We start from the raw sequence: 144,179 nt of genomic DNA, 5'->3' as shown, positions 1-144,179 counted from the left end.
GTGTTTTTTTTTTCTTTTTTTTTTTCAGAACTTCCCAGGAGGTTACCCATTCTAGACGTATTGTCCCCAATTTAGCTATCGCACTCGGTATGTGATTTTTTTTTTTTTTTTTGTGGTCGTGTATGCTTACCTATCCTAGAAATATTGTCCCCAATTTAGACACCGCATTCGGTATATGATTTTTTTTTTTTTTCATTTAGAGCTTCCTAGGAGGTTACCCATCCTAGAATTGTTCTGGCCTTAGCACATTTAAGTTTGTAGTTCTTTCGAATCCTAAAGCTAACTGCTCTAAAAAGCCTCGATATTATGAGAGTGATTATCAATATATTTTATTCATCCCCTGATCTAAACTCGAACGATGTAGAATTAGACATTAAGTAGTCTATTAGTGCCCTATACTTGCCACACTGGTCGTCACAATAAATATAATATGTATATCATTTAAAGGAATGGCATTATTGTAAATGTTTACAAAAGAAGGGTAATTATTTTACATTGGTTATGTTACCATTGTCGAAAAAGTGATGATGAAATGTGGAAACCTCCCAAAAGCAGCAAGTGCTAAAGTGAGTGAAAAATCGATTGCATGTAGCACTCCTCTACCGCTATTTACAAGTTAGTCTCTAAATATTTTTTTTTTTGGGTATTTTAGTTTCTTTACTTGTCAAAACATTGCAGGTCTCTAAATATTTTTTTTTGGGGTATTTTAGTTTCTTTACTTGTCAAAATGTTGCACTGTTAGTCCCTGGACATCATTCTATCCAAAATCGACGGTTAAATGTACATGATACACAAGTGGTTTAAAAAGAAAGGTAAATCTTTCTCTTTTCACTTATCCTTTTAGAAACCAATTTGTAACACACAACATAGTTTGGTAATCAATTTGTTACGCCAATATAATTTGAAGATTAAATGTGTAATTAATCTATTATTGGTAATATATATTAAAAATAATATTTTCTTTAAAAAAATATAAAAAATTATATAGTTTGTTAAAAAATGTCAAAAATATTACTCTATTCTAAAAACTTTCACCAAACTATACGTTGTTCACAAAAATATTACAAATAATATTTTGTTAGAAAAATAAAACACTATTTTCTTTCTAAAATAATTTAAAAAATATATATTTTCTTCAAAAATATGAAAATTAAACACATATTAATAGTAATATGTTCTTAAAAAAATGTATTATTATTAACTTTAATAATTAACAATATTTTCTCCAAAAATTGTATTATTATTAATGGAAAAATCTAACTAAAGTAATTAATATAATCATAATGTATATTAAACATAATATTTTCTTCACAAAAAACTATTAAAAATAGTTTGTTAAAAAAATTATCAAAAAAAATACGTTAGTTGAAAAATGTTAAAAATTATATTTTGTTCATAAAAATATTAAAAATAATGTTTTTATCAAAAATATTAGGAAAAGTATTTTTTATGAATTCAAAAATAATTTTTTAAAAAAAATAAAAAATATTTTCTTCAAATTTTTGAGAATATTATTAATTAATAAAATTAAGAATATTAATTTTTTAAGAAAACTTTATTTTTGAAGAAACTATTATTTTCACTTTTTGAAGAAAATATTAATTTTACTATTTTTTTTTGAAAAATATCTCTTTTTTTAAAAATATAAATTTTAAAAATGTTTTTTAATATTTTTTAAGGAAAATATAATTTGTTTTATTTTTTAAAAAATATAATTTTAATTATTTTTTCATAAAATAATATTTTTGACATTTTTAATAAAATATATATTATCAGTGTATTAATTACTTTAGTTAAAGTTTTTTGTCAATAACAGTACAATTTTATAAGAAAATATTATTTTCATTTATTTAAGATAATGTTTACTTTTATATTTTTCGAAGAAAATATTATTCTTAATTATTTTAGGAAATAGTATTTTGGAAAGAAAATAGTATTTCTAATTGTCTAACAAAATATTATTTGTAATATTTTTGTGAACAAACTATAATTTGAAGAAATTTTTTCAATAAAATAATATTTTTTACATTTTTAGCAAACTATATAGTTTTATATTTTTCTAAAGAATATATTATTTTTAATATATGTTATCAATAATGGATTAATTACATATTTAATCTTTAAATTATGTCGGATGTTACAAATTTGCCAACGAGTTCCTTAAAAAGACATGCAAAAAGATATGATTTGCTCATCATATAAAGCACATGTGTGTCACATGCATTTTATAGTAGATTTTGAATAGACCGATCTTTAAAAACTAATAGTGCAACATTTTGACAAGTTTGAAGATCAAAATATCAAGAATAATTTTTTAGAGATCGACTTATAAATGATGGTATAATTTATGGACCAATTATGTAATTTACCAAAAATTTTTAAAAAAAAAAAAAATATATATATATATATACTCCATGTATGTAGACTATTTCTCTATGTACTCCACTTATATACACATGTCTTGCCTTTTTGCTTATCCATCTAAGAATGTAAATATATATATATATATATATATACATACATATATTGATGTGATCATGCACGCCCATCAAAACTTTGAAATGAATCCTTGAACCAATTTTCGACGGCCATGGCATGCATATAACCCTTTCCTCCATTCAACCATATATATATATATAGATATATATATCTTTAGATGCTTAATATCTCTTGTATGTTGACTTGGAAAACACCCATTCTTTAATCTCAGTCATACATGCGCACAAGCGAAATTTTTTCTCATTTCCAAAGGCTTGAATGTATATAATATGTATATCACAGTGAGCATGAATATTTCCAACCTTGATAGTTTTCCAGCTATATATATGTCTTATACACTAATTGGTATACTTTCATTATAACTTTTCCAAGATATATGTTTTGCACTAGTAATTAAAATAGTTTAAAATCATATGTACCTTCTATGGTCGAATAATAATCCCATGGTTGCATGTTGTCATCCCATCATTGTGTACCATAGCTAGTTATGCCAACTAATAGTTTGCCTAGAACCATGTTAAATGCTTCCTTCCAATTTGAACCCATTGATTTGTTAGACAATAGTGACAATGAAAGAGAATTTAGTTTTGATTACACACCAATTGTATTGACTGAGGAACAACTTGTTTCTTTAAGGGAAAAGTACAACATTCTTTCAAATATTGGTTTGCACCTACCAGAAGATGGTCAATTATCATGTCAACCTTCGGTTGGAATGGTAACTCTACATACTGGTTTCTTTAAGAGCGGTCTTAATTTCCCACTCCCATTCACCCCTTTTTGACGAGAAGTCATCAACCGACTAGATGTTGCTCTAGGGAAACTAGATGACAATGTCTAGTGCGCCATTGTTGGCCATTTTTCTTTTCGGGAAACAGTGGAATTTCACATTGACTGCAAATGTGTTTCTTCATATTTACTAACTAAAGTCCCTACTTTCATCTAATTGTTGGTTTTATGCTTCTCCCTAGCATGGGTGAGGTGACAAGGTAATTGACCCCAATCCTTCGTCTAACAAATCATACAAGAAAAAATGGTTTTTGCTCCTAGTGGTTGGGGATCTTCTTCTTTGGAAAAGATGATTGCTTTTTACATCCTGACTGCGTATAGAATTCCTGGTAAGGATTTTATTTTTGATCCAATGATTTTAACCAAAGATAAAACATATATATATATGCCTAATGGATCTTTTTTTTTTTTTTTTGTAGCTACCCATCGATCATTGAAGTTGCATCCATTTTTGCTTAGTCGAATGAGTACAGTATGGGCTATAAGTATGGAGGAGAGGAACCAAAAAAAATGAAAAGGAGTTGACGTTAATTTACCTAATGATCCATCTAAAAAATTAAAAATTGCTAATGAGGTTTCATCTTCTTCTTTAGTTAGACCAATAGATGCTTCACCAGCTATTCCACCAACTGGCCAAGGAAATGCACCTAGAATTACTCATCTGGATGAATACCTACCCTTTATGGATCATTCAATGGGGCATTAGTTGGGGAGAGCTCATCAGCTAGCGAAAAATCAAGACATTTTGTGTCCTTTTAATGACAAGTGACTTTGCCATATCGCCATCGATTTAGGATATCATCAATGGTGCTCTGACAAAGCCTTCATCAATGCTACCCTAATTATGGCTATTAGGGTAATATATTTGTATATGTATATATATATATATATATATTATTTCTTAAACTTTTTTTTTTGTTTTTTTGTTTTTTTGTTTTTTTTTTTTTACATTCACTTATTCATTCTTTTATAAACTACTTTCACTATGCTAAAGAATCAATAACCTTTCAAGAAGTTGAGATAAAAGACTTGGCATGAAATGTGCATGCCAAATTTTTTAAAAAGACTTGTCAAATTGCCAGCAAGAACTAGAGTCTGAAAATAAGAAAAATATTGATCTCTTAGACAAGATCTCTTCCTTGCAACATCAATGTGATTAGGGGTGGGCAAAATCCAATCAAATCCATTTTTAATAGTTTGGATTGGATTTTTACATAAATTGGAGTGGATTAAGTTCAAAATATCATAAATTGTTTGGATTGGCCCAACTATCAAAAAACCTAATTGTGACTTTACAAGTATGCACCAAACAAACAGTATAATTTTATATTACTTGCACCAAACAAATAGTATAAAGTATACTTTTTGTACTGTCTTCCAAAATAGGGACACACTGCTATACTGTGTTTTGTATCCTAAAATGCATAGATAATATGCACAGCTGGTATTCAAAGCCTCCTTTTTCAAAAAACAAAAACCAACCTAACCTAACATTCCAATAATTATCACCACCTGAGTAAAACATAGCTGCTGCTTCACTAACCTATACCTTGTTCATCCCTCTATCTACAAAATTCAGTCTAAGCATTAGTGGCATGCTTGGTTTAACATATTGTAATCCTTCTTACAAATAAATTCCAAAAACTATTATACCTGTGCAAGAAGAAAAAAGTACTAAGGTTACACCTTTTGCAACTGAAGATATTGCTGCTGGGGTTGAAGTTGTTGTTATTGTTACAGTTAAACCATTGCCAATCTCTTGACCATTTTTAGTCTGAGTATTAAAATATAAGTCATGATATTAAAGATTGTACACTCAATTAAAAATACTAAATAAATTGAACAAAAACTCAATTAAATTTTTTACTAAAGCTGCTGTATTTGTAGTTCCAGCATTCCTTTACCCTTGACTGTATCCATCCTAAGTAATAAAGTATGATGTTAAAGTTCATAAGCAAATTTGTTTGGCTTTAAATAATTAGAATAAGCATATGAATTGATAACATTACCTTAATGCTTTTTGCCTTTTTTCTATTGTTTTGAACATGAGAGCATGACCTTTTGTTCTTGCCAAAACCCCTGCAAATCCCACATCTAAGTGCAAATGATCTTTGCTCCCTCAATGGTTCACAAGGTTCCTTTCTTCTAGTTAATTTTGGCTTGCCAGTTAACCTTTTTCTTTATGGTGGTAACAAGTCATCCACTTGGTTTCATCAAGTAGAAGGTGAATCATGCTGTCATAGGTAGCTAAATAAGCTTCTTTGGTTAAGCTCTTATCTAAATATGCAATGGAGTCACCTCTTATTGGCAATGCATGCCAATACATGCTTATATGGAATGCCACTGATTTTCCAAGCTCCACAAGCATGGGAAAACTTATCCAAATGAACAATAGTTACCTTGATATCCTCAATCACCTCAAACTCTTCAATGCTAGCCCATATAACTTTGCAATTTCTAGCTTCCCTTCCCAACAAATTAAGACTATCTTTGCACTTTTTAGGGGATACTAGTTGTCTTAGCAAGGGCTTTGGTATATCTCTTATGGAACCTCTTATCATTATTCTCCTGATATACTCAAGCAAAGACAATGTTGATTTATCCTTATAACCATTCAATTTACAGTTAAATGACTTGATCATATTATTAGTGACTTGGTCAACCTTGACACTAACATCAAAGGCATGTCTTGCCCTATAAAGAAAAGGAATTGCCATTGACTAGTTATAAGCAATTACTAAAATTGTCTTAGTTGCTTCCATGTTATAGTTGAACTCATGTACATTTGTTGCCTTACATGCAACCCAAAACATGTCCCTCACTTGTAATCTTGGAAACTTAAAATTAGCAAATATATGCCTAATACAATATTTATTTTTATCTCTTGGAAATAACTGAGTTAAAGCACTTAATACCCGTTTCTGCTTATCTGTCATAAATGTTATGGTTTCCCTTCTACTACACTAATATGATTATACAATTGCTCTACAAACCAAGATTAACTACTTAGGTTCTCAGCCTCATAAATGGCAACTGCAATTGGAAACAAATTTCTATTTGCATTCAAATAAATAGCAGTTAGTAAAACACCTCAAAAAAATCCTCTAAGATGGCACCCATCAAGACCAATAAATGGCTCAGAGCCGTTTAAATAGGCTGACCCTTAAGCTAGAAAACTAAGAAAAAACCTCTTAGATAAAGGGTTTTCAGACAAAAGAGGCCTAATTAACTTGATCAATTCCACTGCTCCAAGATTCACAACTTTAAGAACATTCGCATACTTATGTAAGTGAGCATAACACTTTGCACGGTTACCACCAAGTTCAGCAAGTGCAATTCTCTTAGTCCTGTACAGTTTATGTTTGTGACATTCAAGTCCAAACCTTTTCATCACTTCTTCTTTAATATTTTTTATACTTTGCATCTAGATTTGATCTAAACCAATCCTTTAATTGATTGGCAATCTAGGTACCTATGGTAATTAAATTCTCTTACTCTCTCACATGTGGGTTTCTTGTTATAAGTTTTTATCTTAAACGTTATCCTATCATATAGTGGAGATGCATGAATCTTCCAAGGACATCTCACAATGTTCCCACAACATGTAATAACCCTTATGTTCTAATTCTTAATTTTTATCAACCTAAAATCCTCTTGTACAACATATGCATTCAAGACTTTTCTAAACTCCTTAACATTCTTAAGAATTTGAAATAATGCCAATTTAATCTCCCCATTAGCTAAAGGTTTATGTACATTTCTAGTTATTCATTTAGACAATCTTGCAGCAAGACTCTCATCCTTAGAGTTAGACCCAATTGGCAGACCCTCACCATCTACCTTATAATCATATAAATCTACCTCATTGCCACTTTCACTGTTATAATCACCATTGTCTACTGGCACATTTTCATCTTGCCTCACATCATCATCATCTTCATCATCATCAGTCCATCTAAACCTTTCATGTGGATCAAGTTCCTCAACATTCTCTACATCAACTGTAGCAACTTCATTGGGAATGCATTCATGTGTGGGATATGTTCTTGGTTAGAGTTTGATTTAAGATTATTAGAGATAGGGTTAGATAGGGGTATCATATGTTGTTCATAGTTGAGGATAGGTTCAAATGGTGGAATCAAAGTTGCTTCATGATTGGAAATGGATTCAGATGATGGCATAGGAGCTTGTTCATGGTTAAATGGGTTTAGATGGTGGAATAGGAAATGCTTTATGATTGGAAATGGGTTCAAATGATGACATAAGAGCTGATTCATGGTTGGGGATGGGTTGAGACTCTACTTCAAGCGGTAGTGTAGACAATGACATAGGGATCTTATCAAAACTCTATGCTGGAGGTATAGAATCCATATCCAAAATGATCCTTTCCATATCTCTATTCATAAACATCTTAAAAACATCCAATAAGGGACAATCAGTTTCTATTTTCACTTTTTCCCCATTTTTCCATGGTAACCTAATATGTACATTTATGGTTTCTCCTTTCTCAAGTGGTATACCTAATACTAACATATTAGTATCTATCCACAAAATCACAAGGCTGTATTCATCCTATTACACCAAAAATAGTTCAAGTTGATCTCCTAAACAACTAATTTCAAGCTTTAAAAATATTATGCTGCAAAATAGATGAAAACAAAGTAAACAGAAAAACATAATTTATAGCATAATCTAAAATCTTGGCAAATATAAAACTGAAAAATTTCAAAACCATATAAAGCATAAATTCACACAAAACATGCATCATTACCAACATACATTATGAAGTATCATAAACTATAAGCATGCATCATTTACCAAAAAGACTATATCAAACTTAGGTAAGAACAAAAACCTATATCATAAAAACTAAATAGAAAGCATAAACAAACTAAGTAAAAAGAACAAAAAAACTAACCCTTTTAGCTTTAAATGTGCCTTTTTCCAAGTTTTGTTTTCTTCCAAATAGTAGGTCCAAACTATGTACACCTCTAATAAGCTGGAACCACGGTATTCAAATTTTAATAAATTTTTAGTAAAAAAGGGTGCAAAAAGATAAATTAGACTTAAAGAAAGACATATTTTACTTGAATTAAAATTTGGGTGTTTTGAATCAAAATAAGGTTTCAATTAATGGCTTTCCTTCATTTTGATTTTCAAAAACCCTAACTCAAAAAAATACTCACAGATGCAAAAAAAAAAAAAAAAAAAAAAGAAAGAAAGAAAGAAAAAATTCCAAGCTTCTTGAAATAATAAAATGTTTTTGAGCATATGCTAACCTATCGATTTTTGTGAAAAAATGAAAAAAAAAAAAAGAAAAAAGAAAAAGAGAAACCCTAACCTTAGCTCATGATCTTCTACCCATTCACGGAAGGAAATTTTGTGCCAAAATGGTGGAGCTCTTAATTCATGGTCTACTTCAGGCGTGGTTTGCTTCAGGTATGATATGGCTTACTCCTCAAGCTTTACAAACAAGACATGTGAATCGGAGATTAAAAAAAAAAATGCAAAATGATAAATTTATCCTTCATCTATTACCTATAATGGTAGGTAACTAATGGTAGGGGCTAAAATTGTAACGTATGAAAGTTGGGAACCAAAATTGAATTATGGTGAATCTCAGAGGCTGCAGTTGAAATTTTTCCTTAATTATGTTACAAACTTATGAATGAAGACACCTATGATAACAAGTGTAGCTTTGGATGTAATGGCGTTAATGACTAATGACTTGCATAAAGTTCTATAAATGTTGAATAACTTCTCAATAAGAAACTTCCATATTGTAGTACTGCTTCCCGAATAGTCGTATTATATATATATATATATATATATATATTGCAAAGGCATAAGCCATAGTCCATGCCCTTTACTTCCTTTAATTAGATGGTTTTATACCAAAATTAGTTGAAAGGAATTCAAATATAAAATATGGTAAAGTTGAATAGAGTTTAGTAGAGTTGAGCAGTTTGAAAATGTAGTCGAAGTAGTTAACTTTATTCAATAAAAGAAAACTTATATGCACCAACAAGGAGATACAGAGTTTATTGACCTAATTACCCTAATTATTGATAGTAATTTTTGAGGTTCTTTGTATTCCAATGATGTGTCATAGTCCTTCTCTAAATATCTTCAAAACAGTAAGTACCTAATTGCACAATTTTGATAACTTTGTATAAGCCCTCCTAGTTGGGACTAAAACAACTAGAATTTTCTCCTTTGGTATTTAGCATAACTCTAAGTAAAACCAAGTCATTGACATTGAAGTTTTTCAATTAACCCTAAAGTTATAGAATTTGGCCATTCTTCTATGATGAGATACCCACTTTGTAAAGTAGACGATGGCAATGATTACAAACTTTGTTTAATCTTTTCCCAATGGTAGTGGTCCAACTATGTCAATTCCTTATTGAGTAAAAGGTCATGTTTCATTAAGTGTATTCTTGTGGTGGCAGTAGCGGAATGGTTACGTGATGCTGACATTTATCATAACTTTTGTAGAATTTCTTGGAGTATTTAAAGATGGTTGGCTAATAATAGCGTTGTATTGATAGTCTTGTATGCCAAAGTTTTGGATCTTGGGTGGTTTCCGTACACTCCTTCATAATCTCCCTTATGGCATAGTCTACTTTTTCTGCATTTAGCCAATGAAAGTATGGTAAGGAAAACCTTTGTTTTTATAAGACTTCATCGATTGCTCTATACTTTACCCATTTCGCTTCCATTTTGTTTTCTTGAAGTTCTCCATTCTTTAAAAAGTTAACTATTTGGTCCATTCACATAGAGAGGTGGTGGTTAGAAGAGCTCTTAATGATACTCAGTTAAAAAAAAAAAATTCAATTAGTATAGTCCTGGTGAAGTCATTCTCTGTTGCTGAGGTTAGTTGAGCTAATGTGTGTACATTCATATACTCTAACCGAAGGATCTATGTAATTGTGAATTCCTTAAACTTTATCAACAGCTTATTCACTTTGGTTAAGTATGCTAACATACTTTCTTCTTTTACTTTGTACCACTATTCAACTCTAATCTTGGTTGACAACTGGCTGTAAGCCACTAAATATCTGTCACCATTTTGCTTCCATGTAATAGTTAATCATAGTCCTACTAGCAGTGCCTCGTATTCTAATACACTGTTAAAGGCTTTGAATCCAAATTATAATGCATATTCCAATTTCTCATTATCTAGTTCAAAGGTGGTCAATATCAAACCTGTTGTACTAACTTGATCATTAAATGATCCATCAACATGCAAAGTCCAAAGTGGTAATGGCTATTCCATAGATTTGGTTATGGGCAAGCTTTCAAGGAATTAAGAAAATTCAGCTACGAAGTTAGCCACCACTTAACCTTGATGGTGGTTCTCGATTTGTATGCACATCCAACTCATTAAGCTTGGTAGGCCATTTTATAAGATAACCTAGCTTTTATAATATTTGTTTCAACGACTAATTACATCACAATGTTATGTGCTTGGAAGTATGACCAAAGCCTAAAAATACTAACGCCAGAGCAAGTTTCTCAACTTCAGGGTACCTAGTCCCTACATTGTCAATGATTTATTGACATAGTAAACTTGATCCTGAATGGTTCCTCTTTAATTAATGCAGAGCTAACTACGCTATCAAATACTACAAGATAAAATAGTAAAGTCTCACTAGGTAATGGTTTGAAGGGAAGTGGTGTTGAACTCGTGTAATGTTTTCAATATTGGAAGGATTGCTCATATTGTTAAGTCCGAAGAAAGCTAAGTGATTATCATAGGCCTTAGAAGTGAACCTGCTAAATGCTGCAAGTCAACCATTGAACCTCTTTCATAGTTTAGGATTATGTTATCTCGAATAATGCTTTAATTTTTTCTAGGTTGGGTTCAATATCTTGTTGATTGACTATAAAACTAAAATTTTTTACCTAAAGCCACTCAAATGCACATTTCTTGAGGTTTAGTTTCATTTAATATTCCTTCAATATCTCAAAGGTTTGTCTTAAATCTACCATATGATTCCTCTTCTTCTTGCTTTTAATTAGCATGTCATCGACATAGACCTCTATTTTTTTGCCAATTTGTTTGTGAAAGATTTTGTTCACCAATCTCTAGTAAGTTGCACAAGCATTCTTCAAACTAAATGCCATGATTATGTAACAGTACAAGCCTCAATCTATAATAAAATGCAGGATTTTACTGATCTGGCTCATATATTTTAATTTGATTGTAACCAGAGAAGGTGTCCATATATGATAATAATCCATTGCATATGGTGGTGTCAACTAACTAATCAATCTTTGGTAATGGAACGCTATCTTTGGGACAAATTTTATTGAGATCTATGAAATCAACACAAACTCATCACTCTGCATTGGCCTTATTTACTTGTACCATATTTGACAACCATTCTAAGTATTTGATTTCTTCGGTGGAGCCAACCCTTAGTAATATGTTAACTTCATCAAATATTATAGCATACCTCTTGGCATTGAAAGTATTCCTCTTTTTGTCTCATTGGCTTATGATTTAGATTGATGTTAAGCTTATGAGTTATCATCTGGGGGTCAACATTAGGCATTTCCTTGTGTTACCATGCAAAAACATCTCAATCTTATTATAGTAACTCAATCATTTGGATTTGGAGTTCTAGATTAACTGGAGTGTCTATTCTCACAGTTTTGATAAGATCATCCAGAACTAATTCAATGGTTCATAGTTGTTCTATTGGTTCTACTCTGGGTGGCAATTATACCTCGAAGGTTCTCTTAGTGTAATCTATAAAGTCTCCATAGTCATTGGTTTGGATCTTAGAGCTGAAACATAATACTACCTAAAGTCATACTAATCACAGCATATGATTGTGATACCATTCTTAATCAGCAATTTTATTGTGAAATGGTATGTGGATATGATAGCCTTCATTAGATTTTGTAATGGTTATCCAAGAATTATGTTTTATAGAAGGAGAATCTATAACAAGAAAGTTAACCATCATAGTTACCTAGTTAGGAGATTCTCCTATTGTCATAAGGAATTGTATAGTCCCTTTTGGTATAAAACTTTCACATAAGAATCCAGTCGAAGGTATGGTAACATGCTTTAAGTGATCTACTGATTCTCACACGATGAAAAGCCAAAGAGTATATAATATCAACAAAGCTACCGATGTCGATATAATATGGTGGATTTTATGGTTTGCTACTATCATAATTATGATAAGGGCATTGTCATGTAGGTGATGATCAAATTTGGTGTCTTCATAGTGATGGTACATGGTTCTACATTACTCTTTTTATCAAATCTCTAGGTTAAGTAGATGTAGTGATATTTAGGATATCTAGCACTACGAGCATAGCTATCTTGTGCATGATTGGAGTCACTATCGGTTGAACTGTCAAAGATAAAATGTTTTTCTTTATTGGTCACCCTATTTGTTTCTTCTTTATCACCACGCAGTCGATTATTATGATGACTACCTTTTCCTTTCATTCTCATTTCCATTTCAAACTACAAATTGGCACAAATACCCTCTACATATTAGGTCCTCAATCTCATCTCTTAGGTTGAAACATCCATTAGTAATATTACCATAATCATTGTGAAAAGAGCAGTACTTTCCGTGATTTATCGCCTTATGATCCAATAGAAGTTTGTATAGCCATTTCAACAAGTTTTTATTCTTGATCTGCATTAAAACTTATTCACTTAAAGTATTAAGCGGCATGTATATTTGAAAATGAGGATTTAAAGTACGTGGTGGTCTTTAAGTAGGTGGCTAGTTGTTGACCTTTTCCTTGTTATTGTTTTGATTTTATTATCCTTTCGTTCGGTTATGAGTATTGCTTGACTCTCCTTTCTCTACCCTTCTAACTTTGACAATCTCATTTGCATTGATGAATTTTGTGCTTTGTTAGCAAATCAAGGAAGTTCCTTGGAGGATACTCACTTAGTGTTCATAAAATTTGTCATCATTGATGTCTATTATCATCCCTACTAATGCCATCGAGTCACTATAATTCTATACCTAGGTTGTTTTGGTATTGAAGCTTGAAATATAATCTTTTAATGATTTTCCATCATTCTTTAAGTGACAAAAGTTTAGCAACTTGCTTTTTTTTCTTCCAACAAATTGAGAAGTAAATATGAGACTTAATTGAGAAAAAGCACTAATAGATGTTTGTTTCAATTACCTAAACCATTTGGAACAAGATAGTTGCTCCAAATAATGTAAAGGAAAAGACTTGACAAATGGCTAAGTTATAAACCTCATAAAGATCCATCATTTCATGAAATGATTTCATACGTTCAACTGAGTCCCAAACACAACAATACATAATAATAGATGGTAGCTGAAACTGTGATGGAAGTGGTGCATATAGAATCTCCTCTATGAATGGATACTAAATTTCTATAACATCTAGTAAATTGGTTTATTATTAGCATTTGGCATGAGGTTATGGATTTACACTTTGAATTGTTTCATGTCTTCTTGTATACTATCTAGTGGATTTGACTCAATCCTTCCCTACAAATACATCTTATGTTCTTCATATGATGATGGTGACGGGATCTTTTTAACCTTCCTCTAGTTTTAATCAACTCCACCATTGTTTGCCATATTTCATGATTGTATGATGGATCACCAATTTCTGAGCTTTTTCACACTGCTCATTATGATCCAATGGTGGTTCTTTATGATTAGGATTAGCATAATTAAGTGGAATCTTGATGGTTTTGTTAAGTCACCCATGAAATTCTTTAAGGCAATGAGTCAAGCCACATAAGTACATTTTAATGATTTATTCTTTCTAGCTACAAAAGGATTTAGGTCCTTTACTCTATTCCTCATGGCTTTCAATTGAGAAAGAAGAGAAGATGATTCATCTTGGTTAATGTTAAATTGAACTTCTTTATTTTGTTGTACACTCATGGTGAAGCAATAATTTGTGAGAACCTTCTTTTACATAAACAGTACCAATATTGATACAAAATTTTTGCTTATCCTTCTCTTCATCACCTTAACCAAAACCCAATCATGAACAACCATGAACATATTAACAAAACAGAGTCATACCCTTAGAGTGTGGGTGTGATACCAGCCAAAAGCATTCCAGCACTCAAGTTAGTAATCGTGTCTAGAGTTTTAATCTAAGAGAGATTTGAGAGATTATTTTTCACCATACTAATACCATTGTGTTATAGCACATTTATAAAAAAGCATATGCTTTTTAAGATAGCAATGCTATTGATTAAATCTTGATTAGATTATAGTTTAGCCCATGAATAGATCATGATTTCATCTGATATCCATATATATCATTTAATTTATCTCACTTAGGAGATTATATAGACATCATTCAATATAATTTGTCGACCATTGATTTTACATGGATCAAATATAGTATCACTTCGATAAGATTGAGGTTAAGATAATATATCGATAGGTTGATACTCTAATATGATATCTAATCAAAAAATAGTAAAACCTCTAGTTATCTCTACTAGATATGGACAAAGTCTGTAGTTATCTTTACTAGACATAATTGATGTTATTTTAATACATTAGTTATCTAATTACTTAAGCTAAAGTCCATGTAGATAATGTCATGTGTCCTTAAAATAATATTACCCACAATAACTGTGGAAACACGACTTAAAATTCATAAGAATCTATGAAATATGTATTTATCTGTTTATAAATTTTATTTAACTTTTTTCTATTTTAAAATGAGAGGTAATTTAGGGGGTGAACTTAAGTTTAAAGTTGAAAAACTGCATTTTGGAAGTAATGGTCTTGCCTATGCAATATAATGACTTTGAAAATGTATTTCATTTTTCATGAAAATTAAGTAGTTGAAGAAGTTTACTTTCCTATTGAAACCTCAAAGCTGTACCTAAATTCTATTTTCTTAATTGCACCCCATTTTAAAGATTTCATTTTTCCTTTTTGAAATTTTTTTTAGGTTATTAGTGTAAAATGTGAAAAAAAAAATTGTGTAATAATGGTGTACTAATTTTATGTTTAAATTTTGTGGTATTAGTTTTGTTGTAAAAAAGCAGTAAATAAAAGTCATAAGCAATAAGTGTCCATTTCCTTGATTAAATTAATAAAATCAAGCATATCTAAATCCCCAATTAAAGAAGAAACAATCAAATAAATAAATAAAGGAAAGCAATTACAATAATACTCTCAAGGGATTCACTTTATAAACTTCCAAACTTCTTATATGTTTTCATATAAAATTGAAAAAGAGGGAGTAGTTATTAAAAATATATAATAGCCTATTTTGACACTTCTTTCCTTGTGGAGATTAGCTAATTGCATATGATCAGAGCAATTAACTTTATAAACATCCAAAGCTATTTAGCCATGAATAATTATTTTTGTGCTATTTTATGCATTGTATTTTTTCTTTTCCTTTAATTTTGTTTTCTTTTTCCAAACATCAAATACAAATACTTTAGGATCTAGTTTAACAACTTGTAAGTATATGGACACATGAAATTTAGACTTTTTTTAAGCATTATTTGCTTAAAATACCCAATTTTTCATTTTTTTTTAGCCTACAATATAATGCCCGTTCCCAAAAAATGTCATAAATGAATTTTTTTGACCGTTTTGGACATGTTTGACCGAGTTTTGACTTTAAGTGGGACCTAATTTGACTTTTAAAAAAATAAAATTTGGTTTTGACTCTTATATCTATGCATATAGATTGTCGATACAAGTTAGTGGATATTCAGAACACCAAAATCAGAGCTACGATTTGAAAGGAATAGTCGAAACAAGTTAGTAGCATCTTTATAATTATGAGGTATGAAACGGTCCTATCATACATGCTGTCATTTGATATATTTTTCTTTTTGATATGATTCTAATAATTATAATTTTAATACTGGATGGAGGAGTTTAAAGTTCAAGCTAATAATATTTTTAAAATTCCACCAACAACATCTTCTACACCAGATTTATCTAGTATACAAAGCATTTCTAATATGCCACCACCTCCACCTCCTGCTCCTTAAGTACATTACCGTTCACTTTAACCAAGAGAAAACTGATAAGAGCTTTAAAGATTTGGGCTTATTTTACTAAAGTTAGAGGACATGGTAGGTGTACATGTTACTATTGTAATTGAGATTATGCATATAATACCAAAAGATGTAGGACTACTACTTTGTGAAAAAAATTTTAGTTTATGTGAAAAATCCACATGGAAAAGATGATGCAGGTTAGAAAATACTTTTAAAAGTAAAAAAAAAAAAAAAGAGGAAAAATGTGGTTGTAGTAATTTTACTGTTATGGGTTGTAATAAGGAAGCTTATAGGTTACATATGTTAAAAGATAATTAGAGATGAGTTACCTTTAACATTTATGGGGGGAGAAGGGGCTTAGAGATTTATTTAAGGTGGCAAGTCCAAAGTTTAATCCACCATCTAGAGTTGCTGTTGCTAGAGATGTGGATCAACTTTGTTTGTCAGAGAAGATGAGGTTAAGAAGTTTATTTCTGAATAACTCACTAATGATTAGCCTAACCATAGATACATTGACTTCTAACCATAACTTTAATTATATGGTTGTCACAGCTCACTTTATTAATAGTGATGGAGGTTACAAAAATGGATATTAAAATATGGTCAAGTAACTAATAATAAATATGAGACAATTGGTAAATTAATTGAAAGTTTCTTGATTGAGTGGTGGATTAAAAATGTTTTCACTATTATTATGGATAATGCATCGACAATTGATGCTACCATTGCATACATTAAAAGAAGGATAAAAATTTGAAATGGTTGTGTCTTTGTTGTGAGTTTCACTGCATATGTTGATGTGCTGACATCCCTAACTTGATTGTGAGTGATGGATTGAATGATCATTTTACATTAATTGATCTCATTTGTCATGCTATAAGGTATATTAAATCTTCTCTATCAAGATTAGACAAGTTTAAAACATATATTGAGAAAGAAAAGATAGAGTCTAAAAACTCTTATCTTTGGATGTGCCAACTAAGTGGAATTCCACCTATTTAATGTTAGGAAAAGCAATCAAGTTTCAAAAATCTTTTGAGAGAATGGATATTATCTTATTTGTTTTGAGAATCTTCCACCTACTAAAAAGATTAGGAAGATGCTTCTATTTTTATTAAATTTTTAAAGAGTTTTTATGATATTACTTTGATGGTTCTTTGCACGTGACATCTCACTTGTTTATGACAAGGTTTTGTAAAATTTAATAACAATTGAACTAGTGTATTTTGGGGGGAAAAAAATTGAATTTTGAGCGTCATGGCCATGGTTAACAATATGAAGCTGAAATGTGACAAGTATTGGGGGATGATTGACAATTTTAATAGCTTGTTATTTGTTGCTGCTACATTTTACCCCTAATAAGAAATTGATTATATGATGTTTAGCTTTGACAAACTATATTCAAGTGATGTGTGTTGAGAAATGATCAGGAGTAAATTTTCAATAAGTTGTTTCATTTTTATGCTGCAAATGATGCATTAGCAGTAATTGATGACCAATCTTCCAAGAATGTCAAAGTTACAAATTCATAAGTTTATGAGAAAGATAAGAGTGATGAAGATGATTTGTGATGGGGGTATAAAAACAGGAGAGTGAATAATACCTTGGAAATAAAAAATGATGTTAATAGATATCTAACGGAACCTACAGAAGATTGCAACAATAGGATGTTTGATTTGTTATGTTAGTGAAAACTGACTTACAAAAAATACAAGGTTCTATCATCTATTGCTCGAGAAATCTTTATTGTTCTATTATCTATAGTGGCTTCCCAATCACCTTTTAGATTTGAGGGCACATTTTAGATTCTTTTTTAAGGGAATTTACTTCTAAATTGGTGGAAGCCTTAATTTTGCTCTTAGAATTGGCTGATCCCACTCCCAGTAGATAGTCATGCTTAAGATGATTGTTTTGCTCTTTGTAATGATCTTGAGTCAAGTAACTTTATAACCTTATCAGTATAACATTTTATTTTTATATTTATATTTATTTGACTTAGTAAATGTAACTTTCTTTTCTTTTTTTCTTTTAGAAACAAAATTTGCCATAACTTTTGATAATAAGGCATGAACAATCTTAATTAAGTTTGAAATTTGTTTGTAAGTAAACATTTAAACTTTTTGTTATATATTTCTTTTTTTTTTTTTTTGTTAGAATCTAACTAGGGGACTAAAACCTCTTTACAAAGCATACGTATAGCATGTATATGAACTTTATTTGCATAAACAATCTTAAATTGTGTTATATGAAGAAATAAGCAACATTTAGGCTACAATTTGTTTCTTTACTAAACCAGCAAGAATTGCTGCTTCTACTAATTGTTGTTCTTTAGTAAGTCAACAAATATTTAGGCTACTACTATGAATAATTGGCTTATATTTGCTATTTTAGTTTTATTAATTTGTTACAAGACTGACACTTGCTTTATATATTGTCTATAAATTAATTTTAAACTATCTTTTTTATATATATTGGTTAATTTGTCTTTGTAGTATTGTAACTTGCAATTAGAAGTTTGGAGTGTAAATGATGGAGGCTTGGAGCCATGGAAGTTGAAGCTTTGGAGCTGTAAGGCCATGGAGATTGAAGCTTTGGATAACTATTATACGTGTTTCTCTTTTCTTTTCTTTTTGTAACGATATTTATTTTTCTTTTTTTACTAATATATATATTTTTGTTGTGTATGTTGTTATTTGAGATATATAATCTATTTTTGTTACAAGATAGGACATGTAATTTATTATCTTGGATGTTAGAGTTTGTTTGTGGTATCTATTTCAATTTTTATTTATGTATGATGTACTATTTTTATTTTTAATTTGTGTTGGATTTGAACAACTAAAGTAAACAGTTTTATTTTTTTATTTATATTGGATTTCTTTTGAATTTTTTATAACAGGTTGCATATGTTGTTATCGATTTACATATAAAAAAAAAAAGAGAAAAACAATTACTGATTTAACAAGCTACATAATTTATTTAAACCTTAGGATAGTTATTATAAAAATTCAAGGTTCAAATTAATACTAATAGACCAAAGCCTAAAGTTGAGGTCCAACCCGATTATCTAATCCAATCCAACTCAACTATCATTGAGTTGGGTTGATGGAGTTTATTAGGTTGTATCAAGTCCAAATCAAATCTACTTGACAAGGTTAGGTCTATTATTTTTTTTGTCAAAATCCAAGCAACTTTACCAATGTATACCTTTGATAAATATATTATAAGGTGGTGACCAAAGTATGTTGGAATATAACTAAAAAATTATAGTCTAACAATTTTTCGATCATAAAAAAACGTTGACTTTCGATGACTATGGAAATTCATTTTCACTAATTTTTAACCTCCTAAGTTCATTTTCAACATTATTCAAGCTTAAAAACCTCCATTTTGCCAATAAAGAAATCTAGCTATGGGTCAGACGTTCTTCGAAATTTTCAACAAACCTAATCACTATTTGTTTCAATTTAAGGTAGATTTTTACAATAAATCATTTAAGCTTCGTATTAAATATTACTTGTAGGTTTTATTTATGTATTTAGAAAAACTTTCTTAGGTTTGGGCAATACGTGTTTGTTCAAATTGGACATCTTTAAAATATTTTAAATAGCAATTGTTGATCCATATAGGTTCCCATTGATGTCTTGAAGCTAATTGTGGTTCAACAGTAAGAAATTATAAAAATTGGAGTATTTGGCATATGAATTTAGGATTGTGGAGGTTGTTAAAATGCAAATAGCATGTTGAGCACACACATACCATATTGTGTATTTTATTGTGGCCTAATGAAATATTTTGGCAATATTTAAGGCCTTCAAAGTGAGATCGAAGGTGATACAGCGGCAGCAAATCAAGTTTGAACTATTATCTATGAGTGAATATTTATTTTTGAAAATAATTTGGGATTATAAAGATGCTTTATTTTATTATGTTTATTTTTTGGAAACATGAATGTATGTGATCTTATATATTTGATGAATGGTTTAGTTGATATATGGTTCGATATGATTTTCTAATATTATTTATTATTCAAAAGAACTATGGATTTTTAATTATAATGATTAAAGAATTCGTGAAAGTATTTATATTTTTGATGTATTTTTATAAGAAAATGTAATGCATATTTAATTATAGGTTATGCATTTTGAATCTTGACAATAAGAATTTGTGAACTTATAAGTATTTTTTGTGAATTTTTGAGTTACATGTGTACCGTACAATACAAAAAATATGGCAAAAATATGGTTATATAGATATTAATAAATGGTTATGGTTTGCATGTTTATTTTTATCTCCTCTTTAGTCATGTGATTCATTGAAGTTGGATGTCCAGATCCTTATTCTAAAGTGCCTTAGATGCTAAGGCGTGAATAACATCTTTATCTTGAATTTGACATCGCTCACTTTAAGCATTTAAGATAATCTTATGATAAAATGAATTTCATTTGCATGGCATAATTGCGTGACATAATCTCCAAAAGAAAATTTTACATGATTAAGCAAACATAACTTCCACTGAAATCCCACAATTCCATGCATTTACCAACACTAGAAAGACAACATATTGTTTTCAATGTTGTTGCTTTTTCAAATATAATATTGCTGAATGACTGTTTGCACCAAATAATAGGTTGACTTGCTATAATGCCAAGCTAACTTATCTTGAATCCCAACTTCACCGACTGAAATATATAAGATATTAGAGACCTCAAAAGGCATAAAAGCAAATTCGATTAAACATTATTCCATTGCCCAGATATAGTGCTTAAATTAGTTATTAAAGCAGTTAGGTATAGTAAGTGCTGCAATAGAGATTTAAAAAAATATGAATAACATTGTAGCAATTTATCCTCATATATTCGTACCTTTTGTCCATCTCCAGCACTCCAAATACAATCCAAGTGAAGGATATTTTTATCCCTAGATTAAAACTCTCCATAAAGAGAGCATTTTGTCCATTTGATAGCCTTTACAAATCCAAAACTAAACAAATATCAAGCCTTCATAATCTTACCTACAAAAGAACTAGGATTATGCAATAAGCACCAGTGTTGTTTTTCTAATAATGCCCAAATAAAACTCTTCAACAAGTTGAAAACTAAAAGCCTAAACCTCTAATCTTTAGCTAATGTAAATCCTTTCAACGATTCCAATGCAACCTTTTTCTTATATTTGTTATTATCACACTAAAAGCACAACACCAATCGTTGAATTTCATCAAGAAGTTGAATAGTAATCTAGAAGCAACTCGTTAAATAGGTTTGTATACTATTACCTACAGCACTACATTTGAAAAATATTTTTTCCTACTTTGGGAAACAATTCCCCTTTTATCTCTATAATTTTCTTCAATTTCTATCTTTAACATCTAAAAATACCAGAAGGCTAAATAGATATCATGCAAAGAAACAACAATTACATCTAGACATCAAATAAAATCACTCCTAGTTGCAAACAAAATATTTGGGCTAAAAGAAATCATAGACTTATTTAAATTTATTTATCGCTCACATACTTGCTTATAAGCAATGATTTGTATTTTATATGTCAAAAACATTAGCACATAAAAGACTTTCATCCATAAAGAAAATATAATAAATACTAGGTGTACCAACTACCACTTTTACACTACAAATTAAACCATTTATTGCTATCTTTTTCAATAACCACTTAAGACTTTTGTTTTAGTGGTTTTTGAGCCACTTCCAAAGTCATGTTGGCTCAAATTAGCATCTAATTAATTGTAAAGTGAGGTTGCCTCAAATTAGCATATACCCCTTGCACCCACGGCCATGAAAATTGTAGGTTCAAAACACTCCACTTTTCGTACAGATTAGAGAAAAAATTAGCTTATAGAAAGAGAATTTGAGGCATTCTAACTATGTTGACACCTCACAAAAAACCAACAATTCACAAGCTAAAATGGAATTAAAATATAAAAACAAATAATAATTAAAAAAAAAAGGATACAAAAAGATGCTTTTAAAAGAAGCTATCTAATATAAAAAATCCTGTATAAAAGGAAGCCAGTATAAACCTCTCATTTGGCATCATTAAAGCCCCTAAGAGTAAATATCCCATTGAGGAAAACCTTCTTGGAAAAAAAAAATTACCAAATATCCAAGCTAAAACATAAGCCTATAAACCATGAGGATTAGATAAACCTAAAACTACAAGTTCTTCATATATCGTCCTCATGAGCTTTAAGACAATTATTTAGTAAATTAACTAACCAAACATCCTTCTCAACTAAAATAACAACTTGAACAAACAATCTGCTACCATATTTCTTTCCTTATGGATATGAGATACTCTAAAAGCAATTCAAAAAAGGGGTTAACATGATATAGACCTCTATGCTTTACCCTTATTTCAAAAACTACTCTGTGATTTTAAACAATTCAACTCTTCTCTTTCTGTAGTTAATTTCTGCAATATAGATATATATATATATATATATATATCTCCTAAGTAGCACCATAAAATGACTTAAATGTCTTTTCAAATTAAAAACTAATTTAATAATTACTTATATATTTAATATTATATACACCCTTATATTTACTACTATTTTGGCAAATACCATGATAAAAAAAAAAATAGTTATTTAATTTTACCACACTATTCTCATATTTTGTTACAAAATCTTACTTCAATTTTTTTTCTTTTGTTTTATTATGTATATAAATATATTTAGATATATAAAATTTGGTAAATACATAAATAAACATATTTACCATAAAAAATAATTTTGTTACTTTACGATAACAAAATTTGATTAAATATTTTGCATAATTATTTTTTTTCTATTTTCTATTATGTGTATATATTTATAAATTTTAAATTTGATTTATAGCAAAGCATTTTATTTTTTAAAATTCTTTCCTATTTTTACCCAAAAAAATATATTTTTATTGCTTTATAACTAAAATACATTATTCACAAAATATAGAACAAAAATTGAATTAAAAAAAGAAAAAAGAAAAAAGTATATGAGCCTTAATGTTGATTCTTCTTCTTCTTCTTCTTCTTCTTTATCTTTTCAATACAACCAAACAAGGATCTCATGGTTCGCATACCGGTACAAACCCAGCATAAGATTTGCAATCTGTAGAAAAAAAAAAGAGAAAAAAAAGGAAAAATAGCAAATAGAAGACCAATTTGCAAAAATTAAACTAATTTTCATTGATCCAAAAAAAATCAATTTCAATTTCAATAATTCAAAATTCTTCGAAAAACAAAACCAAAAAAGCATGAGGTTTTGCAGGATTATCGCATCTGGAATAGCTTCCTTGACGAGCTTCATGTTTTGAAGCCAAAATCAAGTAATGACAAGCTTTTCAGGCCAAACCCACAAGCACTTCAAAAATGAATTCCAACATAAAAACAAAGTTAAACCACACCATTTTCAACAATCCAGAAACATAGCCAAACACTCTCTCCTCTCCAATTTCCCTTCTTTGTAATTCTTCATCCAATTTATTGCTAAAATACCTATGGTAGGGAAGGCATTCTCATTTGTCTACCTTTGTATTGCAACGACAGTAGTAATTGGGGAATCAGTGGTAATTATTTAGTGGTTAAGGTCGATGGAGGCTTTATGCTAGTAGCCAACTCCATGACAGTTGTGAATGAGGCATGAGAACTTTAGGTGTTTGAGGAAGATGGAATTGCAATGCTTGGACTTAACTAATTAAGTGTCAATGGGATTCTTGAACCGATCAAAAAAAAAAAAAAAATAGAAGGGATGGAAATCAAAAAGAGAGAAAATAAGAAAATAGGGTTTATAAAAGACCTAATATATATATATATATATATATAAAGGATTAGGAGATTTCCATTTAAAAAAAAAAAGGAATCAGAATAGGGGAAAATGAAAATGTTTAAGTCTTGACTTTGATGTAGAAATGGCAATTCGTGTTCACGTATCGGGTTCGTATCCATCTGTTTAACAATCGTATCAAAAATCCTTAATCTAAACCTGATTCGTTTATAATCATGTCAGATACCTAAAATACTAACCCGACCTATTTACAAATAGATCAACACAACTTAAGTCAATTAACACGATTACTTTAATGAGTCGTGTTGACCAGTTTACTTATTAACCTGAATATTAACCTGTTAACCTAAAATTTAACCTATTGAAATTAACTTATTAACCTAAAATTAACCCATTTATTGAAAATTAACCTATTTATTAATATACCTATTCTACTAACTTGAATAGATGTTTTTATATTTGTTTTTAAAAAATTATTAATAGGAAATTACTTTTATAACATTGATAAGTTTTTTAATTTATAATATTTTTTACTTATTAAATATTATATTATGGATAAAATTGTAATCTATAATTAAATTTAAATGGACTGTAATAGATATATAATCGTATTAGATTGAAACTGACATATTTAATAAATAAGTTATAACCGGGTCATTTTCGAGTTAAACGAGTCAACCCCAAAAATAACACGATTAATAATCATGTTAAATGGATTGACCTGATTATGATCCGAACTCATTTATGATAAACTCAAATCCGCTTATTCAGTATCATTTTTTAGTCATGTCACCATATTATTACCCAAATTACTACCCTTACTTCGATGGACCAAGCTATTTCCTTTATGAAAGTTGATCCTAATTTGGATATCTAATGGAAGATTTCTTACCATTTTTATTGGATTGAATATTTTAAGCAATAAAAAATTTCATATTGAAAGAGAAAGGAAGAAGAAGAAAAAGAAGGAGAAAAAAAGAAAAGAGAAAAGATCGAAAAGAGAAGAGGAAGGCAAAAAAAATATATGAAAGAAGATTGGAAGAAAGGATAGAACGTGAAAGGAGAAGAAGATAGGGAAAAAAAAAAAACCAATTTAATTTTTTATTCATTTATAAAATATAATAATATTAAAAAATACATTTATTTTATTTTATCAATATAAAATATACTTCAATGAAGACTAGATAGATTTAGAGCTTTTTAATGATAAATTACTATTATGTCCCCTTTTCAATTAAATTTAATAGAAATTGACTAACAGCAAAAGATGTGGCTGAATTGTTTCAAATAACAGGGTACTTTTTGAAATAGAGATAAAACATAGAAATTGCATATGATATTATCCTTTGAAGAAATATATTCCAAGTATAGATACAATCGAGATTGAATTTTCCAAGGTAATTTAATGACCATAGCTTGAAAAATTGTATCATTAATATAGAATCATTCTCAAGCAAGATAAAATTCCAAAAGAAAGATTTAACAAATCAAACAGCCCTTACCATAGCCCATAATTTAGTCTTAAAAGAAGAGATCAAGCTGATAAGACATGCAAAGCAACCCTTAATAAAACCTCTCAATGTCTTGAAAATCCCTCCCCAAGCTACCGAACCTGGACAAACTGCTATTGCACCAATTGTCTTAACCTTGATCCAATCTAATTTCAGAGCCAACTATATTACTGAGACAACCTTAAGAGCTTTCAAATAAAGACTACCAATATTCAACCGCTTTTAAATTTATAAGTTTGATATATTATTTTGCATATGGCCAACCTTAAAATAGAAGCTTCATTTATTGCTTTTTGAATGAAGACTAGAGATCTGTAAAAGAGAACCTACTTGTTTTCAAAATAAATGCTATATCTGGCAAACTAAACCACTAAAAAGATATCTATAATACTTGCCTTCCAAAGACAATGAATTTGAGTACTAAAATTATGGTCAATACAATGTAAAAACACCTTCAAAACCATCCCATACAAGCTTAAAGACAAAAATATAATTCAAATAATTCTATAAATATTGAGTATAACGACAATGTAAAAACAAGTGAGTAGCATATTTAGACCATTTATAACAAAGAGAGCAGCAAGAACATAGATGAAAACCCACTTTCTCGAGTCTATCATCTGTAATGTGTCAATTTAAAAAATAACCTTTAATAGGGAATAAACCAGCAAGGGTGTATATATTTGTACCATATTTGTTTTGTCCAATAAGATATAATAACAAACTTATTCATCAAAAAATTATAAAGAGCTTTACAAGATAAATTAATTGAGGAGGAAAGCATCCAAGCAAGCTTGTTAGGATCAGTAAACATAATAGTCTTAATGTAGAAATTGCTATTGAAAACCCAAAAGCAAAATTAGAGAAAGTAAAAATTAGGCAAAATTGGAGAAATTGCTATTGAACAGAGACCAATCCCCACTACCATCTAAGAAGTAAAAATTAGAGAATTTGGATCTTATGGGTTAATGGAAGAAATCATCATACAAGTAAAAGTAGCAATCCAATTATCTTTCCAAAACTTTACCTTATAATGCTGACTCACAAGCCATTTACAACCCTTAATGATAGCATTATAATTAGCCCAAAGGAAAGGCTAAAATAAAATGGAACATAATATTTTTTATATAATATAATTTAGGCCAATACGATTCTTTAAGAAACCTAAAACCATAGTATCCTTGACAAGAAAACTCCACATCAATTTCTTAATTAAAGCATAATTAAAAGTCTTTATATTACACATGCCTAGGTGACTTGCTTTAATTGAAGAACAACAAGTATGCTAAGAGAATTTAATAGCCTTTTAAGTTATAATAGAACTTGTTCATGTCATTTAAAAGTCGGCTGGGCCATTTATATATCATAAATGAATGAATGAATGAACATGGATGAGATTACCAATTTAATTAAGCTTTTGGAATCAATGGTAATTCAACATGGCATCAAAGTCAGAAATCCAAGAGGTTCTGAGCTCAAAACTTAACAACTCCACTCAAAATAAATAATAAATTAAAAACAAATGTAAAAATCTAGAAAAAAGCCCAAAAGAAGCGGGCTTACATTTGAGGGATAGTGTTAGAGAAAAATATAAATCAAATGAAAGCCCACATTCCATAAACTTAAACTTTTTAGATAAATGGTAATTCAACAAGGTATCAGAGTCAAAGATTCAAAAGTTCCTAAGTTCAAAACTCAACAACCCCATTCAAAATAAATAATAAATTAAAAAACACATGTAAGGACTCAAAAAAAACCCAAAAGAGGCGGACTTACATTTGAGGGAGAGTGTTAGAGGAAAAATATAAATAAATAAATTAAAAACATATGTAAGGAGCCAAAAAAAAAACCTAAAAGAGGCGGGCTTACATTTAAGGGAGAGTGTTAAAGAAAAATATAAATAAAATGAAAGTCCACCTTTCATAAGCTTAAACTTTTGGGATCATTGGTAATTCTAAATAAATCTGTTCTGCCATGGGTAAACCTTTACCTTGCTAAGTTGAAAGTCCAAAATCTTACGAGCTATAAGTTTTAAGTGCAATGTTTTAGGTTTACCTTTGAAAAGTGAATCACCAAGATATAAAATAGAAGGGAGCCCATCTTTATTTTAGAAATTCTCAAAATAATACAAGAGAGAAGGATGTTTTTGCTGAAATAGACATGAGACTTTGCCTAATTAATGAACTGTCTAAAGCTAGTAGATGCTACTATAATCATTAAGCACTTTTGTAATATTTTTAATGTTACTTATTGTACCTTTGCAAAAAAAAAGAGACATTATTAGTATGCAAAAGGTGCAAAGTGACACCAACATTACTAGAACCTGATATAGGTAGCAACTTCTTGCTTGAAACCAGGTCAGAAAATGCTCTAGTCAAATAGTTTTTAGTAATCCCAAATAACAGTGGGGACAATAAGGCTTTTTGAGGACATCAAGGAAGAAATAAAAATAACCAACCGAAGGACCATTAATAATGAAAAAGATCCTAATCAGCTAAAAGATTCGAAAATTCTAACTACGGAACATCTTAGAGAAACCAAATTTTCAAAGAATTGTTAAGATAAAACTCCATTGAAAAGAATCAAAGGCTTTATTAACATTAATCTTGATGGTGACATTACCTCCATAGCTCTATCAATCCACCAAATTCACCCTTTTAGAAAACCAATTATGCATTCTTCTACATTACATCTCTTTATAAACTCAAATTGGTTCAAAGATAAAATTTTGCTGGTAGTCCTAGCTAGATGATTTGCTAAAACCTTGGAAATAATTTTCTAAAGGAAAATATCCATAACTATGGGTCAAAACTAATCAATCAAAATAGCTTCTTGAGTATTCAAAATTCAAATCAATAGTGGAATTAAAACTTTTATGTAAAAAACTTGCTTGGAAAAAAAAAAAAAAAAAGCAATATGCTTCACATACTTTAGTCATAATAATGTCCCAACATGTCTTGTAGAAGATTCTTGGAAAGCCATTTTACCCCAAAGCATTATTGGGAAAAAATCGTCCCCTTAGTTTCTTCAAATGAAGGAATAGCAGTGAAAAAAAGATTTTCATGTTCAGTAACTAAATTAGGGATCATATCCTTCACACTAGTAAAAGAACTCTCACCCTCCTCATTTGAAAAAAGATTTTGGTAAAATCTAAAACTATGCTAGCTAATGATGATACTATCACTGCCCATCTCATCATTAATAGAAATAAAGCTTCAAGCATGTTGAGATTTTTCAATTTTCTACAAGGAGTGAAAGTATTTGAGTTTTATCGCCATTTTCTAACCACTTTGACTCTACATTAATCCTTAAATATCATTTCTTGCTTTAATAAAAGATCATCAAAAATAGAGTAAGCCATGATTTCTTTGGAAAATAGAGCCTCAAAGAAACCTTTAATTTAAGATATGTTTTGAACCTCACCTAGCCACACTATAGCCAAATCAATGGCCAAAGAAATATTGCAAAAAGTCTCTTTATTCCATAGCTTCAAAACAATCTTAAGTCATGTAAGCTTTACAATGACTTTCCATAAAGAATTCCTATAAGCTAGTTCTTACCACATCATTTGAACCAAAGAAAGGAACCCCATATAAGTAGTTCAAGCAAAGATAAACCTAAAAGGCTAGGGATCCAAGACTAATTTGTTTCTAAGGAAATGAGCAAGGGATGATGGTTAGAATTATGTTTAGGCAAAACTGAGCAAGATATAGCGGTACAACCCTCTAGACATCTATTAGAGTGAAAAACTCTATCAAGTTTTCTTTCTACATAAAAGAGTAAACCCTTAACAAAAAGAAGGTTGGAAGAATCTATGGCATTTCAGTATTCATCATAAGAGAGGTGATGAGAAGGCTTAATCATTTTTTCATGAGGTCCCATGATGACATTAAAGTCTCTAAACATAACTTATGGATTAGTAATTTGTTATAATGATTAAAAAAAAGACTTTTTTAATTAATTCCTTTTATGTATATCCCCATTCTTTTCAAAATTCTTTTCTTTGAAAAAAAAAAAGAAAAAAAAACTTTTCTTTTGTGCTATTGTTCTTTATTCTCTTTTTTTCTTATAAAAAAAAAGAGGAATTATTATTCTTGTAAATAATTTTGTTCTATATATTCTTATTAGGATAAATTTATTTATATTTACTTGTTACAATCCTTTCTAAAAGCAAATCTAATTTTATTCTCAATAACGATATTTTTAGTTTTAGGCTTGGTCAATCTAATAATCTAAAAGTTATCATTTTTTAAAAAATAATTTAAAAAATTATCATTACTAATTGTTGTTAATAGATTGTTCAAGATAATAATATAAAAGAATAAAATAAGATCTAATTTGGATTTTTTTTTTTGTTATTAAAACATATATCTCAAAAACAGAAATAAGCAAATAAACATATGTTAAACTGAAACCAATATGTATAATCCAACACCAGGTAAAAATTTAAAAAGAAACAAAAAATTTTATTTTATTTTCTTTTTGGCAGTCTTTTTTTTTTTTCCCCTCTTTTATTAAAAAAAAAGGAAGAAGTATTTTATTTTATTTTTTTTCCAGGGTGAATTTTCGGTAGGAGAAGTAGCTTACATAATGAAGAAGGGAAGGATATATGGCGTTCATTCTGTCCCACATTTGGGACTACGCTTGGTCATTTCACCCACAAGGCTTTTCTTTTTGCTTCATACTATATTTATCTTCTTCTTCTTCTTTTTTTTTTTTTTTCTGATAAAGTATTTTTATCTACTTTCATCATTATTATATTTCTTCTCTACTCTCCGTTTTTCCTTGTAATAATTCTCTTTATCTTTTAACCATTTTCATACGCTTAATAGAATATGGAATTCAATATAATGATATCGATTTAATGTAAATCACCTACTTATATCATACCAGACTGCAGAATACTATAATTTAAGGTTTTCTTTTTTTTTTTTTTTAAACAAAAAAATGTGTCCTTATTTCTTTTTTATTGTTTTTAAAAAAACAAAATTGCAATTTTTTTAATTAAGAATATACCTTTTGCGCCTTGACTGAATTAAATTCTTAAATCTGAAATCCATTAAAACCGTTATCCAAATGCCATTAATATGCCAATGATTTTTGTTTTTTTTTTTTTTTTGGGGCATATTTTTTGGTTTGGACAAATACGCCAAATCCAACACGAACACATATCTGGACATGTGTTTAACATATGTTGCGGGTATAGAAAAATAAGGGTGAACAGAATCCAGAGGAACACTTTCTCCACCTCTTTTTTTTGGTTTATTTTATGGATACTTTTAATTTTCTCCTTTTATTAGAATTGAAGAAATTATCTCCTCTTTATTTATCTGTTTGCGGCATCTACATGTCCACATCGCCTACTGCATACCACTCCACGTCTCTGCTTTTAATATGATGACCAATGGCCTTCTGACAAACGCCAATATATATATATAATTATATATATGTATATATAATTGAATTGCGAAGTGACTCACTGCTTTCTCTTTTTATTGAGAAACCCATAAAAACAATTCCAGAGTCCCCGTTTTTCTGCCTGTTTCACTCTCTAAACTAATATATCCTATTATTTTATCTTCGTTGTGATATCAATTTTTTTTTTCTTTTTTACATTTTGTTTTGAAATTTAATAAGCGAAATGAGTGTTCGAAAAAGTAGAAATATGAATTATAATTCAATTAACTGTTTTTATATGAAGGATTTTGGTATGAAGATAACATAATAATGATTTTACGTTGAAAATTTTTTGATTTTTGAAATGCTAAAAGCCTAAAAGATTATTACATATTTAACTAGATCCTTTGTCTTTCATAAAAACAAAAAAATTAATTTTTAATTTATTGAAATAACGCTTTAAACAGTGACATTTTTATGTTATAAAAGCAAATTCTTTCCTCCAAAACAATTTCAGTATTTGACACCGAGCATTTTTATAGCTCATGTTGGGAACACGAATCATAAATTTTGAGGAATTGAAAATATTTACACAAAACATATATAAAGAGTGTTAATGTGATAAAAATAAAATATAACAGGGTGTTTCTGCAATTTTTAGTAATAAAAAAGCATATTTGTATAATTTAGTAAAATTAAAGGGGCATTTATGTAATTTTGGTGAAACTATCTGTATCTCTAAGAGATTTCAATTTTAAAAACAAAGGGGCTTAGGCTATGGTGGTGCGTTTGGTGACAGACAGAGCAGAAATAGAGCCAGCAGCTTTTTTATTTTTTATTTATTTTATTTTATTATTATTATTTTTTTTTCCCATTCACCCTTGCACCTGAGGTTCCTTTGACGGGGCTCGCAGAACATATATATATATATATATATATGTATATTTCAGATCCTATCATCTTGCATTGCCAAGGACCTGTACTCTTCCATTAAATTAGGGGCATTCCTTGAATTTGAATTGTTTTTCTAGGGATAAAAGAGGGAAAATAGACTAGTAATCTTCTACCAATGGACTTTGCCCTTTTTTTTTCTTTTTTTTTTTAATGTTTTTATATTTTATATTTGTTATTATTTTGGCTTTAATTTCTGTGTCTACAACATCATGGCAAAGGCTATGAAAAGTTCCATCAAATTTCAAAGTGGCTAGCAAGTTAGGTGGGTATGGATGGCAAATCTTACCTCGGGAAAAAAGGATAGGACACAAATTTTCATTTCATCTAATTTTAGACCTCAAGAAAAATTAGTGCCTTTGGAACTCCTCAAAAACCAAAATTTTGCAGAAACGAGGTTGTTTGGGTTGTCATTTTTTTTTTTTTTTTGGCTTGAAGCCGAATTGGGTGTTCTTCTTTTTTTATCTGCTACAGGCGACAGCTTGGAAAAAAGCTTTGTAGGGGGTAAAAACAGAAAGGGGGAGGGAGAAGAGGAAGAGAGAGAAGAATTCCTTGGCAACAAAGAAAAGCTTTAAAAAAGGGTATAATTGTAAATACATAGAAAATTGACCAGGTATAACAATACTGGAGATGAAAAGCATCTCTTCCTATTTGTTAAACACCACCATCACAGAGAGGACTCAAAAAACAAACCCCCCAAAACCCAATACAATCCCAAAAAGCCAAAGCCAAAGCCTAAAAATAAGGTACTACCAACAACACCACCAGAACCAACACCACCAACAACAACAACAACAACCGCAACAGCACAACAGAAAGAAAACAGCACCTTCCCAAAATTTTATCTTCTGCTTTATCATTATTATTATTATTAGTATTTATTACTTTTTATTATTATTATTTTTTCAGCTTCTCATCTCGATCCATTTTTTTTTCTTTTCTTTCTTTCTCACTCTAAAACAAATTTTCTCTTCCTTTCTCTCACATCAGAGAAAAAACACACATCCAAGAAGAAACATAGAAGTTCCACGCACGCCTCTCATTCCCCATCAAAAACAAAGAAGAGTCCACACCACCAAACTCACTCTCTCTCTCTCTCTCTCTCTCATCAATGGCCCAGCTGGACCAAAATTTATGTAAGAAGAAAAACAAAAAAGAAAGAAAGAAAGAAAGAATGGGAAAGAGGAGATAGATGTCTTCAAATGTCCTCCAACCAAACCCACCTCACGAACCCTCTTTCACTCACTCTCTCTCTCATAAAAACATCATGCCAGAAATGCCCTTCTGCAACCCCCCAAAAAATCCCATCTTCATCACTGTCTCTCAAAAGAACATTATTTTTCACCGAGCTATGTGGGCTTTTTTGGGTTTTTGTTGGCTTGGTCAGAGTTTCACAGAGAAAACAGGAAAGCAAGAACCTTCTCCCCCCTGCCCTTCTCTCTCTCTCTCTCTCTCTCTCTCTCTCTTTCTCTTTCTTTCTTCTTTCTTTCTCTCTTTGTCCCTATCATTTCTCTCTATACCCTCTTTTATTATTTTCTTGCCCGCCTCTCTCTCCTTTTTGTTTCCTGTTTTTCCTTGTGTCTCTTTCTCCCTCTCTGTAATTTTTGGTTTTCCTGTTGTGGGTTTTTCTGTTTCTCTTTCATACGATGAAGAAGATGAAAGGGGTTGTTGCTATGGAGCCTTCTCTTGTGTTCGAGGACACGAGAAACAGGTTCAAGCTTCAAAGTCTTATGCAAGACTATGAAGAGTTGGAGAAGGTAAAAAGCCTTTATGGGTTTTCAAGGTTTTCAATTATCTTTTATGGGTTTTTTTGGGATCTGGTTCTTTGTATTTGTTTTTTGTTGGGTTTTGTTTATAGTTTCTTGTCTCCCTGGATTTGGTTTTCTTAGGGTTGTTGGAAGCCTATTAAATTTGCGAAAAATCACGAGAATTAATGTTTTTGATCTTATGTAGACCCGGTTTTTGCTTTCAGAGAAGTTGGAGATCTTGGCTGGACTAGAATTAGATCTTAATTTTCTTGTTTTTGTTTTCTTAATCGCCTTCCAATTTCCTTTTCTATAAGCTTCTTATCCTATGTTTGATGATGGAGGAAAACTTTAAAATAACAAAATTATGTATGTTCTTTTGGTGTCTAAAGTAAACGACACCTTAGCTAACTTATCTGAATTGGGGTTAATCTTATGCTGTCGATCTTTCTTGTTGAGTGGGAGGGAGATTTTTGCTTTTATCTTCTTTTTTATTTTTTATTTTTTAAGCTTGATTATAGTATTCACCGTCTCATCAACTTTTCATTTGCTTGGGGCCTGCTATTAGAGGACCTTTTACCTGTTTTTTCCCCCCTTATATTTGCTCCTTTGTGGTTCGGTGAATCTCTTTGATTATGATTTTTATTAACCCATTTGAAAAGAAAAAGGCTGATCCTTTTTAAAACTCAAATATTTAAGCTTGTTGGTAAATATCCAAAATTTTGGTAATATTTGGTTTAGTAGGGTTCAACTTTTCAGTAGCCTCTTTGTTGTTTTGGTGTTTTTGCTTCTTCGACTTTGTATGGTCTGCTAATTCCAATTTTAATGCAAATAATCGATCGTGAAAATAAATTTTAGGGCTTTTATAAATTATCTCAAGCTATAATAGGAGATAATCTTATGCAGTTAAAGATGTTGGTTTACAGGAAACAGAGGTCATGAAGCAAAAAATGACGTTAATGAATCAGAAGAAGTTGACCCTTTTGGCTGAAGTCAGGTTTGATCTAGCAGTTTTTAACATCTTTGGATTGGTATTCATTTACAGTAGAATTTTGACAAAAGTTCATGACTTGGGCCATATTCATCTCTCAAATGCAGGTTTTTGAAGCGGAGATACAAATACTTGATTGACAATCAATCTATGAAGCCCCGCCAGCCAAATAAAGATATCACACAATTACAAAATTATGAAATCCGAAGTGTTAACACTACAAAGGCTAAGAATTACATTAAAAAGGGAGCTCCACGTTACCCTGTACCAGTGTTAGAGTTAAACCAAAGGGAAAGAAATAGAATGGAAGCCACCTTGGAAAAGTCTGTCCCAATATTGGACTTGCACCACAAGATGAGGACTTTCGGTGGAATGGAAACCGCTTTGCAGAGTTCGAAACCAGTTTTCGATTTGAATCAGCAGGAGAGATTTCACAGTGGGAAGGAAGTTACTAAGAGAAAAAATATTCCAGCTTTTGACTTGAACCAGATTTCGGTAACTATTATTTACAATAAGCTTTTGACTCCTTGAGTGGCATTATTTTTTTTTAAGGTAATCTAAGGTTTCCTTTGGTTTCAACGTGTAACAGAGAGAGGAGGAAGAATTGCAGGCTAACTGTGAGCCGTTGGGAAGGGAGGATTCAATGAAAAGCTTACTTCGAGGTGGTAATGACGAGCAGCACAATGATATGAAGTTACTGCTTTGTAGGAACATCGGTAATGGCCCCAGTCGAGCTGGGAAAAGGAAGATCACTTGGCAAGATCAAGTGGCTTTAAGGGTTTGATTTGTCTTCCAAAATTACCATTCTAGACGTTATATTTTGGCAGGTTTAGAAACTTTGCCTTGCCTACATGTTATTGTTAACTGCCATATCTTTTCTTTTCTAGCTTTCTTTTGGTCCTATCTGTTTCTTACCTTTGTAAAGTGAAAATGGTTATATGATAGTGAATATATATATAGATGGAAGTGGTGGAATTGATGCTCAGGAATCTGATTTCTGTTCTAAATTATACTTTTGTTGAGCTTGTAGTTTTTGTTTCTACAATTATTATCTGCTGAAGTAAACTAGAAACCATTTCTGGAATCTTTCAATCATTGTGAGGGGTGGTTGTGAGATATTCCAGAGTTTGTTTCTTTTTCGTTGTTTAGTTTCTGTTTCCTCATAATTGGCCGGCTTAGACGACTTCCAGGGAGGTAATGTTCAATTTAATGTACTAAAAGGCACTTCTGGTTTATGTTTTTCTTTTTTGTTTGGTTTAATGGTTATCAACGACAAATGTTTCTTTCACGGAAGTCAGAAAATAGGATTTTGTTGTTGGTTTCTTTGGCTGTAGTTGGAAATACTTGTAATTTGGTAGAATTGGCTTTTCTTTCATGCTAAGCACAAGGCAAAGTGAAGGACTTGGTCTTAGAAGGACTTTCTTCCAAGAGGCCCAAGTCAGACTTATTGACTTCAATGTAGCCGACGTTAGCAAAGAGAATGGCGATAACGAGGGGTCTTGGTGGTCTCCACCACGCAAGATGGGTGGCGAGACTGAAGTATTTTTGTATTTTTGTATTTTTTTTTTTGGTTCCTTTTTACACGACCAATTTCCCTTTTACACTACACTTTTGCATAAAATTCCTATAGTTTCCATGCACATATTCTTTTAAGTTTTATTTGCACAGTTATCAAATATTGCTTAATTGTTCAGTATAATTTAGCTGAATGATATAAAAATAAAAATGTTAGGCACACGTCAACCAACAGTTTTTATTTATTTATTTTTGATACAATAATGCTCTAAAATGTTTATTAAATAATATGTTTTTATATAATGTAAATAATGAATAATAAACTTTTATATTATTAAACGAATTGAAAAAATTAAACTAATTAATTGTTTGACATATTATCCGTCATATTTTTTAGTAAATAGGTTTGATAAATACTTTAATAATTTTAGTATTATTAATTTTCATATTGTTAACCAAAGTCAGCAGCGCTTTAACATATTTTGGTATCAAAATACGATTTATCTTTTCATGACATAAACAAAGAATATATAGGCGAATATATTTATAATCTTAAAATGTTTAATCGACAAAAATCTTTCAACCTTAAAATATTTATTGAAAAATAAAATAAAATACTGGAGCATGTGTCTAAGATAGGAAAAATTTTAAATATCCTCCATTAAATATATTTATATTTAAAATGATTAAATATAAGTGTGTGTGTTTGTATATATATATATATATATATATATATTGAATTGGAAAAAAAAAAATTTTAAATGTTAAAAGTATATTCGAATTTTTTGCTTTTTTTGGCTTAAAAAAAGTATATTCGATTTTGGCGTAGCCAAACATATCTATAATATTCAATTGATATTCATTGAACATCTTAGCATTGTTCATTTTGAAGTTTATTGAACATTGTTTAAACAATGTTCGGTGATATAAAAATAAATGTTTTAGCTTAAATAAATATTCTTGGTCGGAAATTCATGTAAAATCAGTGTAAAACGAAGCATTATTTTTTATCCAAAAAATAAATAAAATGAATAATGTAAACGTAAAAATTAATTCAGCTTTTTCAGCAGCAAATCTAAAATGGTTTTTGTAATTTCTTTTTTCCTCCTGCATAGAATCTCCTTTCTAATAATATTTATACCTAAACTACAAATTTGATTATTAGATTATAATCTTTGTTGAAATAAAATCTGCAAATTAAAATACTCTAAAAGTCTAATTTTGATATCCGATTCAGTATAGGCTTAATTTCCGTTCGAAAATCAAAGTATTAATAAGTATCTTTTCTCCCAATAAAAGCTACTTTAACTCGAATCTAAAATTTTTAGCCAAGTAAAGCTAGCAGTGTTGCAGTATGTTATCAACTCAACACCATATTGTTGGCAACCCTTAGCTATATTGAATTGATATAACATAAACTGGTGGAACCAAATTAAGATCCATTTTTTTCTGAAAAAAAGAATGAAAAACTACATACGGATTGAAAGATACAAAGACAGAAACAGAAAAAATAATTTTGAAGTTAATTTTTAAATTAAAAAAGTTAATACAAACGAAAGACCATGATTAGAAATCTTAACCAAAAAAAAGAAAAAATTCCTTTTGACATAATTGTTGAATAGAATAAATGCTTGAAAAATGAAACGCAGAGAACTCCAAGATTGAGAATTCTTATGTTTCCCTTACAGTTGTGGTTCTATTTTTCCCTCAGATACTTCAAAGAGAGAAAGGAGAAAAGATTTTGGGTCAGATTCCTGTCTTGGGGTAGATTTTATCATTTCAACATAAGAACGATAAATCTAAACAACAGTGACTGTTTAGTAGCAAAGTTTTTAAAAAACTAATGGAGTTTGGTTTTGTAAATATTGTGTTTTAATTAAATGGATACTTTTGCCGTTTTCACGTTAAATTTAAGATCAGATTATTTTTTCTCTGTTAAAAAAAATTGAAAAAATAAATAAATAAAATCAGCAGGGAAAAGTCAAAACAGAAGGATAAATGATGAAAATATTTCAAACTACTTTATGTAATCATCCTACGGAAAATACATAATGAAATTTTTTCAAACAAATAAGCAAAATATAAAATACGACAATTTGTTTTGGTCCCCTTAATGGGGCAGTCCTGGTTCCGGCTGTTCCTGTGTGCCCTGTAATGGAGCATATGGGAAGGTGAATGGAGACTGCATCATTTTGTTTTAACTTCCTCAACCCTACGAAAGTGCTTCTTCCCTCCTTTATGATCCTTCATCACTACCGGACAGTAAGCACCGACCTCGCATATCTCACACCAAAACTTAAAATCCTTGTGTTGTGCCTTTTTCTCTACTCCCTGCACCGTTTCCGCCGCATTTTTCTCATTCAACTTTTTTGAATTTTGGCATTTCTGCATTTGCTGCTTCTTAATTTTAGATTTTGACTCTTGTAGTACATCTTTTGTATTCTCTTTTTTCCTTTCCGAACCATTTGGTCTAACCTTAAGTTTAAGCTTTGCCATGTGCCTCTTCCCGTTCTTATGTTCCTCCATCTTTATGACACAGTTGGCGCCAACCTGACATATCTCACACCAGAACCTAAAATTCTTCTTGTCCTTAGGTTCTGCTGGTTTCTCTTCTCCCTTCACCAATTCTGCCCCATTAACCTCATTCAAATTTTCTGAACTTTGGAATTTCTGCGCAGGCTGCTCTTCGCTTTTAAACTCTATGTCTTTTGTGTCATCTTCTTTTTCTGAACCATTCCATGTTTCATTGTGTTGGAGTGATTCCATGTGCTTCTTGCCCTTCTTATGATCCTTCATCACTGTTTCACTGTAGGCACCAACCTGACACAATTCGCACCAAAACTTGAAATCATTCTTGTTCTTGAGTTCTGCTGTTTTCTCCACTTTCTGCACTATTTCTGCCCCATTCATCTTATTTGTATTTTCTGCATGTTTGAATTTCTGCATTAGCAGCTCCTCCCTTTTAAACTTCATATCCTTTATGCACCGACTTTTCTTTGCAGAACCATTCCATGTTTCATAGTGTTTAAGCGATTTCTGTTCCACATAAGCACCCAGTATTGAATTTCCAGCATCATTGGACTCTGTAAGCTTATAACGCTTCCATGTCATTTTCTTCAACAATGGTGAATTTTTAGGGTTCTTACGCTTCCTCCGAGCTCTAAGTTCTTCTTCCAATGCCTTGTGCTTCGCTCCTTCAAGGTGTTCATTCAACTTTCTTTGACTTATTGCACTAAACTGGCATAAGGCACAACTCCACTCCTCCTTAGGTTTCTTCAGACTAAATGGCACAACAGCTGGTGCCATAGCCTTCCTCTTTGCTCCAGACAGATTTGACTTGGGCTTAGCCTGCAACAGAATACTTATGCACAGTATATAACAGGGATGTGATGTATTATAACCACCTGATCAGTGGTGAAAGCCTCTATAGCAATATCGAAGATAAATTCCATCATCTGGTTTTGTAAGCATTGAGTAAAAGCAGAGCTAATAAAAAAATATATCTATATATATCACATAAGTGCAACACGAAGTGCAGCATCTTAAGTATTACCATTAGCTGATCTCAGATTTAACTACTGCATAATAATATAACAATTGGTCGACGAATAATATAGGCAATGCCATGGCACAAAACAAGGTACTTTAAACAAGTAGAATCAAAAATTACAAATTTTCCAACAAAAAACTTGAAGAAAGCTATCTTCATTTTCTATTTTTCTCACCCATTACAATTGCCTTATTTCAAATTAAGATAGAAAAATGCAATCCCAAAATTTTGCACCCCCAAAAAAAAAAAAAAAAAAAAAACTTAACACTAGGCTATTGCCTTTTTCATCTATATTCCACTTCCAATTTCTCCAAAAGCTAGGGCACAAAGAGTGAGAAGGTACACACGTTTTCAAAAATTAATTAATTTTTTATGTAAAGCCAAGGTAAGAAGGCAATTGCTTCCACTTTCACAAAGTGCACATCTTAAATCAGAGGCCAAGATGTTTCATCGTCCTAAAAAAAATCTTGACAAAGGCCCCCCTTTGGGAAGTTTGTAAATTTTGAAGGAAACTAATTCCGAGAATCATTTTCCTAAGAACTAGTTTTGTGGGAGTTTATTTTGTTAGCTTTTGGTTAGTAACGAAAAATTTAGGACATACAAGTAATTAATTTATTGTGCTTTAAAATTGAGGATAAATTCATCTTTAATGAAACATTAAAAAGCACGTTTTCCGAGGAGTGTCAGAATGACACCCTTTCCATTATTTTCCATGTTTCCTGAGAATTTGATTTCCATGGGCATACATTTTCCCACTTTTTAAAATGTCCCAAACACCAGAAAAATTTACTTTCCCAAGGAATCTCAAATTCCCACTAACTTTAACACAATCCAAATGGGGGGTCTAAGAGGGTCGATGTTCTGCATTTATACCAATGTGTAATAACGTCAAAGGTAGTTGGTGACATCAGATTAAACATATAAATTCTACAACTACACATACTGACTTGCTGTAACTGCAAATGTGACATCATTTCAGGCAGCGAAATCTTACTTTAGCACACATTAACTCCAAAGCAGTTCACTATTCACACTTATGTCAAGGCACACCTGTTGGCTTTCACAAAGAATAGGTATCAATGAAGTATAAATAATATAATTTGTATAACATCATTGATTAACCATCTATTAACAACCTTCACTTCATTGTTCTATATAGGGGTACTGAGGTTGGGCAACAAGGGGTCTTGTTCTAAACTGTGTATCTAAGTGAACCATATAATATAAAAATGGTACTAGCAACCGACTGCATAGAAGAGAAATTGTTTAAAAGAACAATAACCCACAACTTGTATTTTCCTCATGTCTAATTGATGATGGTATACAAACCCAACCCAATTGACCAGTCCAAGGTACCAAACTAAATCAATGAAATTGTAATGCTTAACAGTGTTATGTGTAAAAGCTTAATCTTTAATATTAGAATAGAAATTATATCAGAAAGGACTCAAAACTAACATTCAAACCATCCTTGTCAAACTTAAAGTTCTCTGATTCAGTTTGTCAATCATCGACTTCAACAATTATGGCATTCAACAATCATCACTATCATAATTGTCAAAATCAAGTGACATGCAATACGAATCCTTCAAGTTTAACGACAATAATATGAATAATACATCTAAATCCTTCTTAAGAGAATCCTATAAATTTCATTTTCAAAAATTTAATCCTTGAATTTCAATATTCATATAATATGAAGTTTCAGAGTTATTACCAAATCAAGATCTAAGTATATGGCAAGGGACAGCACCCTTCTTACTCTTTGTAAATTATAGACTTGGTTAAAAGTTTTAGCTGTGCATAATGGCTTGAAATGTTTCTTAAGGAAATAGAATAAAATGAATTTCAAGTTGGACAGAAATTCAAAGCCAGCTTTATATGCTAAACTAAAAACTAATTATTGTTTTTCAAAGTGTGAAATGTATGGAGAAAACTATAGTGAGAGTGGCAGTAGAATAAAACCAACAAAATACAGTACAAGGGGCTGCTAAATGTACAGGGTGGCCTTCTCCAAGTGAATCCACCGATGAAAAATCTAATTCCAAAGGATCAAAAGTGTCATCAGTCAGATTGTTCCCTGCCTAGATCACAGCAAATTCACTACAACGATCATAGCGTATTTATCATTGTGGAGTGTGATCAATGAAAAACAATCCACTAAACCAATAACTGATGCCCTTGCCCTTTAGGAATGACTTTCAAGGTGCCGTCGATCCACCAATTGAAGAACTACCACAACATACGACAAAGGACCAAGCAAATATACAAAGGTGCAAATTCAGTGACAAATAAATGAGCAATCAAAATTCAAGAGGGAAGTTACCAGAACTATCAATTTATCATCCGACGAGGGCTTCAAATCGGGAGAGATGGCGTCTGGGTGCCGAGGCAACGGGAACATATCGCATGCGGTGGAACGAGAATGAAATGGCAAGGGGTCATCCAACGGATGAGACGGGGGCAGCCTGGGGCCATCAAATCTCCTCGACACCCATCGCTCCTCCAAAGACAATCCTTCAGGACCGCCTCTCCGTATAGCCATCTCTCGCTCCAACACCGCGAGTTCCCGACGCACCTCGGCCTCCAGCACTCTCCGCTTGGCTATTTCGGTCGCGAGTATCTCCTCCCTGATCCGCTCCTTCTCGCGCTCGCGCACGATCGCTTCCCAATAATCAATGTGGTTTCTCATTGGGTTTCTCATTGGGTCATGGTTGATTGGAAAATCCATGCTCGGAAAACCAACTGGAATTTGAAGTCATGAAAATTTGAAATCAAAACAAAAGGACAAGGTTTAGATAAATATATTCATTTTAGTAAACGATTAAGCAATTTTATTCAGTCGCGCTAAGTGTTTTTAAAAAGATTTTCTTTTTCGTTTCATTTTTTTTTTTTTTTTATAAATTCAAAACAGAATAAAGGGCATAAAAATAGTAAACTTCAATTTCATTTAGTTTTCTCAGACGCCAAACAGAATCATTTAGGATAGAGAGAAACTGACCACCAGGTACTTGAGTAGAGGAGTGGCGAAACCCGGAAGAAGGTAGAATATACGAAATCGGACGATCATCCACAGCTCGGAATTTGAATTCCATGGAAGTTTTTCAGAAGCACGGAGACGGAATAATTCGAATAGTTATTAGGGTTTTGAATTTTTAGGGTTCCGGTTTTATAGGAGGGAGTATTTGCGGTGTCACTGTAAGTGGTTTTATAATTTTGAAATTTACAATATGAATTTGTATGTTTCATACGATTTGGGTGCGCGTAGAAGTGGCGCGCACGATTAAGCGTACTCTCCACTCTCGAGTCGAGATTGGTCCCAAACAACGTACCTGGACACAACAGACAACCCTCCTGATTCAGAAATTGAAGCCCTAATGAAGCGGTTTGACCCACAAGAGGATGAGTCCTCTATTCCTATGGTGGAAATCTATCACAGGATGGGAAGTTGATGATCAGCATTACAACTGTTTCAATTTATTCCCATCTCAATTATTATTATTATTATTATTATTATTATTATTTTTTTGTTTTGATAAAAGAAAAATTAATGGTGCTGTATGTTGTAAAAATAGGTGTAATAATAGTGCAATAGTAAGAATCAAAATAAAATATTTATAATATACTTATAACTATAAATATCTACACAAATATTCATATAAAATTATAACTTTAAAAATCTCCAAACAATACCACTATATATCTATATATAAAAAAAAAGAAAAAAAAATTGAAATAAATCAAGGTTTGTATTCGATACAATTACCTTAAAATGGATATATCTTTCATGATACAACAAATTCAATCTTGTAGAAGTATTACTCCAATTTATAAAATTCAACAAATCAAAAACATGCTTCAGACTCTTTCACCTTACATAGGTTAACCCTTTCTTCTCTATATCATAAATGTCCAAAATTGGATGAATGAATTACCTTAAGAGTTTGTATTTATTGGTATAAACATACATTTCCATAAATACCTTTTTATTTAGAAAAAGTACATTTTTAAATTAATAGGTACCTATTAAATAAATAAAAAAATTCACACAATTTCACATATACCTATTCACGCAATTTCACATATTGAATAGGTATCTTTTTTAAATTAAAATAGTATCCATTTTTATTAAAAAAAAACACCCTAACAAATCCTGTAAATGAAAAAAATACATCTTTCTAAGTGTAAATGTATTTTTTTTTATTTAAATGGATACGTTTTGAATTAAAAAATATTCTTTTACGTAAATAAGTATCTATTCAAATTTCCATCTTTTAAATTAAAAAGGTATTTTTTATACCAAAAAAAAAAAAAAAGACCTATTTGATTTTCATTCAAAATAAAAAAAATTTAAATACATCAAATTTCCAAGACTATAATTTTTTTGTTTTTTATCCATGTAGTTTTTTCTTTCCATTTTTTTTTACAGCTTGAGATTTGAATTGTAAATTTTTGTGTGAAATCTATTAGATTTTTATTAGATTGTTCAAAAATACTTATTGCAAATATTTTTTTTATATTACCAAAAATATATATTATTTTATGTAGTTTTAAGGGTGCAAATTGAAGATGCTCATTTTCTTTTTATACTAAAGATGTATTAAGGGAAGTTTCACCAATTGTCTTTTAAGGCATGATTGAAAAATAACAAGAATCACAATTTGCCTTCGAGTTGTAGGCCTCATCTCTAGTGGGGTGAGTTGGAGGCATTCTAATTAGGGTTTGGGCTAGGATGAGGTAGATTTGTCTACCCCAAGACCAAGTTAGGATGGAGTTTGGGGTGAACTATCCTTGTCCGATAGTCATCTTAATCTATATAATATTTATATGTATAGAGAGGGGCTATGGTCAAGACGTCCTGACCGTGTTATATATATCCGGACCAAAAGCATATTTTTTTTTCCTAATCGTTTGATTAGAATGGACGGTTAGATGAGATTTTCTTTTTTCCCCCTCTCATTTCCTTCCTTTCCCACGACGCTTAACACCATCTCCCATCTTAAGCAGTTTTCAGAACATCTACTTTCCTTTCCCACCCATCTCCCACCGTTCTAGCCAGAAAGCCACATTCGAGCTCACTTTCATTCCCACCCATCTCCCACCGTTCTACCCAGAAATAGGGACTGTTCAACAGTTAGAGCCACCGCCATTCAGCCCTGACTGTTTGACAACCAAAGCCATTTCCATAGCCATTGCCATTCAGCCCATAGCGATGTGCTAGACCTTCCGAAACACACGACCAAAAAAGGCCACTGCCCAACCCAACATCAGTCCGAAGGTCACCGACGAGGCCACCGCTCAGAGATCCTCAACAATCCCAAATACATTAGGGCTAGAGTTTACAATTAAATCAATGGCAGTATTTGGTTATGTGTGTTTTTGATTCAATATTGAATTAGATTGTTTATTGCAGGTTGTGGAAACCGCATGGCTTTGCAAAAAGCATGGATGTTTTTCTGTTGTCCATCTGTGGTGGTTGCAGCTATTTCAGCTCTCCGAAACTCCTACCATCAGCATTAGAGCTGGACCTTTCTGCAATGGTCGAGCTAGTTGATGATGTTTCTCTATTCTTGTTTTCTGTTTTATTATATGACTCGTTGTATTTCATCCCTTGTGCTAATTATAGTAGGGTGGTTAAGTTAATATAAATAGGTATTAGACTATTTCATATCTTCTAAATTAAATCGATTAGGAATTTTGAATTTCAAGATAAAGTATTTTTATTTGATTGTTATCTATATATAGATATGATAATATGGCACGGTAGGATGGATTTTGTTTGAAGCAATTTTCCCTTTGGATGTTTTTTACTATTCGATTGATTTAATATTTTAAGTAATATTGTGTTGCTCATTGAAGCAATGTCTTGGAGAACAAAAGATTGCTGATATATTGTATTGAATCATATTATTTAAATTGCCTAGAGGATTTTGATATGCCACCTACTTTTTGGAAAAAGTTATTTGTTTCTTGAGCTTATTCATTACTTTTATCTCCTAGAATCCCAGGCATTAAATTTTTGTTCCATGATCTTCAACACTGGCAGTTATATGCTGAGTCATAAATTTGCTATGGAATATAAATATTAGCAAAAAATAAAGTGAAACTCTGATAAATAGATTGAACTCCATCTATAATTAGAATTGTTTATCAATAATTGCCTCCAAATAAAAACTTTCAAGTTTGAGCCTTCTCATTCATGGTTTTAAAATGCATTTTCTCTGAAAAGCCCATTAATGCAATAGTATAATGTATATAGATGCCTTTGTTAATTATAGCATGCTTAATTTGTTTCACTATCAAACATGTGCTAGTTTACCATGATCTGCTTGGAATGCTGCAACACCCACATCATGCCAATGTTGATTTTTACAATTGCATTTCCATAATTGATTCTCTCCTCTTATATAAATTTTTGCTTAACTTGGTCACCTTTTATAAGTTACCTCGAAATTCTGTAAACAATATGCATGTGTAGGAGATGTTATCAACAAAGCTAAGGAATAAGTGAGCAACGACAAATTTCCTGGGCCTACATACAGCCCCCATTTTTTTTTTTAAACCTTACTCATCCATCTTTTCTTCTTATTTCACCGTAACACCAAATAATGTCATCTATATAATATGCTGTTACAATTCCTATTGAGTGGTAAAATAATTTGATTCTTGCACAAAGTTGTATTTGGAATATTGAAGCAATTTCAGGAATAAAAATGAGATTTAAAGCCAATGTTCATGGTTTATGATCTTTGATGTTTTTGGTATATGACTCCTAATGGACTGCTCAGTCTGTTGTTTGGTTGACAATTTATATATTGGAATGCATTTGCAAATTCAAAGGATACTCCTTTTTTTACCTCTTTTTTTTTTTTTTTCTCCAGGTTTCTATCATGTTTTTCCTCTGTAAAGTCCCTTGGTTTTGATCTTTTAGTATTATCAAAAAAAAAAAAAAGGAAAAAAAAAAAAGAAAATGTGATGTTTTTCTAAAAAAGCATCCAATTTCTCCATTTTGGCAACGCCATTTCCCTTTTTTTTTTTTTTTTTCTCACTTAAACTTAGGATATATTCAACTTAACTGGAGGAATTTACTTCCAATTGTATCTGTATTAATTTGATTCACTCTCTCTCACTTTTGTATTTTGGAATCTTGATTTCTCCAAGATGGTTCTGAGTAATGTTTATAGAAAATGCAAAATTGCAATTAAACCAGGAGAGCACTAAAGTTGATCACATAATGTGGAAAACATACATGATTAGGTTCATAAAAAGTTGGTCCTAACATTGCATAAATTGAAGGTGACATGGGATGAGCAAGAATTTACCAAAACAATAAAAAAATAAATCAATAAAATAGTTGTGGTTCAAACTCTACAAAATTGACAGATCCCGACCCAATTGGTAGCATTAGATAGGCAGCTAGTAGCTTAGAGACCAATGCAGCAATATATGGGATCCTCTTTTAAGTTTTTCACTAATGGGATATCCTAGGTCTCTCCAATAGCAATTAGCTTCTCATTAATCTCTGCCATTCAGTCCAATTTTCTCTTGAAGTCTAGGTTCTCAACCTCCAACATAACTGAGAAAATCATAGCTATTGTTCAGTTTGTCTGCAAAACATGATTTCATTCATCTTATCAAGAATATAAAACAATGAATATCTCCTTAGAATTAAGATAGCAAATAAACTTCTAAGAAACTATCATGATTTCTTACCAGGCTTCTAAGAAACTTATTGGTACAAAGAAAGCAAACAAATATGTAGCTTCAGATATTCATAGAGAGAAAAAAAGTTATTTGGATTCAAGGCACAAACAGAATAAGATCGATCAAACCCAAAAAAAAAAAAAAAAAAAAAAGAAATTCAAAAATTGAATAAAACAAATTGATATAAGGTATTTAAAAAACCTAACCCTAATGGCTTTGGAATCTTCGAGGAGAAAGGGCAAAAAGAGAGAGAGTTTCTCTGTTTTTTTTTTTTTTTTTGGTCAACTAATTCTATACAGCGATTAGTTAGGACTGAGCAATGGCTCTTTCTAGGCAATGGGTTTCGAACAGTCTGGGATGAATGGTGCCTCGAACGTTGGCTCTTTTTCTTTGTCCTCGGAATGGTGGCTCTTTCTCTTTCTCCTCCAAACGGTGGCTCTTTCTCTTTCTCCTCCAAATGATGGCTTCTTTGATAATTTTTAATATATTTGTTTTAGAAAATATATTCTTTGAATTCATAAAAATTGAGCCTTGCTCTTTTCATTTGATTAATTTTTAGAATTATAATTTTCTAGAACTATTTGTTTTACAGTCCTTTTACTGCAATATTGTCTCCATGATATATTGTCAATCTTTGATAACTTGTAAGATAAATTTAAGATAAATTTATAGGTTGATTTTTTACTACAATATTGTCGAATTGATATATTGTCAATCTTGGATAACCTACAACATAGATTTTGTTTGTTGTACTTGAAAGAGTTTTCTTAAACAAATACATATGTTTATTTGGGAAGTGAAACATGTAATTGAGTAACACTTAGGAATCAAGTTGGTAAGAATAAAATAAGCAATTTAGTGACTATCAGAAGCCTTGTTTTCCTTTGATTTGGTTGGTTTCTTAATCATTATTTGTTCCATTTAATTATCTCTATTTCAATTTCTTTCCTAAAGAATATTTTTAGTTATTGCCTTTAGTTTTAGTTATTTAAAATTTTAATTATTTTACTGTTTTAACAATCTTTTCTTGTTTGTTTATGATCTCTGTGAGATCGACACCTAAAAGCTTTGCTACAACAATCGCTTAGCTAAAGGTATTATTTTGGGTATGATCAGAAAGTTGAAGATGGAAAAAGGCAAAATCGATTTGGAAATTAGAGTAATCAATAAGATTAAATGGTTAAAGATGACGTAGTGCATGTATTTAATTATTAAAAGTACGGAATGACCCTAGAAGGAGGGTTGAATAGGTTTTTTGCTAATTAAAATTTTCTAGCATTGATACTGATTGTTAATAGAAACTTGCAATGGCCTAGGTTTACTTCATATAATCTTAAAGGCCCCTAAACTACGTCACATACAATAATATAATATCTAGCACACACAAAGGACTCAATCCTCCCTACAAACAGGAATATAAAGAAAGCACACACCATATATATATATATATAGCACACACCGAGGGCTCTGTCATCCCCACAATAAAATCTATAAATGTAAAAATATAAATAACAAGAAATTAAAATATTGCATACAAAATCTTTGCGTGGAAACCTTAGATGAAAAAAACCACGAGTGCTTATCACCATCTCTAATCTAAATATACTAGACAAAGGAAAATCATTATGTCATATAGTCTATCATAAAGTATAGGAAATGATACCAAGGTTCTTACTGCCGTGATATTAGGTGACTTGACTTCGCAAACTTAGATGTAATGGCTTTAAGCCTAGACCACCATAGTTACCCCTCGCAAGAACTCCACACCACGGTTATATCTTCAAGGCCTCCCTTTGTAATGGACTTTGTTACCACACACCATTGTAATAGTTTTCCTTACAATGGTACAACAATATCGTCACAATGGTCTTCCTCACAAGAGAAAGTAAAAGTGTTTTAGGGGTGTCTAAAAGAGGTGGAAAACCAAGAGTCTCCCTCTAAGTAAGGAAATAGATATTTGAGAGATACACAGTGAAATACCATGTAAAAACAAAATAATAAAGAGAAAATCACTCTAATGAAAACTAAAAGGATCTCTAATGATGTTTTCTATGGTTTGAAATCACTCAAGCTCAATAGATTTCCATTCATGGTGAAAAACCTATATTTGGAAACTGAAAATCTCTCTCAGCTATTCTTTTGTTTCAATCCTAAGAAAGGATAAGAATTTAATGAACACGAAGAGCCCACTGAGTTAGGAGGCTCTCTCTATATGGGTATTGGGCCACTATTTTACATGCTATATGGTATAATACAAAACACAATATATTACATGCTTTATAGCATACTAATAATTCTACAATTATATTTTATATGCTACATGGTATATTATCTAATACAACATATTACATGCTTTATAGTACACTAATAATTCTACTGTAAAGATTCCAAGCTTTATATCATTTCTTAATCAAATAGCCCTAGCAAAGATTCTGTTAGGTTTTTGTAGGGATTCCTTTTGAATAGATTCCATCAAGTTTTATTATCATGTCTTGGCCATGTTCCTGTAAGGATCAATATTAGCCATTATTGAGAAAATAGTCACTGTCATAATTCTCAAAATCAGTGTTTTAGAATCTAAACATACTCTCTTTGTATTCCCTTTCATGAATGAAATAGTTTCAACATCATCTGAGGTTGGTGAATATGATGGAGTAAATATCCCTTCATTGATTTGTAGCTCTTCGTACAGAGGTACTAATGATCTTTGGAGGGTTGAGCACTTGTTAAATTTGTCTTTCCATATCCATTCTAACACTTGTTAGGCCTAAAATATTGATGATTTTATGCCATATTTATAACTTAATATCTGTTAGTTTATGCTAATTTGTTATGGAAAGATATTTAATTATGTATTTTTCTTAATCTAGGTGAAAGAGAAAGATTCTTGGGTCGAATTATGGTGGGAAGTAAGATTTGAGCTTGAACATACTAAGCATTAAAAAGATTCCAAAAAGATACCTTAAAAATTCCATAAAGATTCTATCGAGAATTTCATGATGGAAGTGGATGTCATAAGAATCATCATGATATGAGGATTTCAAATGTCTCGTTATTTTTGGATTTCGAGATGCGAGCAAAGAGTTATCGCCATTGAAAGTTTGGAATCTATAAAAAGGAATATTCTAGTTAAATCTCCACCATTGATTAAGAGAGGGAATCAAGGCAATTTGAGGGTCAAGATAAAGACAAGTGGCAATAATTGGTTAATTTATCATTAATGAGGTACATGTCATGTCACATGCTTCATTAAGGGTAAATTAAACTAATTAATTATTTTTTTAGGAGGAATTAGATAAAAGGAAAGTAGTAGACAGCAAGTAATATCAAGTTTCCTTTTTACACATGAAATTCGTCCAACCCTCTTCATGATCTAAAAAAGGTATCTTCCAAGACTCCCACATTGAAAATAAAGAGAGAAAAAGGTTCTTAAGATCCTATATATATAGCCCCCACCACATTGAAGGGAGAGATACAAGTTCAGAGAGTTATTTAAGAGCTTTTAGGCTTAAATAGAAACAAACCAAATTTTGGGAGTTTCTAAGGTTCTCTTAAGGGTTCTAGGGTTTTAAAGTTTTAGAGTTTTAGAAGATCAATTGGAGAGTTTGGAGCGGACATAGAGACGTAGGCTTGCTTGGAGAAGAAGGCTACGACTTGCAGAGTTTTTGGAGGAGGATTTCTTCAATAGTTTTTATTCTCTTCTCTTTCTCTTTAATTGTGAACATTATTGTTTTTTCTTTATAATTATGGATGTTGAAATTATTTTTGCCATGAACTAATTTCATAGCTAGGGCTATGATGTGGCCCTAACTATGAAGGTCTAATTATTTTAATATATGTTGAGTTTTATTTGATTAGTAATATGTTTTATTAATAAATCATTGGTACGCTTAATGATTTTATAGGTCGGAAGGAATGAATGATTTTAATAATATTTGAGCTTGGAAAAGGATAATATTATAGATATCAATGATTTACATGAATGCATAATTGATTGGAAAATAGTTATGTCTCATGGCATATTATTTGCTTAATCTATGCTTAATGAATTTGCATGATTTAATTTATAGGTTGGAAGGAATAAATTAGGTTATGTGAATATTATCAATTGTGAGTGGAAACTATTTTTGATTAATTTTGTGATTAAGTGTGGTTAACAAAATTACTAGTTAATTAAATTCACATATTTAAGTAATTAAATTGAAATAGTTAGTGGTGAAATCAAATGCCCTAGTATTCATAATTATTCAATTCTCTCTTTTACTTGAAATTGATCTAATTTTAATTTTTTGTTTTTGTTTAATTTAGTTTATTTAATTTTCAATTGCCATCTTAATTGCTAGTTTAAATATTACCAAAACCTAATTATCTTTGGTATTTAATTCTTAATCCCTTGGGTATGACAATCCTATTTTTCCACATTATTACTTGAAAACGATTCGTGTACGTGCGAGTTGATTTTACACATCAACACTCTTGAAGGGTGGTGATGGAATGGAGGTATAATTGTGGTTGGCAGGAGATTATTCCATATTTCATTGAGCTTGACTATGATGATCATCGATTACTTAATATTTGGCCGATTAATCAATTGTAGTCTCTCATGTTCCATAAATAAACTTTTGAAAAGATTTTGAAGAAACAAATGTTCTTTTTTAGCCCAGCAACTTAACAGCCTTATGAGTTCAAAAGAAATGGCCATTAGAAACATCTTAAGGACCAACCAATGTGCATAATATCCCATATGATAAGTATCATAGTATTTGTCATCGTTTTTTATCGTGAACATGAACATTGTATGGGAGACTCAAAAACTTTTTAAGGGTATAATTGAATATTAACAAGATTAACCTATTGTGGTTGAAATCTTGCATAATTGAATGGGATGTTCATTAAGCAAGCATTCAATTCGTGTTTTGACACACGGGGCAAAATTTGGTGGCTTTATTCCCTTTTAAATAATCAAGGCCTTTATTGAACAAGTAATTGTTACCAAATTGTTAGATCAAGCTCACTTGGATAGCATCAAATAAGTAGTATATGCTTATCATCCAAAGAGTCTAGGTGTGTACTGGTGCTTTCTCTAATCATGAAAACTTGCATTTATTCTTCTAAAGGTCTAGACAGATAGTCTGCCAATATATTATGCTCTCTTTTTATGTATTTGATAGTATGTCTGTATTTGGATAACCATTTTGTCTATTTGATCAATTGGGGATTAGGAAGCTCTCATTGTCTTCATTTAAGTAGTCCTTCAAAGTATTTGTATTCTATTTGATAATAAAATAAGATTGGGATAGGAAAATTTAAAAATTTTTAATCCTATTTATTACCACTAGAACTTTTTTCTTCGAAGAAGGATAATGTTTTTTAGCCTCATTAAATGATCTTGATTTGTACCCATAAACTTCCCTTGATTGACCATCATTCTCAATAAAGACTTGCATTTGTTTACAAGATCAATTGACCATTTGTTGGTATCCTTAGTGGAGGGAGATTCTTACATATTTCTTTTAGGGCCTTGACAGCTTGAGTTGCTTCTGCTGACTATGGAGTTGTTCACTTATTCAAATATCTTGAAATTTTTGAGGTGATGGAGGAAAGGTGTGTGGTATGTGAAAAGATATAATTAATTATTTCAAGGAACTATTGGACTTGCCTATTATGATCTAGATTGTTTGGTTAATCCCATGTTCTAAAGAGAGTCAATCTCTTCTTTGAACAATTGTTCATCATTTGGCATTTTAGGATGTGAGATAGTTTGGTGTGGCATTTTCCTTCCACCATTTTAAGGAAAAAAAATATAAAATATTTGGCTTTTTTCCAAATTTTTGCTGATCTATTTGCACAATACTTGAGGAGAAGTTGTTTAAGTTGGCATTTGGCTACTCAAGGGACTTTATGTTGACCAAGAATTTGGAGTCCATAAAGGCTATAGGAAAATGGTGACCATAGCTTGCAGAAATCAATGCCAGAGATTGTATCTTCACTAGAATGGTTGAAGACATAAAAAGAATTTCCTTATTGTAAATCTATAAAGTGTTGGACGTTGACAGTTTTGGTGTAATAGGAACTGAAGAATTATTTTTCTGAGACTGATTGAAAAATCATTCTAATAAGGTTCTAGCATGATATTTGATAGGTAGCTATTAGTTATCATGGATATAGTTATTCCTATGTCCACCAAAGGAGTGAGGGCAATGGCTTTATCTTGATGTTTCAAGATGATCTTGATATATAGATGAAAGTATTCTCCTAGTAGATAAGATAAATAAAGTTTTTTTTTTTTTGGGTTAATGCAGATGATTAATTTTCTTCTTCTATCGAGCTTGTTTCTAAAGTTTCTTCATTTGGTTATTCTATTAAAAATCTTCACTTACCAGGATAGAGTTTATGGAGGATTACATCCATATGTAGTCAGAATTGTAAAATTCTAGAGCTTCTATCATTTGTATTAGGTGTAGAGGAGTTTTCGTTTCCATTGGGAATTGTTTTGACCAGTGCCCTTTTCTCCCACAAAGAAAGCATTTGTTTGAGGATTTAGAACTCCTCCTTTTCTTGATAAATCTGCATCACTTTCCTTTATATGGTTTCCATTTCTTGGATGGTTTCTTGAAGCAATTTTCTTCTTTTTTTCTTGTAATGTCATTGGGTTTGTTCTATGCATCTAAATTTTTGGATATCTTATTTGCAATACTTTGTCATTGAAGCCCTTTCTCTCTACTTGACTATTTGTTTTTTGAGTTTTTTAGTATAGTAATGTTCTTGTAGAATATCCTTAGCTATTCCATATATCTTTGTCAAGCCGATATACATAAGAACTTAGATATTTTTTTATGTTTTCAACTTTGCTTCTACCAATTCAGTAACTAGCAAAGACATATTTAAGAGTAATGTCCCTTTTCGTAGATTATTATTTTTCTCAATACAGAAGAAAAGTTATTCCTGCTTCATATAGTCTCCTTTCAGCTTTCTTATGTCACAACATTCATTCTGCACGAACTCTTTTTTTGCTTTCTTTCTATCTTCAGCTTTTATTGCTGTGAACTCATTGACCATGATGTCTAGTAACGTGCTTATTGGCTGGGATTTTTTAGACATGTTTTTTTGGCTTCTTCTATATAATGAAGCTACCACCGTTTCAATGATCCAACAATTCCTATAGTGATTTTTTTTTTTACAATTTTTCATAGTTCTAATGTTTGATTTTTGAGAATTTCTCCTTCTCGCCAAATTGCCATGATGGTGGTAATAGGCTATCTCTTCTTCAAAAAGCCTTTGGGTTCCAACTAACATTTTCTTCCTAAACATCATTTGGACCTGAAAGCTTGCTTTTCCATTTCTAAGGAGAGATATCATGATGTCCATTATGCTTTTGGGTTCTGTCTAATTTGTTTAAAAACCTCTATCTTGCCTCCTGCATTTCCTTAGTAGATTCGTAATAATCATTGTGATTGGCGATGGAGCAATTAAATTCCATGGTTGCACTTAACGATTTCTTTTTGGAGGTTTCTATATCGTTGAGGAGATTTTATCCTTGAGTTGTTGAATTTTCTATAATATGAAATATGATTACTGAATCTGATGCTATTTTCTTTCAGAGATACTTTTAAGTATCTACTATGAGCTTTGTTATTAACATTTTTCTACGTGATTGCAGCTTCAATGGGGCCAATTTCTTCTAGTTGTAATTTTCTCACAATCCATTTTCCAACTAAGTTTTCTCCAGATACTGTCTTGCAAAAATTATTTTCAGGGGCTACTACTTTATTTATAATGATGATATGGTGTTTATATATGATTGATTTAGGAAGCATGTAAGGGTAGTTTATAGGAATTCTGCCTTAGATCTAGCACCTTTCATATGTGTATAAAGGCTTAGTTTCAAAAGGAAAATAGATGGAAACTCTTCCTTCTGTGTCTCACAAAATGTTTCCCTTTTCACGGATCACCTAATGTTGCCTTTTTTACTCATAATTGTTTTTCCATTACTAGGAAAATGTTAATTGGCATTTCTAGTAAATTTTAGGTTGTTGGACTTTTGCATCTCCAAATATTTATACCTTTGGGATGAGATCATGATCCATGGAAAACAGGTGAGATTGGATCTTGTAGGTCATAGTATGATGGAAAGCAAGATCAGTTTCCCTTGGTTTCATGTCTACATCAAAAAGCTGAATCATGACTTGAAGTGTGTCTGCAACATCTAGCTTTGTTAAGTCTAATGTAATGTTTGGTTTCACTTACATGGTAACATGGCCATTATTAAGGCCAACTTCTATCATGGTAATAAGCACATCATCAAACTTGTTCCAGCGTTGGTCTAAGAGTACAACCAATCCTATTATACTTTTTTCCTGCAGGAAAAAAAGAAAAAAAAGGTGGTAAACCTAATCGTATTGCTGTGGTATGAAGATCTTTATATCTTGGGCTTGGTATTTTTTTAGATCATTTTTATTAATAAAAGGGATAAAAGTTTCCTAGTTGAAGGTGTTTATTAATTAGACAGATGCTAGGATGACTTATACACTGAGATTAACTAGTCTTAAAAGTGTAAAATACAACAAACTTATGGGTTTTATGATGCTTATTCACTTACACTGCTACTGCCCAATATGGATTTTAGCCCTATCCATATTTAAAAGCTTAAAAATAACAATGTGATTTAGGAAAGTGGTTTAACTAGTATTCTTTTTTGATATGAAAGATCAGACTTAGCTGCAACCACAACCATAATCAAAATGCCTAATTTTTTAGTGAGGAGGAAGGATAATATGTGGAAGGCTTTTGGAAGGAAGGCTCTGATACCAATAAAATGGAACTTCTTTTATTTCAAAAATCCTATTACAACTAGGAATGGGACTCTGCCCTTTCAACTTAAGAGGTTTCCTTTATATCAGCCTTAAGCTGTTATTGTACATGCTACATAGTACAATATACAACACAAGATATTACATGATTTCATAGTACACAAATAATTCTAATTCTATTGTTTTACATGCTATGTAGTACATTACGCAATGGAAGATATTATATGCTTCATAGTACACTAATTATTCTACTACAAAAATACCTAGCTTTATATCACTTTTTACTCACATGCCTACATGATCTTGTTTAAACAAAATACAAGTCTTGTTTGAATATGGTAGATTTGCCACTCACAAAATGACATGTTACATACCTTGTTTCAGAGAAGATACAAGTCTTGTTTAATCAATGACAAAAAAAATGATCAAACTAGGTATTTTGACTATTACAAATTTCGTAAAAATCATACTAGAATAAAGTTGAAATACCCGAAGTATAGAAATTGGTAAAAATATAAAGATTAGTGAAAAATATAAATAATATGGAATAGTGTGTGCCTAACTACCTATATATATATACGGTATCTCTAAATCACTTACCTTACCTAACTAAAATTTGGTCTTCACTAAAATTTGGTCTTCATGCTCTGTCATTGACTAAGATAGATACTTTACAACTCAATGTTTTGATTTATAAAAATTTTGCCAACATATAAAAATTGACTTAACATTCAATGGCAAATAAGGTATAATTTATTTGTGTAGGTAGTAAAAATTAAATTAAAAGTGAGTGTATATAGAATATAATGTAGTTATTAAATTTCATAATGTTAATAAAATCACCTAAATATAAAAACAACTTATCCTTGAAAAAATAAAAATAAAAATGAAAAGCTAATAACTTGTATCTATTTAGATCTTAAAAGTCACTTAAATCTATTAAGATATAAGACATAAAAACAAACACGTTAATCATTCTCAAATAGGCAAACAATCTTGTTTCCAATTTATTTATATCTAACCCATTTTTGTCAAAATTACCCTTGGTCATAAGATTTTTTCAAGAAAGCTAAATCTTCATTAACGATGTGAAAAAACTTATTCTCGACAATGATGACCATTTCGAGCCCTCTTTTAGTGATTCATGAATCGACATCAATAACCATTTCCTTTGTTTATATGAAGTAGCTTCTTTTACTTACTTAAGAGCACTTGCATCTAAAACTTCGTCATCAATTTTGAAAAATTAACAACGTAAAAGATCCATATTTACAAAAGGTGAAGCAACAATAATGATCCAAGAATAAAATGTTTGATATTCCAATTGTCATATGGAATTTTATTTGTTTTGTTGCATTCTTCTGATCTTCCAATTAAAAAATATGATATTTTCTTGGGTTTAAAAAGATAGTGTACATTCCGTCTGTTTGTTTTTTTTTTTTTTTTGGTTTTTTCAAACCCCTTTGAGGAAAGATTTTACATTTTTTTATATAAAAAATTAGGAAAAGAGAATAGAATATCATTTACCAGTGCAATTCAAAATTTTCGAACTCCTTGAAAAAATTCTTTATTATTATTTTTTTAGAGGAAACCATTCAAAAAATGAGACAAAAAGTAAATTATCTCAATTATTTTTTTTTATTTTTATTTTTTGAGATTTGAAAATCTCTTGGAAAATATCATCTTCTTCAAATGGAGGGCTTAAAAAAATGCCCTTAATAATGGTGTATCTTATTTTCAAAAAAACAATATTAAAAATTTATCTTACATTCTTATGCATAAAAACTAGTAATCTACATTAAAAACACATAGTTTTGCAATGATATCACAATCGTAAAAGTCATTATTTTCTCAGCAATGATCTAAGTTTGAATCTTTCACCTTTAATATAAAAAAAAAGGGTGTACATTAGTCAAATAGAGTTAGATTATAAGTTCTGTAAATAAAAATTATTTTAAAATTTAACCCTTCAAAATGGGTTAGTAGGTGAAATTTGTCATTTAATTTGAAGTATATAATAATATTTTTTTGTTAATATTATTAATAGTCATTAAGAATATTAATAACATAACATTTAAATTTATACAATAAAGCATTTTTTTTTCAAAAGTATATTTTTCAAAACAAGGTTGTCACATATTCATCCTTTTAGGCCTTGTTTGGTAGACCATATTAGGCTAGGTGAATATTATTTTAGTTCTAGTCATATGTTTGATTGTATAAAATAGATAAGACTGTTCATCCATGATTTAAGTGTAGCACCAAATACCTCAAGATTAGAGAGATATGGGTCACACTAATCTAGGGTTTCACTAGATCCAAAAAAAAAAAAAAAAAAAAGATTCATAAAAAATTGAGCCAATTTTCATGCTAAAGTAGTAGCATCCATTATCCTTACCATTTTCTAAGAAAACAATAAGCATCCTATCTAGGGGTTGAGCTACATTGTGGCTTGAGAGGGCATGACCCTTTCGCCCGTAAGAACTCCAATGTTTGTGGGTATTATTATTTACTTTAATAAGTCCTTATTATCTTTTTTTTTTGGGTATCTAATTGACTTCTTAATTATAAAATATTACATTAAATAACTTTTAACATTCTATCCTTTTAGCCAAATCTAAACAAACTTTACTCACCATATTGACAATCTATATAATCTTGATATTTTTATTTGTTTGTTTGTTTGTTTGTTTAATGTTGTTGTTGGTGTGTGTTATTTATTTACTTATTTATTTTTAACATCAATATCCTTTGTGTATAATTTCAATATTTTTATATTTTACCCTTTGTAGTATTGAATTAGCAATATATATATATATATATATGTTTATTATTGGCACTCCTACCATTAACATCCTGGCTCAAGATCTTGTGCATCTTCGTCAATGTCAATGTGACTAGCATATTCTTTTTGGCAACAAATAGATTTTATTTTTTATTTTTTTAAAGATATTAAGGATTGTGGTTTGAGACAAGTTTTGTGTTTTATTAATATTTGAGATTTTAGTTTAAAATTGGGATTTTCTTTCTTTGTAATCAGTGTCCGTCTCTTTCCTTAGCAATGTATTTTTACTGTTAGTTTGTTATTCTATGCTATGGTCTTAATTTTTCTGTTTTCTCGTATGTAATTTTTTTTCTTTTTCTTTTTTGGGATAAATGTTGATTTGTGGTTTGCCAATCTAGGTTTGTATAAGATTGATATGCTAATTTCTTTTGTAGAGTTTGTGAAAATAAGTTCCACATTCGTTAAACATTTGTACTCTTATCTAAAGGGTATACAAGAGGCTTAGGTTACTCACCCTATAGGATTAACCTTTCAGGCTTGAACCTTAAGTCTCAACAAGTGGTATTAGAGTCAAAATCCAGACAAAGTCATGTATGCATCAGATAAAACCTAAGGTGATTGAACGGCCATGGTGGACACCTTAGATTTATAGTGATAGGTGAAGAGAAACCCAATGATCGATGGTCGAAACTTGATGACAGAAATTTTATGTCAAGGTGATGGTGCAATAGGGACCTTTATGCTAAAAGCACATAGAGGAGGTCATGCTAGGTGTCATGGTGAGCCACTGCAATGAAAAAAAATGGCAAAATATCAATGAAATGCGAACGAAGTAATGATTGTTAGTTTGAAGGGGCACTAGCCAAGAAAAAAAAAAGAAAAAGAAAAAATAAGGTGGTCCTTAATTTGATAGGGTGCTAGTCAGGAAAGAGCTGGTGGTCCTTAGCTTAAGGGGATGATTATAGAGTAGGCAAATATAAGTCTCACATTGGCAATACATTGGTATGTTAAGGATATATGAGAGGCTTGAGTTACTTCCCTTACAAGGTTAACCTTTTAAAGTGGAACCCCAAACTTCAACACCTTCAATTTATAACACTTTTCAAAATGCATTGGCAAAATATAAAATTTTGCATTATTCTGGAATTCTATTAGAAATGATCTAGAAGTATGGAATGCAAATGAAGGTTGTTTGATGACATGCCTACATGGGAGATTTAAAAATAAAATATATCAAACATTAGTTTTTGTTTTTTTCTTATTTTATATGGAAAAAGCTCAAATAGTCTTGGAGTACTGAGTTTTTGAGTACTTCTGCCATGTGGAATATTTTCCACATCATCATACATTTTAAATGCTTATTTCTTACACTCAAACAAAACTCTTCTCTTACCAAAAACCAAGTAGAGTTGAGACTCTGCAAACCACCTACCATTGAAAACAAAAAATGATCGAACCTTTTAGTAACAAAATCCAACCTAGATCTTGGTTAGTTTGGATTTTTTTTATTTTTTTATTTTTATAGCTTACATGGTTATTATTTTTTGGGTTAGTTTAAATCTCATTATTTTGCTATTAGAGAAAACCATGTTAGAAGCTTTTTGGCTTGATTATGTAAAAAAACAATAAGACAATTCTTCGACCTTCCTTTGGTGAGAACCATAAAGTCAACTATATATGCCAGCAACTAGTATTAGCTTTTGGGTGGAAGAGAAAAGTTCCAAATTTTTGTTGCAAAAGAGAGAAACAAGAGTCCACCATTTAAGAGAGAGAGAGAGAGATTTAGAATTTTTCATTATGTGGAAAGAATTCCACATGGCATAAAATCAATGGAAGGAGAACTTTTAAAATCAGTTCATTGGGAGTATTAGAGTTATTTTTTCCATTTTGTATAGCACCAAACATAGGATAATAATAAAGTTATCACACACAAAAAAAGGATAATATTAAAGTTAATTCAATCTTATCCGATCCACTTTTGTACGAAAATAATAATCATATTCTATCTTATGTATCAAACCACTCTTTAATATTCGAGATTATGATTTATTTGAGATAACCTAACAATAAAACCATTATTCTATCAAATAAATATTTTTAGTTTAAATAATTCACTTTGAGTATCAACAATATATATATATATATATATATAGGCTACTATGAACAAAATCTTTACTATATGGTGTGCAGCAACCATTTATGACTATCTAATAAACACGATTGCATGTAATCTAGATGGCAATTATGCATGAAATATGTAATTGGATATTCATCCACTACCCAGAAATGTGCAATATCCCCATAATAGCAAAATCATATATATATATATATATATTTGGCGAATGCGTATTATATGTATGAGAATACTTCATTTACAAAAACACCTTTTAGGTTTTTAATAAATCATCCACACCTCATGGTGCCAAATTAAATTACTCTTATATCCTTAGAAAAATTAAGGGATATTGGCAACTAAGCATTTCGAATTTTATCAAGGTTGATACATTGCACCCTAAACTTTTTTTCCTAGTATTATGTACCCTAAACTTCCTTTTTACTTATACCGTTGGTTCTTCTGTTAAAAATGCATAACTGAATGATCACGTATCACACATGTGCTTATCAAGCAAGGGTAGATCAGGTAATTTCACGGGCTTCATCATGTCTCTTGCTGTGTGATCAATGATCGTCTCTTCAAATTGGGATTTTGAAGATGAAAAAGGACTGAAATTGATCGTGGGGATTCACATATTGATTTGATTGAGTAGAGTTTGATTAGAGTTTGGTGAAGACAATTTACACAGCGTGAACAAAAATTGGAGAGAAGTTTTATGTGAACAAAAATTGAAGGAGCTGAGCTTATTTGGTGAGGCAAGTTGAAAGATGAAGAAAGTGGAGGATGAGATCCCCAAATATCGTAAGTGGCTTTGAACTTTTTTGTATCTTGATTTGGGTTGTAGGTTCTATACTTTGAAACTTTAGTATATGGTTTGAAATGTGAAAATGACAGAAGGTTGGTGTTAGTTTTGGGTCCTATATCCCATCTTGTATAAAAAGCTTGTTCCCCACTACACTCACAAGTTATATATTAAATTGATTTGTTGTTTGGGTTTGTAGGTGAGGTGTGGTCCCAAATATGAATTTTCCTGGATGGAATGTGGTCCTAGATTTGGGTTATTTTAGAAAGTTTGTGTTTGTTTGTGTGTAAATTAAATTAAAAAAATGATGTTAACTTCATTGTGGCACTTGAATTAATTATTAAAATACTTCAAATTTGAAATGAATAAGGCAACATGCCAAATAAATTTATGTGACTGGTACAAAAATAAGCATCTAATTTTTTACAACTATATTTTCTTATCTAGCATTTATGCCACTGCATATCTTTTTACTTATTATTTGTTTGTGTTTTAAAAAACAACTGCAACTGTTAGGTTAGGGTATTTTACCCTAAAAGTTCACCATGGTGGTAACTTGTTTGAAAAGATGGATAAGATAGTATACTTAGAAGGGAGTATTGTTTTTTTTTACTACTGCCATGTTGACACTATGTGTTACTTCAGCTTTGATAAGTCTGCAAAGCTATTAGAAAGTAAAGGTCAATGTTCTTACTTCTATCAGAATCCTAAGAAGAGCCTAAATGATAGTTTGATAAGGATACTAGGAGATCAGGATGTAGTAGACGTGTGTAGTATTGTGCCTAATAGTAGAGTTATAGAAACATATTTCATTCAGCAAGTACTTTTGGGATTTTTTACCAATGATCCTCACAATTATGAGCAGGAAGTAGCCACTCAACAACCTGAACCCCAAACTAATCCACACCAATCCCAAGAACCAGGTTTAGATACCCCACCCCAACCACAAAATGATATTCTTGATTTTAACTTGCATGTTAAGGGAGTTTAAGAGAGTGATCAGGATAATGTTGGTGACAATAAGTCCTAATCACAAAATGATTGGCCTGATTTTGATATGCATGTTAGTGGAGGTGAAAAAAATGATCACGTTAGGGGATGTAAAGAGAGTGATCAAGGTAATATTGGTGGCAATGAGCTTTAATCATAAAATGATTGGCCTGAATCTGACATAGATGTTAGTAGAGGTGAAACGAGTGATAATGTTAGCGGAGGTGAAAAGAATGATCAGGGCAATGTTGGTGGCAATGAGTATGAGGGCAGTAGTAATTGTAATTTCAATGATAATAACAATGATGAGGATAATGATGATTATGATTCTTAACAATCTGATTATGAGCTATCAGATGATGAGGTTATGTTTAGGGATAATGTGGCCAATAATGTTGAGTTTGCAAGTGTTCAACTCTCTAGAAATCTTATTACTTCTACTGATGAAGTCCATGTTGAGTCTGATCATGAGTATGATGATGATGTATTGATGAGTGGGTCATCTAGTGATGAAGAAGACAGTAATATGCACTTTCTTGAGTTTAATGCTCAGACGTATATGAAAGATCCTAAGTTTATATTTGGCTGTTGTTTACTTGTGCAAATGACTTTAGAAAAGTAGTGAGGAATATGCAATCATTGAACAGAAACCAATAAATTTTAAGAAGAATCGCAGTGACAAAGTTAGAGTTGTGTGTGCTAACTACAAATGCGAGTGGTTTGTATATGCTTCAATATTGAAAGATAAAAGGACCTTTCAGATTAAAACTTTGAATAATGTACATATAGCCAAATGTGCTAAATTGTTTAAGAATTCAAATGTCACATCTTCTTAGTTGGCTAAAAAGTATATTAATAGCTTTAGAGCTGACCCTAATTGGAAGTTAAATAATTTCTTAACAACTATCAAGTATGAGTGTAATACCAAGGTAAGTGAATTACAGTATTACAGGGTAAGAAGAAAGGCTTTGCTACTATATAAGGGTCTGTCAAAGAGAAATATCATAGATTATGGGACTACCGTGAGAAGTTGAGGAAAACTAACCAAACAGTACTGTGATGATAAAAGTGAATTCAAAAATAATGTAAGGAAGTTTCAAAGGATTTATATATGCCTGAGAGCCTCCAAACAAGGCCATAAAGAAGATGAAGGCTAGTAATTGGCCTTGATAGTTGTCATATAAAAGGTCACCATCAAGTTTTATTACTAGTAGCTGTTGGCATTGATGGTGATAATACAATGTTTCCACTTGCATATGCATTGGTAGAACCAGAGAACAAAGATACTAATCCACTAATCCACTATCCCTTATTTATATTTTTCATTTGTCATCATTATATACATAACCAACAATACACATACAATAAATCCAACATAAACTATTTTCTTTAGTCTAACCTTATCTTCCTCCAACTTTGTAATATCTTTTAGTAGTCAAGTACCATTCTTGTTGAACATCGACACATTGGTGGATCATATCATTCAAAGAATTCACATCCTTTTCTCACATTTTTCTGCAAATATAACCGAGAAAAGTTAAAAAATAGTTACTAGTAATGGAATTAAGAAATGAAATGTGCTGCTGCATAATGATCTCAAATTGACATTTAACTTAATAATATAAAAGATGCAGTATTTTTAAAAGATAAAAAGATGAAAAGATGATCTTTGTTTTCTTCTATATATATTTTAAAAAAATGTTTATAGATTTTTTAAACATTTTTCATAAATGCTTAAACTTAAACATGAATGATAATATACTTTATATTTTGGACACCCATAAAATCTCCTTTCCGGATTAATATTAGTCCATGAGTTCTTTCCATGGCTGACATTCTACAGTGGTAGAAAATTTGCTCCATCATTTCTTTGTTAATGTTCTTTAGTGAAAATTCATTCATGCGTCGCAACTTAAGCTGCAATGTCTCCACAAGATGCTTTTTTCTACAACTCAAGTTACGATGAAGAAATTCTTCATCAATTTTCTCGAGCCCTATTGTCCCTTTTTTGCATTGGCTACGCCATCTTTTATAATTTCACTCTCCCTCGTACATTTCAAAATTGAGGCTAAAATTCTACAAAGTGCTCAAATGGAGTCTTAATTTCTAATTTGAGAACAGTGAAATTACCTTATCTACCATTGCTTGATGAGCAGGTACAGGTACGTGTTACGTGATCATTACGTTATGTATTTTTAAGAGAAGAACCACCGGTGTGAGCAAAAAAAAAAAGTTTGAGGCGCATAATGTCAGGAAAAAAGATTTAAGATGTAATGTGTCAACAAGGTTCACGGTACTTAGCTTTTAATATCCCAAAAATCAAATTGCTTTTAAATTCATTTTTCTTTTTGCAAAATTATTTTTTTATGATTTTTGCAAAAATTAGTTTGAAGAGTTGAATATTTTGTTAATCTAAATTTTTAATTAGTTATATTTAAACTATGTGATATTTTTCAATTAAAAAAAACATTTTATGATTTTAATCAAATAAGTTTTTTTTTAATTAAATGGCAATTTATCAAATATATTTTAACTAAAAGTAATATAATTATTAAATATATTTAACTAAATATATTATAAATTTTCAAATATATAACTTACATAGAAAATTTTATGTAATTAAAATTATTATATATTTTTTTGAAAAAAGGAAAAATGATCACAGTTTAACTAAAATTTAATTAAAAATAAAAAAGCTTAAAGTTTTCCAATTAATTATTAAAAAAAGAAATAAAATAAATTTAAAAATAATTTAATTTTTTAAAAAGTGTAAAGGTAAATTTAAACTACTCCAAAAAATATAAAAGATCTTTTCAAAATTTAAAAGATGTTTTTGTATTTAATCAAATTTAAAGAGATATAAACAGAGGATTCCCAAATTTTATTATATTTTGTGATGAAAAATTAAAATATGATAAGTATAAACAAATTCACCAAGAAAAACAAAAACATTGAGAAATCCGACAATATGATCCTTTTGATTTTCATATATTATTGCCATTAAAATTAGCAAAAAAAAAACAAAAAAAAAAAATTGTCATCTTTTCCACATGCATGGCCATGTGTGAGGCTGGATTGATGGAGCATAAACAAATACGATTTTTTGTTGGTTAATGCAGGACGCAAGAATAAATACGATTATTTAATTGGGTAGGTGGTGAAGGTGAACCACATTCACTTGCAGGGGATAGGGTCAAATCATTGACTCTTGGATAATTGGATCAGATCTAGTTGTTCTTGTTTCCTTCTTCATTAAGAGAGTTCAAAACTCTCCCTATTATAAGTTTCAATTTCCGTTGACCTAAAAAACAAAAAAAAAAAAAGAGCTCCCAATTGCTAAGCTCTCTCTCTCTCTCTCTCTCTCTCTCTCTGTGTTCGTGTACGGCCTCCTCCATCGAAAATGCCTAGTCGCTGTGAAATCTGCTGCGAGATACTCATCGCCATCTTGCTTCCTCCGGTGGGGGTTTGCTTGAGACACGGTTGCTGCAGTGTAAGTTTTTTTTTTTTTTTTAATAATTTTTTTAAAAAATTTGTGAACACTAATTTTTGTTTGGTTACTCAGAAATTTCCAGAAGAAATAAAGATGTGTCATTTCTTTTCCAATTTTTTGTTCCATATTTTGTGAGCAATCAAACAGGGCTGATTCCCTATTTCCTTGATTTTTTTTTTTTTTTTGCCCTTTTTCTGTTTTGCAGGTTGAGTTTTGCATATGTTTGTTGCTGACTATACTAGGTTATATTCCGGGCATAATCTACGCTCTTTATGCAATTGTGTTCGTCGATCGCGATGAGTACTTTGATGAATATCGCCGTCCCCTTTACTACTCTGCGTGACCTCGTTCAGTTGATCGTTTAATCCCTTTCTTATTATGTATGCTTTTATGTTTCGATGATCGATCATTTCGATGTGTAATGAATCGATTTATGATGTTTCTCCATCACTCTCTTTATATCTACACAGTTTGCTGGGCACCAACACTTTTATCTATACTTAATATTCACTAGCCTGTTTTAAAGAGATGGTACTGGAAAATTGTTGCAATGCTGTTGAACATTATAATTCCAGTTGTTTTTTAGTGTTTGATGTAGTCTGATATTTGTTCTAGTGCTCATTCTCTCGTCCTTAATACAGTTTTTGCTTTAATTTGAATAATCCCAACGTTGCATTGCATATGAAATAGCATTTCTGTTGAAATTTCTTTATTGGATTTGCCTACTCTTTTATGATTGATGGGGTTAGAATTTGTATCAGAAAAATTATTCTTTCAGTTATGGGTTTTCATGTGTGACCAATTTTTAAGTGTCGTCTTGTTCTACTTGTAATTTACGAATATATGGAGCTTGTTTGTCCTTGTACTAAAATTATCATCCTTTTTACATTAGCAAATAATTTTTTGTTTTTAAAATTTGTAAACAATTTTGTAACCATTGCCAATAAGGGGTGATGGTCTCTTATGGCTAGCAGCAAAGCACTGAATGATGCATTTGAGACTTTTATTGCTTCCCTTTTGCCAATTTTCCATATAAAAGTCTTTTTCCTGTGTGCTCTGTGAATTTGGGCAAGAATATAATGCTATATAGTCTAGGTTGGGAGCATGTCCCAACTGATTACCGTACCTTTTAACAAATATTTTGTGGTTTTGGATCTTTTCTATTTACTGTGCTGATTTACTCCTTTCTTGATGCCTGGTTATTGGAGTTGCTCTCAGTTATGCCTTAGAAAAGGTGGATAGCCTGCTTTCCAAAGTATGGTGAATCTTAGCCTGTTTGAATTTTGGGAAGGAAGCTCCTTATTCTCACAATTTCAGTGTCATCTTTTTTGTTGGTAATCCTTGCCCTGTTCAGGTGGATTGGGATGGTTGTAGTTTCTGTAGTGATGCCATTAATTAGGAAACTTAACAGAAGGGAAGAAAAATGTTGGTAGTATATATTTGATGGAGGCCTGGAAATATCAAACAGACCACTTATTAAGTGCCTAAAACCTTCTGTTATATGACACTTTTTAAATATTCTTTTGGACGGGCAGTATGCTAAGACTTTCAATTCTCTTCGTCAATCAGCAAAGAGTAGATTTAAACCTTCATATGAGCTCTTGTGATTAGTTGATACTTCAGTAGTTTTTGAGATATAAACTTTAAATGTATTTCCCATGTAGTTCCTGTATTCCCTTTGTATATTTCGTAGATCCCTAATTCAAGACTTGGTGGAAGGCTGCTTATTATAACTTCTTTCAGGTAATATTGTTCTCTTTTCTACTAAACCTGCAATGGTCTTTGAGATTCTGTTCAAAACTTCAAGTGATATTGAATGGGTTTTTTTTTTTTTTTTTTTTTTAATTAATTTTTATTTATTTTTTCCTTCTTTTTTGTTTTTGTTTTCCTTGGTGATAAGATATTGAATGAGTTGGGGGAACAGAGTTGAGCAACTGCTGAAATGTAGATAGAGAAGCGTAGGTTTTCTAAATATATTGCCATCAAATATTTATATGTAGGTTTTGTTGTTCCACTTTTTTGCATGGAATAAGAACCATTGGTGGTGAAGAAATTATGAAACTAGTGCGTAATTTTTAACTGAGTTTAGGTGAATAGAGGGCCACAAAATATCCAATTATTATTGGTTTTTGGTTGACTTATTCTCTGAAGTATGCAATTGCAAAAGTATGAAAGGTTTTTCATTAACACAGGGTTTTTCCTTTCTTGTGTGTAAAAGTAGAAAAAGTAGTCTTCTATGGTTGGTTGGTTGATGGTTTTTTTTTTTTTTTTTTAATTCTTTATTTATTTATTTTAATAAAAGAACTCTTCTATGGTTGAGCATATTGTTTTCTCTGATAATCCATCTATGCCAAAGAAGAGCAATTTTTTTTTGTACCATATATATATATATATATATATATGTGATGAATATATTCCTCCACCGTGTATGCTATGCATCCAACGTTCCCAGTCAATGGTTAGCATTTTGTTTTTAATTGCACATGTATGCCAACGGCTTGAGATTTTGCCCCCCTTATGATTTGCATGGTACTTTATATGAGATTTAGGAAAGAGTTGGATAATCAGAAAGAACTTCTGATAGAAAGTTCAGAAAAGGACTTTAGCCCTTTTGAAGCTTTAGGATTGGATTGGACGTTTGAAGATTTCGGATGGGATTTGAGGGGGGGTATGATTTTTGTTTCTGGTCTAGCTCAAAAATAAAGTCTAGTGATAATTTCATCTTAAATCGCTTATCGTTTTTATCATTTACACTTTGTTACTATTCATTTGGAATTTGTGACAAACTTCCCTAGCGTTAAGAAATTCATGGTTTTGACCCTTGCAGTGTTAAAACTAGGGGTAGATATTGATTCAGTTCGGTTAATTTTTTGCATATGAATCGAAACAAACTTTTGGAAAAGCCTGAACCGAAACCGATCATTGTTTTGATTAGTTTCTGTTGGTTTGGACCTTGGTACTTTACACGTCCAAACTGGGTTCCAAAGTATATTTCTTCCAATTAAACAGTAAAAACGTTAATAACTCAATTTTTTATTGTTTTCAAAACATTCATTAATAATACATTTAAAAAAAAAACATAAAAAGGAAAATAAGAATATAATTATAAAAATAAAAGTAAAAATGTGACAACCAGTTTGGAGCCAAACAATAATTAATTAAAAAAAAAAGGCCTTCCGAAAAACAAAAAAAATCGTGAATCTTAATCCTGAGAACCACCAACAATTTAAAAAAGAAAAAAAAAAAATTGTCCGGAAAGCTGAAAGACACCTACAATAGGAAACAAAAAGAAAATTTGTTTGTTTGGAAAGCCAAAAGATGTTACAGACAATTTTCACAAATTCTACATAAATCTATTCACAAGGACCAGTATACAGACAATTTTCACAGCCCTAATCCACAAATTCTACATAAATCTATTCACAAGGACCAGAAACTTTGTATCTCAGTTCAAAGAAGCCCGGGCGGCCAATGAATTTCCACTCAACCTAAAAAATCTAAAAACACAAAAAACTGAAAAATAAAATAAAATAATTTGGGCACAAATTTGTGATAGCAGGACAAATAGCTCCATGACTATTTTCAATACATTTAAACCCAAACTAGAATGAAGGTTAGAGTAAAACTATTTGATTTTTTCAATACACTTAAACCCAAACTAGAGTGAAGGGTAGAGTAAAACTATTTAGTGGGGTTCATAAAATGGTTGAAACAAAATTATAACAGGGGCGAAACCATTGTTTTATATTGAGATAAGCTAACTTCACCACAAAAATAAAAAAAATGATGAGCTACTCAGCCTTAAGCCGTTTGCTTTTATGCCCATCATATATATAAATGGTAGGAGGCTTTGAGTAACATCCTAATGATGTCTGATTTCTTTAAAACATTTTTAAAAATCATTTCTAAATAATACATATTTTTAATATCACGAGGTCCTTAAACTATTTTTTTGACAAATTGATCATTGAACTTGTTAATTTGTTATACTGTTAGTTCCTAATTAATTTTTTGTAAAAAATTCCATTGATATGAGGGACTAAATTGAAAATTTTGTACAATTTAAAGATCACATGTATAATAAATACTAAGGAAACCTAAACAACATTTTCAAATATATTTTTAAATAAAATAAATATTTTTATTAATAATTATTTTAAAATTTTAAAAAAATATTTTTATTTTCATAGATTATCATGAAAACAAAATTTGGAAAGTAGTTTATCCTTTGAAATTTTTTTTAAAGGTAAAAAAAAAAATTTATCTAAAGAAATTATTAATTAATAACTTTATTCTTAAAATGAAATGTCATTTAGTAAAGTTCTTGTTTTTTTTTTTTTTCATTTTCATTTGTTTATTAAAAAATAATTTTTTATAAAATAGGTGGAAACAATTTATACATTTTTATGTTGTTTTTCTTATTTATTTGATATTTCCTTAAAAGTTTCAAACATTTAGTACTCAATTCTATTTTTAAATATAGTTTTGTATGAAAAGTAGGACTATTAACACTGTTAGTCTTCAAACTATGTCTGATTTTACAAGTTAGTCTACAATTTATTATTTTTTGGGGGAAATTTCTTCCCTATGGCTTTATATATATATAAAAAAAAAATAAAAAATTAAAGTCCAGTCATTTCATGTGTTTATGTAGGTATGTGGATCATGGTTTGTTTGATCTTTTCGTAGCATAATTTTTTGAAAATTCATTTACTTGCATATTGATTGAACACATTTGCATATTGACTGAACACATGTTTGGGTTTCATTTTTATTTTTTTATTTGATTATTACGTTCTATATATTGTTTTGTAAATGGAGAGATCCTCAATATTATAGCATTATTAGTGATGATATAAAATAACTTTTTTTCATTTTTAGAGTAAAACCAAGACCTTGAGAGTAGTGTTTGCTTCTTAAATTGAATTATGAAGTTGTCGATAGTGGTTGTGCCACATAATAATAGGAACATATATTTATTAAATTGATATAGCTATGCTTTATTGTTTGGTTTTGGAAATATTAATTTGTTTTAACTTTGGTTTCCTGAAAATATTAAATACATATATTGATTGATAGCTTTGGTTTTATATTGAACATCTATGAAAGTTTGGATTTTCACTTTATGTGTTTTATGGCCATATATTATAATATAATAATATTTTAGTATTCGTTTTCGCATGGGAAAAAGACATTGATTGTAGTCCCATATCTTGAATAATGTTTCCTTAATTGATACATGCTATGGCAGCATGTTTTTTTATTAACAAAATGTTAAATTGTTGTGAAAATCTAAAAAAAAAAAAAAAAACCTAGAAGAGTGGTTGAATAGACTTTTTCAAAATTGTACTTCTTTTTGACAACTGAAATAATAGAAACCTGTAAAAGCCTATGCCTACTTCATATTATATCTTTAGACCCCCAAACTATAGCTTCACAATGTATAAATATGCTAACAATTGAGGATTCAAATCCTCCACAAATAGATAATTGAAAGCAATAAACCTAAAGCACTATAAGGATTTAGTCCTCTCACAAATGATAAAATGAAAATAAAAATGTAGAAATCTAAATAAGTAAACGTTAATAATTAGGCACACAAAAATTTATGTGGAAACTCTATATGAGAAAAACCACAGCCATCAACTATCACATTTAATCGAAAGTTTATTAAGAAAGGCAAATTATATAATTACATAGTTCTACTTTAAGTGTAGAGATCAATATTGATATTCCCAACCGCACTGTGACAATAGGGTGACATAATTTTTTAACTCTAGGCGTAGTGGCTTTAAGCCTTGACCATCGCAGTTGTTACTCATCACAAGAACAATATTGTGACTCCATCTTCAAGGCTTTGCTTGCAAAGGCCTCACTTTTCCACCGTTACAACAGTCTTTCTCAAAAGGGTAATTTCATAATGGTCGCAACGGTCTTCTTTACAAGGTAACTCGTCCTCTGAAATAGTCACAGTGGTCTCTTTTGTGTAACATATCTAAAAGAGTATCAACTTAGTTGTAGTAGAAGAGAAGTATTCAATTTTGAGGTAGGAAAACTTTTGGGCTTCTCTCACCAAGTAGGAAAAGTGAAAACAAAAAATCCAGACATAAAAACTCACAATAAATAGGAAATTAATTAAAGATCAAGATAATTAATGAAAAATTATTTGGAATTGATTTTTAAGGTCTAAAGCTCACAAAGTTTGTAAAAACTCATAAAAACTCACAATAAATAGGAAATTAATCAAAGATCAAGATAATTAATGAAAAATTGTTTGTAATTGATTTTTAAAGTCTAAAGCTCACAAAGTTTGTAAAAACTACAAGGGATAATTAATAGAGGCTATCACCTTTTTTCCCTATGTTCAAACCCGAGAGAATAAGGTTTTATAAAATATGAAAATGTTGTTCAAATAACATAGAAAGTTATTCGAATAATGATTAAAAAATCAAATTAGAAAATGACACATGTCTAAATGTTCTTCAAACAACTAATGGATGTTGTACGAGTAATATTAGATCCAGCAACCAGAACTTGACACGTGGCAGGATATTATTCGAACAACAAAGGACATTGTTCAAACAACATAGATTTATCACTAAGAATCAAACACATGGTTGAGACGTTTGATTGAAAACTGCATCATTCCTACGATATCTCGGCATTGTTTCAAAATTGTTCAAAATTAGTATTTTGATTTTCAAAAAATTATGAAAATTAGTTTAATTGCAAGTCAAAATATCGCAGGTATTAGCCTGAGTAAAAACATGAAAAACCAATGAAAACAAACTCGAATTTGTTCGAAAATTACTATATAAAAAAGTGTATACTTTATTACCAATAAATAAGAAACTAGGTCTTTAAGTCACTTATCATTCTTATTTGAAAAATGTTATTGATACTTTGCATGGAGAAAGATATATGAAAATTGCTAATGTTAAAAACTTGACTTAATAATCCCTCATTTGACATTTTTCATGACAAAACACTACTTTCATATTTGACTCCAACGGAATAAAAAATTCAAGATGTATAAAAGATACAATCCCACTTAATTATATAAGTGCACTCGGGCACTCGGGCACTCGAAACCTATACTTAACTTCCCCTAGATTTATGACTCTATACTATGAGGAGTTCTGTAAGTATTTTATCTTGCATAGAATTACAAACAATGAAACTATAAAATGCATGTGTGGTAGGAAAAATAAAAAGCACACATTTACACAAGAAATAAAATAAACTGAAAATAAGTTCTCCTAAAATAATGTAAGCAAAAACAATTACTTAAGCTCAACTAATGGGTGAGTAAGCTATATATTTTCTTTAGCCTAAATAAGATACCAAAATAAAATGCACAATCCGACAATGTATAAAGCCAATTAGATTTTTCATTTTTTTTCAAAACAAATGACAAAGGAATTAGTACACACAAACAAAGGACTACAAGAAAAACAAATAGAAGCAAACAACCAAATAAACAAAGAATGAAATAAAAATGAAAAATAAGGAACCAATCATAAAATGGGACACAAAATGCAAAAACATTCATAAAAAAAGACGAATGCATAGGAAATTGCACAAGTACAAGAAATGAACCCTAAATCCCATGTAATGATGAAAATGTCAGTATCGATGAAAATGTTAAATATATGATTTTATGAAATGTCAATGTCAAAGGAAATGTTTATAAAATTACAAAAGTTATAAGTATTTAACTTAAAATGTAGATTTTTGTATATAATATATTTAATATAGTAAAATAATGTAAAAAAAATAATAATATAGTGTTTGTTAAAAATATGCATGTGATCCTTAAATAAGGAGTAAATTTTGGTTTTTCACATGCATATCTCTTTGATCTCTCTTACATCTCTCTCAAACCAAAAAAGAGAAGGTGTTTTTCTTTTGTAAAGAGGAATTGTTTTTCTTTTGTAAAGAGGAATTGCTCAAAGCTAAAAAGCTCATTACTTGCAAGTGGGTATTTCAATAATTCATATTTTCCAATTTAAATTTTGACAATTTCTTTGAATTTTTAACTTATAAGTCTCATAGAAAAGTAAAATAAATATAAAGCTTCAGAACCTAAAATTTTCTTATAGTAGGGAAACAAAAAGAGACTTAGATGTGTTTATATATATAATATTGGTGAGTACAGAGGTTCATTTGAAGAATGCTATAATGTTTATGGATATTAGAGAAATTTTTGCCAAAAACACCACAACACAATAAGGTTGATGAGAGAATGAAATGCACTATAAATTTCAAGATTAGGTGTATTTTCTCTCATGCAAAATTGCCTAAGTCATTTTGGGGTGATGCAATGAGAACAATGATGGACCTTATTAATAAAAAAAATCTTCAATTCTCATAGACAATGAAGTAGGAAAATATGTAGGGTATTTGTTTATGTGCCTAGTAATGAACAAATCAAACTGCACAATAAAACAAGATGATACATCTTTATTACAAATGACCATTAAAAATTAAATTATAAAATTTGGGATCTTATTAATAGGAAAGTCATTAGAAGTATAAATGTTATATATATATTTTTTTAAATCAAACCATTAAAGATTTTGACAAAATGAAAAACTAAAGTCTAGCAATGGGAAATTATTTGTTTGAGCGCTTTTACTTATGAGACATAATAATGAAAGGGGAGGTATTTAAGAAGCTGATGCCACTATAGAAGATAATCCTATCATTTGATGTGTCTACATATAGAGATGAATAAGAATAAGTGAACCTTCTAAAGCTACCAGTTTAATCTCATTTGAGAAGATTTATAATGGTGAGACAATCTTATAGCATTTGTTTATGTTATAATCACTAATATGGGAAAACCTACGAGCTTTAAAAAGCTATGGCAACTAAAATAAAAAGTGAATGAATAGATGCCAAGTAAGAAAAGATGAAATCTTTGCATGAAAATTGTACATATAATTTGATAAAAATACATAATGGTAAAAAAAAGACTTTAAAAAACAAATGGGTTTTAAAGTTGAAAACTCTAAGTGAATTGCTCATAACCAAATTACAAGGCAAGAAAGGCTGTGAAAGAGTTTAACCGGCAATTAAAGATAGATATGGAAGAAATCTTTTCACTTATTGTAAAGATGTCTTCTATTAGAGTAGTGTTGGGTTTAGCTACTAATAAGAATCTAAAGATTGAGCAACTTGATGTGAAGACTGCCTCTTTTTTCTATAGGAATTCAGAGCAAAAGATTTATATGAAGGATTTAAGGTTAAAGACAAAAGATAATCTTGCGTGAAGGTTAAAGAAAAAATTATAAAGGCTCAAATAAGCATGAAGGCAATGGTACAAAAAGTTTGACTCTTTTATGAAAGATTATAGATGTAGGAAGACTACTTCGGATGCCTATATATTTTTGAAAAAATTTTAATGAGGACTTTATTATTCTTTTACTTTATGTTATTAATATTGTTGGTTGTGGGTTATAACATAAGTAAAATTGAAAAGTTTAAGTAGGATCTTAATAAATTCTTTGCACTGAAGGATTTGAGGCCAGTGAAATAGATACTTGGCATGAAGATTACTTATGATAGAAAGAACAAAAAACTTTGGTTATCTCCATAAAGGTATCTTAAGAACATTTTGGAGAAATTCAACATGTGTAAGACAAAATCTGTTATATCTCCACTTGCAATTGTTTCAAGTTTATTTAAAAACAATATCCTACAAGTAAAAAAGATGACGAACTAATGAAAACAGTTCCTCATACATTAGCAGTTGGTAGTTTGATGTAAAATATGGCAGAAGGCATGATATCACTTATGTCGTTCGTGTGGTAAGTTGGTTTATTTCAAATCTAGAGAAAGAGCATTGTGAGTTATAAAATGGATTTTTGGGTATCTCAAAGGTAGTTTACGAGTGTGTTTATGCTTTGGGGATAGAAAACTTATTTCATAAATTGATTACTTTTGCAGAGGGAACTGTATCATGGCAATCAAGATTGCATAAATGTGTTGCTCTACTTACTATTAAAGATGAGTATATTGCAATTATCGAAGATTGTAAAGAAGTCTTGTAGATGAAGAGATTCCTAGAAGAATCGAGCCAGAAGTAAGGGAAGTTTGTCATTTATTTTGATAGTTAGAGTGCTATTGATTTAAGTAAGAATCTTACTTTTTGTTTAAAATAAAAAACATTGATGTAAGATATCAATAGATAAGGGATGTATTGGAGATGAAGCTCTTGTAGCTTGAGAAGATCAATATTACAACGATGGCTCAGATATGATGATAACCAATACTTTAGTGAAATAAAAGATTAAGATTTGCAGACAAGTTACAAGTTAGATTTACTAAGTAAGGTGTTCCTATGTGGAGATAAGATGTCCCACATATTTCAAGTGATTTTTAATTCTTGATCATGGTAGACTTGGGATCATGTCAAGACCCAACTTTTTCCTTATAAATAGGAGTGGTCTTTAGAAATGGGAACACACACTAAAAAGAAAAAGCAAGCAGTCTAAGTGAAGGTAAGTGAGCTTTAGTAGAGAGAGTGAGGGATTTGGGGGAGAGAGGGTAAAAGAGAGAGAGAGAGAGAGAGAGAGAGATAGAAAGAGAGAGAGAGAGAGAGAGAAATAGTAACATTTTTTTTTTCATTTAATAGTCTTGCGCTTTTGGACCTTTTATATGGTAGTTTGAACTATGATCTCTAAGAGTCTAAATTGCGGAGGATAGGATGGGGGGTGATATCCAAATTTTCATGTAAATTTTAGTATTATATTTATATTTACTTTTAGGGTTAATAACAACAGTAGCCCCTAAAATTTAGCTAATGTCAAATTTAGCTTTTGACTTTCTGATAATTCAACTGAAGCCTTACTTTATAACAGTGTTTGAAATTTGTTTATCTCTCTCATACACGATCATTGAAACTGCTTTTATTCTTAGAAAATTAAATTTAAAATATATACAAATAGCAATATAATATAATAAAATTAAATTATTGTATTTTGTTAAAAAAACAAATTTTCTCTTTCCTCTCATCTTTCTCTTCTCTTATCCTTTTCATCGTCTTCCCTAATTTGGCCAAGATGGCAAATTGAAATACATTATCGTCTCCTCTTATTTTCAAATTAATTCGAACTTGATTAAATTACCAAAATCATAACTAAACTTAATCAATGTCAAATTCAACAAAATGCAAAATGATAGTTTCTACTATACCACTTGAAAACCTTTATCAAATAGGTCAATATTCACTAGTGCAATAATTGGAACCGTTCCATGGGGCCTGAAGGACCTGTAACGACAAAAATAAAGGCACTTTATTACTTCTTAACTAAGTCAAGAAGAAGTCTTTTTTTGTTAAAGTTTTCAATTGGAACAAGTCTTTTGGATTTCCAACATTAATACAAAAATAAACTAGGACTTTTAAGAGACTGCCTAATCATCTTCTAAAAAGAAATCACCCCCTGAATTTACCAAACGTTGCATACTAGGATCCATTTTTCTGATGATTGAAAGTATCCTTATTTTGTTAATTTGCTTTATTTTCCATGGATTAATAATCAGTGGAAAAAGGTTCTTCTCCTTCAATTTGAATAAAAGGAAGGAAAAGAAATCGGCTCCATTGCCCCTTTCCTTTACTTCATCTAAGTAGTGCTCTTTATAGTAGCTCCATTGCTTCTTACACAATTACCCAAAAACACAAAACACAAAAAAAAAAAAAAAAAAAAAAGAAAAATCCTCTCTAATTAGCCATATTACAAGAAATAAATTTCATACAAAATTGAAATTTGATGGTAGATTTTTTTTTGTTTTTTCCAAATAGGGTGTATATTAGTTGATGGTTAAAGAAATTAACAAAAAAGTTTCAAACACACACACACCCAAAAAAAAAAAAAAAAAAAGAAAAAGAAAAAAAGGTTAAGTGAAACTATTAGCTTCCAAGTGACTTGAGGATAGAACCACTTTCTATACGAAAAGCATCTCACTTTATGCATTGCCTCAAACTGCACCTATAGAGTATGCCTGAGGACGATTGAAGCACATATTTTCAGCAATTTTAGAGTAATCAAAGCGCACGATGTTAAGGAAGGTAAAGAGGAACCTTGGCTCGGATGAGAGGGTTTAAGATAGGAAGAGCCACAAATGGTGTTTGCCATAAGAAGCTTCAAGAAGGTAGATAGAATGAACTTTGTTGTTGGAGAGGTTGAAGAAAGAGCGGTGAGGCCGATGAAAGTGCAAACTTTTCTTACATAGTTTCTTCTTTTTGCTCAATTATGTCTTCTTGGATAAGACCTTGTTGGTGATGGAAGAGCTCTTGCGCAATTACGTATTTTTTAATAAAAAATAGTAATAATACTTTAGAACAAATACTAACGTGTATAAAAAGAAAATAGATTTTTTTCTTTCAAATTAGTTTTTTTTTTCTATCTTTTATTCTGTTTTATATTGTTTTTAAAATGTTTTATTACGAAATATATCAAATTATATTTAAGGGTTAATTTATAAATGAGAAAGATCATTTTTCCCTCTAGCTATTAGGTTTAACGGATTAATTTTAATATTGAACCTATAGTTGAATTGTCTGAAAAAGTCAAACACTAAATTTGATATTACTCAAATTTTAAAGGCTGCAATTAGTATTAACCCTTATTTATTTTCATTATCATTTTAGCATGCTATGTTAACTATTAAAATGCATAAAAAAGGGGGAAAAAAATACATATTCCACTGCATTATTATTATTATTATTATTGTCGTCGGTGTTTTTTTTTTTTTTTGGCCAACTTTTTTTAATATTTTGAGATTATTTAACTGACATTATAAATAATAAAATAAAAATAAAATAATTTAAACTGTAAAGATAATGATACAATTATGAATATAAGATAATTAATAAGAAAGGTATGGGAAATATTTTGTTTTTTGGTTCGGTTTTTCCTATATATTATAAATAGGTTTACCAACTAGTGTTTTACGAGCATGTCCGCTATATATATATATATATATATATATTGTTTTTTTACATGAATTTCCTTTTTTCTCTTTTCCCACAAAGTCCCTATCCTATTTACTTCTAAATTAAATAAAAAATTAGTCCCCTATCTTTGTTGTCCCCTCCATTTATTCGTTAATATCGTTAGCCAAATAAAAAAGATAAAATGAAAAGTGCATATGAGAATTATCTCAAAAAAGAAAAGTACAACTCAAAACGAAAAAAAAAAAAAAAAAAAAAAAAGGATGCTTACCAGTAGGCCAGATAACGCTGCCAGGTGGCGCAATCAGAGTAGTTATTTGATTGTAAAGTGACCGAATTATTCATACCATACCACAAGACATTTCAACCGATACCGAATTCAGACACAGTTGAATCAAAAATGGACACCGCCACAAAAGGGAACACCGAGTCACAATCCGGTTCTGACTGGGCTGAGTTGACACACGAGTGCCTGATTAACATCCTCGCTCGCCTCACCCTGGAGCACCGATGGCGAGGACCCATGTTGGTCTGCAAGTCCTGGCTTCAGGCTTGCAAGGACTCGTCTCTTCACTCGGTTTTCGACCTCGAGACGCTGTTCGAATCTGCCACCGAGTCGACTCGCTGGTGGTCTGCCGAGTTCGAGAGGAGGGTCGATTCAATACTCCAATCTGTCACCGAATGGAGCGATGGCTCAATTAGGGAGATCCGCACCAGGCACTGCTCCAATCGCTCACTTGCTTTCGTGCCTGAAAGGTAGTATGAGCAATCTAAGAACACCCAGATAATTTAATTTGTTTGATTATTTTCTTTTTTTGTGTTTGGTTTCTATGCAAGGGGGGTTAGTTTTTTATGAGGAAAATTGGGTGTTGCTTTATTTTTTACGTTTTTGGTCTGAAATTTTTTGTTATGCTTTTTGTGTGGTCGGATTATGTTTAGAAAAAGAAAAGAAAAGAAAAAAAAAAAAAAAGGCTTGAAGTTTTGTTATTGATTGCTATGAGATGATTAGATGATTTGATATCATTCACCAAAATTGGAACTTTCAGGTTTGAACTTTGATGAACTGGAATAGTAGTGATACGTTCAAGTTCATCGAAGTTGTGCATAAAATGTGTTGTGCATAAAATGTTCATGCTTTTTCCAATTGTTTGTTCTGGTGTAGAGTTTGCTTTTTGACAATGTAACTTTAGGTTTGTGAAAAATTGTATTTTCAAGCTTCCATCTATGCAATTATCACTTTTTTGAAGTGGATAAGCTCCCATCTTTCCTTTGTGATTGGATTTTCCTTGGGTTCTTGTGGTCTGTTGGAATTTAAATTTACCCATTGAAACTTGCCTTGTTATCTTATGATTTAAGGTGCCAGAACCTTGAGGTTCTTTCAATCAAGAGCTGCCCAAATGTTACTGATGCATCCATGGAAACTTTAGCTTTTCGGTGCCCCATGCTAAGGGAAGTTGACATTAGCTATTGCTATGAGATATCCCATGAGTCTTTGGTGTTGATGGGAAGAAATTGTCCAAACCTTAAAATATTGAAACGAAACTTGATGAATTGGATAGATCCTTCCCAGCATTCTGGAGTTGTTCCTGATGATTATCTTAATGCTTGTCCTCAAGATGGAGATTCAGAAGCTGATGCAATTGGGAAATTTATGCCTCAATTGAAGCACCTTGAGATTCGGTTTTTAAAGTTATCGTCCAAAGGCCTTGCTTTTATATCTGAAGGGTGTGTGAATCTTGAGTATTTGGATTTGTTTGGGTGTGCAAACTTGACTAGCCGGGATATTCTAAATGCATCATCAAATCTTACGAACTTGAAGGAGATAAAAAAGCCAAACTTTTACATCCCAAGGTCAGTTTTTCATACAGAGAGGTATGGGCACTGGCGGTTGTATGATGAGAGATTTCAAACAGACATTTTCCGCATTTAATCAGGTAAACCTGGATATAAAATGCTTGTTAACAAGTTGTTGTGGTCTCATAAGTCCTGAGAATATATAGATCTGTATAGCTTTTAAAAAGGTGATGCTGTAGCCATTTTACTGCTTAAATTTTCCATGATAAAGTTATTCAGTGATACCTGTATTTTTGAGCTAACATTTTGGTTGTTATTGTCTATTTTGTAAAACATCTTTTGGCAATCAAGAACTTTAAGGGAAGTAGTTGTTTTATCCAGTGGACCTGCCTTCAATATTCAATTGAAGGGGGAGTAGTTTTTATTATTCTTTTTCTATTTCTGTATAAGTATGCATACTAAATTGGTATTGTATTTTACCTTAGCTCTGCCACTTGTTACAATTGTCTTGAATGTCAACTATTTTATTTATTGATTTATTTTTTCCCATTCCCCTTCTAATGTGGCTTGTGGAGTTTCTTATGGAATCCCTAGGTTTTAAATTTTAAGTTTCTATTAATGTCTAAATATCATTGACAATAAGGCAAATTCAAATACATGATATTTTTTGGAGCAGTAACAGATTTAAGTAAATCACAACTAATTTTATGCACAAGCGGTGTCATGCACTAACTTGTAAAATTCATTGACCACTCACACACGTCAAATATGTTGCATTGCCATATAGCATTTTCAGTGTTTCTTGTCATCTTTAAAGGTTTAGACCATGTTATGGGTGTTATAGTGTGGGCATGGAGTCGGATTTTTTGAGGCCATTGCCATTGACAGTGTTGACTTTTCTGGTAGCAATGCTTTTTTTTTTTTTTTTTTTTTCTTTTCTGTGGAAAGTTATTGATTGTGGTGGCACCTTGGATTTAGATGAAGGTTACTTGTTATTTGTGACACTTTCTGTTTTACTTTGTTGAATGAAAAGCTCTTTCTCCTAGCCAAAATAACAAAAGAAAAAAAAAGAAAGAAACAAGAAAAAAAGGGGCTTTGGCTGGACTTATACTCTCTTCCACCAAGAAATTCAATGGCCCAGATTATTTTATAAATTGTCTTTTGGTAATAAATTGTGCAGTTGTCTTTTAACTTGTCTAGCTAATGTTGGCTGCCCATGAACAATTTACCGGCCTTGGTAAAGCATAACTTTTTTTGACCTATTTAACTCTGAAATGCTTGCATGAGTGAATGTGTGCTATAAGGTGGCTAGTTTGAGTAAAGTCGCATAAAATAGGTGTTGCAATCTCATTGATCTTAAGATAGCATGGGTGTGTTATTACTGTATGGAGTATCTACCTATAGTGATGTATGCGTTTGTGTGCATTGGATATGCATTGCCAACTTGGCTACTAGAGAATAGTACCAGCTGGAGCGGTACTGATGTTAGGGGATGCTGAGGGCTTATGGCATTAGGTTTTTATTCACCAATTTTGGGTCTAGATAATGCTATCAATACAGTGTTTCAAGGCACTAGGAGGGGGAGGGGGGGATAGTGGTTTAAAATTTGAACATCTAGCTTTGAGGTATCTCTATGCTGATGCCAAAGTCATTTTTCTTTTAATTGAATGTGCTGATATTTCCGTGCATGTGGGACTTTTGATTCATGATTGCGGGCTGCTGATCCAGAATTACCCTTAGCAGAACCAGCCACACTGTTGCCACCGTGATGGCAAACAAGCAGTCTGGCCTCTTGGCAAAGAATGGTGCATTAACAAATATGTTACTTACAATCTATTATTCCCCCTCCTCCTCATGTTCAATGTATAAAACCTAGATAATATGTAAATTTCTATCGCCAGGATAGTTCCTTATGAATTCTGTCTGATTTCCTTCATAGATTTCTTTTTTACCATTTAAGGGGAAGAACTGATCCTGTAAATCTTGGTTTAATGGATAAAATCAATAAGAAAATGATTTCAGCAATAGAGATTGTAATATAAGAAATCCCTTCCTCTTTGGAGAAGGCAAAGTTGTGCAGCTGCTTTCTCACGAATTTATGTTTGAGTATTAAACGGCAAGTAATAGGAGCCAAACAGCAACTGCTGCATCGGTATGTTGTGCTGCTAATAGCGTGCTTTACGACAAAGAAAACATTTATGCCTATGCAATGCGTTTTCTAAAACACAGCTCCAGATGCTTCATTTTTCCAATTGGAATGACTTCATCGGGTATCCAAGGCATTAAAGCACGTGGAGTGCGTCATACGGTTTCATTGGTTTTTCCTGGTTTCCTATGGCCATAACATTGCCATGATCAAAGTGAAAATGTGATCACTTTTACAACTGTTCGTAGTGAATCAGTACATGATTATTGAGTTATATGGAGATAATCAGAGGCAGTTTGATTAATACAGATAACAAGCCTAAAACAAAAACTAGAATCCAAACTTGTATTTAGGCAACTCAATCACCAAAAGATGGAGTCAAAACAGCAGAACAGAAACAAGCAATCCAGCTGCAACATGCCTGAGTACAGCAATAAAGGGGTTGGACTTAAGAAGGAAAGAGGACGATCCATTTTTGGCTGTACGAGGGCGCTTAAGGTCATTGGCACCTCCATAAATTGCCTTTGCTCTTCGAGAAATCCTCGAAGGATGAACTTCATTATTCTCTGTCTCATATGCTCCTTGATAGTCTATTCTACTAGATTCACCAATTGTTTCGTACCCATCTGCACAAATATATGGTGAATAGAAAATGCTTATTTGGATTCGGATGATTTAAGGTAAAGAAAATCATTAGAACAAAGAAATCTGTAAGTGCTTACTCTTTAGCCGTTTTTCCTGCTCCAAAGTTGCATGATTTCCAGATTCTGTGGTGAAAGCGCTTTGACATGCAGTAGCAACAAGGAATACTACGATGAAGAAGAGCCAAATAAGTAGTTTAATCTTCATCACTGTAAAGTGGTCTTGGTTCTAAACAAGATCCTAAGAAAGATGGTGAGGGAAGAGGACAATTTGTAGGGGTTTTAGGATTCCTGTTTTTAAGCACCAAGTCGACAAATTTATTTATTAAAAAAAAAAAAATACAGAAAAGTATCTGATTAGAGAGCAAAACTGGTCGGGCAAGTATTTCTCATGGGACGGTGATAAAGAAGAATCTAGTAAACATAAGTGGCGCCCATTGACGTGGTTTTGCAGCCTTGGTATTGCCGAATTTATTGTAACTTTATTTAATTTTTCTACAAACGGATCAATTAGCCATATCTTTTCTGAATATAGTAATTAAATTTTGAGACGCATATTATTTATTCCAACCAGAACAAATATATATATATATATATATATAAATACATGTATAATAAAATTTGGAGACAAGTATATGGAGGAAAACACAAAAGAGGATGCTTGTGGAAAGTGCTGTCTGACATCGAGCTCTCTCCTTTAGATAAAGACATAGCCGCATAATATGGGAAAGAATAAAGTGACCCTTTCAATTCGAAGGATAGATTCTCCTATTTTCATAAATTTGGCCGATCAACTGACTAATCGCTTAGAAAGTAGATTTAAGTGGATTTAGAAATCTTTTATTTGTCTTTGAGATTCCTAAAGAACAATTAAAAAGGGTATCAGATAAATATATTAGAAATAAATTGCAGTTGGTTTTATTTGAATGCTTTCCTTTCTATTTTCTCTTATTTTCTTAATTCAAACATAGTATTATTTTTTTAATTATTTCTTTATAAGAAAGATATCATAAGTTATTTCAAAAAATAAAAAAAAATAAAAGATAAAAAAGGGGTTAAAAGTGTAGGGGAATAACTAGGGTTTTTTCGATAACTAGCCACTTTACAATTGCATTTTAGAAAAATAACAAATTTTTTTATTTTTTTAAAAACTAACCAATATTTTACCCGTTTGGACTAAAGTACCCTTATCTATATTTTTTCTTTTCTATTTTTTTTTTGTTCTTTTCTCTATCAAAAAGCCTTTTATTTTTTTTGGTTTCGGTTTTGTTTTCTCACTTTCCCTTTGAAAACGTTTGAAAATGCAGCTAGGGCATATGCACATCTTACCATCCCGGCCACCATTTTCACCGACATTCGTCTCCCATTCGCCGGCATCGTCCTCGTCCATTGTTGTGTCGGCAAGAGTCGTTCGATTGAGAGCTACCGAGACAAAGGAGACACACAAAAGGCAACGCCTTCCATACCGTTTACCGCCGTAATCGTCCTCGCACCACTATAGTGTCGTTCGCTGTCATCGTCCTCCCACCAGGGGCTAGGTCGCTTATCTTTCTCTTTTTAATGTGTTTCATTTCTATTTTGTTTGTATTGGAGCCATTTGAAACATCAAAGCATGTTCCTGTGTCCAATTGCATAAGCAAATAAATAATTTCATGTGAGCATTATGATGCTTCTGTAGTTTGTTTTCGTCAGGTGAAGAAATAAAATATGGTATTTGTTATAGATAATTGTTTTATAGTTATTTTATCATAGTTCCCAAGGGCATCTTTTGAAATTTTCAGGCAGGGTATTTATGCTACCGCTGGGTAGAGAGAGTTATTATTGACCACGAGCAAATTAGAAATACCAACTGCTAAGTTTTGGGAGAAAAAGAGGATATGTGGTTCCTTTTGCCAGCTTCGAGCTATGAAAGGTGAGCTTCTGTTTCGTACTTTTAACTCTAATTTCTTGAATATTGAATTGTAAGTTTGATGAATTATTAGGAATGAGAAATCTGATCACTTGAGTGACATACAACATTGTATCTGATGATTTTTTGCCCTGATCTGTGTTGTCTTGGTTTCTTTTTTGGCATGACAAATTGGGTTCAACAAAACTAAATAGCATGCAGATATAGGAATGATGGATGTGGCTGTAAATGACCTTAATGCTTGTTATAGATCTCATTAACGGTGCTCTACCAATGCCGTACTTCCATTTGTGTCCCCCCTTTGGTTTGGGAAAAGCTTCTTCTACTGTTTTCTGTCATTTTTCCTAGCCTTTCTTTTTTTGTATTCTCAGAGCTCTGAAATTTGATAAAATTTCCAATATGGTCATTCTAGTATATGGACAACGGTTTATGAAATAAATCATGGAAGGTGTTTCTAGAGTTGCATCTATCTGGACTTCTCAAATTTCTCCTTGCAGGTAGTCTGGACGGTTAACTATTATGCAAGCTAGCACAAGAAAAGTAAAGAACAAATCCCGAGTACCGACTGAACAAAATCACCTCATGTCGGGATGCTATAACAACAGCCAGTAAAAGGAGGTCAATTTTCTTCGTATTTTGGGTCCCTCTTTTATGCTTTACTACTTATGTCATATGTTATCGACTGTTGATTCAATGTCTGAAAATCCTGATATGCACTCTCTCGGTCCAGTGGCTAGAAAAGAAGATTGGCTATTTTCATCTCTGCCATAACTTCCATTTGACTCTTACTTTTTATATTCAAACTCACAAATAGTTGGTGTCTGAGAATTATTCTTGCCTTTTTTGCATGTTATTATGTGATTAGGCCATAGATGGATCATGGATCAGCTTGATGAGTACTTCTGTGAAGTTCACCTTTTTCCTTTTGAGGTTGGACTTGTGTATTGGATTTCTGAAATGTGGCTTCACTTTGCTGTTTGTGGCATAGGAGAAGATTGGAAATCTGCCTACCTAATTGTTTATGTGAACTTACGTGTAGGGAGGTTGATTTTTCTTTCTTGTAAGGCTATTGATTCACTTGTATCTAGGCTGCATTATTGTGATACTGATAGGTCATATTTAGGCAACCAGAACAGAGATTTTAACTGGAGTGTTAGTTGTTTTTCTTGGTGTTCATGTTGAGATCTGGCTTATGACTGGTTAGACATAACTAATTGTATGGATTATATTTGTTTAAAAGGGTTTATGCTTCTTGTGGTTTTTTTCTGTTGGTGGAAAATTTCCAAATTTCTCATATGCTCTTGTTCATATGCACATCTTACACATATAATATGCTAAATTTGATTGCTGCATGGTTACTAATTTGATTTTCTATTTCTTTCAGCATTGGAGGAGCAACTGATGGACTGAGCAGAAAATTGAAGCACAAAATTTGCGATCGTGGAGTTACAAGTGCAAGCTGATAAAATTACACATACACTCACAGAGATAGATAAAGAGAGAGAGATATATAATAAATAGATAGAGAAGCATTGGTGGTGGTTTGTCCCCCATTAATGTAAGTTGCTTCTCTGTATAACATAGAAAATATTTTGCAAACTAATTTCGCTTTAATGTAACGAACTTATCTGAAAACCTTTAGTTGTGTTGTATTGAATGAGTTTTACAATTTTGAACCTTGTCATTATGCGCTATGCTTATAATATTGTTTTATTTGGTGTGACAGAAATGTTTGTGTTGCATGGTTAGAATGTTTAATGTGAAATTAAAACTATTGTGAAGTTGTGTTTTTGTTTGAATTTAATGGGAGGTTTGAATGTGAAACCATAATATATCTATAGGTTATCTTTACGAAGCAATGTATAATGTACACTACTAATGTATAATGTATTATGCGCTGGTTTGAAAATCCCGTTAGGTGTATGTTATTTTGGTTCTGGAAAATTTTCCACCCCGAGGAAAATATTTTCTCTTTTTTTCCTCCTGGCGGGAATTTTTTTACTTCTGGAGGAAAAAATTTCCTCCAGGCGGAAAATGTTTTCCTCCTAGAGGAAATTTTTTCCGCCAGGCGAATTTCCTCCAGGAGGAAAACATTTTCCTCCTGGAGGAAATTTTTTCCTCCAGGCGGAAAACCTTTTCCTCCAGGTGGAAAAATTGTCCTTCAGGCTTTTCTCGTGTCGGAAAAAACGTTTCCTCCATCTGTTATGTTTTGTTGTATTTGATTTGCAGATAAATGGATTCAGATTACCAACGAAGGTTTTGGGACTCGGAGATATCGAGGGCAAAGGTTAATTGTAGATCGAACTTCTGGAAAGCCGTGTCGGATATTAATCTCCGATGGCATCCTTCAGGTTTTGGAAAAACCATGTATATGCTTGCTCGTTCTCTCCATCTCCAATGCCGAAAGCCAAATGATATATTTGCTTATTGCCATCCATGCCCGATGCAATATACATGTACCCTTTGTATTTCCCTTTCAATGTAGTTGCATCAACAGCCAATACGGGTCTTATGTGGGATGTAAATCCCCTAATGCTTGCTCCAATCGCCATAAAGAAATATACAAAATTGTTATTATCGTCTGTTTTGATACGTGTAACAGTCCCAGGGTTCTTCGACACTAACTCAAAACAGTAGGCAGGTAACTTAGCAAAATTCTCCTCTGGAGATCCCCTAACACTGTTAAGTGCATACTCTTTACCTCTCCATGCTTTGTTGTAGCTTATATTCACCCCATATTTCTGCAAAAAATCATGTTGAATTTCTTTGGGTTTGTAAACACGTGCAATAACTTCATATTTAGATTTGATACATTGCCCGATAACCCGGCTACTGGCTTGCTTGTGTTCTCGATGCACGATATCTAACGAGCAACTGTGTACATTATCAAAAATTCTCACAACAAATATTTCTCCATTTTTAAATGTGGTTGCACGTAGTCGCCATTTACAAGTATTTTCCAAGCATACAACCTTATACCGTTGTGTAGTTGATCTTGTCACCTTGAACTCCTTATTTTCTCGCATGCAATAGATACTCAGTTTATTCTGTAGGTCACGTTTGTTGCGAAATAATTGTCCAAATACTATGCTCTCACAGCCAGTGAACTTTGACGAAAATATGGCCATAGAACCACTTCTGTTGCTCGATGATATGTGGTCACTTGTAGCACGATGAACCCTAACATCATCAACTCTTTCATTGTTCATTTCAGGATGCATATCATTATCATTATCCGGCAACTTATGATCAAAATCTACATCATTATGACCAACATCATCCCTTGCTGCATTGTAATTCTCATCATGATCAATATGATGCAACTGCTCATACTCCTCGTCGTTAGGAAACCATTCAGCATAGTCACCTCCAACATCAACTCCTTCGTGAATGTTAAATGATGTCCAGGCCCCCCCACGAACATCAACTTGATCTCTAAACTGAGTTTCTTGAACCATAATTTCCTGAGATGTAGCCTGAATTGGTTCAGTACCGGAAGCTTGTGGTAGACGACCGCCAATTGGAGGACAAGAAAAAGAATGAAGATTACTCCCACTATCCGAAGCAAATGCTGTTTGATGAACATTTCTACATACATGTTCAACTTTTGAAATCACCTCAACATATAATGGAGGCCGCATCATTGTCATCCCTCCATTCCTCACTTCTTGAAGAAAGCATTTCATATCCCTATCACATCGTATTTCTGTAGGATCCAACTTTTCTGCACATCGTCCATATATCCATTTTAGCTTTAGCAAATATTCATTTCGATCTATCTCAATAGAATTGAAAATCTCATCCTCTAACTCTGATTTTGTGCATCTCTTGCCGACGGAAACCATTACATTTTTACTATTTCGATATTCCCATTCACCACTATCATTTTGTACCAATGTTCCATTGTATAAAACCGCAATTACAATGTCATCATCTTCCATTTGACTACAAAATTAAATGAATAACGTTAAACTAAATCAATAAATATATAAAATTTTGAATAATATTAAACAAACATATTAACTGTATTAAAAAAGTTGATTCTGTTTTTTTTTTCGGGCCAAATATAGCTTTTTCCTACTGGCGGAAAATTGGCGGAAAACTGGCGGAAAACTGGCGGAAATTTGCGAAAACTGACAAACTGGAGGAAATTGACGGAAATTCATCTTTTTCGCCAAATTTCCTCCGTTTTTACTGTTTTTCGCGATTTTTCAGTTTTATACAAAATTTCTCCCATTTTCAAACCATATGCCACCTAAAGTATCTTTAAAATCACATAGAACATTTCATAAATCAATTTCTTGCATACCCATATCAAATAAAAAGCTTAAAAAACCCTAAACTAAGAAAACTTACAAGAAAAAATAGAAAGAGAAAAAACAAAAAAAACACATATTTCCGTACTTTCATCTAATAAGAAAAAAGATAAAAGTTTTACCTGATTTTAGTTTGAGATATGAGAAAATACAAAAAAATGAGAGTGAGAGGCGATGAGATGCAAAGAGTTTAGAGAAACCCCACGAACAGTTTTGTATAAATCCCACCCCCACGAACGAACGGCTGTGTAGAAGAAAGGAAAGGGTGTAAAAAAAACCTTTTGTGTAATTTTCAATTTTATCAAGGGTATTTTTGTCCCAAGGTGGCTAGTTTTTAAAAAAAAAAAAAAATTTTGCTATTTTTCTAAAATGGAGTTGTAAGGTGGCTATTTATGGGAAAAACCCGAATAACTAATTGCCACCATAAGAATAAGACTCTTGGCTCAGCAACAGTAAACCCAAGGCAAATAAATGGGCGTCAACAAAGCCATATTAGCTAGCACATTAAAGTAACCTATTCCATGTCATTATCTTATAAACCTCAGTAAACAGAACACGGATTTGATCGGACTGTCATTAGGCAAGGTACCACAACAGTATCAAGTTACCTATATCTCTGCGTCTCTCTTTTATGGTATATCCACAAAGAGTTGGAGGAGATGTAGATTTTTTCCTAAAGAACAGGAGTATGGAATATATATATTATTTAGATTATCCTGATATAATATATTTTAATTTCACCAGTGCTGCATTACAATAGGCAAGTAGGCAAGTAGCATCTTCAAAATGACACAATTACTCGATGTTATCAGATAATTAAGCCAACCAGAATATTCTCCATTGTGTGAGTGAAAAAGAAAAAAAAAAAAAGAAAAAGAAAAGAAAAGAAGGTATAGTGTCTTTTTGATGCTTCAAGATATCATCCTAGGCAAGCAACCATATTTACAATCCGCTTATTCTGCTAGCTTTAAAACTTAAGTATACTTTTCGTGCAATACAAAAATCGTCATGTTTGTCACTTTTTCATATTTGTTAAGAAAGAAAACCAAGCAAAATTGCGATGTATTTGGTTAATCTAAAAAAGATTAAATCTGAAATTAGAAGTTTCATATACAATTAATATTGTTATTAACCTGTTTGATAACCTGTTCATTTTTTTCATTTTTATTTTGTTGTTTTTGGGGAAAAAAAAAAAAAAAAGAAGAATATGTTTGATAACAGTGTTTTTTTCTTTCTAAAAAGAATTATTTTTAACCAAAAAATGAAAAACAAAAATAAAAAAAATTCTTGTTTCTATTTATTTTTTATTTTTTTCTTTCTGTTAAATAAGCTCCCCATAACCTGAACTCCCGGGCCTTCCAAAAGTGTCCGGGCCCTTCCCAAAAGAATACGTTTGAACTCCCCATAGGCTCAGGGCTTGCAATAGCCCAAATTTTGCATGTCAAATTTTGCAATTTAAATTAATGAGGCTTTCATGTGTAAATATTTTAAAGAAATTAAAAAGAAAAAAAAAAAAAAACCGAAAAACAATAACTGTTAGCAATCATGTTTTTGTTTTTGTCTTTGTTTTTGTTTTTGTTTTTTTTTGTTTTTTATTTTTAATAAACAAAAAACCAAAACCAAAACGGTTATCAAAAGCATTTTTTTTTTTAAATAAACACAAAATAAGAAACAAAAACAATATACAAGAAACAAAAAACAAACCAGTTATCAAAGAGGCAAAATTTACACTTTTTTTTAAGGATTATTTGCAATTTAGTTCCATCTAGTTTGATAAAATTCCACTAAACTTTCAAATTTAAAAGGTTAAAGTTGAGGACTTCAAGTCAACTTGTAGCATTTTAGTCCAATCAGAATTTTTTGCAAACTAATGCATGGCCTATATCAAAGGATATTAAAATGCAAATTTATAAAATTAGAGGATCTGCATTGTAACAAATTAAAAACTGAACTATTTAAATTTTCAAAATTGGACCAAATTGCATTTTAGTATATTGGTAAAGAGGGATCAAATCTTCAAATCAAGTAATATTAATTTAATTGACAAATCACTACACACTTATGTCTGAATTTTCTTTTTCCAAAAAAATCACAATTATGAATTAACTCCCTTAATATTTGATCTTTCAATGTTCCCAAGAAAAGTGACCCCGTGCATTACATTTTTATTTTCCCTTTACTGGTTTTTGTTATTGCTGAAAACCAATCTATTATTAGAATTAGAAAATTAGTAGCACCACGGCCAGTACTAGCACCACTTAAACCACGGCCAACACTAACCTTTACTACGTGTGCATGTTTAGAATAGTAACCGTGATCAGTCGACTTTTCAAGCTTCAAAGAATCACTTGCATCAGCCAAAGTTCGGTTGGCAAGAAAGAGGAAAACAAGCATGAAAATCTGGAGGAAGAATATATCTGATCTTGGTCATGTTTTCCTTTAATTTGATTCCTGTGAAAATATAAAGTGGGTATTTTTGAAACTTTGGATAGAAGGATATGGTTGCCAAGGGGATATATCGAGAGGAATAAAGCTAAGGAATCAATGAAATTAATTTGGGTGCATGGGGTCGTTCTGATTTTATTCACCACCCAATGTAATTTTATTAACTCATTTTTTTATTCGTTATTGCTATTCTTTTAATGTTAATTTGGATTTTGAATGGGTGGTTGGATAATTTATTAATGACGAGATCATTTGCATGATAAATTTACATTTTCAATGATCCGTAATAATGTTTTCAATAATTTTAGAACTTTAAGTTCACAGATTGATTTATCAAATAATGAATACCAAATTTTAATATATATATATAATATCAAATGATATGATATTTATTTTAGGAGGGTTATTTTTCAGATTTATGTTATATTAATTTGATTATCAACTATTAACAATATTTGGCATTCAATTACTTATTTGTCTCCTTCTTTATTTATTTTTTGCTGAGTGAGAGATTAAACAAAAGAACTTTTTTTTTTCAAATAAAAAAGAAAAAAGAAAAAAAAGAACACTGATCAGTGGAAAGGATCTTCAAAATATTTAGAGGAGCATCTTTTGCCTTAAAACACCATTCTAAAAGTAAAGATATCCCATTTACATAACTCATGAGCTGCAATGTTATCTTTACCACAAATCCATTGGAAGACACAATCATCAAAACAATTTTTTTGAATACTAATTTCATCAATATAACATAGCCTTTGGCTTTCCCATCCAATCTTCACTAGTTAACACCATTAATGGCTTTATAATAATAAATTGGGCATTATTGTCAGAACAAATTTGATAATAAATTGGGTGTCACTTTCACAACAAATTTGTTCCCAACGTTGACTCTGGGCTTACTAAAAGCTAAGGATACAAGTAGAATTTATGTATCAAATTATACATGCATGGAAAGCCCAAAAAGTTAGCTTCTTAAAGAATTTCATGGATCAATTTTTCAAGCTTTCTAGAAGAAGTTATGATGGTTTAACTGTTTAAGTGACTGTATTTCTGGACTGATAGATTTACTCAATTTTGCACGGGGTTTTGGAGTTAATTTTGGATCCAAATAAGTCATGAAATACGGGTATTAGGGTTATACAAATTTTGGATAGGAAAAATGATTTTTCAACTTTTAGTTATTTTAATTAGTGTAAGATAATAAAATAAAATATTTATTATTTTCTTTTAATTATCTTCATAATATTAGTTGAAATAAGCTTTTGAAAACCCTAAGAGATATTTAAAGGTTTTATTAAGATTCTCTTTATTTTTTATGATACAACCATTGGGAGGAAGAGAGAGAGACTATAGAGAAGAAAAGTAAAAACGATCGATCTATTTCTTGAAGATTTCCAAGGGAAGAGTTGAGGATTCATAGAAGATTAATGTAACCATGTCATTTGGTTAGTGATTTAGGTTCTAGTTTTTTAACATAGCTAAAACTAAGATTTATTTTATTTTCATTTTGTTATACTTAGTTGAGAATCAAAATCAAGGAAAGAATTTTGACTTGTAAAGACCCAATTATTATTATTATTATTATTTTTTTTGTTATGAAGAATAATTAGTATTTGATTTTATATGTATCTGCGAGCTAGCATATTATTGTTTGTTAAACATGTAATAAATTAATGTTTTATGTTAATTTTGAATTGGTTTGGATTTGATTGTATGCACTTTGTTTTCTTGAAGCTAATCGTGATATTTATGTTAGATGTTTACTTTTTGGATTAAGATTTAAAAAGGTTTTATATGAAAAACAGCTTTTTAACTCACAAGAACAAAACCTGTTTTGACCCCTTAGTTTAATGTTTTCTCAAAATTGGATTTATACTAGAAATTAGACTTATTGCTGAATATTTTACAATTAGAATCACAGCTGAAAGATTTTTCAAGATTTAGTTATGATTTTTTGAGTTCTTCTGCGTTATTAGGAAATTTGTACTAAGTTTGTAAACTTGAGATTTTGATTTAGTAATGTGTTTATTAATCTCTGGGTATATTATTTTTAGAAAGTTGGCTTAAAAATCTTTATTTTAAAGTTAGAAATCATTGATTTTGGATTTATATAGAATTAATTATAATTTTTGAAACTTGACTGAATTGTTGGATAATTTTAAGGATGCTGTTTTTACTTAAGTAATTTATGTTGAATGATCTCTTTGACATATTTACACTTCTATTTTTGATATAATATTTTACTGCATAAACTAAACATCTTAAGGAAAATTTATAACTTCATTTTATGTCATTTGGATTTATATTCGTTCCATAATGAAATTCACAAATTTGAGTTTGTCTGTTGGTTACAATGAGATCAATAACCCAAAACAGATAATAAAGTGATAGCAATTGTTGAACTTCCTAAAAGACACACTACTATCCTCAGGTTTTTACAAATCAAGTATCTACAGATATATTAAGCCCTAATCTTATGTCCTATATATTGTGCTAATTCACTAACAACTTATTTCCCAATTTATATATATATATATATATATATGTACATAACTAATTGTAAATGAATAATTCTTTACAAAAATTACAATTCAAGAAAAAAAAAAAGGTAAATAGGCGATGTTTTTATCATAAAAGCATCACTAATGCTTAGAAATTAAAAAAAAATAAAATTTCAATTCTTTAAATTTAACAAACAATTAAGTTAAAATTGCAAAGATTAATTTAAAATTACAAACATCACAATTAGTTAACAATAGGGGTGGGCATGGATTGGGTTGGTTCGGTTTTGGACCGAAATATAATCCAATCCATATATATATCGATTTTTCTAATTTACAATCCAAACCAAACCATTGAAACATTAAATCCAAACCAAACCATTTATGATCGGTTTGGTTTGGATTGGTTGATCGGTTTGAAACCTACTAATTTATAAATATATAATACAAATAAAAAATTTTCCAAATATAAAATATAAATAATAAATTATAATTATCCAAACATAAAATATAATTAGAATAATACAACATAGTTTACAATGGAAAATAAAGAAGAAAATGTACCAAATGATACACATCATGCACTTATTAAATAGCAAAAATTAATATCATTATCTCACTCCTATAAAATCAAATTAAAATTGTTAGAACAAATAATGTAAAATAATACATTCGTCAAAATTTATTCACTCAAGAATCAATGCATAATTCCTTTTTGTTTTTTAACCTTAAAACTTTGGTAAATCATAAGTCAATCGACGTTGACAGGTTCACTAATTTTAGTTGATTCTGTAAGCTCTACAAAGATCAAAACAATAAAATTAGCAATAAATTATATTTAAACATTTATATATATATATATATATAAGTAACAATTGGATACAATACATATATATATATATATATATGATGGGGATGTAAAAACAAAATATATATTATGGTGATGGTGATGGACCGGTGGTGGGTGGCAACAAAGGTAAATGTTTAGTTTAGGGTTACAACTTACAATTTGATTTAGAATTTGGAATATGGGTATGTAAAAGAAAATATATATATATATATATATATTAAAAATCAATATATAAAAATGGAAAAAAAATTTAAAAATTAATACATAAAAATGAAAAAAATATTATAAAATTAATATATAAAAATGAAAAAAATAAAAAATATATAATTTTTTAGTTATATAATATATTATTTGGATTATATTGGATTTATATTTACAATCCATAACCAATCCAATCCATACAATTTATAATATTTTGAACCCAATCCAATCCAATTGATATAAAAATCCAATTCAAACCGTTAAAAATGGATTGGATTGGGCAGGTTGAACGGGTTAGATTGGATTTTGCCCACCCTTAGTTAACAATGGCCCAAAAGAAAAAGAAAAAAGAATGTAGGTGATGCTTTTTATGGTAAAAGTGTCGCCTATACCACTTGAAATAAATAAACAAAATTTTTTATTAATTTTTTCTTCATATTGCTAATTATTATGTTAAACTGTATTACCAAAATCTTCACACACTATTTTAACCTTTTAAAGGTGGCTTTGGAATCAAAATAAAATTCTTGGTTCTGTAAAACGGATAACAAATTGAAAGCAGCTGTTGAACTGTTTAATGGAAACACTGCTATATCATTAAGTTTTCACAAGCCAGTGCCATAGATATTTCACCAACCACTTACTCCCCAATTTATCTACATATATATTCATGATTATATTCATATGAATAAATCTTGACAAAAATTACAATTAAAAAAAAAAGAAGGTAAATAGGCGACGCTTTTTATGATAAAAGCATCGCCTAATGCTTATAAATTTGTTTTTTTTAAAAAATCAAGTCCTACAATTTAACAAATAAGTTAAAATTGCAAAGATTAATTTAAAGTTACAAACATAGCAATTAGTTAACATTGCAAAAATATATTAAGTAAAAACAAGAAAAACACAACATAGGCGACGCTTTTTAAGCTAAAAGCATCGCCCATTACTCTTGAAATATATTTTACAAAAAGTAAAGTTGTTAATTTTTGCTTCATATTTCTAATTAGTATATTAAACTATATTATCAAGATGTTCACACACTATATTTAATCTTTTAAATGCAGCCATTGAATCAACAAAAAAGTTTTTGATATGCAAAACAGATAACATGGTGATAGCAGCAGTACTGCCTAATGAACATGCTACTTTGCTCAAGTTTTCACGACTTAGGTATCCATAGATATCTCAAGCCCTGATCCTATGTACAATGATATTTCACTAACCACTTATTCCCCAATTTATCTATATATATATATATATATATATTTATATACATATAAATAAATTTTTAAATTAAACAAAATTTTTGAAAATTAAAGAACATAGGTGACGATTTAGATGGTAAAAGCATCCCCTAATGTTATATATAACTATTAGTTTAACAAATAAATAAGTTACAATTACAAAGAACTTGCAATAATTAAGTTAAAATTACAAGCATAACAATAATTAAAATTGCAAATTTTTTTTAAAAAAAGTGCATAGGCATCGCTTTTTGGTCTTTAAAATGTAGCCTATTCTTTATTAAATTGAAATTAATTATATTATCTTATTTTTAGTACATTAAAAATTAATAATTTTAAATTTATAATGAAACATATTGAATTTCAAGAGTAGATAAATTATTTTGCTTCATGTTACTAATTAATATATTTAATATTTAGATACATTTAAATAAAATTTAAAATGTATGAATGTAGCAAAATTACATACAAAAGCCGATGCATTTGTTTACAAAAGCGTCGCCAACACTTTTTATTCATAAACAAACTAAAACTATATTATATGTTTCTTTAATATTGTTATTCTTCTTCACTTTGCTAAAATTAAATAAAATAACTATAAATTATAATTATAATAGCCGATGCTTTCATCACAAAAGCGTCATCCAATGTAAATTGTTTTTACAAATGCTTTGTTTATAAAAGCATCGGCTAATATTTTTATTTGTTGATCAAATGACGCCGAAAAAAGCATAGTTTATTGTTGTTATCAAGCGATGCGTGATTTGTGAAAGCATAAGATATTTTTAGAATTTTAACCGACACTTTATCTTGGACATCTTGGCTTTCTTTATGTAGACCTTTTTTTTTTTATAGCATCGCATAATTAGTGTCGCTAGTTTACTAGTTTGGCAGAGTGATATGAGCAGTTAGGTGAAGAACCCACCATCAATTCTAGTAATCCCATGATTAATTCCGGAATTGCAATGTCATTTTGCACACATTGAATTTTGATTTGAGATATTAAAGCTTCACATTTGGTTTTCATCTCTCCTTATTGTATGTTTGAATCAAATTCTATTGGCCAAAAAACAAACATTTTGCCTATATTTTGTATTGTGGAAAAATGAAAGGATGCGAAGGAATAAAGTGGATAGAAAAGTAGAGGGAGAGAAAATGTTGAGCTTGTTCGTTTTGGAGGGAAAAAAAGGAATTATGAAAAGTTGGATGGAAAACTTTCATCCAAACCAATCCCTTGAGCTTCCATCTGGTAGGAGGAATACAAAATAGGAAGGAGACAAAAGGGGTTAGGGATAGAAAGGTTCATATTTATCCATTCTATTGCTTGGTTTGACATGAAGGATGGAAATTTCTATCCTTTATTTAATATAGAAGAGAAAAATGGAAGGCAAGGAAATTTTAATTGTTAATTCAATTTAATCATCATTATTCTTTTTTACACGAGCTTTTATTATTATTTTTTTGACTAATATATATTTTTATAAATAAGATATTATTAATTTTACTCAAATTCTTTTTTTTTTAATTTTTATAAATTGGATATTTTTATTTTTTTCTTATAAAATTATATTTTTATAAAACACACCCCCTCAATTTATATTTTTTATAAATCAAATATTTTTAGTTTTATTTGATTCGTTCGGACAGTCACCTAGGCATACAAAATTTAATTAAAAAAAAATAAAAGAAAACAAAAAAGACTTGAGTTTAAAAAATAATAAGAAGAAAATAAAATGAAACTGAAAACACTTGCTAAAAAAATGCATGAGTAAAAAAAATGAAGTTAAAAATAAAGGTTACAACTAAGAAAAGGGAAAACAAAACAAAAAAGAGTTAAATGAATATATAAAGGAAAATAGAAAGAATTACATATGAAAGACTATTGAAAAAAAATTGAGAAAAAAATTGAGTTTCTTAATTTTATTTAAAAATACGAAAAATTAAAAAGTAATTATACTATATAAAATAAAAGATAAGAAAAAAAGAGGACATACTAGTGACAACCCAAAAAAAAAAAAAAAAAAAAGAAGGAAATAAAACAAAAAAAATAAACCTATGACAAATGAAAGTACGAGTATATAAAGTATACGAAAGAGGAAAGAGAACTTCCCTTCAATCCTTTCAATGTAGGAGGGATTAATTTAGATGTTAAGCTTTCCATTCAATTTTTCATATATGACAATGTAGCGAGGCAAGGTTGGTTTTTGCAATCTCATATGCATCCCTATGGAGAAATGTATACTCCATCCTGATACATCTCCGCCTATGAAGAACTGGAGTGGGGATAGGGATTCCCAAGTCAAAGAAAGGGGACCCATATACCCCGCCACCATGTCCCCACCCTAATCCCCGTTGAAAAATTAGGGGGGAAAAACTATCATGTTACGTGATATCGTACACACAAATTATGAGTAATATATATATATATATATATGTATGAAAGAGAGAACGAGAGAGAGAGAGAGAGAGATATAATAAGTAAAACAACTAATAAATAATGGAAAGGAATCAGATAGGATCAAAAGTAAAGATATAATCAATAAATACGCTTTGTCCTTAAAAAAAAAATTACAAATATCAGTAGCTTGATCGAGAGAATGCAGATCTAGAGAGAAATAGTTACATCAAAAGATTTACACATTAGGCTTGGCCATGAAAAAGAGGGCGGGGATCAGTATGCAATTCAATTGACTATGTTAATAGTATTCGATGATTGGTGGTCTCTATAGGTGGACTGAAGACGTTGCTGTCAAATGGTAGTCTACGTACAATCTTCTAAAGAAGAGATGCAGTCTTGCAGATGGAAACCACCAGTATTCTTTTTTATGCAACTTTAGATCTATTTGGTTTTGATTTTAGATTTAGGGCAAACTTTAAAATATATATATATTTTTTAAGATAAACTTTAAAATAGTTTAAAAAAATAAACATAATATATTTTTAAAATATAATATCTGATGTATAATGTAAATCTAAAAAGGACTCCACCTTCCCAAAGTCCTACCTACGATGATGTTAGCTACCCTATCATCATTTAAATGGAAAAATAAACATCACCAAGTCAAGGAGACTTTCTTTTTAAAGGCAATTTTCATCAAATCATCATTTACCATCATTTCAAGTTAAGCTTAGTCAAACGAAAAGATCTAAACATTTCCAAGATAACAATACAACTCAAAATATTCTAAATATCATAACAGACCACAGATTAGAATGCATATGTCTTAAACAATAATACAAGTCTAAAAATTAAACCAATTTAAAAGAATCTGAATAAAAAATCCAACCCAAAGAGTCTAGCTTAACCTCTTAACCTGAATTTGAAACTCTACCAATAGAGTTAGGTGAGAAGGAGTGTATACAAACACTCAGCCAGCGGGGCTTTGGTACCTCCATAAAATATCAATCATCCAGTATAACAAAATAATATATAGTACCATATATGTCATAAGATGGAATAATGCCATGCAAATGCAAATGTATGGTTGGGAGTTTGCGACTATTGTTTTGGAATTTTCTATGTAAATGATTTTGGATTTGTTGGAATATTGAGCTTTGAATTATTGGAAATGGAATAGTGACATTTGGTTTCAAGTTTTGGCCAATTGGATTTTATTGGAATTGCAAAATGTAATTTTCGTTGGAACTAAAGGAATTTGTTCTTTCTTTGCAATTGGGTTTGGTGCATTTTTGGAAGAGAATTTTATTTTTCTTTTAATTTTTGAGGATAAGTAAGATTTTCTTTGATTTTCATAAGAATTTTATAAAATTTGATTTAATATGTCTTTAAGGTTAAGTTTGAGTTTTCTTGAAATTTTGAAAGACTTTTGGATATTTTGGTTTAATGTATTTATGATGTTAAAATTGATTTTTTCTTTCAATTTTGGAAGACATTTGAAAATGTAAATTTATTTTCATTTGGATTTTGTTTTCAGATTTGACATAACATTGCTGAGTGTGAGTTTGAATACTAGACATTCAAGCTTGTTTGGATTTATTAAATGATACTTGATGATGTGTTGGAATGATTGGAATTATTTATTGATGGTTTTCTAATTTGTTGGTAAGTTGGAATTATTGGTTAATTTGTGGATTTTGGTTTGGTAACAATAGAGTTTGGAATTTGGTTTTGGAGATTGTTTGAAGGTACCCACTAGTTCATTTGAGAATCCTGTTAGGAAGAGAAATTGTTGTGGAAAGTAGTGTATTGGAATTTGACATACAATGATTATAAGAGAGTTAATCTTATATGGTTCTCCACTTCTTTAAGTTAAAAATGATTGTTTGTAAGTGGATTGTTTGATTGTTGGGTTGATTTTTGACTATGTTATAGTTTTAACTTAGATAAAGATGCTCATGAATGAGTCTAGCAAGAAGGTCTATTCATGGATTAGTTACTAGAGGCCAAGTTTGTGAGTGAGACTTTTCTAAAACTCTTTTCTATCAATATATACATGCATATGCATACATTAGCATATCTTGGGAACTATGTTTTATCTAGAATATTTTACTTTAGTTTGGAATTGTAAGTGGTATATTTTGTTTAGCTTTTTTCTCTTTTATATGTTTATTGAATCATGCATAGCATGCATAAGATCACATCACAATTTTATGATTTATCAGAAACTATTTTATTGAGTTTCTTTAGTTCTTCAAAATTTGTGTCCATGGGAAAAATTTTGTGGTACCAAGCCTAATTACAACATGCTTAAGGTTTTTTGATAATGTTGTTTTCCTAATCTTTGACCATGTAATAAACAAATGATGATGTTTTGTTTTGCACCTTGATATGGTATTTGCCCCTTCCTTGCAACATTAGTGTCACAATTTGACTTGTCTTATCAAGACCAGGTTTCTTATAAGATTCTCCCATAGCATCCTATGGTTACATATTCTTAAACGGGCTCACTAAAACGAAGTGTTTTTTTTGCCTACTTCCCCAATTTTAGTGCCAAAGTTTGCTAAAGATGCTTTTACTGATCCCTTGTGGTGTAAAGCTATAGACAAAGAGTATGAGGCTTTGATAATTAATAAGTCATGGTGATTGGTTTGTCCTCCTCCCAAAAAGAATGTTATTGGTTGTAAATTGGTGTTTAAAGTGAAGAAAAATTCAAATGGTACAATTTAATGTCTAAATGCTCAACTTGTCACATAAGGTTTTCACCAACTTTCAAACTTTGTTTACAAAGGGACGTTTAGCTCAGTTGTTAAACTTATCACTAATCGGGTTTCACTTACTATTGCACTTTGAGAACTAGTTCCAATATTAGAAATTAGAATTTAAAATTTATTTTATTTAGTCGAGATTGACTAGTTAAACTGTAAATGGATCTTAAGTTTGACCTTTTATTGGTCAAGAGTTTTAGATTGAACAGTATAGCATGGCATAAAGCTCATTGATAAGAGTTTGTAAACTAATGGCACGCTTAATTCTAAGTTACGATCATAAAGTTATGGTTCTGGGCAGGTTTTAAATATTAGTATTTTTCTGCATCCAAATCAGTTTAAGTTTTTGTCTTTTAGTGGATCGAAAATCTATATATATATATGTATCTTAAAAAATTGTGCCTTCACTAGACAAATTGAAAAGTACACAAAAAGTCTTAAAAAACCCTCCCAGACCCATAGACTTGAATTGGGTTGACCCATACCCACAAATGCCGTCAAATTAGGTGGCTGCCAATTTGCATTTTTCCAGTAGCCACCTTACTACATGCTCTATACCTTAAGCGAGCCCACCCTAAGTTGACCAAAACCCCTAAAGTCTCATGGCAATCCACCATCGAAAGCATAGGATTGACTATTCACCATTTTCAAGCTATTTAAGACCACCCCATTGCCTTTACCCTCCTATTTTGGACTCCATGAATCCTTTTCTGGCCTCCGTTTTGCAAGATTTGTCATCGTTTAACAGATACATCAATATCAAGTTTGACCAATGCTTTGGAAAGATTTTCTAGCCATAGATGAGGTTTTTGGACCAAGGTACGAAGGCTGATATTGGAGGTGATCAAGAGAAAAAGTTGGTTTTAGTTGCGATCTATGAGTAAACTTTTATTTTTTGAAAATGTTTGAGGTTATAAATATATTTTATTTTACAAATTGCATTTTAGACATACAAATTTAATATGATTTTACTTTATACAATAGATGTCTTATATGATTTATTATTTTATTATTTTCTTTTTAAAAATACTTGCAGAAGTATTATGACAGAAATATGTTTTAATATTTGTTTATAAAAATATGAGTATAGATTATATGGGTATCTATAGTTTATTATATGATAGTAGTTGTGAAAATTTATATTTGGACGAATGGATATGGGCTATGGAATTTTGGATTTATGAATTATTGTGTACCATTACGTCACTTTCGTTGTTGGATTTTATAGATACTGGTTTGCGTGCTATATTTGTAACACCTTGCCTCTGCTAGTGAACCTGTCATTCTCCGTCAATATTGATCCCAATTTAGCTAACACATTCGATATTGGATTTTTTGTTCAAAGCTTCCTAAGAGGTCATCCATTCTCAGTTTACTCTCGCCTGAACATGCTTAACTTCGAAGTTCTTTCGAACCTTAAAGCCAACCACTCTAAAAATGCCTCAATATTATGATAGTAATTATTATCACATTTGAATATCTCCTAATCTACACCTGGACAATGTGGGATTGAATACCAGATAGACTGCCAATGTCCTATATCCACCAACACTGGTCATCTCAATGTTACCATCCTCCATTGATTACGTGTTTGATTAAGGTTGGCTATAAGGTCCTAGCTCTGCAGTGCCTTAGGATATTAAGAATCATAAGATAGTTTCCCCTCTCCCATAACTCTATGACATAGAAAGGCACTAGATGTGGTCATATAAAAGTATTGGTAATGAAACTAGTACACGGGTGACTGATGATTATTTGGATTATGGCTATTGGGATCTGTATTGTTACTTTTAGTCTTTCGATATTTAAGAAGTAATCAATTAATTAACTTTATGAATTATGATTTGATTTTATTATTTTATTCATTTAAAGAACCAAAGAATCATTTTATAATTTTGGAGAACTATTTAGGTTTTAGTAAAATAAATTTTCAATACAAAAGACTTTATAACGAGTGAACAGAAGGTCTTAAAGGAAATGTTTTAGTAAGCATAATCATTTTTCAAGCTTTATTTTTATTCACTCATTGAGCTTATCTCATATTCTTTTTATTTATTTATTTTTTTAAATTGCTCCCTTAGGCCTTAGTTGGATTGGTTAGCTGCGATTGAAAAGATTCTAGAGGAGGGTATAGAGTGTCTTGACGAGGACAAGGTTAGGATTACGGGTTTCCTTTTCGAGGGTTATGCTCATACTTGGTAGGTTGGTGAGCGAATAGCATGGATACTTGGAAACAGTTTAAGGAGGCACTTAATGCAGAGTTCTATCCACCAACCAAAAGGGAGTTCAAGACATTAGAGTTTGACAGATTGACTCAGAGGACTATCTATATTGTGGATTACAAGAAGAAGTTTAAGGAGCTGTCACAGTTTGGCCTTTTCATGATTTAAGTTTCCTGAATAAGTTTAGTGAGCATATTGCTATAGGTGTCTTAGGAGCTCACCATCCTACTTATTAAGATCTATGGGAGGCAACCTATAGTTTGTAGCTCAAATGGAGATACGCAGATCTCGATGACAATATTTGAAGAGTATATCTTCAGGCGCTCCTAGTTAGGGTTGTCTAAGAGAGGCCATTTCAACTCTAGGATGTTTGGCAGAGATTGAGTTAGAGGATGCAGACAAAGTGCCAATAATAGAAAATTTCATAAAGGTACTCACAGTCATAGTACTAGTTATCAATATGCTAATAGCAATGGTGGCTTCCATCATTCTAGGCAATTCAATGGTCATGAGGGAGGACATTCTGGTGGTTTATCTTATTTTTCATGTAGCTCTAATGGTAGGTTCAACTTAGGGATATGCTAGAGAGGTGATGGATGTTTTCACTATAAGTAGCATGGTCATTTTAAAAGGGAATGCCCTTTTCTATTTAGTGGTGTGAGAGCTTTTGAGTTCTACTATCCTTATCAGCAAACTGGATCCTATCAGCAGAATGGTTCTAGCTACTCTCAGCAACAGTTTAGTGGTGCTAGCAAGTAGAGTCCTCAGGTAGGATAGATTGATGCTACTTCTTCTGATAATAGAGCACCTGCAACACCAGAAGTCTAAGTAGTGGTAAATAGAGATGACTATCTGTCAGAGGCAGAATCTTTTTGATGATGCAGCAGAAAGCTCTAGCCACTCCTAATGTAATTACAGGTTTGATATCTATTTTTGAGGTTGATGCCCATATGCTTATTGATCCTAGAGCTGCACATTCCTTTATATCATATAGTCTAGTAGCATGGGTGTATAGAGATCTTGTTCCGTCTAATTTGATTATAAAGGTTCTCATGCCCACATGAGAGTCATTATGGCCGACTAAGGTATGGATGAGGTGTGTGATCATCATTGGTGACCAAGTAGTGAAGGCAGATTTAATTCTATTAGTTTGCAGCCAATCATACATTTGTGAATTATTTTAGTAAGGAGGTCACCTTTAGATGACTGGGATTACTTAAGGTTATATTTCATGGGAGCATAGGATTCCTCATTCAGCTTTGATTTCGACTAATACTGAACTGTCTTATGCTTTAAAAAGGGTGTAAGGGATTTTTGGCACACATTATTAATACTAGACCCATAAGGTAAGGCTTAGGGATGTTCATATAGTGTCGAACTTTTACAATGTGTTTCCTCAGATCTTGAAGGGTCACCTCCATAAAAAAAGAGAGACATTACTATTGATTTGGTTCCTAACGCTAGTCTATCTCATTACTGCTATATCAGATGGCTCCAGTGATGTTGAAAGAGTTGAAGGCTCTGTTGCAAGAGCTAGTGGATAAAGGATTTGTGAGACCAAGTATTTCTTCTTGAGGTACACCAATTCTGCTCATCAATAAGAAGAATGGTATTATACGGTTGTGTATTGATTATAGGCAGCTAAATAAGATTACCGTACAAAACTGATATTCTTTACTGTGCACTAATGATTTCTTTGAATCAACTATATGGTACCAAAGTGTTTTCCAAGATTAGCTTAAAGTCAGGGTATTATCAATTGTGGATTTAGGAATATAATATTCTTAAGGCTATTTTCAGGACTCGATATGGGACTATAAGTTCTTGGTGGTGTCCTTTGAGTGGACCAATGCTCCTGCAGCATTCATGGATCTTATGAACAGAGTTTTTTTCCATTCTTGGATCGATTCATCATAGTCTTTATTGGGGACATCTTATTATATTCTTAGAGTGATGAGGACTATCTGAGGTTGGTGTTGCAGACTTTGAAGAAGCATTAATTGTATGCGGAGTTTAGCAAGTGATAGTTTTGGTTTGATAAAGTGGGTTTTCTTAGGGCATATCGTTTCTGTTGATAACATTTATGTGGATGTTCAGAAAGTGGAAGTGGTGTTTAATTAGGAGCAACCTACTACATTGGTTGATGTGTGGAATTTCCTGGGTTTAGTAAGGTACTATTGAGGTTCATTTAAGGGTCCTCTCAGATAACAAAACCACATCATTATTGGACCAGGAAAGGAGTTAAGTTTGTATGGATTGACAGATATGTAAACAGTTTCGAGGAGTTGAAGAAGAAGTTAACTTTGGCACTTGTTCTGACTTTACCAAAAAGGTTTGAACTTTGCAATGATGTTTCTAATTAGGGCATAGAATGTGTATTGAATCAGCATAAGAGGATAGTGGCTTATACTTCTAAGGAGCTGAAGAAATATGAGTTGAATTATCCTATTCATAACTTAGAGCTTGTAGTAGTGATCTTTGTTTTAAAGACTTAAAGACATTACTTTTATAAAGCTACTTGTAAGATCTACACAAACCATAATAGCCGTAAGTATCTATTTACACAAAAAGAGTTGAACTTAAGGCAAAGAAGCTGGATGGAGCTGCTTAAAAATTATGATTACATTGTTGACTACCATCCTAGTAGAGTAGATGTCATTGTCGATGCATTGAGTAAAGGTTATAGGTTCTTTTGCATACGTGTAGACGGTGTAACGTCCTTTGATGGTAAAGTTATGGAAGTTGGAAGTTATGTTAAGGATGGATCCACAGGGGCTCTTTTAAATAGTTTTTGAGTTTGACCTATACTTATTGATCACATTCGTGATGCCTAACTTTATGGTTCCTTTTTGATGAAGTTGAAAGGCATGGTTGTAGAATGTTTGATTAAAACTTTCATAGTTAAAGATGATAGAGGTTTTGTTATGGGTTTCAAACTTTGCATTCCTACAGATGAGGGACTTCAGAAGAAGATTCCTGATAAGACTCAAAGCTCAGCATATGCTATGCATCATGGTGGTACCAAGATGTATTGCACTTTGTGAGAGTATTATTAGTGGCAAAGGATGAAGAAGGACACTACAAATTATGTATCTAAGTATTTGGTATGTCAGTAAGTGAAGGTAAAAGGTAAAAGCCTTAAGGACTTTTGCAATCTTTACCTATTCCAATATGGAAGTGGGAGCATATCACTATGAACTTCTTGTTCAAGCTTCCTCGTACTTAGACAAGTCACTATGGTGTTTGGGTGATTGTTAATTGACTTACAAAGTCCATGCACTTCTTGGCGATTCATGAAACGTGTATAATATAGAATTTGGCCAAGCTTTATGTGAAGGAGATTGTGAATTTACATGGAGTTGTGAAGGAGATTGTGAATTTACATGGAGTTCTTGTATCTATTATCTCATATAAGGACACGTGGTTCACATCAAGGTTTTAGAAGAGTCTACATGCAACTTCGGATACTAAGTTACATTTTAATATTACTTTTCAACCATAGATAGATAGGTCATTGGAGAGAACTATACAAACTTTAGAGGATATGTTCAGGTCTTATACTACTGTTCAAGGGAACTTTGGAATTTCACTTACTTTTGATAAAGTTTACCTATAACAACAGTTATCATTTGAGCAGTGGTATGGCACTTTATAAGGCCTTCCAACGGAGGCAGTGTAGGACTCCTATATGTTGGAATTACGTTAGTAAATGGCAGCGTAGAGGTTTGGACTATATGTAATGGATAGGTGATAAAGTCAGGCTCATTCGTGAAAGGTTAAGGTAACTCAAGACAAATATAAGAGTTATGCAGATGTTAGAAGAAAAGACTTTAGTCTGAAGTTAGAAAAGACTTTGAGTTTGAGGTTAAAGATAAAGTGTTCTTGAAGTTATCACCTTGGAAAGGATTATTACGTTTTAGGAAGTAAAGGAAATTATGTTCAAGGTACATTGAACCATATGAGATCACTGAGAGGGTTGGACCCATTGCTTATCGACTTACTTTACAAAATGGAGATCTTTCAGATTCATGATGTCTTCCATGTGTCTATACTTTGCAAGTATAGACTAGATCTCTCACATATGTTGGAGATTTAGTAAATTCAAATGAAAGAGGATTTATCTTATGAGGAGAACTTGGTACAGATCCTTAACCGGGGAGATGAAAACCTTTATACCTAGACCATACCCTTGGTGAAATTATTATGGAGAAACCAAGCGGTAGAGAAGGCTACATGGAAGTTAAATGATCAAATACGGAATTAGCATTGTCACTTTTTCTAGCATTAAGGTACGAATTTCATGGACAAAATTGCTTTAAGAGGGTTAGGTTGTAACAACCCATCTCAAGATTAGAAATTAGAATTTAGATTTTATCTAGTTTGATCAGGATTGACTAGTTAGATTGTTAATAAGCCTAAAGTTTAACTTTTTATTGGTTAAAAATTTTGAGTTGATCAATATACCATGGCATAGAGCTTCTCGATAGAAGTTTGTAGACTAACAACACACCTAATTCTGAGTTACGATTAGAAAGTTATGGATCTAAAAAGTTTTAAAATATCAATATTTTATCTATATCTAAACCAGTCTAGATTTTTATCTTTCAGTGGACCTAAGGTCTATATATATCTCGAGAATTGTGCCCTCATTAACCATATGAAAAAAATACCTAAAAAGTTCCAAAAAAGCCTTCAAGATTCGCGAACCCAAACTGGGTCGACCCGTACCCTCGAATACTATTGAATCGGGTTGCCACCAATTTGAATTTTTTCAACAACCATCTTGCTACACTCATCATACCTAGGGAAGCCCACTCTATGCCAAACAAAGCCCTATAGGTTTATGGAAATTCACCATCGTACACATAGGGATCTACTGTTTGAAACTCGGTAGCGGCACCAACCTATTTTTCAATGGATTGCATGGCTTTTAGGCCATTTCAGGCCACCCTATATCCCGTCCCCCTTTTATTTTAGACCCTGAATCCATTTATAGCATTTGTTTTTGCCAAGATTCCTTACCATTTGAGTAATACATCAATATCAAGGTTGTTCAACACTTTTGAAAGATTTCCTGGCTACCAACAAGATTCTTGGACCAAGTACTAGAGCTGATATTATAGACAATCCTGTGGAGGAGATGGCTTAAGCTATAATTTATGAGTAAATTTTTATTTTTGAAAATGTTTAGGGTTATACATGTTTTATTTTTCATTTTAGAAGTACAAATTTAATATGATTTTACTTTATACAATAAATGCGTTACATGATTTATGATTTTGTTTTTATTTTCTAAAATAATTGCAGAAGTATTATGGCAAACTATGTTTTGATATTTGTTTATAAAAATATGAGTATAAATTACATAGGTATCTATAGTTTATTATATGATGGTAGTTGTGGAAAATTTTTATTTTAGACAAATGGATGAGTTATGGAATTTTGGATTTATGAATTATTGTGTACCATTACCTTACCTTGGTTATTGGATTTGACAGATTTTGGTATGCATACTATATTACAATCCCCCATTGATAATGTGTTTCATTGAGGTTGGATGTGAGGTCTTAATTCCTTAGTGTCCTCAAATGCTACAGACTGTAAAATAGTTTTGATGCAAATTCGTTGGAACCTGCTCAACCGACAACTCGCTGGGGTGCCGACCCGATATGGATGAAGACCGGGCCGATCACTAGTACTCAAGCTAATAAGTTTAAGGATAATCTTGCTGAATTTATCCAGGGCATTATTCATTCTCAAGAGAGCTTGCCTATTCTCGAAGAACCAAGACCTATTTTGAGCATACAAGTGGTGGAAGCCGGTACGGACTCGAGTAGCGGTTTTGGTACTTTTTAGGAGTCCAGACAGCATGAAATGGTTCCAAATCTTTATGAATTCAATTCATATGTCTAAGAAGTCATGGAATCAATTCAAGGAAGCTTCAAAGGCAAACAAACAGGTGGTGTGTGCATGGGTCCAAGATTTGCCGGGTTTTACTGTATTTTGTGCTGGCTTTACTGTATTTTGCTAAGTTGGCTGTTTCTCTCTCTTCCAAGCAAGGGCAACGTGTGGGACTTCATGGTTAGTTTATTTGGGATCCTAAAAAGCATATTGAAGCTGATTTGGAGCTCAAATTGGTCAAAGAATGGTCAAAGTCAACTTAGTCAAAAAGCTAGTATTTTAGTTTCCTAATTTGATTCTACTTTTTGTTTTAGGAAATTCCCATTAATAATATACAGAAAATTATTTGTGAGATTTAATTCTCTTTGTTCTTTTGAACACCTAAAATACCATTAGTGAATGGGTATTTTAGTTTGACTTATCAATAGGACTTCCATCACCTATTATGGCGTCTTCATTATATACCAAGGTTTCTAATCACAGGTTGGTTAGGGTCAAGGTGACCATTAGAACTTGAATATAATTAGATCCAGACTAATATAATACGGGTTTAGGAGAAGGTTGTTCTAGGTTCGTGTCATTTAGTATCAGAGCCAAATTTTGTTCAGGTTTGATCTATCTTTATTTGCTTTATTTGTTTTTGTGTTATTATACAATTTTAGCATTAGGTTAAGGTTGCATCCATTCCATACATGTTCTATATCTTAGAAAAATAAAAAATTCATTCCTAGTTGAATTAGGATTTCCTAGTTTTATCGCATTTTTGTTTCCTAATTTTTTGGTTGTTTTTCATCATTGTTCCTGTTAATTTTGGTTTTTGTTGATATTTATTTGCTGTTTTAGTCTTAAATCTTTGCATTCATATATTCAAAAAAAAAAAAAAAAAAGAAGGGTTTGCGGCAACATATAAAAAAAAAACACACTGTACTTTTGTTTTTGTTGGAGGCCACGGGTTTGGTGGATTTTTGGTGTGGAATTGCAATTTTTAGTGTTGATATTTGCTACTGCAAGTTGTTTTATGATCTGTGTGTGAAAAAAAAAAAAAAAAGCCAAATTTAAAAAAAAAAAATCGGTTTGTTGAATTTGGTGTTTGCTGGAAATTTCCTTGAATTGCTGCATTGTTGACTACTTGTTACATATTTGGAGTTGCTGGAGAATTATTTTTGCTTCTGGATATTTGGAATTTTGGGTGCTTAAATTATTGGATTAAAATTAGATAAAGGAATTGATACAAAGCTTGAATTACAAGAACAACAACCAACACTATTCTATATTTTTGTTCGATTTGATTCTTGTTTGAGTTTGAAATTCTTTTTCCTAAATTTTATTCTTGAATCCTTAATCTCTTACCATCTGGTCCAATTCTTAAAAATTCCAAAGATGTCTCCTTAATTTGCTTTATTTTGCCTAGAAAAGCCGAAAACTAGGTTTTGTTGAATTCTTCGGTATTGCCTACTTTTAGCTACTGTTTTGTTGATAAGTTTAATTAAAATATACTTGTGATCTAATTTCTATTTTGTGGGTATTTTAATTAGAACTTTAAGATAATTCATTGAGAGGAAAAAGGCAAGAGAGTGTGAGCACAAAAGAGGGTTAAAAGCCAAAATTAGTGTGCAAACACGAGTGTCGAGTTCTTGTATTGAGTGAAACACATGAAGGAGTCAATCTGGTGAGAATTTATTTTGTTTTTGTATTATTCATACTAACATGGCAGATTCAAGGGTGAGAAAAGGAGATCCACCTTTGAGAATTAATGAAGAGGAGTCCATAGGATTTAAAGGTGATTCCCGAGCTACGGGGAGTGGTGAGCAAACGGACATGAGGGCTATATTGGACCAATTGCAGCGGATGAATGCCCGATTTGACAATATAGATCAAAGGATGGACATGATAGAAACATCACAAAGAGGGCCATTAGATGCTCATGGAGGACAAGGTCGAGGTGGCGGAGGCCGAGGGCGACCAAGAGAGGAGTTAGAGGAGGAAAATTTCAGAGATGACTTTGAAGAAGGAATGGATGAAACACTTGCTGTCCAAGAGAGGCTATGGCATGGGAGGCATAGGAGAGAGGATGTAGATGATGATCTTGGCAACATCAAGGTAAACATCCCACCATTCATGGGTAAAAGTGATCCGGAAGCATATTTGGAATGGGAAGAGAGAATGGAGATGATCTTTGATTGTCATAATTATTTGGAGGCTAAGAAGGTGAAATTGGCAGCAATGGAGTTTGGCCATTATGCACTCCAATGGTGGACCAATGAGCAAAATACCCAAAGGAGAGTTGGTGATGACTCGATCACTACATGGTGCCAAATGAAGGGAGCCATGAGGAAGCGGTTCGTACCATCACATTATCATAGGTTGCTGCATCAAAGGCTTCAATCTTTATTTCAAGGAAGTAGGTCCGTGGAGGATTATTACAAGGAGATGGAGATGCTCATGATGAGGGTAAACATGACTGATGATAGAGAAGCAACCATGTCAAGGTTTGAATCGTGAGATAGCCAACCAACTAGAATTGCAACAATATGTGGAATTGGAGGAGATGCTGCATGTGGCTATCAAATTAGAGTATCAATTCAAAAGGAGGGGTTTAGGCTCACCGTTTTGAGGGGTTTCAAGTAGCGAGTGGATAAATTCAACTAGTTGGAGAAGCAATTCCATGTTCGAGCCAAGGATAAAACCGAATCAAGGTGAAGGGAGTGCTACTCGGCCAAGGAAAGATAATCAAGCCGACCTTGTTCAAGCACACAAATCTGAAGGTAAATCTGATCTTAAACATTCAACGACTAGAGATATTGTTTGCTTTAAGTGCCAAGGTCGAGGACATATTGCCAACCAATGCCCAAACCGAAGAATCATGGTGTTGAAGGACAATGGTGAGTTGGAGTCCGATAGTGATGAAGCTGAAATTGAGACCATGCATGAAGAGGAAGGAATTAAGGATGAAGCCGAAACCCTAAAGGTTTCAAATTCTGAATTGAGCTTGGTGGCAAGGAGAATGTTGAGTGTTTACAAGGATGAGGATTAAGTTCAAAGAGAAAACATCTTGCATACCCGATGTAAAATTCAAGGTAATGTATGTAGTATGATAATTGATAGTGGAAGTTGTGGTAATATAATTAGTAATGTGGTAGTTGATAAATTAGGATTAACAACCATTAAATATCCTGAATCATATAGATTACAATGGCTTAATGATAGTAGTAAGATAAAAGTAAATAAACAAGCCAAAGTAAAATTCAGCATTGATACATATGTGGATGTTGTATTGTGTGATGTTGTTCCTATGCATGTGAGTCATATTTTATTGGGTAGGCCATGGCAGTTTGATAGAGATGCTATCCATTATGGTAGAGAGAATAGCATTGTATTTAAAGTTAAAGTGAAAAAGTTTAAGCTGGAGCCATTAACTCTAAAGGAAGTATTTATCGATCAACTTCAAATGCAACAAAGGAGGGAAGCCGAGAGGCCCAAAGAGAAGGCTAGTATGGCACCAACGGTTCCATCATCCATCCAAAAGGAGAAAGGTGAGCTTTCTGTCTAAAGAAAGTCCTCTAAAACCCAGGTTGAGTGGAAAATTTTTAACAAACCCAAGAGAGAGAAAGTGAGAGACAAAGCCAAGTATGAGAGAAAACAAATGCAAATCGTGAGTGGGAAAGAAAAAGAAAGGAAAAAGAAGAAAAATAAAAAAATTTATCTTAGCTTTGGTGATGTTAATAAAGTAATTATGAATAAGAAATCATTGCTGGTCATGAATTTTAAAGATACTTAATTAAAGATGTTTTTTATGCATAGAACTTTATCTGCATTGTTGAAAGCTTTACTTAGTGGAAATTTAAAAATTTGGGAAAGATTATTTGCTAATATTAAAAAGTTTGAACCAAGGAAGGAGAGGATTCTCGAACAAAGAAAGTCCAAGCTTATGCCGCGAGGAGATGGATATTTTCAAGTTTTGGAAAGGATCAATGAAAACGCCTACAAGCTTGATTTACCAGGTGAGTATAATGTGAGTGCTACATTTAATGTTGCTGATTTGTCTCCTTTTTCTGAAAGTGATGACTCTGATTTGAGGGCAAATCCTTTTCAAGATGAGAGGAATGATACGAATCCACTGGAACCCGTTCAACCGACAACCCGCTGGGGTGTCGACCTGATACGGATGAAGACTAGACCGATCACTAGTGCTCAGGCTAAGAATTTTAAGGACAATATTTTTGCATTTATCCAGGGCATTATTAATTCTCAAGAGGGCTTGTCTATTCCTGAAGAAGCAAGACCTATTTTGAGCATACAAGTGGTGGAAGCCGATACGGACTCGGGTAGCGATTTTGATACTTTTTAGGAGTCCGGACAACATGAAATGGTTCCAAGTATTTATGGATTCAATTCATATGTCTAATAAGTCATGGAATCAATTCAACGCAGCGTCAAAGGCAAACAAACAAGTGGTGTGCGCATGGGTCCAAGATTTGCCGGGTTTTACTGTATTTTGTGTTGGCTTTACTGTATTTTGCTGAGTTGGCTTTTTCTCTCTCTTCCAAGCAAGGACAATGTGTGGGACTTCATGGTCAGCTTATTTGGCATCCTAAAAAGCATATTGAAGCCGATTTGGAGCTCAAATTGGTCAAAGAATGGTCAAAGTCAACTTAGTAAAAAAGCTAGCATTTTAGTTTTCTAGTTTTATTCTACTTTTTGTTTTAGGAAATTACCATTAATAATATATAGAAAATTATTTGTGAGATTGAATTCCCTTTGTTCTTTTGACCTAAAACACCATTAGTGAATGAGTGTTTTAGTTTGACTTATCAATAGGACTTCCATCACCTATTGTGGCGTCTTCATTATATGCCAAGGTTTCTAATCACAGGTTGGTTAGATGTCAAGGTGACCATTAGAACTTGAACATAATTAGATCCGGGCTAATATAATACTGGTTTAGGAGCAGATCGTCCTAGGTTCGTATCATTTAATTGTGAGATCCCACATCGGTTGGAAAAGGGATCAAAGCATGCCTTAAAAGAGGATGTGGATAACTTTCCCTTGAGACACATTTTGACTAAAACCGTGCGGGCTAGACCTAAAGCGGACAATATCTCATGCGGGTGGACTAGGCTCTTACAGTTGGTATCAGAGCCAGTACCCGGATCGGTGTGCTAGCGAAGACGCTGGGCCCTAAGGGTGGTGGATTGTGAGATCCTACATCGGTTGGAAAGGAGAATGAAGCATGCCTTAAAAGAGGGCATGGATACCTTAAAAGAGAGAGAAAAAGCCAACTCAGCAAAATACAGTAAAGCCAGCATAAACTACAGTAAAACCTGACAAATCTTGGACCCATGCGCACACCACCTGTTTGTTTGCCTTTTAAGCTACCTTGAATTGATTCCATGACTTCTTAGACATATGAATTGAATTCATAAGGATTTCGAATCATTTCATGCTATCCGGACTCCTAAAAAGTACCAAAACCACTACCTGGGTCAGTACCGGCTTCCACCACTTGTATGCTCAAAATAGGTCTTGGTTCTTCAGGAATAGACAAGCCTTCTTGAGAATGAATAATGCCCTTGATAAATGCAGCAAGATTTTCCTTAAACTTCTTAGCTTGAGCACTAGTGATCGGCCCGGTCTTCATCCGTATCGAGTCGGCACCCCAGCAGGGTGTCGGTTGAGCGGGTTCCGGCGGGTTCGCATCAAGTTTCCCCCCTCCCATGACTTTACGACACACTAGGATGTTAGGTGTGGCTATATGACAGTATTCGTAATGGAATTGGTACACAAATAATAGATGGTTATTTGGATTTTGGTTATTAGGATTTATATTGTTACTCTTGGTTTTTAAATATTTGAGAATAATCATTTTATTAATTTTATGAATAGTTTGATTTTATTATTTTATGTTATTTAATGGACCAAAGAAACATTTTATGATTTTGGGGAACTATTCGGGTTTTAGTAAAATTATTTTCCAAAATAGGGGACTTTATAAGAAGTGAACAAAAGGTCTTGAGGGAAATGTTTTAGTAAGCATAGTTATTATCCAAACTTTATTTTTAATGACTTACTAAGCTTGACTTATAGTTTTATTATTATTTTTTCAAATTGCTCCCCTAGGCCTCAATTGAGGGTTGACACATACTATGTTCGTGCCTTATTTCATCTTCACCTCCATATATTCCTTTGTTACTGCATCTTCACCTTCGTTTACGGATGTATTATCTTTTTTCTGCTTCTTATGAGGCTACTATTTATTTTGTTTTACTTATCTTTGGAGTCATTTACTATTTTTTAGGATGCTTTAGTGGAATGACCTATTATGTATGCTTATTTCTAATTTTCTTTCTCTTGAGTTGGAACACTTAATGGATATGACTATGATTTCAGAATTTCTAATAAAAGCTTTTATTTGTCTCTATTATGCTATGGGGTTACATCCAATTTACGGAGAAGTTTCATTGAACTCTCAACAATGATTTAGTAAGGTTTCCCTACATGGGTCCATCTTTGGTGCTCAGAAAGGGCCTTGAAAGTGATCCTGTCATGTGCTTTCTCATGAATAGACCATATAGCAATCAGACTTCAATAATGCTTTTTTCGAATGATGATTTAGCATAAGAATTATACACAACTCAACCTTTTGTGTATGTTCAATCATATAGTAAGAATCTTGTCTACAAACTTCATAAATGATCTTATTGTTTAAAGCAGGCTCTATGAGCCTGGTTTGAAAAACTTAGGCATGTTTGGTTTATGAAATAAATATATTAATAGAATTCCTATTCCATAGGTTTCTTTTTTCCTATGTTTGGTAAGTTTTTTGAATTTGGTAATAGCTATTCCATAGGAATAGATATGCCTCCATTTGAAGGAATAGCAATTCTTTTTTAAATCTTCAGAATTCCTATTCATATATTTTAATCCGGATAAACGTTAAAATATACTTATCATATTTAAATTTAAATTGATTATCACATATAAAAATATATAAATAAATATAAAATTTAATTTTTAATTAATTTCTACCAAATTTGAACACTTTTGAAAAACGAAAATATTTATAAAGGCTAAACCTTGATTTTAAGTCAATATTTTTACCAAACATATAAATAGGAATTATCAGTTCTTTTCCCATTTTCTATTCCTATGAATAGTTATTCCTAGTTTTAAAGGAATAGTTATTCTTTATACCAAACATAACCTTAGTTTTGTTCTCAGTTCTTTTAGTTTTACGCAGTTTATCTCTTATCACTCTTTCTTTATTTGATATTCATTAACTTTTTATTATTTGTCAACTTATGTTGATGATATTATATTGATTGGTAGTAATGCATGTGAAATGCAATATTTAATTCGTCAGCTTCATCAAAAGTTTGCTCTCAAGGATCTAGGTCCTTTCAATTTTTTTTTCCTTGATATCGAAATGGTACCTATTGCAAATGGTATATTCTTATTGGAGCAAAAGTATATTCAAGATTTGCTTTCTAAGGTAGTTATGCAACATGCAAAGCCTTTGTCAACACCTAAGGGAGGAAGTTGAATTTGCAGGTTTTTCTGGTGATTCTTTTACCGATCCACTAACTACAAAAGTTATGAGTTAGCATTCTCTATTAATTGTATGTCAATATATGAAAAATCCTTGTGATACTCATTGGAAGGCAATGAAGATATTTAAAAGGGACATCTTGGTTCGTCCTTATCTTTGACAATCTTCATATCTCAATATTGTAGGCTATTCAAATGCCGGCTGTGCATCTAGTCTAGATGATCATCATTAACTCAAAAATGGTTGTTGTTTCTATCTTGGTTGCAATATTATTAGTCAGAGTGCAAAGAAATAAACACAGTTTCTAGGTTGTCAATATAAGCTAAGAACATAAGTTTAGCAAGTGCATTGGATACGTTATGGCTTCGTTTTCTTTTATTACATCTTCATATTCCAATTGTTAAAATCTTGTTATTATGATGTGACAACTAATCTACAATTTCTTTGGCACATAATTCAACTTTTCATAATAGGACCAAGCATATAAAGGTTGACATCCATTTAACTTAACAAAAAGTGGTTTATAAGTGTTTAGATGTCCAGCATGCTGTTTCTCTAGATCAAGTTGTTGATATTTTTACAAAATCACTATCAATTTCATGTTTGCAATTGCAGCATTCCAAGCTAACAGCGCCTAAATCCCCTGATAGCTTGAGAGGGATGCTAGAAATAAGAACTGTAACCACAAAATCTAATTATTATCTCAATAATTTTCAATTTTGTATTTTTGTAATATTAAGTTGATAGGCTTTTTACTATTCAACCTCTATGAATATAGAGGTTGCAAACTATGTTAAGCATCAAATATAATAAATTTTATCGTTAATATTTTCACTCTCTTAACGAAAGTCCCTAATCCTTGATAAGTCTGAACTAGGATCTACATTGATTACCTTATGGTTGATAATAGGAGACTACCACACCTTTTTGTTCAGCTTAGAAACATTTAAAGCCTTCAAAAAAAGAATTTCCATCAACATATTAGTTCCAACATCCATTTCTTCAAGTGAAGAAAGTTGAATACTCTCCACAAAGTAAGTAAACTCCTTAACTTCCATAATCTTCAAAGCTGTAACCTTTAACATCTTTGTTTTTTTTTTTAATCAAACCCATAATAGGTTTGCTTCATTTAGCAGCATTTTTGGCACAATATACATGGTTTATAGTCTAATTGAATCAAAAGCATGGAAAAATTACCCTAAAGATAGCCAAAAAAACATTTTTCAAAATCCAAGTTTGTATCGTCCCTCAAAAGCAATATTTGGAATAGAACCACTTGTGTAACTTCCATTGGGTGTGTGAATCAGCAGATTTCAATCGATTCAGTTGACTTTTAGCACTAAGAAAAAAAAAAACAGTTGGTCGATTGGTTGGTTAATTGACCAAAATTGATTTTTCAACTTTAAAAACCAATTAGTCGGTAAATGATCGGTTGTTAGTAGGTTTTTGGTTTGTACATGCCTTAAATCTAGGCTTTTTTATGTAGCTTATAAGAGAAAAAGTTTGTTTTTAGCCGCTTGCTTACAACTGTATTGTCTAATCTATACACTCAAAAACCGAACAACAACAGAAAAAAAAAAATTCTAGCCTCTATCCAAAAGTGATTTATATAATAGAAAAAAAAATCACTTAATTCGCTACCATCAAAGGACCCCAAAAGAAAAACATTTATGAAATAAAATAATAATAAAGAATTTTAATGGAAAATTCAAAAAGCGATAGATACTAAAAGTGCCATTACAAGCATAAGGTACCGGTTCTACTCCACAATCTTTACCTCCTTGTTGAAAGATGAAAAGAGAGCTCAAGCTGACAACATAAACCAGGGAGACAATATTGCAAGACCGTTGGAGCACATTAAGCCGTTAGACATAAATAGAGTTGCATGTATGGTAATCTCAAAAGGATTCAAATCAAGTAGGCTGTCCTAATTAATTACCAAGTCCAAGATATGAATTCCAATCTTTAGAAATCTTTCCTAAGTAGAAATATAGCCATTGCTTATAAGTATATATATATATATATATATGTATGTGTATGATTCTAAAATAGTGTGGAAAATATATAATCATTCTTTCAGTATACATATATTCAGCTTTTTTAAGATGGTATCAGAGCTTGGTTTTTCAAATGTCCCATGAAGAACCCAAACTCTCCATTTAATCATTCCACCAACGCTCTAGCTTGGTTTCCATCCAATTATATCCTACAAATGTTCTTATTTTGGAATCACAAATTCTACCACTAATCTGAAGTCTTGGGATTGAACATCATCTCATAAACTCTCAAAAACTAGCTGATGAAGTTCTTGATTCCGGTGGAACGAAAATAAAAAAAATCCAAATAAAGAGCAATGGATTTTGAACGATGGCCTACCCACATCTTGGCTTTTTGCAAATATGAAGGAAGAAACTATCACCATGATCCATGGGGAGGGCAGGGTGATACGAACCTAGGACGACCTGCTCCTAAACCCGTATTATATTAGTCCAGATCTAATTATATTCAAGTTCTAATGGTCACCTCAACACCTAACAAACATGTGATTAGAAACCTTGGTATATCGAAGACGCCATAATAGGTGATGGAAGTCCTATTGATAAGTCAAACTAAAACACTCACTCTCTAATGATGTTTTAGGTGTTCAAAGAGAATAAAGAGAATTCAATCTCATAAATTAATTTCTGTATAAAATTCAATCTTAATTCTTATTGAAAAATAAGACATTAATTTTCTAATCTAATTTGGATTAATTAATTTCTTTATTTTGAATTAGGCATTAATTAATTTACAATGAAAATAATAAAATAATAAATTTCCTAAACTTATTTATCCAGAAAATAAATAAATAAAAACTAAAAAATAATGGTAATTTCCTAAAACAAAAAGTAGAATCAAATTAGGAAACTAAAATACTAGTTTTTTGACTAAGTTGACTTTGACCATTCTATGACCAATTTGAGCTCCAAATCAGCTTCAATATGCTTTTTAGGATGCCAAATAATCTGACCATGAAGTCCCACACGTTTCCCTTGCTTGGAAGAAAGAGAAAAAGCCAACTTAGCACAATACAGTAAAGCTAGTACAAAATATAGCAAAACCCGACAAATCTTGGACCCCTGCGCATACCACCTGTTTGTTTGCCTTTGAAGCTACCTTGACTTGATTTCATGACTTCTTATACATATTAATTGAATCCATAAAGATTTGGAACCATTTCATGCTACCCGGACTCTTAAAAAGTATCAAAACCGCTACCTCGGCCCGTATCAGCTTCCACCACTTGTATGCTCAAAACAGGGCTTCGTTATTTGGGAATAGACACGACCTATTGAGAATGGATTATGCCCTAGATAAATACCGCAAGGTGATCCCTAAACCTCTTAGCTTGAGCTCTAGTAATTGGCCCAGTTTTCATCCGTATCGGGTAGGCACCTCAGCGGGTTGTCGGTTGTGAAGGTTCGGGCGGATTCGCATCATAGGGGGGAGGGGGAAGAATGGCTTATTCATTATGGAGTGTAGTACATAACCAGCTTTTTCCAACCACTGAGGATAGTGAAGCTCAAATAAAAACAATCTCTACAGCTTATCAAAAGGAACTCTTTCATTGAATGAATATATATATAAATTCAAAGCAATTTGTGATGAAGTTATTGCCATTGGAAAATCACTCTTTGATGTAAATATAAACATCCTAAGATTGAGGATAAAGGCACCTATAATATTTATGCAAAGGGATATATCCCAAGAAAACACAAGGAACAGCAAATATTGTCTACTTAATTTGCTGCCATCAAAGAACCCCAAAAGAAAAACATTTATCAAATAAATTAATAATAGAGTTTTAATGGAAAATTCAAATCGATAGATACTAAAAGTTCCATCACTAGCATAAGGTACTAGTTCTACTCCACAATCTCTACTTCTTTGTTGAAAGAACATCCTTTGATGAGAATCCGCTTGTACCCGTACAATTGACGACCTGCTGGGATGCTGATCCTGTACAAATGAAGATGGAGCCAATCACATGGGCAAGCTAAGAGATTTAAGGATAAACTGGTTAGCTTTATACAATGTGTGATTGTAACTTAAGAGAGCATGACAATACTCAAAGATCCAAAGCTTGTCTTATGCATTCAAGTTATGAAGTTCGAAATAGACCCAGCAAGCTGTTTTATTGCTTCTATGGACTTTGGGCAGAAACTAATAAATTTGTTGGTTTATGAAAGTGATTGAGCATTCCAAGAGACCATGGAATCATGTCAAGGTAGAATCAAAAGCATTCAAACAGCACATTTGCACTAAAGCTTCAGGTTGGCCGAAAATGCTTGTTTTAGCGCTGACTTTGAGTTCTTTGGTGATCAAGCAAGTTTGACATATTCCAACCAAGGGGATACATATGAGAATCAATATTAAGCTTATTTAGCATCCTACATGTCATATAACAGCTGATTTAGAGCCTAAACTTGCTGGTGATTGGTCAAAGATTGCTTTGTTTGAAAACTAGTCAACTAGTTTTCTAATTTGTAATTTGACTTTTGTTTTAGGAAATTAGTCTATTATCTTGATTTTTATTTATTTTTTTGCTTGAAAAATCAATTTGGAAGGTTGATATTCTATTATTTCAATTGTAAATTAATTAATTCCTATTTCAAAATTAAGGAATTAATTAATCCAAATTAGATTAGGAAAGGACAATAATTTCGGCCACACCTAGTTTCCTAAACCTATGGCCGGTTTCTCTATGGTGTTTTAGGGTTTTTTTATTTTGTCTTTCAAACCTATTTAAGGCTTATTGTTTCAATAAAATTTAGTACATTGTTCAAACAAAAAAATATTTGTGAGAAAAATTATCTTTGTTCTCTTTGAATACCTAAAACACTTAATAGAGATCAAGTGTTTTAGTTTGACTTATCAATAGGACATCCATCACCTATTGTGGCATCTTCATCATATACCAAGGTTTATAATCACACATTGATTAGGGGTTAAGGTGACAATTAGAATCTGAACTTAATTGTGATTCGGGCTAATATAATACGGGTTTAGGAGCAAATCGACCTAGGTTCGTATCATTTGGTATCATAGTCGAATTTTGTTCAGGTTTGATCTATCTTATTTGCTTTATTTTGTTTTGTGTTGCTCTATAATTTTAATAGTAGGTTAATGTTGCTTCTATCTTCTTCACATTCTACATAAAAAAATAAATAAATAAATAAAATTTTCTACATAGCCGAATTTGTTTCTTTGTTTAGCCAAATTTTTGCTTCCTTCCTTGTTGGTTGTTTTGCATATTAGTTCTTAGTAATTTGGTTAATTGTTGATTTTGATTTTCTGTTTTAATTAGTTGCATGACTATATTCAAAAAAAAAAAAAGAAAAAAAAAAGAAAGATTTGAAAGCATATTGCATAAAAATCTAAAAAATGTGCAATTTGTTTTTATTTGAAGTGTGGATAGAGTTTGGTGAAATTTTGACATTGCAATTGCAAATTTTGGTGTTGATTCTTGCTACTAGAGCTGTGTTTATATTCTTTGAGTGAATAAAAAAAAAAAGAGAAAAGCCAAAGATATAAAAAAAAAACTGCATAAAATGCTGGATTTTGTTGATTATTGTTGGGTGTTGATTATTGTTGGGGATTGATTGTTTTCAGGAAAACACAATTGTAACTGTTGGGTGTTGTTGATTATTTGTTCAATATTTGGTTGTTGTATTTTGAATTTTGAGTACTAAAACTGTTTGGATCAAAATTGGTAAGCGATTTGAAACAAAAAGAACTTAAGTTACAAGAACACAACCAACAACCTTTCCATATTTTGCTCAAATTGTTTCTTGTTCGTCGTTTGAGTCTCTTTTCTAAATTTTATTCTTGAATTATTGGTTTCTTAATATTCTAGTCTGTTTCTTATTGATTCCAAACATTGATTTGTTGATTTACCTTGTTTTTGGTTAGTTAGGCCGAGACTAGGTTTTATCAATTCACTCGGTATTTGTTTAGTTATTGTTTTGTTGATAAGTTTAATTAGAGCATACTTGTGACCTAGTTGCTGTTTTGAGTGTGTTTTAATAGAACTTTGAGATAATTCTTTGAATGGAAAAAAAAAAGAAGAGAGTGTGAGCTTAAAAAAAGCGTTAAAAGAACTAATGTGCAAACACGAGTGTCGAGACCTTGTTTGAGTAAAACACATGAAGAAGTGATTTTTGTGAGGATTTTTGTATTAGTTTTACTAACATGATAGATCCAAGAATGAGAAGAGGAGATGGTTCATTAAGGAATCTAGAAGAGGAATCCATAGGGTTCAAGGGTGAATCTTAAGCAACGGGAAGTGGAGGTGAGCCTACGGACATGATGGCGATCTTGGAACAACTCCAAAGGATGAATGATCACTTTGATTACCTAGATCAAAGAATTGACAGATTTAAGAACTAACAAGGTTGGTCAAATTCTAGGGTGGATTTATATGTAAGCTGAGGATGAGGTCGAGGAGGCCGTGGGTGACCTAGGGAAGGATTTGAGGAAGGTAAAGGTAATTTTGGAGAGAATCTAGAGGAGGAGTTTGATGATACTTTTGGATTCCAAGGAAGGCAAAATCGTGGGAGGCAAGCTAGAGATGAGGATGATGACCCTAGGAATATTAAAGTGAACATCCCACCATTTTTGGGGAAAAGTGACCCGAAGGCATATTTAGAGTGGGAGAAGCATATGGAGATGAGATTCAATTGCCATAACTATTTCGAGGCAAAGAAGGTTAAATTGGCCGCTTTGGAATTTAGGCATTATGCATTCCAATTGTGGAATAATGAGTAAGGTACCCGAAGGAGAGTTAGCGATGACTTAATTACAACTTGGTGTCAAATGAAAGGAGCCATGAGAAAGAGATTTGTGCCAACTCATTACCATAGGTTGCTTCATCAACGACTTCAATTTTTATCGCAATGAAGTAGGACCGTCGAGGACTACTACAAAGAGATGGGGATGCTCATGATAAGATTAAGCATGAATGAGGATCGTGAGGTAACCATGGCAAGGTTTTTGGGAGGGTTGAATTGAGAGATACCCAACCAAGTGAAATTACAACAATATGTAGAATTGGAAGAGATGTTACATGTAGCCATTCAAATTAAGAACCAATTCAAGAGGAGGGATACAAGCTCACGATTTGGAAGAGTTTCCAACAGCGGGTGACCTAATTCAAGTGTTTGGAGAAGCAATCCCACATATGACACAAAGCCAAAAACGAAACATGATGAAGAAAGCTCCAATAGGCCTAGGAAGGACAATCTAGCCGAACACCCGGCAGCACCTAAATCGAGTGGTAAGCTTGATTCGAAATGTTCTAGAACTCATGACATTGTTTGTTTTACGTGCCAGGGTCAAGGATATATTTCCAATCAATGTCCGAATCAAAGAATAATGGTACTGAAAGGCAATGGAGAGTTGGTGTCCAAAAGTGAAGATTTTGAGGAAGAGGCCGAATTCGTTGATGTAGAAGTTGGAGATGAAGAACATGAAGAAGCGGAGACTCTCAAAGCTTCAAAGGCTGAATTGAGTTTGGTGGCAAGGAGTGTCTTGACCATGTACAAAGATAGGGATCAAATTCAAAGAGAAAACATCTTCCATACCCCATGTGAAATTCAAGGTAATATATGTAACATGATAATTGATAGTAGAAGTTATGCTAATGTAATTAGTAATTTTGTGGTTGAAAAATTAGAATTAGTAATAATTAATCATCCCAAACCATATAGATTACAATGGCATAATGATAGTGGTAAGATGAAAGTAAACAAACAAGCCAAGATAAAATTTAGCATTGATAAATATGTGGATGTTGTATTATGTGATGTTGTGCCTATGCATGCTGGACATATTTTACTAGGAAGACCATTGCAATTTGATAAAGATACTGTACATTATGGTCAAGAAAATGCTATTATTTTTAAGTTTAAGGGAAAGAAGATTAAGCTTGAGCCGTTGACTCCAAAAGAGGTATTTAGAGACCAATTACAAATGCAACAAAGGAGGGAGGCTGAACGACTTAAGGAGAGGGCAAGTGTGGCACCCACGGCTTCACCAATTGAAAAAGGAGGTAAGGCTGATTCATCTAACCAAGGTAAGTATTTAAAAACTAAATTTGAGGGAAAAGTAAGAGAGGAAGTCAAAAGAAAGAAAATGAGAGAAAAAGCCGAGAGCATGAGGGTAAGAGAGAAAATTGAGAGTAGGAAAGAAAAGAAAAAGAAAGTTTTTTATCCTAGTTTAGGCAAGGTTAAAAAGGCATTTTTGAATAATAAACAATTACTGGTCATGATTTGTAAAGATGCTTATTTAGATCATCAAGCTAGCTTTGAAGAGCTTGAATTGCCTAATTCTATTTCTTCTCTTTTGCAGGAATTTGAAGATGTTTTTCTGGATGAAATTCCTAGTGGTTTACCACCTATTCGAGGGATTGAACATCAAAATGATTTTATTCCTGGAGTTGCAATTCCTAATAGGTCTACATATAGAAGCAATCCTGAGGAGACAAAGGAACTACAAAGCTAGGTATGTGAATTGCTTGAAAAAAAGGTTACATTAGAGAAAGCATGAATTCATGTGTTGTCCCTATTTTATTAGTACCTAAGAAAGATAGTTCATGGCGAATGTGTGTAGATTGTAGGGCCATTCATAATATAACTATTAAATATAGGCATCTAATTCCTAGATTAGATGATATGCTAAATGAATTGCATGGTGCATGTATGTTTTCTAAAATTGATCTTAGAAGTGGGTATCATCAAAATAGAATGAAAGGGTTACACGAATGGAAACCACATGCAAAACTAAATATGGTTTGTAAGAGTGGTTAGTAATGCCTTTGGTTTAACTAATGCACCTAACACTTTTATGCGGTTAATGAACTATGTCATACGTCCATTCATTGGAAAATTTATGGTTGTTTACTTTGATGATATTCTTGTATATAGTAGGAGTTTAGGTGAACATGTAGAACATCTTAGGTTAGTTTTAAAAGTGCTTAGGAAAGAAAGTTTGTTCGCTAATATTGAAAAGTGTGTTTTTGCCAAAATGAGCTTGTAATTTTAGGATTTATTTTGATAGTGTTTGACCCAGAAGATTGGGTTTGGTTGAACTTAACAAAGGAGAGGTTTCTAGAACAACGAAAGTCAAAGTTTATATCGCGAGGGGATGGACATTTTCAAGTTTTAGATAGGGTTAATAAAGACACCTACAAGCTTGACTTACCAGGTGAGTATAATGTGATTGCAACCTTTAATATTGCTAATTTATCTTCATTTGCTGTAGGTGATGATTTTGATTTGAGGGCAAATCATTTTTAAGAGGAGGGGAATGATGAGAATCTACCCGTACCCGTACAATCGACTACCTGTTGAGGTGTTGATCTGGGCAGCAAAGAATGAATTAACATGGAATCATGTCAAGGCATAAGCAAAAGCATTCAAACAGCACATTTGCACATGAATCTTCATGTTGGCCGACAATGCTTGTTTTGGCACTGACTTTGACTTCTTTTGTTGATCAAGCAAGTTTGACCTATTCCAATCAAGGGGTAACGTATGGAATTAATATTAATCCTATTTGGCATCCTACATGTCATATGGAAGCTGATTTGAAGCCTAAACTAGCTGGTGATTAGTTAAAGACAGCTTTGTTTGAAAACTAGTCAACTAGTTTCCCAATTTGTAATTTGACTTTTGTTTTAGGAAATTAGTCTATTATTTTGATTTTTATTTCTTTATTTGCTGGACAAATCACTTTAGGAAGGCTGATATTTTATTATTTCAATTGTAAATTAATCAATTTCTATTTCAAAATTAAAGAATTAATTAATTCAAATTAGATTAGGAAAGGAGGAGAATTTCGGCCACACCTAGTTTCCTAAACCTATGTCCCGTTTCTCTATGGCGTAATTTTGTCTTTTAAACCTATTTAAGGCTTATTTTCTCAATAAAAATGCAGTACATTATTCATACAGAAAAATATTTGTGAGAAGAATTCTCTTTATTCTCTTTGTTCTCTTTGATCTCTTTGAACACTTAAAACACTTAATAGAGATAAAGTGTTTTAGTTTGACTTATCAATAAGACATCCATCACTTATTATGGCATCTTCATCATATACGAAGGTTTCTAATCACACATTGATTAGGGGTTAAGGTGATCATTAGAACCTAAACTTAATTGTGATTCGGGCTAATATAATACGGTTTTAGGAGGAAGTCAACCTAGGTTCATATCATCCTTCTTCTCCACTATTCTTCTTCTTCTTCTTCTTCTTCTTCCTTAGAGCAACAATCCTAGGAGATTCTTACTCAACACTTAAAGAAGGCAATGGAGTTTCAGTCATCCCCATTTTTTAGCTCTCTTATTTCATACTCCATAACAAGTAAATAGAGAGAGCCGATAGAAGAGAGAGAGAGAGAGAGAGAGAGAGAGAGAGAGAGCATATTTGAAAGAAAGATTAGAGAGCGAGAGAGAGTGAGATAGAGATTGTGTATTTTTGAAAATGCGAGAGAGAGAGAGAGAGAGAGAGAGAGAGAGAGAGATCTTAAAGGAAAGGATATGAGACTTGAGATATTCATAAATATAAGCATATATAGTTGGTTAGTTTTGATGATGGACAATTTCGAAATATGAAAATTGCCACTACCCAAATCTCCTTTGCCGATGCCAATTAACTTATCAATCGGATGTTGATCATCGACAATAATCGTTCAGTTTTATTTGTCTTCTCGATTAGCTTAGTTTTATGCACACCTAAATTTCCATAGATAAAAACGTCTTCCTTTTTTGTCTCATATAATTTTTTGTTAGGTACATTTGACATGCATGACTGCATTATATTAATTTTGTTATACTGTATTATATAAGATAGTATTGTCTTCATATTGTATACTGTTTAATGCAAGATTTTACTATATTATACTTTTTTTTAGAAAAAATAATAATTTTGATTATCATTTATTTGATTTCTAAAGTAATTACATTGTTAAAGTATAAAAATTGATCTTTATCATTATTCACCTAATTTTTTAAAATAATTACATTGTTCAAAATAGGTTAAATTGATTTTAACTTTTTTAAACAATTACGTTACTCATAATATTTTAAATTGAGTTATTTTATTGTCATTCATAATAGCATATATTTACATTATCTAAAGTTAAATAATATTAATCATTAAAATAATTATTCAAAAGTTTAACATAAAAATTAATAATATTTGAATAAATCTTTTATAGTTATTGCATGGATTTTATTATATAAGCAATAAAAATAAAAAATAAAAAGAAGACAAAAAGAATAAAAAGGAGTAGTTTTGGAAAGAAAAGAAAATGAGAAAAAAAAAATAAATTGTACCGTTTAGCAAAACTCAACCCCGTAAAAAAAATGACGAAATAGATTAGCTCTAGTAATTAAATATCTTTATTTGTGTTTATGAAAATACGAGTTTGAATCATACAGCAAATAAAAAATTTGGATAGTTTGTAATTTAAATAAATTTTTAAAAAAAAATTGTAAAAAATAAAATAAAATAAAAGCAGTTCTTGAAAGAAAAAAGGGGAAAAAAAAATTGCATTCAGTTGACCTTGCGCCGCCTACACGCCACCTCTCATGGAGAAAATCTTCAGTGCAACGGTGGTACCAAGTCAGCTGGTACCACTTCAAATCAGTACATAACATCTGTTAAAATTCAATGTCAGTTTATCTTCCCAATTTATTATATTCATTATTATTTTTTTTAAAAAATTTTAAAACTTTTTATAGAAGAAAAGCGTGGAGGCCAGCCCATATCGATGGGTTTATGGTTTATTCCTTCACCATCACCATTGTGGTTAAGGGTTTAAATGAAAACGTGATAATTAAAACAAAGATAAATAAAAGCATCCTCCATGTAAAGCTACATAACTCTCCAAAACCTACATTCCAGAAGCATTAGAACTCTCCAAAATCTTCATTTGGAAGCATTAGAGAGAGAAAGCTAGCCTTCAAAGGGAGCTCCAAAGCTCTTTCTTTTTTTTTTCTTTTTTTGTTTTTTGTATGTGTGTTAAAATCATCATGGAAATCTTAGATCCAAATCAAATGGGCATTGACAAATAGAGATAGAGAGGTATATTATTCTAATAGACCCATTTATGCAAAATCTCATGTGTTACAGTGCTCGAATGCATTGTCTATCCATCCAATATAAATCAAAAACAATTTGAAAATGAAAGAGTTCTGTGAATGGGTCAATTTAACGGAAAAAAAAAAAAATCATAGCTTTGAGGATCTAAAATTGCAGACAAAGAAAAGGACCGTTCATTTACGCCGTGGAAGGGAAGAAAAAGAATCTTTTGAAGAAGGAAAAATTGCCTGCAAAAGTTTTTATGTTTTCAAGAAAAAAAATAAAATAATAAATTAAAAGGTGAGACGATGTGACATTTTTAACAGGTGTCAAATATTGATTTGAAGTGGTACAAGCTGATCTGGTACCACCGTTGCACTGAAAATTTTCTCTTCTGGCACGCATGATGATGTGAAAGTCTCTCATATATTTGCAGCTGTGATATTAGTTTATTTTTTGTTGATTAATTTCTTGTAAATATTGCCACTCACAAATCTATTAAAAAAAAAAAAAAGGAAAAGGTATAGCCTTTAATAATTTTAATTTTGCCTTCGACTAATGGGCAAGTATATGAACCTATTTTTTATTGTTGGAAATAAAATATATTGAGATTTGAACTAACTGCACCTTTGTCACTTTTGAAAAATGATGGATGTTTTGGTAGCCAAATTGATCTGTTCTATTGCATATGGACACCCAGCAAACTAATAACAGTTTAACATCAATTAAAAAAAAAAAAAAGTCTACAAATTCTGTTCTAATACGATTTCACATACCCAAATTAACCATAAGCGTTTTATATATTTACGGTTTTATATGTATTCTTGTACATATAATATAATTTCAAGATAATATCATAACCGGTAATATAATATATGCCAACACTTATTAATACTTCTGGTTTTTTTTATTATTATCATTATTTACTTTATTTTTATTTATTTATTTATTTTTCTGGGAATGAGGGATTAATCATCGTTTGTCATCAAATTATCAAGAAGCAACATAAGCAAGTAATTTCCATTCATCCAAAATTAGACAAAACCAGAATTGAAGGTTCCAACAACAACTATCTTGCTTAAATATTACTACTTCAATAAAGAATTTCTTGCTTTAATTTGTCATACTTAAAAGGAATATATATATATAAAATAAATTAAAAAAGAAAAACTATACTGATCCTCTAAGATAGGAATAAAATTAGAAAAATCAAAGATGAAAAGCGACACACATGGAATTTCATAGGGATTATCGAAGAAGCCCCATTTGATTTGGAAGGTCCCCTAGAATGTCTACCGTGATACATTCCGACTCCAGCACCGGCTATCCCACCAATTATAGCGCCGCGCGTAGCGTCGCCGCGAGAACGAGAACCTCCATTGGAACCGCCTTGAGAACCTCCAATTGAACCACCGCCTCGAGTACCACCAACTGAACCGCCACCGCGAGAACCGCCAATTGAACCACCGCCGCGACCAGCACTAATCTTGACCCCGGCGTTGGGATTTAGAAGCCTACGTGCATGAGACAAACAGTTACCGGGATCCAAACAGAGTCCTGGATCTGGGTTTTCTTCAAGGTTGGAGCCAATTCCGTTTGCCGATGTTTCGGTCGTAATAAAGAGGGAAACCACCAAGAAAATCTCCAGGAATATTATGATGGTTAATTTCTTCATGATTTTTCTTTTTTATGAATACTCCAAACCAAAAAAAAAAAAAAAAAAAAATCAAATAAGGAAAAGAAGCAGAGTCGTAAACTATCCTCCAATTAGTGGAGAGATTTTATATGAAGAGGGGGACCAAATAGCACAGGAATCGGAATTTAGTGAGTAAATGCAATATTCTGTATCATTTATAGATTACGCATGCACGTGCTAGCAAGCAAAACACACGATAATTAATTTATGAACAAAATTTGGACTTAGACCTCTGCTTTTATCTTAGGGTGTGACATTTAAAATTCAATTATATTTACTCTTTTTTTTTTTTCTTTTTTTTTTCCCTCTAATAAGGTCCACTTACTTTTTAAGATGAGATCTTTTCTTTATGGCTTTCGAATTCCATACGATTAAACCAATTACATAAAATCCGACCCAATTACGTATATTTCAATGGCCTAATTGAAATAGCCTCACTTCAAAAAATACAATGAACCCCTAACAAAGCCTAAATATATATAATTCTAATTTTATCAAGATATTATAATTTTATAAGATCAGAATATTTATGAAAGACAATTATTGTATGTGTGTGTCTATATATATATATATATATATATTAGGTTCCACTAATTATTTTCACATGTGTTTGCAATAAAAGTTTTTATTTATAATCTTCTTGTGGTGAATAAATTTAGAGAATATTTCACTTACATCTCTTGATCAGGTATATTAAAATATATCCTTCAGATTTTGAAAAAAATCATTTACACCTTCTATAGCAAGGTAAATTTACCTTATACATTTTTAAAATTAAATTATTTTTAAATTCCTATACAATAATAAATTAGAAGATTTCAAAGTTCTTTTTTAATTAAATTTAATTTAAAGTATGTGATAATTTTTTTCTTTAAAAAATATATATAACAATTTAATTACATATGTTTTTTTAAAAAAACATGTTATATATTTGACAAATGCCTTTAGATAAACATATTTGAAAAATTATAATATATCAACATAAATATATTTGATAATTATATTACATTTTAACGTATTTAGTTAAATATATTCAACAAATTATTACTTAATTAAACAAGATTATTTGATTAAAATCATTACATAGTTTTTTTCTTTTTAAATGAAAAATGATCACATATTTTAATTAAATTAATTAAAAATATAGATTAGCAAAACTTTCAAGTCTTCAAATTAATGTTTACAAAATCATCAAAAAAATTATTTCTTTTCAAAAAGAAAAAAAAAAGAATAAAGGATTTAAAGATAATTTAATTTTACTAAGGATATAAGAGTAATTTAATTTGCCATCAAAGGGTAAGGATGATTTATGAACCTAAAGCATATTTTGGTATTTATTCCAAACCTTAAAAGATGTAAATGAAATATTCCCATAAATTTAAGATAATCTATTGGTTTTTTTGAAAATATATGTTAAGGTAGCGAAGATCTGATGAGTATCAACGTCCACAATTTTCCCCTCAGTTAGAAGACATGGATTAATTTAATTACCGATAAATCTTGAAAATTCTATTGCAAACTAAACAAGGAAACTAATTCTTAGTGAAATGATTCTTTGAAAATTGTTTCCTTGAGAATAATATTTTTTTTTTTGTCAAACTTCAACAATTTCCATATGAGGACTAAATGAACGGTTGAGATCAGTTTAAACATTAAAAGAATAAAGGGTAAAGTGGGAAACCAGAAATCTCTGTATGTGTCAAACTCTTTTTTATGCTTCCTTCTCTTTCTTTCTCTTTCTTCTCTCTCTCTCTCTTCCCACTTAGTCACACCGTATGTAAAATAAGAGCTTAGGAAAGTAAATGCCCTAATTTTTTTTTTCTTTTTTTAAAGAGAAGATTGAAGAGGGACATTTTTTTTTCCCCTTGAAAAGGGGAAGAAACCAAAAAGGAGGCATAAACAAAACAGCCTAGTATTGGGGGACTTCCACAGGTACATTCTCCTAAGTCATAAAAGTATCAAAAGATGTAGAGAGCCAATTTTGGTCTATAACCCCATAAACATTGTGGTTCTCTACACATCTACTAATACAGTGGGCCAAATTATTAACATTTTGAGGGGCCCAACTGAAGACACAATTAACAAAAAAAGATAGATTTCCAAGAATCTTAGTAAAGATAGGCTCAACAGCCCAGTGAAGGGAGCTTAAATCCTGATCCTTTGAAGCTTGGATAACAGATAGTGCATCGGACTTGAGTTGCACGTGAAGCCATTCGAAACTCTTCATCAGCTTCAAAGACTTTAAAATAGCTTCCAATTCAGCAACTTCAGGAATAGACACATCCGAATTAAAGGCTTGAATATGAAGAATCTTCCCTTTGGCATCTCTAGTGATCACATCCAGGTGACTACCATTGCTTTTCACCACTGCATCATAATTCAATTTGATGGTGCCTAGTGGTGGATGACGCCATTTGATAAATTCGAAGCCAAAGTTGCTCTGCGCTAGGGGATCATCACCTCTATCTTTTCTTTGAGCTTCTTTTATCTCTTTGAATCTCTCCATCACGAGCTCTGGTGCAATAGCACTCCTACAATTACTTCCATCTTGAATCAATTTGTTCCTCACCCACCAAAGGTGTTCTAACAGAATTGCACTAAAGAGAAAGAAGTATTCTTTGTCTGCAGGGTTAACTGGCATATTGCTTGAAGGATTGGCTAAGCATTTTAGGTAGGAGAGTATATCATTGGATCACAAGTCCTCCTATCTAATTCCCCAAGGATTAGCAAACGATAATCGTTTTGCCACTTCACAATTGAAGAAGACATGGACTTCATTCTCATCATCATTGCATCCATGAATACAACCAGTATTATCCACCAACATGCCTCTATCCGCAAGGTTAGCAAGCAGGGGAAGACTTGCATTGGCCAATTTCCAAGGAAAGAGTTTGGTTCTTTCATGAATCTTACTTTTCCATAAAAATTTCCACCAATTATCTTCCACATCTTCATCTTCTTCTTCCAATAAGTAAGCCGATTTAACACTGAAGGGTTCGGATTTGGTTCTTTCCATATCAGCTTATCTTTCAAGTTCTTCATTGCCCAAACCATGTTCTTTATACACTTGACTGAGTCCTGCTCAAAGAGCTCCTCTAGCTGGCTCTCATTCCACAAACCATTATCTAATTTTAAGGATCTAACCATTCCCAATTGCTGGTCTGTTGGACTCTTTGGTTTCGATATGAACCTAGGTAAGAAAGGAACCTAAGGGTCCTCTCAATAGTTTATCGAATCGCCTTTACTGACTCTGAAACAGATGCCTTTTGCTAGTCTCATTTTTAGAACACCCTTCCAGAGCCAAGAACATTCCTTTTTCTAAAAGCACTTCATAAAAGAAACATAAGGGAAATACTTCGCCTTAATTGCCCGCACCCAGAATTCATTCTCCTTCATAGCTAAACTCCATCCTAGTTTTGCAATTAATACTCTGTTAAAATTCCAAAAGTTTTTAATGCCCATACCACCTCTAAATTTTGGTTTGCACATCTTTTCCATGCCACTGAGGTGAATCCTTTCAAAACCTTTAAGTCATTAAGCCATAGAAAAGCTCTAGCCAATTTCTCCAAGTTATTACACCACCCTTTGGGAAGGAGAAAAGAAGACATGGCATAAATCGGGATAGAGAAGGCCACGTGTTTGACAAAGGTAGCTCTTCCTGCTTGAGAGAGTAACTTGGCTTGCCAACCTTGAAACCAGGCTTCCACTTTCAAAGAGCTTTAAAGGCAAAAAATTTGTTGTTCTCCATAAAAAGAGGTAAACCAAGATTGAAGAAGGACCTAGGTATGGTGACATCTTGGAAATTCATTTTGGATTGATTGAAATTTTAGAATGAAGAGAGTAAGGAGAAAAGGTAGAAGAGAAAGGATCTAGCTAAGAAAAACAAGAATTTGAGGAAGCCCATTCCTATTGAATGAGAGGGAGAGGGTTGTAATACATTTATTTTCATGTTTTGTACAATTGCTAATTACAATCATATTTGTATAATAAAGTTACACTTGCCATCAACACTTTTGTTCTTTAAGTTTGAACTCTAACAAATATATTGAAAGTTACTGGAATTTTGTTTTTTATTTGAAAAACATTATAATAGAGATGTGAAAATGAGGAAAAATAATCTAGTACTTCTAGAATATCAATATGCCATAGAGACAAATGTACGGGTCCCTGTGTGGGCCCCACATGCTTGTTTCTTGCGAGAATGGTACTTTGAAAGTATTGAAAATTTTCTTTGAAGAGTTCCAAATGTTGGAAGGAGATAAAATTAAAAAAAAAAAATCAATGTCAAAAAAATGAGGAAATCAAGGAGAGAGAAATAGTGAAATAATGGATACATCACCAAAATCAAACACTTTTTGTTTCCCTCTTTACCCTTTACCCATTTAATGTTTAAATAAATACCTTTTTACCCATTTAATGTTTAAATAATCTTAACCCTTCATTTAACTCAATGGTATTAAAAGCTTCCTAGATTTTAAACCCTTATAAGGATAGAAAAATTGGTGTTATAAGAGTGTGTATATATATATAGCTAGGCTCAGTTAAGGATGTTAATTTAAAGACATCATGGGTATTCATGTTGAATTTCTTCAAGTTAGCATCCTTATTTGAGTATGAATATATGTATATATTCAAACTCAAATTAGATTGACTTGATAATTTTAGCAATAAATGTTCCTTTATTAGTTTTTCGAGAGCTAAGAAATAGCAAAAAGGCTCAGGTCATGGCAATCTAAATTTTTTTTTTTTAAAATTAGGTTGTAAATCTTTACCTTTAAATTTTTACACTTGGGCCGAATTTAATGCGAACCCGCCCGAGCTCGCACAACCAACAACTCACTGGGGCACTGATCCGATACGGATGAAGACTGGACGGATCACTAGGGCTCAAGCTAAGAGGTTTAAGGACAACCTTGCTGCCTTTATCCAAAGAGTAATTCATTCTCAAAAGGGCTTGTCCATACCTGAAGATAAAAGACCTGTTTTAAGTATCCAAGTGGTGGAAGCTGATACATTGGATACCCATACATCGGACATTTTATATCGGACACCCTTGCCTTGGACATTGGAGCCTTGCCTCGGACATCTGATCTCGGACTTCGGACATCGGATGTAAATTAGCTCAGACAGACATCAGTTAGCTCGGCCAGACACAAGTTAGCTCGGACAGATATCAGTTAGCTCAGATAGGCTATAAGTTAGATCGGACATCAGGCAGACATAAATTAGCTCGGTTGAAGACATAATTCAGCCTAGATGTCAAAGTCAACTCGTTACCTAATTTGCGATTGACTTTATTTCTTTTTGGGTTTTTATTTATTTATTTTCTGGACAAATAACTTTAGGAAGGTTTTTATTTTATTCTTTCCATTATAAATTAATTAATTCCTAATTTAATATAAAGGAATTAATTAATCAAACTTAGATTAGGAAAGGAAGTATAGTTTCGGCCAACTAGGTTTCTTTATGTGTGTGGCCAGTTTTTCCTAGGGTTTTTAGGGTTTATTTTCTTTCTTTCAAAGCCTATTTAAAGGCTTATTTTTCAATAAAAATAGAACTTTGATTTGATTGAGAAAATATTTGTGAGATTAATTATCTCTTTGTTCTTTGAGAACACCTAAAACACCATTAGAGAATTGGTTGTTTTAGCTTGACTTATCAATAGGTTTTCCATCCCCTATTGTGGCGTCTACATTATACCAAGGTTTCTAACCACAGGTTGGTTAGGGGTTGAGGTCCATTCCATTAGAACTTGAACTTAATTGAGATCCGGGCTAATATAATACGGGTTTAGGAGTGGGTCGTCCTAGGTTCGTATCAGAATTTTTCCATTATTTTCAATTCAAGTGATAAAATCAAATATCGTGATTTTAGACTTGATTTTAAACAATTTAGATTGTCTTGATCTAAGGCCAACTGTATATATATACTCACACATTAGGCTTGATATGATAATTACTCAATAAAAGACTTATGTAGAGAAACTTGTCATGTCAGCTACCACATAAGAAAAAAGAAATTTAATCAAATTTTTAGAAAGTTGAACCAACATAAAACCAACGAGAGTATACAACCATGTCCAAAGTTCAAATTTAAACTTAGGTGAAATTCCCCTTCTCCATGTATAATGAGTTTAATGTTGACCAAAATAAATAAATAAATAAATAAAACCCACTAATAATAATCAATATTGAGTTCCAATATAAATTGAATAGGTTGCTTTTATCCAATTTAAGTTTTATTTTCTTAAAAATTTAAAAAATAGTTTAATAACGTATCATTATTTATATGATGTGGCCAGACACATAGAAGTTTCTCTCCACAAGTCTCTCCTGAAATCTAACCATATCAAAATTGTCATTTTAAAAATAAAATCTAAGGGAGGAAATCTAACATAGATGAAGTGGAAAAAAAAAAAAGTATTGGCCATAATAACTTTTAGCCACTATATATATATATATATTAAGCCATGAGGTTGCTTTTAGCTACAATATTTATACTTTTACACTGTATATTTGTCGCTTTTAGCTACAACCTTTACACTTTTAGCTAGAAATATGGTTGTGACTAATAACATTGTGGTTAAAAGTTTTTTGTTTTGTTGTGGTGAAATCTACTCATTGTGGCCAAAAATGGTTTGAATTAGACCAATTTATCATGGCTAAAAGGTCTGTGGTCAATGTTTTATTTATTTATTTTTTCTAATGGACCAAATATTATCAATTATTATTGATATTTGATTCAACTTTATAAAAGAAATTTTTTATTTATTTATTAGTTTTTTTGCACTAGTTGACATGATATGGCCCTAAATTAGGCTTACCCAAGTATTAATTCTTCTCAATCTAATTAGGCATATTCTCCAATTAATCCAAAGAAAATACAAATAATTAGATAGAAATCATATCATTAATAAATCAAATTAATCCATCATAAAAGGATCCAAACTTCACTAAGGTCCTAGATCATAGATCTAACTTCTTATAAAAACAAAAACAACAAAAACCAAAACAAAGTATAATTCCATAGATTTAAAATTTGTCTCAACAAAATATAAGAATTTTACTACAAAATACTAAAAAAATTTAGAGAAAGAGCAGAGATAAAGAGATTCTTAATAGGTGGTGACTTCTCTAAGTAAACCCAAAGCCTTAGACTTTTCAAGAACTGTAAACTTTAGAGCTTCTCTCTCTAAAAATATTGTTTCTCTAATTTGTAGCCTAAGATAGATATCTTTGTCATTTTACATAAATATGTAGTAGTTGATCAAAAGGTTCTTCTAATCTATACCCTAGATAGCTTAATCTCTACCATTTGATCTTCATCACAAGGCTATTTCCAAAATTAGGGACATACAAGTTACACGAATCATCAATAAATAAGCTTTGACCTTCAAGAGTTAACATTCAAGCTCACAAAGGGCTCTCACATGTTGAATAGGCTAAAATGGCTTGTACACTGAAAAATAAGAGATGGGCATCCCCTTCCTCCTTCCTTGCCATACTTGGCATGGGCACTCTAAAAAAAATTGTGATGTGTGCACCTCCCAAAGTGAGTGGGTACCAACTTCAACTCCATAGGGTGTCTTCAAGCCTGTAAATTGACTCTCAAAAAATCAATTCAAGTAAGCTAAAAAACTTCAATATTTAACAAATAATCTTCAAAACTCTTTATTGAACTTTTTCGATAGAAAGAAAGCAAAAAATATCAAAAACAACCAAAATCTTGAAAAATCAAATAAATAATTAAGCTTAGATATGATAGATTAATGAATAAAATTCTCACTAGTCACCATGCTAACCAATAACGGTACTTCATCGTGTAAACAATCAAGGTAGAACAATGTCATGCTAATTGATCTGGTTTGTATAATCTTTCAATTGGAATTTTCAAAATTGCATTAAATTTTTGCTTGCTGAAAATAAGTCCTTGTCAATTGTAAATTCCAATTTCCAAATGGTGATATTAAGGCAAAAATGGCATACCAGAATTCAAAGTTCGTGGAGATAAAATCCATAGATTGCAAGAAGTAGAAAGCCACGAATCATTATGAACATTCATTGATTCACCATTCCCAATTCTCTAAACACAACCACATTCCAAAGCCTCACATCCCCACTACAAGCTATGCCACAACAAAGAAGGCCTACAACCCAAATGTGCTGCAAACAAAGCACACTTAAGGTAATATCAAGCATTAGAACACAAAAAGCCAAATTAGATGGGTTTTGAATCAATCTTCAACATACTTTGCAGGAAGAGCATGACATAAATCTTCTAACCAATTTTATTTTTATTATCTCATTTTTTTTCCAAAAAATATTGAAAAATAAAAAACTACTCTAAAAAAATTGAAAAATAAAAAAAATACTCTAACTTATGTGGAAAATTATGTCTCATTATGTATTATTTTATAAATATATTTAGGACAATCCAGTTGGCAATGGTGATTGATGACAACCATTACACTCTATGTTCAAGGTTTGGTGATGAGATTTTCCTTTAAAATTTATCAAAAACATATATATTATATTAATATATGAATATATATATATATAGACAAACACACTAAATGTAAATAAATAGATAAGAACGTTTTAGTAGGATTGTTATGAAAAAACAAAAATAAAAATTAAACAAAAAGGTAACAATAGGATTATAAACTTTATATACGAAAAAAATAAAAACATATATATCATCTAAGGGTTGATCGACAGTGCGGACAGTCCGCATGCAGACCCATGCTTTTGATGAAGGTTTTTTTATCTGTGTGATGGTATTGACGATGGTTTTTTCAATAACCGTCGTCAAAGGTGCGGATCTGCATGTGGACGGTCCGCACCATAGAAATACCCTATCATCTAATACATCTAATGTAAATGCTATGATAAATAATTTAACATGTTCATTATTTATTATCCATAGATCATACACACAATATTTTATTGTATTAAATAAATAAAACAGATTACTGGCACAAATAAGCCTATTACGTAAGTCATTGATTATAGCTAATCAACATCATATATCTAATATTCTCCTACTTAGATTGTATAATCATAACAAAAAACAACAGACTCACTTACTATAAAACCTTCTAAAACAAAACATTATTCCATTTAAGTATATAGCATGTTGAAAGGACAGAACAATATACCAAACTAGGTAGTAAAGACTATCTTAATAAATCTTCTAAAGCTATATATCATTTCAACTTAGCACTTTGCATGCCATAAGCTTAGTTTAGGTAGTAGAGATTTACCCTACCATTTGCAATCCTCCAACTCACGATACCATTTCATTTGAGTGCAGCATGTACTAATATGATATAACAAAATACTCAAATAGATAGTAGAGACTCACCATGGCACCTGTGGACTAACTAACAAATATGCAAACTAAAAGTTTCCAAACATGTCTATGAATATAAGGAGTAACAATATGTATAATAAATATCATAAAAATAAATAATGATTTATATATATCAATGTATTGCTCAACAATACAATGCTCAAAGAAGTAAACAGTACACAATATGGACATTATTGCATATTACATAATAAACTCCCACTAACTCACAATAGTCTTAACTACTTAATAATCCTATGCAGGATATATGCTCCTCAAATATGCCTACCAATAAGGCAAAGGTTAATGAATCTGCTACAATGTTATAAGTCAGCATATGAATAATAGTAATAAAGTTTTTTTTTTTTTTTAACTTTCTCCTTCACTACAAAATAGTTTACATCAATGTACCTCGCACCTTATGTACCTTTTAAATTGTTGGAGAAAAATACTACTGTAATATTACCATAGTACATCTTGATAGGCCTCTCAATTAAAATTCAGAAGCCAAACTATAGACAGTTACCTCATTACAGGGCACATACTCTGCTTCCATAGTTAAAGATGTTGACACAGACTACTTGGTACTCTACTAAGATATCGATCCTCCCACCATGATAAACATATATCCCATGGTAGATTTCTTATCATCCATAGTCTTTGTAATCTACATCATTATAATCAAACTACATCAAAAGAGTTGGTGCATCGGTACGTCAACATATGATCTTTAGTAACATGAAGGTACCTAAGCCCTTCTTAACTTCTTCGTAATGAATAGGATTAAGATTGCTAATAAATCTACTAAGCACATCCACCTCAAAAGTAATATCAGGTTGTGTATAAACTTGAGCATACATCAAACTATCAACTATAGAAGAATAATGGACATTTCTCATTGCCATCATTTCCCTAGAGTCTCAAGACACTGGTTCTTAGAAAGCTTTTCACCATTTTTTATGGCTAGTATACATCCATGAGAACAAATATGCATATCGAACCTTTTAAAGATCCCATCAATATAGGTTGTATAAGATAATTGCAACATATAATTAGTCCTATCTTAATGCCCAAAACAAAAGAAGCCTCACCTTCATATAAAAAAGGTTGCATAATATTTGCTTTGTCTCAGCCAATAGGCCAATGGGAGCAACTTCATTTTTCTGGTATTTTATATTGATGATATATTTTTGGCTACTAATATATTTTGCTAATACCAGAAAAATGAAGTTGCTCCCATTGGCCTTCATATATATGTACTTATCAACAGCATTTTCCTTAAAGCTATTCTTGGTGATAACTTTATCAAACTTGAAATACATTGCCTCGAAACTTACTTAAGATCATAAATGGACTTCTTAAACTTGCATACTAAATTATCATTCCCCATTTGTTGGAAGGCAATTGGTTGAACAATATACACATCTTCATGCAAATCACCATTCAGGAAAACAGTTCTAATATTCACCTAATGCAACTTCAGGTCATAATGAGTCATAATTGCCATAATAATTCCAAAAAAATCCTTCATGGATATAAGAGAGAACGTCTCCATGTAGTCAATTATATCCTTCTGGCTAAATCCTTTGTCAGCAAATTTCGCCTTATACCTCTCCACTTGACCATTAGAGTCTTTATTAATCTTACAAACTAATTTATACCCAATAGGTTTGCGACCATTTATTAACTCAACCAAATTCTGTACACCATTTGATGCTATATACTTCATTTTATCTTCTATTGCATCTAACCAAATATTTAAGTGCGAACTGCTTATGGCCTCCTCATAAATGACTAGGTTCGATTCATTAGTTATGTTAAAAGTCATACTCTTGCAGATAAACCTCATAGTCACTAGGTATAGTGTATCGCAGAGCCCTTTATAACCTCCTCAAAGGCACATCAGCATCTATTGCAGCTAAAACATCTAGCTCTTAAGTAATAGGTTCTTCCTAATCGATCACTGGTTCATCAATGATCGTATCAATAATCTCTCTCTTAGGAGCAATATTTTACACCACCACTAACAACTTTATCTGACTCAATGGTCTTGGTGGTGTAAGATGGATAAATGAAATTAGAGCCCCTGTATCTTATAGAATATAGCCAACAAAACAACCTTTAATGACTTTAGAATCCAACTTTTTAATATGAGGATTATGAATTCAGACCTCAACTTCGTAACCCCATAATCGAAAATGGTACAAGCTTGGCTTTTTCCTTATCACAACTCAAAATGAATTTTAGAAATAGATATACTCAGCACTTAATTCGAAATATAAGTCACTATCCTCAAAGTTTATCTATAAAAGTAATCTGGCAAATTAGAATATACCTAAATGCGTTGGACCAAGTCCAACAAAGTTTGATTTTTCCTCTCAACCATTCATTTTACTTAAGAGCACCAGGCATTGTATACTGCACATTAATGCTGCACTCATGCAAATAAATTGAATATGACCCTGTGTTTCAATCTCATCATTCTTGTTAGACCTCAAAGCCTTTAGTTTTTTATTCTTCTAAAGCTCCATTTTTATCTTAAACTCTTCAAAAGCAAACAAGGAGTTTAACTTCTAAGGATTGGCTTAATTTGTCCATAATGAGCGAAGTCGTCAATGAAAGTGATAAAATACCTATAAGCTCCCAAAACAGTTGGTGTGAAAGGTCTATGGATATTAGTGTGGATTAACTCCAAAATATCTCCACATCTAACAATCTTA

At 31.4% G+C, this 144,179-nt stretch overlaps 6 protein-coding genes across 7 annotated transcripts; 3 read left to right on the top strand and 3 right to left on the bottom strand.

Annotated features, from left to right (window-relative positions):
- Positions 1 to 32,710: 32,710 nt before the first annotated feature.
- LOC107426660 (uncharacterized) lies at positions 32,711 to 35,669 on the top strand. The gene is made up of 4 exons (XM_016036903.4): positions 32,711 to 33,705; positions 34,620 to 34,690; positions 34,792 to 35,179; positions 35,274 to 35,669. The coding sequence occupies exons 1-4, from the start codon at positions 33,595 to 33,597 to the stop codon at positions 35,466 to 35,468; spliced, it is 765 nt and encodes a 254-aa protein (XP_015892389.1). The 5' UTR covers positions 32,711 to 33,594; the 3' UTR covers positions 35,469 to 35,669.
- Positions 35,670 to 38,188: 2,519 nt separating this feature from the next.
- LOC107426596 (uncharacterized) lies at positions 38,189 to 43,216 on the bottom strand. Its single transcript, XM_016036822.4, has 3 exons — positions 42,751 to 43,216; positions 42,076 to 42,494; positions 38,189 to 39,547 (listed from the first exon to the last, which is right to left on the bottom strand). The coding sequence occupies exons 1-3, from the start codon at positions 42,842 to 42,844 to the stop codon at positions 38,387 to 38,389; spliced, it is 1,674 nt and encodes a 557-aa protein (XP_015892308.1). The 5' UTR covers positions 42,845 to 43,216; the 3' UTR covers positions 38,189 to 38,386.
- Positions 43,217 to 66,134: 22,918 nt separating this feature from the next.
- On the top strand, positions 66,135 to 67,043 carry LOC107426459 (UPF0057 membrane protein At2g24040). Its single transcript, XM_016036655.4, has 2 exons — positions 66,135 to 66,446; positions 66,652 to 67,043. Exons 1-2 carry the CDS (start codon positions 66,357 to 66,359, stop codon positions 66,787 to 66,789), a joined length of 228 nt encoding a protein of 75 aa, XP_015892141.2. The 5' UTR covers positions 66,135 to 66,356; the 3' UTR covers positions 66,790 to 67,043.
- Positions 67,044 to 79,674: 12,631 nt separating this feature from the next.
- On the top strand, positions 79,675 to 83,134 carry LOC107426635 (F-box protein SKIP1). 2 transcript variants are annotated; one of them, XM_060819454.1, is made up of 3 exons: positions 79,675 to 80,160; positions 80,761 to 81,338; positions 82,927 to 83,134. In XM_060819454.1, exons 1-2 carry the CDS (start codon positions 79,805 to 79,807, stop codon positions 81,332 to 81,334), a joined length of 930 nt encoding a protein of 309 aa, XP_060675437.1. In that variant the 5' UTR covers positions 79,675 to 79,804; the 3' UTR covers positions 81,335 to 81,338; positions 82,927 to 83,134. The 2 variants fall into 2 exon arrangements, with proteins under 2 accessions (XP_060675437.1, XP_060675434.1); XM_060819451.1 differs by having other exon boundaries at positions 79,676 to 80,160; positions 80,761 to 83,134.
- On the bottom strand, positions 81,666 to 84,448 carry LOC107426651 (uncharacterized). The gene is made up of 2 exons (XM_016036892.4): positions 84,067 to 84,448; positions 81,666 to 83,970 (listed from the first exon to the last, which is right to left on the bottom strand). The coding sequence occupies exons 1-2, from the start codon at positions 84,191 to 84,193 to the stop codon at positions 83,723 to 83,725; spliced, it is 375 nt and encodes a 124-aa protein (XP_015892378.3). The 5' UTR covers positions 84,194 to 84,448; the 3' UTR covers positions 81,666 to 83,722.
- Positions 84,449 to 130,609: 46,161 nt separating this feature from the next.
- LOC107426381 (glycine-rich protein 5) lies at positions 130,610 to 132,090 on the bottom strand. Its single transcript, XM_016036549.4, has 2 exons — positions 131,647 to 132,090; positions 130,610 to 130,663 (listed from the first exon to the last, which is right to left on the bottom strand). The coding sequence occupies exons 1-2, from the start codon at positions 132,088 to 132,090 to the stop codon at positions 130,610 to 130,612; spliced, it is 498 nt and encodes a 165-aa protein (XP_015892035.4).
- Positions 132,091 to 144,179: the final 12,089 nt, after the last annotated feature.

This window comes from Ziziphus jujuba, chromosome 1 (genome assembly GCF_031755915.1).
Source record: "Ziziphus jujuba cultivar Dongzao chromosome 1, ASM3175591v1".
Taxonomy (NCBI): domain Eukaryota; kingdom Viridiplantae; phylum Streptophyta; class Magnoliopsida; order Rosales; family Rhamnaceae; genus Ziziphus; species Ziziphus jujuba.
The sequence above is the reverse complement of the archived record's forward strand: the minus strand, read 5'-3'. Positions and strand labels throughout refer to the sequence as shown.

Bases quoted from the DNA above. Each gene is read 5' to 3' on its own strand.
- LOC107426660 (XM_016036903.4), top strand. From the start codon at position 33,595: ATGAAGAAGATGAAAGGGGTTGTTGCTATGGAGCCTTCTCTTGTGTTC. The intron at 33,706-34,619 runs GTAAAAAGCCTT...GTTGGTTTACAG, and splicing joins ACTATGAAGAGTTGGAGAAG to GAAACAGAGGTCATGAAGCA. The intron at 34,691-34,791 runs GTTTGATCTAGC...TCTCAAATGCAG, and splicing joins ACCCTTTTGGCTGAAGTCAG to GTTTTTGAAGCGGAGATACA.
- LOC107426596 (XM_016036822.4), bottom strand. From the start codon at position 42,844: ATGGAATTCAAATTCCGAGCTGTGGATGATCGTCCGATTTCGTATATT. The intron at 42,495-42,750 runs GTCAGTTTCTCT...TTCAAATTCCAG, and splicing joins CTCTACTCAAGTACCTGGTG to TTGGTTTTCCGAGCATGGAT. The intron at 39,548-42,075 runs GTAACTTCCCTC...ATTCTGTTGCAG, and splicing joins ATGATAAATTGATAGTTCTG to GCTAAGCCCAAGTCAAATCT.
- LOC107426459 (XM_016036655.4), top strand. From the start codon at position 66,357: ATGCCTAGTCGCTGTGAAATCTGCTGCGAGATACTCATCGCCATCTTG. The intron at 66,447-66,651 runs GTAAGTTTTTTT...TCTGTTTTGCAG, and splicing joins TGAGACACGGTTGCTGCAGT to GTTGAGTTTTGCATATGTTT.
- LOC107426635 (XM_060819454.1), top strand. From the start codon at position 79,805: ATGGACACCGCCACAAAAGGGAACACCGAGTCACAATCCGGTTCTGAC. The intron at 80,161-80,760 runs GTAGTATGAGCA...TTATGATTTAAG, and splicing joins CTTGCTTTCGTGCCTGAAAG to GTGCCAGAACCTTGAGGTTC.
- LOC107426651 (XM_016036892.4), bottom strand. From the start codon at position 84,193: ATGAAGATTAAACTACTTATTTGGCTCTTCTTCATCGTAGTATTCCTT. The intron at 83,971-84,066 runs GTAAGCACTTAC...ATATTTGTGCAG, and splicing joins GCAGGAAAAACGGCTAAAGA to ATGGGTACGAAACAATTGGT.
- LOC107426381 (XM_016036549.4), bottom strand. From the start codon at position 132,090: ATGAAGAAATTAACCATCATAATATTCCTGGAGATTTTCTTGGTGGTT. The intron at 130,664-131,646 runs GTGTGTCGCTTT...AAACTTTTGCAG, and splicing joins TAATCCCTATGAAATTCCAT to GCAATTTTTCCTTCTTCAAA.